This window comes from Lissotriton vulgaris, chromosome 2_1 (genome assembly GCF_964263255.1).
Source record: "Lissotriton vulgaris chromosome 2_1, aLisVul1.2, whole genome shotgun sequence".
Taxonomy (NCBI): Eukaryota; Metazoa; Chordata; class Amphibia; order Caudata; family Salamandridae; genus Lissotriton; species Lissotriton vulgaris.
In genome coordinates this window covers 619,381,955-619,526,133 of record NC_141687.1, presented here as the reverse complement: position 1 = coordinate 619,526,133, position 144,179 = coordinate 619,381,955, and the positions used below count along the sequence as shown (strand labels likewise).

Here is a 144,179-nt window from a genome sequence, read left to right as displayed (position 1 = left end):
CTCCTTATGGACTTCTGCCACAGACGTTACTAAATTATTTGCCAAATCTGGCAGTGCCCCTTCTGACAATGGCAGAGGATTCGATTGATCTCCTTCGCGCCCACTTAGTATGTGGGGTTGGGTGGGGCTTATAGTTCCTGGGTGAACATCCCTTTCCCTGCCAAACAGGCAAAGTCTTTCTAGGGAACTTACATTTATTATCCCCCCCAGAGAGGAGTGTTTTACAAACGCAGGGTCCGTGGAGAGTCGTCTTTCTGTGATTGCAATCTCGTGTGCGAGCACGGAGCTGGCCCTAGTGATGAACTGGTCAAGCGTTCCTGCTACGTAGCTGATTCCTCCTTCTTTCCTCCCTCTTCCTCCCTGCACTGTCATTTCAAAGCAGTTCAGTTGCCACTACCACACAGAAAAGATATCAGTAAATATCTCATTCAAAGGTTGGAGTGCACTTACTGTGCAGTCCCCTTTCCCAGTACGACTCTGGTTCCGCTGCCTTTGGCACGCGCCCGCAGGACAGAAGTGACGAGGTCCTTTAAATACCCGGCAGCTATCTCAGATGAGAGCGATCTGTGGGCTGCCTCTTTGCCTCCTGGGACCTCAAACCCCTGTTGCTTCCTCCTCACTCCCAGCGGTGGTGCAAATAGTAGCACTCAGATTAGCCAAGTAAAAAATAATTTTTTCCTTTTGGGAGGTTAAGTGGTCTCAAATTCAAACAGTCACCTCATTCAGTCAAAAGCTCCCACTCAATTACACGTTTTCAACTTATTGTTTGGGAAATACTCAACACAAGAAAAAAACTAATTTATGTAAAAATATACATTTTTATTTTCAATAAAAAGACATAAATCCATATACAAATTCATTAAAACTCTACACAAAGAAATATTAAAACCACCTAATGTGGAATTGGAGAACAGGGTGATAATAAGGTAAACAGAGTGATAATTTTAGCAATCACGATGGAGGGTGCACTCACTGGCTGTACCTGTTCATATTTAACAGTGGTGTGGGAGATCGGAATCTATCAAAAAAACGACCCCAAATAGGACGAAGTCCGGATAAATCTTAGTCACACAGATGCTTTTGCATAGGTGAGTCATGCATAAAATGATAGATACAGTTTTGAATGGTTTAAAAACGTAATGTGTGAGATGGAAGGTGAGACTGTTGCGAGGTTTTGAGACATGTTGGGGAAGTGCTCTAAACAACATAAAACTACATGAATAGGTGTGACTATTTTTTTAGTTTTTCAAATTTGTGAACTATTTTAATTTATTGACTATATGAATAGTATCAATAAGAGGACATATGAAAGAGACGGTTTTTATGTTTTTTAACATGATGCTATGATCATTGCTATGTTGTGGAAAAATGTGAAATCGATATGTAACAGCACTAGTGGAAGTGTCATACTGTGTACGGGTGAAACCCATTAATTTTGCAAATATCGTAGATTATAGGGTATAGGAAAGAGGTTTTTGTTTACTGCTGTCTAAACAATATGTAAAAGTTTTATATCAAACCGTTTGCTAAAAGTAATGTTTTATGTGCATTAGGTGAAACATTGATTGTGGAGAAAGCTATATACACTGTCCTGAGGAAGGAGGCTATAATCATCTAAAGTTTCCGAAACGCGTCGACGCATTACAGAAGGGTTAAATTTGGAGTTGTCAGCAAATAGTTGGGTATAAGGAAAAGAAATCTTCCCAATGTTGTCAACAAAGTGTCCAAACTAACCACACCAAAGACAAAGTGTATTGTCGTGTCCTATATTTCTCCCATTCCACATTAGGTGGTTTTAATATTTCTTTGTGTAAAGTTTTAATGAATTTGTATATGGATTTATGTCTTTTTTATTGAAAATAAAAATGTATATTTTTACATAAATTAGGTTTTTTCTTGTGTTGAGTACTTCCCAAACAATAAGTTGAAAACGTGTAATTGAGTGGGAGCTTTTGACTGAATGAGGTGACTGTTTGAATTTGAGACCACTTAACCTCCCAAAAGAAAAAACATCTTTTTTACTTGACAGTACATTGGAGCTCTCTTTCCCTTTGGGTAAGACTGAGCCCCTCTCTTTGGTTTAAGGCACTCAGATCAGCACATGGACAGACCATTGCAGTGGTCTGTCCATAATTTGTTATGAAAAAGTCCAAACTCCCAACAGGTTGACTCCAACTGTGAGGCTTCTCTGGTCAATAAAAGTAGTAGTAAATCTCTGTCAGGAATAAAACATGGTGTCTTCTTTATCAGCAATCAAGCTGAACTTGCAACAGTCTTGTATCTCAATCCCTGGTTGCTTACACGTCGCCAGAGAGGTGCCCGCACTACTTCTCTGGCTCCTGCTGCTGCTGGCTACCAGCTACGCACAGTCAATTTGACTCCAGATGCCTCCAAATGCCTCCCCACTGTTGTCCAATCACCTCCCCACACCTTGCCTCTGGAGCAAGGGGGCCAGGCTGGATGCCTGGTACACTGACTTGGGGCAGGCCGGGCAGTTCAAACTGTCTGAGTGCTGCGGCGCTTTATGGCGTTATGGCGTGTCTTTCAATATTTCATACGATGCACAGTGTTTACCGTGCTCACCGCTTACTCTTGCCTCGCACGTCTACTGCTGCCACTGCACTGCACTGCTCCTCGCCTTCAAAAGCCTTTAGCCCTCCCGTGGCACCAGTACAGCTCCTCGGCTTTCACGGGCTTCCACTCGGAGAGTTCACGCAGTTTTTTGCAGTCTTTGCAGTCTGCGGCCTTTCCGATTCCACAATTTCCGACCTCACAGCTCGCCCGCGACTCCCCCGCAACTCGCAGTTCTCGGCTCCGAGCCGTCGCCGCTCTCCGGCTTTCCCGCTCCCACCAAGGGGAGTCAGAAACACTGGAGCTGGATTTCTCGGCAGGAGGATAACAGCTTCTGATCAGTGATTCTACTGGCGAGTTGGCTTCCTTCGGCACTTGCTGTGGCGAGCTGCGTTGTGCAAGTAGGTAGTTGAACTGCACCGAACCACACCATGCTTTGCCATAGCAAGTGAAGGTATATTTATACCTTGAAGGTGTTTTAGGAATGCCAGTAATGACGTAAAGTTGGGCATATGATCGTCATGAATGAACCCCTAAGGAATAGATGTTCATGCATATTAACAGAGTTCTTGGAGAAATCAATATCCAAGCAGGGGAAGTCCCTAACAGCTTAAGAGCCTGATTTTCCAAGAACTCGTTGTGACGTAGATGAACGGATGGAAGTAGCCGTGCCTGTATTTGGGTAGCATGGACTATGCCTAAATAAGGACTGGATATCTATGCCTATATAAGGGCAATGTGAAATGTATATATATAAGGGCATGTATCAGGAAATGCATACAGAATCTAAAATCGAACACAACACCCCCTCCACTTTCTTATGTACGACATTTACTAAGTTCTAAACACGTTAAACATATCTAAACATGAAATGTTAAAAACCCACACAAAAAATACATAAATAATGCATTTGAATTGGTTGTACACAGAAAAGATGCATTGGTGCTGTAAGCATTTAAAGCAATGTTTCATTCGAAGCATATTTGTTTGACATTTAAATGCTAATTGAATGAATCACGAAGATATACGTTTATGAAATGGCTCGTTTAAATACAGTAGAAAAAAAGCCGAAACCATTTCATGTCAGATTACATGAAACTGTTTGTATGTGGACAAGGTCAAATATTGTCTATGGAAGTATTTAAAGAATTCTTGTTCTCTATGAATAGTTCTACTGTAAGCAGATTACTTTGTGTCAAAAAAGAAAAATACAAATTTGGAAAAAAAATTAATCATAGGAAAAAGAGTTCCAAAGTTAGTACCTTGTTTTGAAAAATGAAGGTCAAATTTAAAGTCTCTCATAACACTGTGTGCCAACATCAAAAGTCAGAGTTAGGGCTAGGAGAAAACATGAAATCTTCTATGTCTGTTGACAAAAAGTTGTCTACCATTGTAGGTGAAAGTTGGATTACCTCGTTAGAAGATTAACCGCACATAGATGTGAAGCATCGCTGTCAGCATTGGTCGCATTGGCAATATTTGTAATGGATGGTACCTGCGTGCCTGTTTCCTCTCGTGCCTCAGCAGTTGCAATTTACGTCTGTGAGATCTCAATGAATGCCGTCATCAGAATTGGTAGCCGCTGGGGACAACACAGAGCATGGGCCGTTACCGGTTCAAGCAAAGTATCAACATCCATTGCCATGACTGATGGGAGTGTGGGACATTTGTCTAACACACATTCTTCTCCGCATAGCAATCAGCTTAGAACAGGTAAGATGCAATCTTGCCAAATTGATCTGAATGACAGAAACCAAGTGGTATTTAATTCTCGTAGACGAGGTTGTCCCAGAATTTGGACGATGCGCTCATGATACTTCATCGCCAGTAGAGTTGTCTCCATGGAGAACTGGGTGTCGCTGGTGATTTGGCTTGCCATATAATAGCAGCAGGAGCAAAAATAGTATCCCTGCAATGAGTCCCAAAAGGAGGGGCAGTCCGCCAAACACAGAGTGCACGAAGTTCGGAAATATTCCTAGGACTGCTTGAAAGGGTGCTAACAGTCCAGAAAATACACTTACAATACCGCTCATATCAGACATGTTTAAGATATGACTTAACATTTCTGAGAAATGTATAGAGCAGTTTGTAGTTAAAAGGGCATGTATCTCGGCAGAATTCCTTGCGACTTGTAGATCATAGGTCTCTTTGGCCGAGGTCAGTGGCCCAGTTTTTTGCAAAAGAACGGCTTTTATTTTTCTTAGAGTATCAATTGGTATAGAAGAGATGTTCAGTGAAGGCCAAAGTGGCGACTCCCTGACTAACTTAGTTTTTGGAAACAATACTTGCATACAGCAAGTGACCCTGGATGACACAGTTACTAGATACGGTATTCCTGGCAATATGCCACAGCAGCTGTGATCGTTCAACATGAGGTAACTTCGAGTTGAAAGGTGTTCAAAAATTGGATCAATCACCACAGCTGGTACCTTGCAGGTGGCAGGATAAATTGTTAGAGGAACCATCGCAGGCCCCATGTAAGTTTATACTCTGACAAAGGAGAGAGCTGGTTAGTGCGTTTTCACAGTTTGAACCGCTAAGAAACACTTCTCATCCCCCACTCCAACATCTGTGTGTGTATGGTAATTCCCAGGATGTCTTGATGTATTCTTTATCCAACCTTTCATATGTGCCTGCTGGTATGTGTTTTAGGCAATATTGAAAATGGAAAATTGTAACAGGCAGAGTGATTGTTCCATGTATAATCCATTCAGTAGCAGGTTTCTCTGCTACCGTAAATGGCAATCTTTCTAGTTTTTCAATGCTCAGCACCTTATAGTCTGCTCCCGTTTGTGCCAATTTGAACTGTTTATCAGTGAGATTGAATTCTGAAAACAGTAACGTAGTATTGATTAAACGCCAAGGCACATAGCCTGAACAAAGGTTTTGTAACATCCAGCCTAGTAGCATGAAAGAACATAGTAGCGACTGACCATGTTGCAGCATGACCAAGTCCTGTTCCATGATGTCTATGGCAGAAGACACTAAGCTGTCCAATTAATATATCCTGGACGACAGAGTCGTTAACCCATTGTCAACCAGAGAGAGATTTTTCTCTAAATTAATACAATAAATTTCTCGTATTTGGTCTGCAGTCTCTGCTTGCGTAATCTTCCATGCTTCATTGTAAGCAGCATAGATACTGGCATACATAAAATGTTTTTGACGCGGTTGTTTTGCTCCTAACAAGAATTCCCTAAGATCAGCGCCATCTTTAAGTAACGATAAGTTTGCTTTACATCCTTAAGTGTAGATCTTTGTAGCCAATCAAGGCAGAGCTTCCCTACACTGTATGATTTTACTATTCCTGGATGCTGTCTTTGAACGTATCTTGGGTCTGGCCTATTGAATGTGAAACCCTGTGTTCTGTTCAGGAATCTATCTTGACAGTTGTTTGTGTCTGTGGGCCAGATCAACCATTTATTCCAATATGGATCTGTTCTGCTGTGATGCAAAATAGTGTTTACGTCGACCTCCCCCTCTGAAGTGTTATCATTATCAGGTGTAGGTGTAGGTATGGACGGATTGTTCATGTCTTTGATCTTGGCTAACCAAAGGCAAGACGTCTGTTGAACAGTGTCATTCAAAAACATAATTTGCTCAGGGATGATGCAGGCTCTAAACATAGCTTCTACACCCTGTACTTGCCAATGTTTTGTACCCCAGACAGTTTTTGTCTCAATGTTGTCTTTCCAAAAGTCGAAACATTGTTTAGACAGTTGGGCATAAAAGACTGTAGAGTAAATCTGTTTGGTATTCGTTAACATATTTTTTAGTCCCGTTTTGTTTACATTTTTAAAATAAAAGGATTCTGGATTGGATACATTGAACTCTGAAAAATATGGAAATTTACTAGCAAATGTTTTTGAGCTATCCTTTGGTGGCGTAGGACAATGTTCCCATTGGTTATACATTAATACATTTCTAGGATTTGCGGATTTGTGCAAGAAATGATGACCATAATGATTATAACAATACATTTGTTCATATTCCGATGAACCTTCTAAATATTCAGGATTTGTGAATACTGCAGACATTTCTAGGTCTGACATCATTTTATTAACAGTCTCGAAGTCCCAATCATTAGAAAATGTACTAGATGAAACAAAGTCACTTAATGAAATCTTGAATAAGTGTGGAATCTTCAGCAGCTCTTACGGGCCAAATATTTCATATTCTGTTTTGTCCCAAGCTATACCACGAGGTATTTGAATGGCTGTGGTGTTCACTGATGACAAATCTCTTTGTTCACGATGGGATGATTTGTGTGTCTTGAGGAGTAAGTTGACGTTCTTACTTGCTGTGCCCATTTTGACATATCTTCCATTTATCAGCATACCCAGAGTTATTACCAGAGTCAACCAAAGTAAAATAAAAAATATTCCCAACACAATCCAAAGTTAAATCCATGGTGAAACCAGATAAGTCTTTTCTAGGTGATGAAAAAGGTAATTCACTTGTTCTTTGAAAGTTCTTTTTGCTGGCGTTGTTTCAGGTTCGCTGAGATCTCAGAAAACGTATGAAAGTTAATGAAATAGCCAGAGGCAGTTCTGTTGAATTGTTGGGATCGTATCAGGATTCGTTGAAATCGCTGGAACCACTTGATCACTTGCTATTTCATTGTAGACAGGTGCTACTTCATTGTAGACAGGTGTTTCTTGAGAAACTGTTATTTGGTCTCAAGAGGTACAAGTTCCATAGCTTCGTTGCATATTCCTCAAATGTGATGAGTCACTCAGTTTGAACCTCTTGGATTGTAGCTAGAGCAGGGCGTCTGCTACTTGGTTGGAGTCCATTTGGCCTACTGCTTAGTATCGGCCACATAGTGTGGTTCAATCAGGTCGATGGATGGACACAAACCTGTCCTCCTTTTTACCAGCAAGGGGCGGCAGTAAAAATGTTTTTGATCCGTGGATTGCTAGGACAGGTACTGGTTGGCTGTAAGAAGGCCCAAATTCCTTCTTGTCTAGGATCTTTTCTCTGACTAGATCACCAAGCTTTGGGATCCAGACAGGCCTTGCTGGGACGGTCAGTTTTTCCTCAGTGGTGGTTTGCTCCAGGAACACGTTGCTTTGTTTCGATCTTAGTTCATTCAAGTCCTGTAAAACAGCCAAACGATCTTCGATATGAAATTTCTTTGTTTCCACCACTGGTGTGTGAAAATCAAGGTCCTCGACCAACATTCTTGTCCCAAAAAGCACCTCATATGGAGTGATACCCCCTAGAGAACTTCTTGGCAAGTTATTAAGACTACGTTTGACACTTATTAGATGTTTGACCCACCGGTCACCCGAACCTATACCCTAGCTGTTATAGATTGCTTTATGTACAGTTTTTTTTCTCTCCACTACCGAATTTCCCTCAGGATGGAATGGACAAGAATACCGCGATGCAACGCCCAAATTGACCATGGCCTCCTTGTAAGCTCGAGAGCTATACACAGGACCCTGGTCAGAATGTAGCGTGCTGATTGCGTATATGCCGATAAAGACTCGCAAATCTTTTATAACAGTTCGAGCGTCAGCTTGCGCTGAGGCCACATCCAAATGAACCGTCTCTTAATATTTGTGGGACCGCATTTTTCCACAGGGATGTCTGCGTGTGGAAAGTCTAATGCTGTTTAACAATGGTGTCTGTACTAGGCTGGCAAGGCTATTGTCAGGTATCTGGCAGCGTTCTTTGCTGCGATCTCTATTGCAGTCTTTGCAGTCAATGACAAACATATGAATGTGAGCATTCATTCCTGGCCACCAGTACGTCTCTTTTATAGTTAATATTGTTTTAGAGTTCCCTTGATGTATCAGACCCTCTCCCAAATGTGCTTTGTATATCAAAGCTACTCTATGTTTCCTGTTTGGAATTACCCTATCCCCCACTCCAGGGATTCGAGCAAAAGGAATGCTGTTTGCATCAATTATATATGAGTATTTGAGTGGAAACTTATTGGGTAACACTGCCCGCTGCTTTTGCATGTAGCACTGACATCCAGTATTATTATTTAACTGTTTATTTTAGTTTCTGAATGAGTGATTGCAGCTACAGAAGTCGTTTGCACAGCTTCCTTCGCGGCTTCATTAGCCAACGAATTGCCTTCAAAGTGAACGCCATCACGTTGATGACTCAGCGTATGTATCACATGAGTATTTTGTAGTCCTTCTCGTAACTGAACTACCTGTTCCCAAGGCGTTTTATGCTTGATTGTGCCACCTTTTGCATCTTTGAAACCGTTTTGAAGCCAATTCTGTAAATATTCATTGTAGGATTCGACACAATAGAAAGAATAGCACATTATGAGCGTGGGGAATTCGGGATCCGTACTCTAAAAGTGCCATCTTGAATTCTTGTAGTTCAGCTCGCTGAGCTGTACAATCTCTTAAGGATTCAGTTTTAGTGACCATTGGTCTAAATTTGCCATCGAGCCAATGACCTTTAACGATTGCGCATGCCGCACTATAAGCTTGTTGACCGTCGTAGCGGGTTGAGCTGATCCGTCAGTATAAATTTTACATTCATACTGATCAAGATGCAGAATTTCAGTAGGCAGAGGACATTCTTGTTTGTATTGTAGAAATGCCTTTGTTTTTAAATAAGGATCAAAAACGTATTCAACATCTGTTGCAGTAAGAGAATTAACCCATTGTATCCATCTTGGATGTAAAGCTTTTGGAATGCTCGCTTTTATTACTGCTTCTAAAGCAGGTGCAGGTGTTATGATCATAATGCATTTCCCCTGTGCAAGGGCTCTTTATTTTGCAACAGCTGTTTGAACAGCTGTCAGAATTTTTTCTGTAGAAGTGAACTTCCTTTCAGCTTGTGTGTACAAGTGTGACTTGTAAGCTATTTGTACTTTTTCACCTTCGTTAAAAGTTAAGTATGTGAATCCGCATTGTCCTGGAATTATCCGGATCACTAAGTTGCATATGTTTACGAGTGTTTGCAAATGTGGTGTTGCTAACATGTCAGTTTGGAGTGAACGCTAAATTTCTGTGTGTTTTTGTGTCCAATTCACTGTTTTAAAATCAGGTTTGATTAATTCGTAGAGTGGTTTTACCCTTTCTGCGTAATTTAGAATGTAAGTTCTTTCGAAATTCAGGAAACCTAGAATTGACTGTAAGTTTTTCAGTGTTTTCGGAGGTTGGAGCAGCTGACACTTTTCTAAACAGTTGGCTACCAGATTTTTGCCTTCACTTGATAATTCATATCCTAGGAACAGGACGTTGAGGTGAGTAATTCTTGATTTCTTAAAATTGAATTTTTACCCCTCAGAGGCGAATCCAAGTATAATGGTGTTCACCCTGTTCAAGTGCCTATCCAAGTCATCATCTGTCAGATAGATGTCATCGACATTTGACAATGCCTCGTCATCATAAGTTTGTACTATTCTTGAATTCCTGTGGGAGACGACAGAAGTGACGCTGTGTCCCCATAATTGCGAAAGCGGTCAAATACCTACTTTCTGGTGCAATGTTTTGACAAAAGAAACTGTTAGAAATATCTAATGTGGTTTTATCTTTTTTATGCACAATGTTATTCATTAATGCTGTACTGTGTGCATTCTGCACTGCAAATGTTTTGCAACAAGAGTTTAGATGTCTGTAATACAATACTAGACAATCTGTATTGTCTGGTTTGGATACAGGGAACAAAGGATTGTTCATTGATGAGGTGCATGTTTCAATCACCCCCTGGTATTCAAGTTGATCTAATATCTCCCTGACTTGTTTTTTAGCTTCTTGCTTAACAGGGTACTGCCTTTGTGCAGTTGGTTGATTTTTTAACTGGATTTTATGGTGAGGAGAGTCCTCATCCCATCCTACATGATTTTGGTATAATGCTGGGGCTTGGGCGACTGCCCATTTCCTGGCATAAGTATATTTTAAATGTATTGGAATATGGTTAGAGAAGGCTGGCATAATGATGTCTTCGCCATGTGGGCACTCCCTGACAAATTCTGGTGGCCAGTCTTGTTCAGCTAGAAGAATATCATAACCTTTAGAAAGTCGCTCCCAAAAGAGTGCTCTTATTTTTCTCGGTATGTCTCGCTCCATCCGGAGTGGTATTTAATATCTATCAGGTTTTCTCGAATTATCCCAATTCCTGAGGTTATACTTCCTTTCAGAGGACTCCTTTTGAAGAGACCTACCTCGGGAATGAGAACGCTTCTCTTTAGAAGTTTGTTTGCTATTTTCCCACTTCTTTTTAGAAGGAGTAGGAGTGTTTTTAGTAAAGACCTTTTCAGGACTGTCAGACAGTTGTGGTTTTACTGGTTTACCATCCAAACTGTCTCTGCCTAATTCCTCATAGGATTTTTAAATTATTCTGTCTAATTCCTGTGGTTGCTCAGTTACATAAATTCCCTTAATTTCTGGCGGATCACCACTAATGCTGCTTCTCCTTTAACAATAGCTAATAATATTGTCGAGACCTGTTTGAATTCTTTCAGTAATTTGATACCCAAATTTAAAGCAGGCTCTGCCCCGTATTCGTTTTGAATCTGTTTCAGGACGTCTGGTATCTCAAATGGTGCAGTCCTCCAGATGTGGTGTGATCCCCATTGGTAAACAGATTGTTAAAATTCTGGGTTTCTCATGAGGGCTAGTATTAGGAAATACAGCTTCGATCCGAGTAATTTTTGAGCTATCCAGAAACGTATTTGTTCATGTTTTGCAGGTACTTTACCTATGACTGAGTGTAAAGTCTGTGGTGTAATTTTTAGTGTATTGCCCTGGTGAGAGGTATGTTGTAGAATAACAACTGCAGGTTGGACTGTGAGAGTCCGCATGACATATTGAACCAATTGTCTATAGATTTTGATTAAATCTTTGAGTTGAGTTAGTAACTCTTCTACTGACATTTCTTCAATGGCAGGATGTGGTATATAGCCGGCTAAAATCGGCCATGTTGCTCCTGGTCTACCTAGTGGACCGAGCCTGGTAATGTGATTTAAATGTTTTAGGGCACCTTTAAACCAAAGCTCATGCTCCTGGTATGTGAGTGGAATCTCAATATCCTTGAAAGGAATGTATTCCTCTGGTGGATCATCTTCTTTGTAGAAGTTAAACATGTGTGTTACTCGATTTGCTTCTGGGAAGACTATCCATCAATAGAATACCTCTGTCTGGTGATGTTCATGTGCCTCTATCACAAAACCTGCCCTACCACCTCTTGATGTTAGGCCATGTGTTATAAGTTTTATAGTGATGGCTTTCCTTAAATTTTGAGGAATGACTACAGCATTCTCATTGGTTTTCTTGGAAACTTGTGAGGTTGAAAGCTGGTACGGCGTTTTCGCCTGTAGCTCCACTGGCACCGCAAATTTCTTCGTCGGCCATTTTGTTGACTGAAAGTTTGTAGAGCAAGTTTCAAGGCAACAAAGATAAGGTGCACAATATTTTGGAACACTGTATCCTTCAACGTTGAACAAACCAAAAAGCTAATACATATGATTTTTCGTCCTACTCAGCTATGGCCGATATTTATCCCTTTACCCACTCCAGACGACTATTGAAGTATTACGGAAAAAGGGGTCTCTGAGAAAAGCACGACTAAGTTACTTTAGTATCTAGCATTAAATTAGTGCCTTACCAAACCGTTGGGCGCCATGTAGTGTAGTTCCTATATTCTCACAAGGCTCTGCGCATTGGAATAATATACACTATAGATTTGACATAGGACTAAGGTCAGCATGTCTCTATTGAGTATATTAAACTTAATTGTGTGTGTGCAAGCTAACTCAGAGGTCACTAGAAACTTTCTCGAATAAACAAGAAGGGATTCGTTTCTGACAACCACATAAACATGACAACTTTCTTCCCCTAGAATCGGAACAATATCTTTAGGGTCGTGGAAACAATAGATAACTAGTTCACTCAGTCAATCGTGCATGCTTAGTTTTCTGTTTTAGGAGTTTTATATAGCGCTGGCTGGACCCAGGGGTATCAGAGCGCTTTACAGCATATACAATTATGTGCAAATAGACGGTACAGGTAATCGGTAGAGCATGAGGGATCGTGCCGGGTAGGGAACAGGTACATAAGCGAAGGGGCAAAGGGGAGGAGGGTGCAAGACAAACCAGACAATCATCAGAGTGTTTTCATTGATCAATTCATTCGTACACAGAAAGTTTTCTTGATCCGAATCAGTGTCATCGGTCCCAAATTAAGGTAAGGGGGAGCGTCGGCTAAGGAACTTCCTTGGCTCTATCTGTTCGTTCGAGAGCGGTCGAGGAAGAGGGCTTTGAGTAGTGTCTTGAATTTTGGAAACGAGGGGGTTGTTCTGATGTGGGGGGGATGGAGTTTCAGATTTTTGGTGTTTCCAGCAAATGATTTGGCTGCGGTTTTCTGCTTGCGAGTTTTTAGCGGGATGGGTAGTTGGAGCTCCTGAGGTTTATGGACTGGCTGGCCCTTTTGAGTTTGGCGGCCAGGTATTCCAGATTGCCTGTGTGCAGAGCTTTGTGCGTGATACAGGCTGTTTTAAAGCAGGCTCGCAACTCAACTGGGAGCCATTTAAGTTCTCTGAGAGCGGGAGAGATGTGTTCGAATTTCTTAGTTCCCGTAACTATTCTGGCAGCTGCATTGAAGGTTGTCTTCAGGGGGGCAGGTGAGATTTTGCTGTGCCTGTCAGGGCAGCAATCCCATTGTCTATTCTGGAGAGCGCCAATGCTTGGGTGGCTTGTTGAAGGTCCTTGGGTGGGAGGAAGGATTTTATTTTATATAGTAGTTTCAGGTTGAGAAAGGCACTTTTAGCGGATCTTGTGATGTGTTTCTTCATGTCCAATTTCGGGTCGAGGGTGATCCCTAGAGATTTTACCGAATCCGCTATGGTGAGGTTACCATTGAGGGTGACAATGGCTTTGAGCCATTCTTCAATTTGGGGGGTTTCGTCTTTGTTGGAGATGAGGGGTTTTTCCGTTTTCTGTGAGCCAGTGTTGAACCTCCTTGAGCGTGGTGTTAAGTCTCTGGATGTTGTCAATTGAAGTGGTTTCCAGATAGAGCTGTGTGTCGTCTGCAAAACTCTGCATATAAGTGAAAGGGGATGTTGGATTTCCTGAGTAGAGTGGTGAGGGGTTCAATGTAAATGTTGAAAAGCTGAGGGGAGAGCACTGACCCTTGTGGAATACCCCTGATGACGGGGTGGAAGTCGGACTCGAAGCTTTTAATTTTTATCCTTTGCGAGCGGTTGTGGAGAAAGGAAGAGAACGGATGTATGACGTTAGCACGCATACTATTACCACGCATACCTTTACAACGCGGTATTTACAACGAATACCGTTACAACGCATAGCGCTTTGAGGTGCTGGATAGTGGTAAGTATAATTTTATATTCCAACTCCAGTCCCCGTGGACACTAGGGAAGGTGTTGGATATAAAATTAAACTTATTCCCTATCCTAGAGCGCCCCCCAGCGCAATGCGTTGTAATGGTATGCGTGGTAATGCCTGCGTTGTAATGGTAGTGCGTTGTAAAAAATGCGTGCTAAACGTTGTATACCATTTGGTACGGGTATTGCTCCGCTCAGTAACTTTCTCACACAGAGGTAGAAGGAAAACAAGGGAACCCTACTCAATGAGGAACCAGAGTGCGTACTTTATATAGGAAACAATGGTTCCAGTGGTGCATTGAATGTACGGCCATAAATCAGTACACATCATAATAGCAATCAAAAATTTGAGGGATTTAGGAGGGATGTAGGAGGGAAAAACAAGGCTCAAAACACCAAAACACCAAAATTGTTACATCAATAATGACTTTGTATTATTTCAAAAAAGAGATGAATCAGATGTATACATTGTACACATAGTATTAAGAAAAGTGCAGAGTGTCCCAAGTGTATTGTGTGAACCTAAGCAGCATTTAAGTGACAAAGAGTGAATTATATACAAGGTTTCTGCAGGGGGTATTTACAAGGAAAAGGGAAAATGACCATGAAAGCAAAGATTTTACAATGACTATCATAAATCATAGACACTGATTGTATGGTTCATTTCCATAGGGCGTCGACGGCGTTTCGACCCAGAAGTGGATGGCGGGTCTCATCAGGACCAGAGGTATGTGGGACATCTATGGGAGTGAAAACAAGTAGTAAGGGCATGTACTACGTGTAGGATCAAAGTGAAATAGTCAGGAGGGACCCCTGAGGAGGCCTGATTACTTGGGTTGTGCGAGCTCAATTGCTAGGTGGTGGAGGCCAACCATGCGTGTAAGTAATGGATAGATTACTTACAGTGGACTCAGCCGGGTACTGTGGCATGATTAGAGAGGGGAAAAGGGAGAAAAAAATGAGGTCAGGTAAGACATTAATTCCAGTAATCTAGTGCACAGTACCTATGGAGTGTAGGCACTTACCACTGTGGGTGGTGTTGTCACGATCGGTGACAGTCTGTCCCGCTCGATGGTCAGGTGCAGAGTCTATGGCCACGGAGACTGAGGTGTGGTGAGGCAATCAAGGCCTTTGATGATGCGTTTTCGTTGGATAATGGCCAAGCAGGACGATGCCTGAGGACCGTAAAGCATGAGCCGGTGTAACAGTTGAACATCAAGAAAACGGTTCGGACAGGTGGTGGGGAGGGCAGGGTGGCGTGTCTTACCTGAAGATAATTTGCGCTCTCGCTTCCTTTCAGTCTTTCAGGATCTGACTGATGGGGGTATGATTCAGCGCGCATGAGTATGTAGCGTATATCGTGTAATACGTGCGCAGACAAAACAAAGTGAGCAGAGCGCTCAAACTTTGTCGGAATGCGGGCGGTGAGGGAACATAGCTAGCACCGAGTTAGAGGATGAGCTCTGGGAGGGAATCTGATTGGTTAGGACGGTGTGTAGGGAAGGAATAAACGTAGCATGTCACAGGTAAAATGGGTATACAACGTTTAGCACGCATTTTTTACAACGCACTACCATTACAACGCAGGCATTACCACGCATACCATTACAACGCATTGCGCTGGGGGGCGCTCTAGGATAGCGAATAAGTTTAATTTTATATCCAACACCTTCCCTAGTGTCCACTGGGACTGGAGTTGGAATATAAAATTATACTTACCACTATCCAGCACCTCAAAGCGCTATGCGTTGTAACGGTATTCGTTGTAAATACTGCGTTGTAAAGGTATGCGTGGTAATAGTATGCGTACTAACGTCATACATCCGTACCAAATGGGTGACGGTTCCAACCAGACCACGAGATCCAGACTCCTCTACTCTGTTTCCACAGGGACGCTGTCAGAGCTGCAACCCGGAAGCTCCGCCTTTGCGAACCGGAAGAGGATGCTCTGGACCAATAATAGGAGAGTGGAACGACTGTGACGAGGAGGAAGAAGAACGCAGGAAAAAGATTACCAGGAAGGAAGACGCGGGACCCGACCAACGGAAAGAAGACGCGGGACCCGACCTGAGGAAAGGAGAAGACGCGGGACCCGGTTTGCGGAGAGAAGACGCGGGACCCGACACAGAGAAGACCTGGATGCCGGCGGAGAGTACCGAGGACGTTGAAGACAATTTGTCCTAGGACTGGTGGTGTCCGGAGGTGGCTGGGGAGCGGCCGTGACTCAGGAGAGTTACGGCGGAGCCAGGTGAGTGTTTGTATGAAAATTGAGAGAGAGTGAGGGTGGAAGAAGAAGCGGGTGGGGAATTTCGGGACAAGGGACGGAAGCGTATAACAGAGGGTAATAGTGGTAAAACCTTTTTGTGAACAGATACGCCCACCGATAACGAACCCTTATTTTGAACGAGTGTGCACCATTCCTTTTCACGACTTAGGCACTTAAATTCAACCCCTCCTTTCTCCTATACTTCATCCTTGGCTATTAGAACTATCGAGGCACCGTAGCAAACAGTGCACAAAGGTGTGGTGATGGGAGTAAATCCTTAAAATAGCGCCATATAACATTCTGACGGCTCCTTTTACTCTCTTTATCCTCCTATGAGCCTCCTGGGTGACTGCCACGGTCAAGGACAACCAGAAGGAAGAACATCACCTTTGTCCTCACCAGAACATTCCAGCTCACGGGATTCGTCGGATGAAGAAGAAAATCACCCTTTAACTGTATCGCACCAATCCACAACTCTTACTTTGTCTAATAAACCATCATTTAAACCTTTACTTAAGCCTCCACGCCTGTTTATCAAACCTGCCCTCCCACAAGTGGTGTCAGAAGTGGGATCCCAAGGCGAAATGGAGGCTGCCCTAACAAAAATGGCTGAAAACCAAAAACATTTGGGAAAGGTTATGGAACGTTTTTTGACTGTTGTCGAGGAGGATCGAGGAAAATTGCACCAAGTACTCGCGGTTCGAGAAAATACTCAAGGGGCCGTTATGGACAAACTCATTACGGCTCTGGGACAACAAAGAGGTCCTTCAACTCTACCCACAGTAGTACTACAACGATATGTAGCTGGAGAAGATCCTGATTTCTTCTTCAGTAATTTCGAACGCATGGCAAATGCAGCCTCATGGCCCGCAGACAAATGGGGTCAGTATTTGGGACCACTGTTATCAGGAGATCTACAGGCCGCATACCAAGCTGCCACCCTCCAAGGAACAGTTCCCTATACGGATATTAAAAAATGCATTTTAGAGAGGCTGAGAATCGATGATGAAACTTATAGAATAAAACTAAGACAAATGAAAGAAAGGCCTCAGGAGACACCAAGTGCTCTGTACTTTAGGGTAAAAGATATGGCTGACCGTTGGTTGAAACCTGCCAATACAGATAAGGATGGAATCATGGCAAAGATTTATCTGGAACAATATCTGACTTCCCTGCATCCTCCCATTCAACGGTGGGTTCGACAGCAGGCGAATCTCACTTTAGAAACTGCTGTGGAAATAGCTAGTGCTTACAGTAGAGCCCAAGTCTTCCAGAAAAGGAGAGAAGACAATACAAGAAATACCGGGGGACACCCTCTTCATAGGCCGACAAGACCTCCCATAGCCAAGAAACCTGAGCCACTTGCTCTTGTCCCCAACACCCCAATGCCCAGTGTCCCGTTCATCAGTCCTCCTGTAACTGGACCCCAGTGTTTCCAATGTGGAGGGATGGGACATATAGCCCGATTTTGTCCACAACGAGAGGAGCCTATGGAAATAGGGGTGGCTCGCAATTACTATTGCTCTCCCCTAACAAAAAACTTCCTCCTTACAAATGTACTGTCTCTGTGAATGGACAACCAGTTACAGCTTTAGCTGACACAGGATGTTTGCATAGTGTAGTTCGACCTCAAGACCTAGGCAATAATATAGGTCCCATTGACGGGTATGGTCGCAATTAAATGTGTACATGGAGATACCAAACCCTATCCCACCGCTAAAGTATTGATTCAACATCCTCAGGATCAAGGCACGTCCCTAACTGTAGGTCTAATACCCGACTACCAGAACAAGCCATCTTGGGTAACGATTACGTCAAACTTCCCCAGTTGCTACAGAGGACAGGATCAGAGGAAGTAAATGAATGGCTGTCTACAGCTCCTTTTTCTAGAGACACAGACAAAGAGTGGCCGACTTCTAAACCACGGAAAAGCCGAAGTCAGAGAAGGGCTGAGAAAGGGATAAAAACCTTAGTAATGCCGATCATTTCGGTAGAAAACCCGTGGGAAACAGATCGCAATTTTCATGCTGCACAGCGAGAGGATCCTATACTTCAGGAGGCCTGGAAAAAAGCGCTTGATGAAGAAGACCCACAACATGTAGGTCCACATTTTTTTTACTAAAAATGGATTGTTGTATCGGAAAGGAGGTCCTGACCAAAAAGCGCAGTTGTTAGTACCAGAACCCTTTCGAGAAAAGGTATTATATCTTGCACATAGTCACCTTTTAGGGGGACATTTTGGGGCGGATAAAAAACTATTGTAGAAAACTTCTATTGGCCAGGGATATACCAGCAAGTAAAGAGATACTGTAGAGAATGTCCTATTTGTCAACGACATAGTCGTTATCATCCCCCCGGAGCCCCGTTGCTACCACTTCCCATTATCAATGATCCTTTTAGTCGAGTAGGCATGGACATAATTGGTCCCCTGTTGCCTTCCCATAGTGGATATAGATACGTCCTAGTTTTGGTTGATTATGCCACTAGATTCCCTGAGGCCATACCACTCCGTCGTCCTGACACAACTAATATAGCCAAAGCTATGATTGGAATCTTTTCCAGGGTAGGATTTCCCAAAGAGATCCTTACTGATCAGGGAACTCCTTTTGTCTCCAAATTGATGAAAGACGTATGCAAACAGTTAGGAATAAACCAAATCAGAACATCGGCATATCATCCACAAACGGACGGGTTGGTGGAAAGTTACAACGCCACTATTAAAGCAACTCTTAAAAAGCTACTGGATCTAGACACCAGAAAGTGGGAAGACATTCTTCCCTTGGCTCTTTTTGCCATCAGGTGTAAGGAACAAAAGAGTACTGGTTATTCTCCTTTCGAGTTACTCTATGGGCATAAACCCCGTACCCTCTAAGATATGGCCCGAGAACAGTGAGAGACCGAACGAGACAATACTAAACCTTTACCTGAATATGTGTCAAATCTAAAAACACATTTAGGTCAAATACGGGAGATAGTTAGAAACAATTTGGAAGAGGCACAGAATGCACAAAAGATCCAATATGACAAAGGGGCCAATCTGAGAACTTTCCAAGTAGGAGATCTTGTGTTACTTATGATGTCATCATCAGACCAGAAACTGTTAGGACAGTGGCAGGGACCATACACAGTACTTCAACAAGTCACCCCTGTAACTTACCGCATAGAAGTAGACAGCAACAAATGAATCTTGCAGATATAACATGTGAATCTGCTGAAGAAATGGGAAGGACCGGCTCCAGTGGCTGTACATAGCGTAGGAACCCCAGGACCCCTGTTCCATCAGTGTATTGATCCGGAATTGCCTACGACTTTACAAGAAAGGTTAATCGAGGTGTTACAACCTCCTGATTTTGTCTTTTTCACTAACCCAGGGGTAGCCAACCATAAAAACGCCACCTGGTAAACGAGTTAGACTAAGACCCTACTGCATACCTGAAGCGAGACGACAAACCATAAGAGAAGAAGTACAAAAGATGTTACAGATGGGAATTATAGAACCATCTAAAAGTGAATGGAATTCTCCCATTGTACTTGTGCCTAAACCAGATGGGTCAATTAGATTTTGCATTGACTTTAGAGAGGTGAACAAGATTTCAGAATTCGATACCTATCCACTTCCTCGAGTGGATGAAATGGTAGAAAGAATAGGGAAAGCCAAATACATCAGCACCCTAGATCTGTGTAAAGGTTACTGGCAGATACCTTTAAAAGAAGAAGATAAGGAAAAAACAGCCTTTTCTACACCCGACGGGTTGTACCAATTTAGAATGTTGCCTTTTGGTTTACACGGGGCTCCTGCAACGTTTCAGAGGGCCATGAATACCATTCTAAGGCCTTATGATGATTTTGCTGGAGCTTACATTGATGATATTGTGATATACAGTGACACATGGGAACAACACTTAACCCATCTCACCACAATCATTCAAACCTTAGGTTCTCTGGGTTTATAAATCGACCCAGCCAAAAGCCATTTGGCAGCTCAAACGGTCAAATATCTAGGATACTTATTGGGGGAAGGTGTCATAAGACCTCAACCGTCGAAATTATCGGCCATTTCCCATATACCTTTTCCCAAAACAAAAAAAGATTTGAGAGCATTCCTGGGTTTACTAGGTTATTATAGGAGATTTATTCCTCAGTTTTCCCTGATGGCAGCACCCTTGACTGATCTTCTACAGAAGAATTGTAAAACGGAACAGATATTACAATTCCCACCTAATGAAGTACGACACTCCTTTGAGACTCTAAAAAGATCTCTAACATCGAACTCTGTCTTAATAAGTCCAGATTATTCTCGTCCCTTTGTCTTGCAAACAGATGCTTCTGATCATGGGTTAGGGGCAGTGCTTTCACAAGAGACACCATAGGGAGAGAAACCAATTCTGTACATTAGCCGTAAACTCTTCCCTCGAGAGAAAAACTATGCAACAATCGAGAAGGAGGCCCTCGCCATCAAATGGGCAATAGAAACCTTGCAGTATTATCTGGAAGGAAGAGAATTCACTTTGTTCACAGATCATGCACCATTAGAATGGTTAGCTAGGAATAAAGGCCACAACGAGAGAGTGCTGAGGAGGTTTCTATCCTTACAACCTTATAGATTCCATACTCGACATAGAAAAGGGCGAGAACAAGGAAATGCCGACTATCTGTCGAGATATCCACAAGAGACACAAACCCCTATAAGAAAGACAGCAAGGGAAAGGGGATGTGAGAAAGTTACCGAGCGGAGCAATACCCGTACCAAATGGGGGACCGTTCCAACCAGACCACGAGATCCAGACTCCTCTACTCTGTTTCCACCGGGACGCGGTCAGAGCTGCAACCCGGAAGTTCCGCCTTTGCGAACCGGAAGAGGATGCTCGGGACCAATAATAGGAGAGTGGAACGACTGTAACGCGGAGGAAGAAGAACGCGGGAAAAAGATTACCAGGAAGGAAGATGCGGGACCCGACCAACGGAAAGAAGACGCGGGACCCGACCAACGGAAAGAAGATGCGGGACCCGACCAACGGAAAGAAGACGCGGGACCCGACCTGAGGAAAGGAGAAGACGCAGGACCCGGTTTGCGGAGAGAAGACGCGGGACCCGACACAGAGAAGACCTGGACGCCGGCGGAGAGTACCGAGGACGTTGAAGACGATTGGTACGAGGACTGGTGGTGTCCGGAGGTGGCTGGGGAGCGGCCGTGACTCAGGAGAGTTACGGCGGAGCCAGGTGAGTGTTTGTATGAGAATTGAGAGAGAGTGAGGGTGGAAGAAGAAGCGGGTGGGGAATTTCGGGACAAGGGACAGAAGCGTATAACAGAGGGTACTAGTGGTAAAACCTTTTTGTGAACAGATACGCCCACCGATAACGAACCCTGATTTTGAACGAGTGTGCACCATTCCTTTTCACGACTTAGGCACTTAAATTCAACCCCTCCTTTCTCCTATACTTCATCCTTGGCTATTAGAACTATCGAGTCACCGTAGCAAACATAGTGCACAAAGGTGTGGTGATGGGAGTAAATCCTTAAAATAGCGCCATATAACATTCTGACGGCTCCTTTTACTCTCTTTATTCTCCTATGAGCCTCCGGGGTGACCGCCACGGTCAAGGACAACCAGAAGGAAGAACATCACCTTTGTCCTCACCAGAACATTCCAGCTCACGGGATTCGTCGGATGAAGAAGAAAATCACCCTTTAACTGTATCGCACCAATCCACAACTCTTACTTTGTCTAATAAACCATCATTTAAACCTTTACTTAAGCCTCCACGCCTGTTCATCAAACCTGCCCTCCCACACTCTGTAAGCAAGGCGCTAACTGGTTTATCAATAATCCAGCATATGAACCTCCATGGGTGGCAGTGGAAAAGTCTCTCATTAAAGCTATACCTCTTGCACCTCTCTCAACTATGCACTCATCCCACCTCCCGTACTTTAGGCATATCATACAAAATACAAAGAATGCTCTCCTCCGCCTAGCTCAACCTAGCTTCCCATATGGAATAAGCCTAAACTCAAAATTGATGGTCATCCAATCTTCTGGCTGGAATGGGCGGATAAGGGTATCAACCTAATCAGGGACATTTATGACGGGACCTTCTTCCGCTGCCACCCTTGGCACTGCACACTCGATTCAATTTAAACAATCTAGACTTCTATAATTTCCTAAAACTGAAAGTACAGATTATGAAAAAATCTCTCTCTGCAACAGCTCCATCCCTTCCTCCATTATTGGGTCATCTAGCCAAAGCTGGCCATATGGTCTCTGGAATATACAAGCTCCTTCTACGAGTTAAGACAAGAATCTTTCCCAAAACTAAAATGGGAATCGAAACTAAACCCAAGTAACATTGATACAAACTGGGGAAACATAAATAAAACCTCTTTGTCAAATAAAATCTCACCAGCCCTCTCTTGGACAAAGTATATGATTATCAATAGCGCATATTGGACACCTTCTAGGCTCTTCAAGGTTGATCTTACCCAAAATCCCAATTGCTGGAATTGTAAACAACACCAAGGCAATCTATCTCACATGCTATTCTATTGTCCTATTCTCAAAACCTACTGGAACAAAATTTTCGACTGTATTAAATGCACTTTCAACATTGTCCCCACCAAAGAATTCTCATACATAATTCTAGGCCCCCTAGATCCTCAGCTAAAGAATGATAATGATTGTCAACTACTAGACCTAATGCTTACCCTTGCCTGCAAGCTGATATTAAACAACTGGAAAACATCAATGACCTATAATTCCGAATGTGGCAAGAATAGATCACTTTCCTGAGAGGAGCTGACAATGTTGCATTACAGCTCTCCCCGTGGCGTCCACCTCATAGACCGATATGGGGCTTACTGGATGCCACCTCCTTCATATACAAACCCCCTTGAACACAGTGAACAGGGATCGTCGCCCAAATCCTCCTCAAATGTTTCCCTCCCTCATTAGCAAACTTAGTCAATGACTCAAATCTGACATACACACCTGCACTTCACCTATTTCTCCTTTCTCAATGATTGCTGAACGTTGTATTCACTCTTGTGCAAGGTAAACAGATGTCTCTAGATCCCCAATCCCCTCCAAGCTGATTCCACGGGATATATGTATGTTCTCTGGTGTAATCAACATCTTTATACTATTAACAACACATTTTCAGATGGCCCGTCTCTATACTCACACAGTACTGAATCAGATGTATATGTATACTGAGGTCTAAACAACTTACAGCCTGCACAATGCTATAAATGCATGTGAACAACAGCAGAAAACAATGGGATACTTGAGCCATTGATGCAAGGTATGCAGTCTTCCCCATGCCCTATTCACTGTATTCCCCACTTCCCAGGGCATTGTATTGCACCGTCTGTATATATTTTTCTTTTACCACTGTGCCATTATTTGTGTATACTTATGTTTTCTGAAAATGCAATAAAAATACCTTGAAATCTAAAATGCACCATTTTGTGTACTTCATTTAAAAGCTTTTTGTGAGAGGTCTCCCAAACCTCTCCTTGTGTGTCTTTAAAGCGTATGCACTTTGGAACAGTGTTGTTGGTGATATCTACTTACAAATTGCATCATTTGCTTCTGCATCCTAAAAATAATCTTAAGGGAACACACCTTTAATCCTCTTTAAAGTTGCATTCAATGTTTAATCACTTTGGAACAATGAATAGGTAGGTCTACTGGTACTTAAAGAACGCATCATATCAGTCACACCTTAAATATTACTTAGGAGAAATAATCTTTAATTCAAATGTATGTTTTGCTGTAAGTTTTCGATGAGTGCCTAAACTTTTTACGTTTTCAATGTTACTTTACTTCAATGTGTATTTATCCTAGGTACATTTTTCAGTCAAATGCTAGTAGTGATTTATAGTGGTGTCAAGAATGACCTTTTTACTTATTTAGAAGCTACAAAAAGGGCGTTTTATAAATAAAGTTTTGGTCAGCAGAGACTTGGTGGAAGGATAAAACAAAACAAAATAAGGTGTTATACATAAAAGGAATGGCGTAGATAGTTGTTTATTCAGCAAACCAAGCATCATATGTTCAGCAATGTTGTCGCATCCCATTTTGCACAGATGAATATACATAGTCGAACATAAATAGTTGAAACTAAGCAAAGTGGAGGCACATTAATCATTTGTTTTGTTTGTTGCAGGGAGGGACCATGGGCAAGGAAAGTAGCAGATAGCTGCTATCTGCAGGAGGGACACCTCAAACTGTTCCCAAGATTATTACAACTTGCCCTGATGTGCTCACTGGAGGCCAGTAGACAGAACCAACAGTCAAAATATACATGTTTCCCTGTACACATTTTCACTTCTCTTACTCTATGTGGATGAAAACTCATAAAACATGTAGTTGGCACCTTCACAATCCATGCTGGACTGTTCTGGCCACTTACCCTGATAGTCACGATGCGAGCTCGACGACGAAGGCTCTTGCTAGCAACGTATGTACCTTGCAAGGGCGTTGTATGCCGAGGCTTAGGGCTAGGAGCAGGAGCCAGGACTAGTAACCCCACCAGAGCACCAAACAAGAAGAACAAACCGTTGACTACAGTCCTCTGCCCTGCACAAGACTGACACAGGGGAGTGTCGCTCCATGGGGATAGGAGCTTAGCTAGCGGAAGAGACTAGAAAGCTAATCACTCTGCTGAGTGCAACCCGGATACAGACAGTGAAGTGTCTTCACTACTTGGGGATCCAGAGCTTAGCGTTTCATATGTGGCTTATAGTGGCAGCAGCAGCACTGGTGGGAGGCGTGGAAAGTCTGCTTATTGACCTCCGGACGGTTGCTCACCAGAGGAGGAGGAGAATCGCACAGTAAATCCAAACAAAGTAACTGCTTTGGAGTGCAGCAATCTGCAACATAGTAGTGAAGATGCTACTTCATCTATTTCTGGTCTTAGATGTGTAAGGAGGGAAGATACGGTCATGGCGTGCATCACAATGCTTCAGACCATAGAGAAGGGGGCAGAATTAAGTCACTGCAACAACCGCCCAAACACTTACGCAGAAGGAACCTATTTTGGTTATGATTCACAATACCTCTATCAGTGACTTAGTAGATAAGGATGGCTCTATGCTTGTGGTCTCTGATGGCGATGCAATTAGCCAAACTGGTGAGCAAGGTAGTGTGGTTGAGACCTGTGCTTCTAATATGCACACAAATGAACTGAGAAATATGATCAATCCTCATTCAAGCCAAGGTTACACCCAAGCTTCAACCTCTTTCAAGCAACAGAGGATGGATAAACCTGGAGAAGCAGAGTATTAGAAGAAGAGAGGGTTAGAATTGTTGGGTCTATTGTTTGTACTCTTTGATGCGTGACGGACACGAACATGATACTGCGTGTCATGGCTCGTGTCAGTCTCGTGTTTCATGCACAAATGTTTTTGCGCTGCATCTTTTAAATGTAGAGATTGTTGGAGGATTTTGGGGATGGAACGAGTATGGGAATTCTGTTATGGACTGAGGAACTAGATAGACATGTATGCTTATTAAAACACGCTACGAGAAAGCTTCCTGTACCTGTACTTCTTTTCCACAGTGGTGACAACAGGGAACGGATTTCCCTTCTACATTATATTGAAGAATTACTACGACGTAATTTAACGAAAAGAGAATTTATTTATTTTTTAAATTCAAAAATTGCTTCAGTGCTCAAGAATTTTTTTTAATGAATCTTCATTCAACAGCAAAGTAAGGAAGAATCTCTTTCTGCAATTTGGGAAGTTCAGGAAACTCAACTTGAAAGGTACTGTTGAAACGCAATCTTTGCGTATCAGAACTTCTTTTTTCTGACAACTGTGTGTCATTGAGTTGCGGCAAGGTTGCGGTGTAATTCATTCCTCCCCAATCGTCATTTACAGATTGCGAATGGCGTCAGTTACAGATTGCAAGTGCAGTAAAACTAGGATATTGACTGATTACCGTTTTCGGAAGCGCTGATTGGTGTCCGGTGACAGTTGGTGTAATCGATTTTGCCTGCATCTTATGAGCAACGGCGGTATTCCACGCTCCGGCATTCTTTGTGATCTCCTGCTTCCTAGATGATGGTGCACTTTTAGTGACGCATCATATCGTGTGATGCAATACGTTGGGTCACGCCAAGGTCAGATTTTCAGCCGCCAATTTGAATTCATTTTTTTGTTTTCTTTTTCTTCATGTTACGATATTTCAACCTTAAAAGGAAAAATCTCCGGAATGCTGTCTAATGTACTCAATCTTCGGTGATATGCACACCGCGTATTTTCAAGATATTAACAGTGCTCTTTCCATAAATTCTTATTTTTAAATAACTTTCTTTCACAAGCATTATATTAAGCACATTTTTAAATAAATCTACATCAAAAGATTTACATTTTACCTTTGAAAACATGTCTGGAATTGTGGCACCTCCCTCTTTCTTATCGAGCACAGGAGAACCTCCGATGGATTAGGAAGTTTGGGAAACTGTATTTTTTGCCTTAGCTGATGTGTTGGAAGAAGGGAGTGTGAACCTGAAAGAATACTATCTTTACTGAAACATTGTTTGGGTGGATTTGGTCTGAAAGAATTCAAAATATTACCTGCATCAATTAACCCTGGCGACATTGAGGTCTATGGATATGCCTCTGCACAAATGAAACTAAGGTTTGGTTAAAAAAAAAAAGAATATTGTCATGGAAAGGTTTATGTTTTATTTCCATAAACAACATGCTTGAATAATCTGTTGAAGACTTTGAATCAGCTCTTAGATCACTTGATGTCACATGTGATTTTGAGCATATTACTTATGAACACTCGGAGATTAAAGTTTAATGAGAACCAACAACAAGAAAGTGCAAGAAAGGTTGTGGACCACATCAGACATGTCTTTAAATGCAGCCATCGAAATAGCCAGATCTATCGAACATTCTGAGAAATTTGTAAAAGAAATAAGAGGTAATGATAAAGGTGATGTATTTAATGTTTCAAAAGAAGTGGCCAAACAAAAAAAAACCTTTATACAAAGAAATGAGAATTCTACTAGAATTGATTGGAAAGCTAAAAACGCAAGGAGTGAAAAAAAATGTCCTCAATTTATTTGTTTTAGATGTGGAAGTCCAGGACATTTGGCTAATTTCAAAATGTGTTCAGCTATTGACAAAATATGTTCTAAATGTAAAAAGAAAGGTCATTTTAGCAAATTTTGTAAAACAGTTCAAAAGAAGGTCAATCTTGTACAAGATATGAATGAATATGAATGTTCATATGATAGTAATGAGAATGATATCAATACTGTTATTAATATTTGTAGTGGTGAAGGAGTTAGCAATTTTCCTTCCTGTGATATCAATATTGATAATACCAAATTGTGAGTTCTTGTTGATTCATGTTCATGGTACACTATCATTGCTCTTGATGTTGTCAAAATTATTTGGCCTAATAAGGTTTTATCTACTCCTGATGTTACAACTGGTGGGTATACAGGACACAAAATTGATTTAGTTGTTTTTTTGGGCTAAATTGATGTTTTTAGGACGTAATACGTTTGGAAAAGTTTATGTTGCAAAATTAGAGCAATTTCTTTTGGGTTGGCTGCACCAAGAACAGTTGGGAATTAAACTTGATCCTATAGCTGATACTCCTGTTTATGTCGTTGATTCAACTAAGACTATAGATGGTGACAACTCCAATCTTGTATATCAATTAATGGTAACATTTACGAGTGTTTTCAGCAGAAAACTTGGAGAATATCAAGGGTTCAAACATGTCATTAAATTACATGATAATGTACCAATTCGTCATAGAGTGAGAAATGTTCCTCTTACTTACAGGAACAAACTTAAGGATTTACTAAAAAAGACTTATGCGAAAAAAACATTATTGAACCCATTGAATCATTACCATGGGTTTCTCAGATTGTTATTTCGGTTAAGTTCAACGGTGAGCTTAGGTTATGTGTGAACCTTCTGGTCTCAACAATGTAATTTGGGTTGATGCTCATCCTTTGCCAAACTTACATGAGATGGTATCCACTTTAGCGGTGCGCAGATATTCTCATGCAATGACTTAGCCAATGCGTACCATCAAGTAGTTTTGGATGAAGTATCAACAAATCTCACTGCTTTCGTTACTCCAGAAGGTCTTTTCAGATATCGACATATGCCTTTTGGCCTTGTTAGTGCAGCATCTGTATTCCAAAGATTAATGAAAGAGATCCTTGATGGTTTAACTAGTGCCATTGCCTTCCAAGAAGACATACTGGTGTATGGCGAAAATGTTGAGGAACATGATGAAAATTTGAGGAAAGTTATTTCGGCATTATCTGTAAAGGGGCTCACACTATATCTTGATAAATGCAAAATTAAAGCAACGGCGGTAGAGTACTTAGGACACACCATCAGTGGTATGGGAATTAAACCTAAACGCAAACATGTTGAGAGCATCCTTAACACTCCTGTACCGACTTCTAAGGAACAATTGGTAGCTTTTCTTGGGTTAATTGAATTTTACGCTAAATTCATACCCAATTTCGCTTCCAAAGTAGACCCTTTCAGGTGTCTATTAAAAAAATGTGAAGTTTTCCTGGTCTTGTGACATGACAACAGCTTTTCAAAATTTGAAAGAATTCATAGTGAATGCTCCATGTCTGAAACCTTTTGTATCGTGGAAGAGGTTTATTGCTATAGTGGATGCAAGCAACACTGGATTGGGTGGCATTCTCATGCAAAGAGACAATGGGAAAAAATGGATCATAGCTTATGCATCTAGAGCATTGAGAGACGCTGAGAAACGTTACTCAGTCATTGAAAGCCAATTATTAGCATGCGTTTGGGGAGCACAACATTTTAAATCATTCCTATGGGGCACAAAGTTCACAATCAAAACTGATCATAAACCCCTGGTCTATATGATGGCACCAGGTGGAGGGCGAACAATGTCTGCACGTCTTGCGAGGTTAGCTTTCAGCTTGCAATCATTTCAGTACCAAATTGAATATGTGCAAGGTAAAGTAAATATACATGCTGATTGCATGTCTATGTTACATTCTCCTAATACTATTTTTACAGACAATGAGGAATGCGAGGTTGCTTTCACTTCTCATGATGTGAATTTTGTGTGTGGTGAACAAGCTATTTTATGTGAAGATTTTTGGTTACAGGAAATGGAAAAAGATGTAGAACTGACTAACGTCAAAAAATATATTTTGAAGGTTGGCCTGAGCAAAGGAAAGTATCTGGTGACATTATGAGTTACTTAAAATTGCATGGTGAGTTGGCTGTTGAGAATGGGTTATTTATGAGAGGAGACAAATTAATTCTTCCTCATTCATTGAGAAATGTCATAATTGGAATTGCCCATGAGGGCCATTCAGGCATTTCTTTCATGAGGAGACATGTGCGGGAATCCTTTTGGTGGCCAGCGATTGATGCATGTGTTGAACATTTTGTCTGCGCATGCACTAATTGTGCCAATAGTGACAAATCTGCTGTAGCTTTGCGCTCTGAACCTTGCCCAGTAGAATTTCCATCCAGTCAATGGCATAAACTTGATCTTGATATTATTGGGCCGTTTGGTGTGCTACCTAGACCAGAAGCTTTCAGGATGGTTTTGATTGACTACTATTCAAAGTGGCCAGAAGTTAAAATGGTTAAGGATGTCACATCGAAGAATGTAATAGAGTTTTTAGATGATGTGTTTTGTAGAGAAGGAATTCCTGAAGAAGTTGTTACTGACAACAAACCACAATTTTTCAGCAAAGAAATGGAATGTTTTTTTTCAAGAGTGTGGCTTAATGCATAAAAAAATTGCTGTTTTCCATCCAGAGGCTAATGGCCAAGTTTAACGGTTTAATGGTGTGGTGAAAGAGGCTATTCAACTTTCTGTGAAAGGTTGTTTAAATTGGCGTAATGCATTGCAGTCCATGTTATTATCGTACAGAACTTCTCCTAATTCTGTTAACTTAATTAGCACGTTTGAGCTTTTGAGGGGGCGTAAACCTAGTACCAATTTGGCTCCATGGTGGTTAAAAAAAAACTAAGTGAGAGTAGTCAATTTTCTAATGTTGATTATAGTTTAGTTCGCTGCAGAGTAAATGCTTACAAGGGAAGGATGAAAAACCACACGGAAAAGAAACAAGGATCCATAAGAAGACATGAAATTTCAGTTGGAGATATGGTTCGCATAAAAAATAAGTAGGAGTTTCCAAAAGCATCTCCTGTTTGGTCACCACCAAAAAATGTAGTGGAAGTTTTCAAACATGCTGTCAGGGTAGATGGTGGAAGTGTATGGAATTTGAATAGGGTCTCAATGTATAAAGGTATAAAACCATCAGAGTATGACCCTGATAGCAATCTATTTTTGGATGTCAGGTTGCATAATGATGAATGTCATGTTGCTAATTCTAATAATTGTGATAATGTTTCTCGAAAAGGCATGAGAGTTCATCATCTTCCTGCAAAGTACAAAGACTATGTGATGAATTAATTGTTTTAACTGTTTTATTTATTAATTTTCTTTTGTTTTTTGTTTTATTTATAAGGGGGAAGGTGTGTTGGGTCTATTGTTTGTACTCTTTGATGCGTGACAGGCACGAACATGATATTGCGTGTCATGGCTCGAGCCAGTCTCGTGTTTCCTGCACAAGTGTTATTGCGCTGCATCTTTTAAATGTAGAGATTGTTGGAGGATTGTGGGGATGGAATGGAACGAGTATGGGCATTCTGTAATGGACTGATAGACGTGTATGCTTATTAAAACACGCTCCGAGGAACTTTCCTGTACCTGCATCTACCTACAAGAATCTTGGTGTTTGAAGCCTTCAAAACCTAGCAAATCATCCAACATACAGCCACCTAACGGGCAGGGTGACAGTCCACGGCAGAGACCATTACTATCAACACAATGGTATGAATGGCACAAATAGTGATGTTAAAGGAAAAGCTCAGGTAAAAAATAACTCCCCCTCATGCCTCACACCAATATCTCATCTCAGTATGAGCATGCCCACCAATTCATCTCACGTTCCTTCTGCTTTTAAAGGAAAAAGCAATCAGCAGCAGAAAGAGGTTTCAAAGGGAGAAAAGTTAAAAGTGACTGTGTGGTTGAGAAAACTCATGAACCCTACCAGTCTAAAATACACCAGCTTATGCAGAAGTACAGGGTGGAAACACAAGCACATTATGTAGAGGCCAAAATAGATCATGCCAAGACAAAGAAAGCTATCCATCCAATCGCACAAGATGTTGTGATATTTTCAGAACGCATTAACAAGCTTGAATAGAGAAACATGGAGAATGAGGAGGCAGTTTTTTTCAGATTCAAAAGAATGTCGATAGACACACAAATAATGTAAATGAAAAAAATGAAAAGGTTGTAAATTTAGAAATTCAACAGCAAAGGCAGAACAAAATGTGTTACTGTTGAAAAGTAAAAATAACAGGAACCAGATTATGCAGAAGTCCTGTTTATTTGGCCATCCACACTCCACAACTGAACTTAGGTGTCAACATTCTATTGTCAGCTCCCAGGGGGAGAAACCAAGGAACAGGAAAGGAAAGGGGCGGAAGGTACCATTATTAACAAGGTAAGATTACAACACACTGCCCTCCCTATACAACGTAATGTATTCATTTAAGATCCACGATCATTTAAACATTTGGGACATCACAACTTTGTCGTAACTCCACCATTTGCCATTGTCAAGTTTTACTACATTGTTGAAAGCCTTTACAATGCGGCAAGGGATATAGAACTTATTTTGGCTGTGGGGTTCTTTCACACATCTCTTGATCTGCGCCACATCGCCTACTTTCCACATGGGAGCTTTGACCCCATGCTTTTCATCGTACCATTCCTTGTACTTAGCTTGGTGCAGTTCAACCTTCCTCCCCACTCCTCATGGTTCGTGTTCACTGCCCTACCTCCACCCAACCAACTAGAGTTAAGTTTGGTGCATGGTTCCCTTCCCCTGAGTGAGACAAAAGGGGAGATTACTTTTACCAAGTTGGGCATGGAGTGATATGCCCACAACCAGTCGCGTAGTGATGTCTCTAGCTCGTGACCGCTGGCAATGGCCAGTTGGATGTGTTCCTTAATCAGCCTGTTTGTCCTCTCAACTATATTGTTAGCTTTTGCACAATATAGGGCCATCAATTTATGTTTGATGCCCAAGTTTTCTAGGAAATCTTTCATTGTTTGGAACGTAAACTGTACCCCATTGTCTGTGACCAAAACGGAAGGTATACTTTCCTTTGAGAAGACGTCTTTGAGGAAATCTAGCACCATGTTAGTGTTTACACGATGAACACATTTCTGGGTAATCCAATGGGAGGTGCAGTCGGTTAAGACCAACATGAACCTCTTCTGGACACCTAGGTTGTCCATGGGCCCAATTATGTCCATGGCCGGTTTCTTCCATGGTTGTAGATCGCTGCATTTGCTAGGCCACCCTTCTCTCAGTACAACCTTTAGTCTGACCATCTCCTTGTCTTCTTCCATGTATTTGTTCCATTCCTCCTCTGTGATGGTGGGGTTGTCTATCACCATGATGGGGCTGTCCAGCATTTCCTCAGGCGTTCCACATCTAAGTGCGTCTGGATAGAAAATCTGCGATCTTGTTATCCTCTCCAGGAACGTATTCTACCTTGAAATTATAGTTCTCTAAACCCAGAATCCACCCTCCTATAAGTGGAGTACAATTCTCTATGCCCTTCACCATGAAGATAGAAGTGAGAGGCTTGTGGTCCGAACGAGTGGTGAAGTTCAGCCCCCACAGGAAGACTTTAAAATGCTTCACTGCCCAGAAGCACGCATGGGCCTCCATTTCAATTACAGAGTAGTTCTTCTCTGCGTTTGTAAGACAGCAGGACGCAAAGCCAATCATCCTCTCTTCCTTCCCGTTTCTTTGAGACAGGGTGGCCCCAAACCCTTTGTTAGACACGTCTGTAGTGAGGATGGTTTTATCACGAGGTTCAAATGTCCCTAAAGCCGGTGAACTCAATAGCTCCTCTTTGAGAGCATCCACTACACATTTGTGTTGCTCCTCCCATTGAAACTCCTTGTTCTTTTTGAAAAGTTCTTGCACCGGTTCACACTTGGTTGAAAAGTTTTTAATATACTTTGCCATATATGCTATCAATCCCAAGAATGACTTGAGTTCCTCTTTGTTTCTTGGATACGGAGAGTCTTTCACCGCACCAAGAAGGCTGTTTTTCGGTCTAAACCCTTCTTCGGAAATAGTATACCCCAGGTAGTCGACACTCCTATTTTGCACTTGTTCTTCTGTACTGTCAACCCTGCGCCCATGAGCCTTTTGAACACAAGTCTAAGTGTATTGTCATGGCCCTCCATGTTGCGACCATACACCAAGATGTCGTCCTGGAAATATATAGTGCAGTTAACTCCTTCCAATATTTGCTGCATGGCCTTCTGGAACACAGCAGCCACAGAAGCTAATCAAAACAGCATTCTCCTGAACATGTATGCACCCTGGGGGTTTGTGAATGTAGTGAGTGGCCTGGATTCTGGGTGAAGGTCCACCTGATTATCAGCCATGGATAAGTCGATTACACTGAAAAATTTAGCTTGGGACATGGTGCTGAGCATCTCGTTTATGTTAGGCAGTTGGTGTCTCTAGATCCAGATACTCTCATTAAGGCTCCTCAAATCTACACATAGATGGATGCTTTCACCTTTGGCCTTGGCTCCGATCACAACTGGCGCCACCCATTCAGAACATTCCACCGGTTGTATGATTCCCATTTTGCAAAGTTTGTTAAGCTCTTTTTCCAGAGGCTCTCTCATTTATTGTGGCACGGGGCGTAGTTTATGTACAATCGGTTTGGCATTGGTCTTGAGTTATCTTATGTTGGAAATCATGCATGAGGCCCAGTTCTTCACGAAAAAGACTCAGGAAGTCCTCACAAATGCTTCCACCTTCCACTTTGTCTCCCGTAAGTAGCACTTGCCCTTCCTTGTTGGGATCCAGGATGATGCCCAGTTCCTTCTGATGCTGCACCTCCAACAGGTTGGATCCCGACTCCACAAGGTATACCTTCCCATATGTAGTCCTGCCCTTGAATTTGATTCGCATCTCCTTCATACCTAGTAGGGGAATGGGCTCTCTGTTGTAGGCTGTGGGTGAAATGTCAGCATTCTGTAAGGTGCCCCCGCCATTCACTCTACAGCATTCTAAATCCTTCTAGTTTAACAACGTGAAAGGGGAACATGAGTCAGCATACATGGTTACAGTATTGTTATTCAAGGATACATCACACTTAGGATAAATAACATTGACACTCCCTGAGCAATCCTTGACTTGTAAAACAAACTTTCTCTCAATTGGCAGTGCACATTTTACCTCTTTGCCCCGTGATCCTTCTATGCCCCCACCCTCTTTGACTTGGGGGTCATTCTCCCGGCACACCCTCGCAAAATGTTCCCTCCTATTACATTTTTTACAGGTAACACTTCTAGCTGGGCAATTAAAGGTATTAGCCAGGAGATTCCTGCTGCCACACCTGTAGCACCTCAGACCTCTTTCACTACTTGGGCTGTTATTGTACACTTTTTCTTTACTCGTCACTTTCGACACTTCACTATTCTCTTCTTCTTCCTGTACACTGGCCACTACTTCGGTTGTGCTCCTCATTTCATTTGCGGTATGTTCCACTGATTTAGCTATAGTCAGAGCTTCTCTTAGATTTGGGTTTTTAGCCAACAGTTTTTCTTGGATGCTCATGTTGTGTGTGCACCGCACCAACTGGTCTCTTATTAGTGAATCAGTGAGGTTGCCAAATTCACACAATTGAGTTAATCCTCTATGTGCAACAATACAGTTGGTCACGGATTCCGGTTTTCCTTGTGCACTACCAAAGAACTTGTGACGCTTCAATACTACATTTATTTTGCCCCCAAAGTGAGTCTCTAATTTGGCCATTGTGCTTTCAAATATATCCAGCCCTTCAACAACTTCGCCTCCCTCGCCCTCTGGTTCAGGCAAAGTCTTGTATATCTTGCGCCCATACAACCCCAAATTATGAAGGAGGATGTGCTGCTTCCGCATGGAAGTGAACTGCTCTCCCCCTATGGCAATAAAGTAGGATTCGAATAGTTTGACCCATTCCTTCCAGCTTATCTCCGGCTCTCCCACCTCATTTAGAAAGGATGGGGGTTGGCTCATGCTTGCTGCTGCCATCATTATGTGTAATCCACCCTCGAAAAGACTATGCCGTACGGAATAATAGGAAAAATAGGTAATTTGGAGTCCAAAAATAGTTCACCCAAAAAGGAGGAACGGATCTAAGAATGGCATAACATATACAGTTCCCACTGAAAGTCAATGCGACGGCAAATGAGTCCTAGATCATTGCATGTTATAAGAGAGAATTCTCTAGAACAATGGCAGTAAATGTAATGTAGGTTCCTCCTATAGTTTATGCGATGGCAACTGAGTCCCTAGAATCGTTGCACATTGTAGGCGAGGATTCTCTAGGAGAGGAACAATGGCAGTAAATTATAATGTAGGCTCCCCTCTACTCACGGTCTCATGCGGCCTAAATATAAAATGCGGGGCTGACTCCCTCGTCGATTTTCTCAGGGCGTACACCGGCAAAACCAGCGGAGGCGCTTGCTGCGTGAAGCATGCTGGAATGTCTTAGAGTGGTGCCGGGTAGTCAGCTGTAGCCTCCCTCGCTGACAGGAGACTGCACACCCTCCAGAGAGCAGAGTCTCCGCTCCTCACGTCCTGGAAACTGACAGGATGAGAAGAAACCTGACCCGGGAACTGCAGATGACTGAGGGAACACTTCCCTTTCTTCCTGCTTCCTTTCCGAACATCCTCCTAAGCTCCATTGGTCTTTACACCCAACTCAACGCACACGTACAGATTTACCACATCTACCAACGTGGCGTTCCGACCTCTTCACACTCTCCAGTCGATGATTTCCGCTTCAGTCATTCGCAGTACGATACCCTGACTCTTTTCACTGGTGAAGTCTCGTCACAATCTCACGCCTCCTGACTGCTCACACTCTGCAGCATATGGCACCGCTCCTCATGCCTTTTTCAGAGCTTCTCCCAATCACCTATGCTGCTACTCTGGATTCTCCTCAGTTTCCTGGATGTTCTCCTTCACTCAAATAACATATGGCATCCAATCACTCAGATCTCCTTACCGGTGAAGTCTGTATCATTGTACTTCTCATTTCTCAAAGAGATTTTAAGCAGTTCATTGACACGTCCGGTAAGATGTCACAGAGCTCACCATCAAGTCTTTTCTCTTCAAATTCTTGTGCCTCATCCGGATAGCAACTGCTGAAATCATCCTTCACCCACTGAACGCTGTAATCTCACTGTCTTCTTCCCATTCCTGGCTGGAACTTCTAAAACCTGGCGAGTTCCTTTTTCAGGTCTCGCACCTGGCGAAGCAGCACGAAACGCTGTCTCCAACAAGATCTATTGTTGCTGACTTGCCTCGGAAGTGGGACAGAGATGGCCACGCGCAGGACTTTTGGCGATTGGGGTCTGTGGACGCGCACGTACAGCCACGCGGTGGGCACATCTCCTGTTCCCCTTCCATCCTTGCAAGCCAGCATGCAGTTTCACTTTCCATTCTCCACTGAGACAGCTTTTTCTACATTAAGCTTTGTATCTGTATTTAACAAGCATTGAGCACACTCTGTCTTTAGAGGCGAAGATACAACCATTCGGGTAAGGAGGCGAGAGGTGCTAGAGTTACGAACTGTTACACCCCACACTCAAGCTTCTTCAACTGAGAGAATCCGGGGATGTGGTAGCCTTCATGGCCTGCTGTCCTATACCTGCACGGGCGGAGGTTAACTTGTGGGGTGAACATGTCCGTGTACCAAATCTCCCCACTTGAGGAAACAATAATTCCTTCCAGCTCACTCCCCTACTTCCCTAGGTTTACATATTCATACAGCGCCACATACACATCTTTCGGAGACATATAGAGTCTTTCTTCCCACAACACCCTGATCACAGACGCAGATGTCAGGTGCTTTCACTGTCATTACTTTATTAAGATTATTATTATTATTATATTTCTTATATAGCGCCAGAATCGACCCCCGAAGGGGTATCTCCGCGCTTGCCTTGGGAACCCGTCCTGGCTTTTCCCTGTGAGATAGCCCCTACAGGGCATCCCCAAGGTGAAAGCCAGGCATCCCGCTGCGGGGGGCCGTTGTGGAGATTAAGCAAGCCTAATGCCCAGAGTAACAGAGTGTGAACCCATGATTAGGTCAGGCACCGAAGCGAGAATAATCGAGTCCATGGACATTTGAGCTCAAGACCCTGCCGCGTCGGGAATTGAACCCTGGTCCCGGGTCTGACCTCTGCTTCAGGGTCTGCCTGCTCTAACCAGTGAGCCACACTTCTCCACACCTACCTTACCTACCCCGAACCTGTGTTAACTATAAATAATTCCGTATGAACCCCCCCAACACTTGTGCTTCAACAGAGGGGAGATCAGAGCCTTTCCTGTCAGTCTTTTCACTGAGGGGAGGAGTGACCTTCGCTTCTTTCTATCCGAGGAGTCCTGCTATCCCCCACCCAAGACCTTCGGAGAGGAAACCTTAAGCCCTTGATTTTCCCAGAAATCTGTACTCACTTCGGCCGGGCTTCACTGCCGCTCGGAAAAGCTGAGCATGCTGGGCCGCGGCATGCTCAGGGTATATGCTCAGAGGCCAATCCCGGAGAGACACGTCAGCCCTTCCCCAAGAACATACTGCTTATGCCCGCCCCGAGTGCAAAGTCCGCCCCGCCAAGAACCCGCCCACCATCTTCCCAACTCAGTAATGGGGTCGACCCAAAATGTGTAAACTCCTCCCACGGCTCAACCCAGCTGCCTGTTTATGTCCTTGCATCCAGACAAGTGACATCATACCTACAAGTCACGACTATTGCCTTTGTCAATGGTTGTAAGTTGCATAAGATGAATAAGCCAATTACAAAAAACTATTTGATGGACAGAATGTAGATCAATGTCTTACATTCACCCCAGTACAAGGATCTGGGCCTAAATCCATCGTTTTTTGCACTCCACACCACCCTGGGTCAGATAATGGCTTTATGCAAATCAGCTCTGACCCTGTGCCCCATGGGAACAGTCCAGTCCGAACTACAACAGCCATATCTTTCCCAGACCGGAATCAAGCATCCGAGGACCGGACCGGTTTCGAGGTAACACCTCTCATCAGCCCGGCTAACTTGACTCCAGTGGTGTGGAGGCTCTGGGACCCACGTCTGAGCTACCCCAGTACACTCAGGGAGAAAATTACAAAAAACAATTTGATGGACAGAATGTAGATCAATGTCTTACATTCACCCCAGTACAAGGATCTGGGCCTAAATCCATCGTTTTTTGCACTCCACACCACCCTGGGTCAGATAATGGCTTTATGCAAATCAGCTCTGACCCTGTGCCCCATGGGAACAGTCCAGTCCGAACTACAACAGCCATATCTTTCCCAGACCGGAATCAAGCATCCGAGGACCGGACCGGTTTCGAGGTAACACCTCTCATCAGCCCGGCTAGCTTGACTCCAGTGGTGTGGAGGCTCTGGGACCCACGTCTGAGCTACCCCAGTACACTCAGGGAGAAAATTACAAAAAACAATTTGATGGACAGAATGTAGATCAATGTCTTACATTCACCCCAGTACAAGGATCTGGGCCTAAATCCATCGTTTTTTGCACTCCACACCACCCTGGGTCAGATAATGGCTTTATGCAAATCAGCTCTGACCCTGTGCCCCATGGGAACAGTCCAGTCCGAACTACAACAGCCATATCTTTCCCAGACCGGAATCAAGCATCCGAGGACCGGACCGGTTTCGAGGTAACACCTCTCATCAGCCCGGCTAGCTTGACTCCAGTGGTGTGGAGGCTCTGGGACCCACGTCTGAGCTACCCCAGTACACTCAGGGAGAAAATTACAAAAAACAATTTGATGGACAGAATGTAGATCAATGTCTTACATTCACCCCAGTACAAGGATCTGGGCCTAAATCCATCGTTTTTTGCACTCCACACCACCCTGGGTCAGATAATGGCTTTATGCAAATCAGCTCTGACCCTGTGCCCCATGGGAACAGTCCAGTCCGAACTACAACAGCCATATCTTTCCCAGACCGGAATCAAGCATCCGAGGACCGGACCAGTTTCGAGGTAACACCTCTCATCAGCCCGGCTAGCTTGACTCCAGTGGTGTGGAGGCTCTGGGACCCACGTCTGAGCTACCCCAGTACACTCAGGGAGAAAATTACAAAAAACAATTTGATGGACAGAATGTAGATCAATGTCTTACATTCACCCAAGTACAAGGATCTGGGCCTAAATCCATCGTTTTTTGCACTCCACACCACCCTGGGTCAGATAATGGCTTTATGCAAATCAGCTCTGACCCTGTGCCCCATGGGAACAGTCCAGTCCGAACTACAACAGCCATATCTTTCCCAGACCGGAATCAAGCATCCGAGGACCGGACCGGTTTCGAGGTAACACCTCTCATCAGCCCGGCTAGCTTGACTCCAGTGGTGTGGAGGCTCTGGGACCCACGTCTGAGCTACCCCAGTACACTCAGGGAGAAAATTACAAAAAACAATTTGATGGACAGAATGTAGATCAATGTCTTACATTCACCCCAGTACAAGGATCTGGGCCTAAATCCATCGTTTTTTGCACTCCACACCACCCTGGGTCAGATAATGGCTTTATGCAAATCAGCTCTGACCCTGTGCCCCATGGGAACAGTCCAGTCCGAACTACAACAGCCATATCTTTCCCAGACCGGAATCAAGCATCCGAGGACCGGACCGGTTTCGAGGTAACACCTCTCATCAGCCCGGCTAGCTTGACTCCAGTGGTGTGGAGGCTCTGGGACCCACGTCTGAGCTACCCCAGTACACTCAGGGAGAAAATTACAAAAAACAATTTGATGGACAGAATGTAGATCAATGTCTTACATTCACCCCAGTACAAGGATCTGGGCCTAAATCCATCGTTTTTTGCACTCCACACCACCCTGGGTCAGATAATGGCTTCATGCAAATCAGCTCTGACCCTGTGCCCCATGGGAACAGTCCAGTCCGAACTACAACAGCCATATCTTTCCCAGACCGGAATCAAGCATCCGAGGACCGGACCGGTTTCGAGGTAACACCTCTCATCAGCCCGGCTAGCTTGACTCCAGTGGTGTGGAGGCTCTGGGACCCACGTCTGAGCTACCCCAGTACACTCAGGGAGAAAATTACAAAAAACAATTTGATGGACAGAATGTAGATCAATGTCTTACATTCACCCCAGTACAAGGATCTGGGCCTAAATCCATCGTTTTTTGCACTCCACACCACCCTGGGTCAGATAATGGCTTTATGCAAATCAGCTCTGACCCTGTGCCCCATGGGAACAGTCCAGTCCGAACTACAACAGCCATATCTTTCCCAGACCGGAATCAAGCATCCGAGGACCGGACCGGTTTCGAGGTAACACCTCTCATCAGCCCGGCTAGCTTGACTCCAGTGGTGTGGAGGCTCTGGGACCCACGTCTGAGCTACCCCAGTACACTCAGGGAGAAAATTACAAAAAACTATTTGATGGACAGAATGTAGATCAATGTCTTACATTCACCCCAGTACAAGGATCTGGGCCTAAATCCATCGTTTTTTGCACTCCACACCACCCTGGGTCAGATAATGGCTTTATGCAAATCAGCTCTGACCCTGTGCCCCATGGGAACAGTCCAGTCCGAACTACAACAGCCATATCTTTCCCAGACCGGAATCAAGCATCCGAGGACCGGACCGGTTTCGAGGTAACACCTCTCATCAGCCCGGCTAGCTTGACTCCAGTGGTGTGGAGGCTCTGGGACCCACGTCTGAGCTACCCCAGTACACTCAGGGAGAAAATTACAAAAAACAATTTGATGGACAGAATGTAGATCAATGTCTTACATTCACCCCAGTACAAGGATCTGGGCCTAAATCCATCGTTTTTTGCACTCCACACCACCCTGGGTCAGATAATGGCTTTATGCAAATCAGCTCTGACCCTGTGCCCCATGGGAACAGTCCAGTCCGAACTACAACAGCCATATCTTTCCCAGACCGGAATCAAGCATCCGAGGACCGGACCGGTTTCGAGGTAACACCTCTCATCAGCCCGGCTAGCTTGACTCCAGTGGTGTGGAGGCTCTGGGACCCACGTCTGAGCTACCCCAGTACACTCAGGGAGAAAATTACAAAAAACAATTTGATGGACAGAATGTAGATCAATGTCTTACATTCACCCCAGTACAAGGATCTGGGCCTAAATCCATCGTTTTTTGCACTCCACACCACCCTGGGTCAGATAATGGCTTTATGCAAATCAGCTCTGTCCCTGTGCCCCATGGGAACAGTCCAGTCCGAACTACAACAGCCATATCTTACCCAGACCGGAATCAAGCATCCGAGGACCGGACCGGTTTCGAGGTAACACCTCTCATCAGCCCGGCTAGCTTGACTCCAGTGGTGTGGAGGCTCTGGGACCCACGTCTGAATAAGCAGCAACTAATACTTGTTTCCTTAAGGTAACCACATTGGCATGTCCCCGCGCTCGGTCCTCCGATCCAAAGTAAATATGTGCAAGAAGCAGGAAAGGGGACACTTCTTCTAGTCGCCCGCCAGAGTGAGGTGCCCTCACCCTGCGTCACTTGTAGTGCATTGCCTCCTCCAGCTCATGAGTCTTGCTTTTGTTTTAATTATTAATAGTGGGAGACGCCCTGGCAGCCCTTAAGTCTTTTAAATGTTTGTAAACGTCACTAGAGAGATTTGCAGTACAATTGCAATTGAGATTGCAATTTCTGAATGAGGTATGCTGCGAGCTGGCTTCTGTTTGTAGGAGGTACGTTTTCTTCTGAAACATAAAACCGATACCACAGTAGATAGAAGTTATGCCACTTGGCTTGTTGTCCCGTGTGCTGATCAACCTCTTCCAGAATATCATTCCTCGCACCTCCCTACATCGCTCCCTCGCGGAACCTTTTGAGAGCCTTTTTGGCCAGTGTGTTCAGGCGGTTTTGGCCCTAAAGAGGATTCAGAAGGTGAGAGTGGATTCAGGGTAGAGGAACGTTTTAGGAATCCTGCTGTCGCCAGTCGTTTGCCATCGTTGTACACACTAATGTTTTAGTCTGAATAAGAACCCTTATCCCACATGAATTAGTCTGCCCTCTTTCCCTGTTTAGGACTCATTGACCTCACAAGAACAGTCTGCCCCCTCCTAGGAATCTGTGTAATTGTGGATGACTTCCACTGCAAAGATCACTGGTTTGTAATTTCGACGAGGACATGTCACATTGACCCCTGACAGCAAATCCGACATAAATTGTGGGGTTCTATACCCTTTCACAGGAGATGTGCAATCTATACACGCATCCTCTCTTTACCTCATATCTAATCCACAAGACGCAGTGGACTCAGAACCCGTGGGTAAAGTTGGCTTCAGGTCTTAGTAAATTCGATCATATTGCATAGACAAGTAACCTTATAAACTGGCTCAAATGGAAAATGCATAAAATAAAAAAAGTATGACTAGTGCATACTCGTTTGTATGGTCATGGACATGTTCCATTGCCCACGTGATATTTTGTAGACTTCACACAGAGGCGTCCCTGCATCCCTACTGTGCAGGGTGGTGGCAACCATTCAGGGGCCCCACAACCCTCCAGGGGGACCCCATTCATCCCAAAGCCAATGAATATCTGTGAGTTACGGAAGATTAAGGAGCCCCTCTTTCCATTTTGCCTGGGGCCCATCATTTTCTGTGACTCCACTGGCAGCACAGTACCCACTTCTGATCAGTACAAGGCGGAATGGCCCTACAATGCTACCTGCAACTCCAGACATATTTCACATGGCAGTGTTTATCTCACTGAGCCATCCTATTGGTTTGTCAAATAGTCCAAGTGGGTCTCTCTTTTCCCTGTCTACTCAGAGTTTAGTTTTATCAAGGCTCAGTGGGCAATACGGTGGGGGACACCATTAGATTAACATTAATAACTAGTGCTTACAGGGCTATAGAATAAAAAACGTGCCACACGATAACTCCTTATTAATCGTTACTTTTATATCAACTGATACCGATTACTCTTTATAAATATTATGAATAGGAAATCTTCTGTGGTGGGAATATTATTGTGAAAAACATTGTTATATTTGAAATTTTAAAACAGGCAATCATTCCCCAGCAGCTTTCAAGTTTAACGTAGTTTTAGTTGTACTGTGTACACTTTTCCACTGTAGCCATGTTGTCTCTGTAAATTTGCAGACAAGCCGCCACTGTTTGGCAGCAAATGAATGAGACATATATTTAATGCGGAGAAAGGGAAAATTGCATGAGCGCGCGTCATTCCAAAAAGTACATATTTTATTTATTTTTTGGAACTTGTGTGCTCTCATAGGGCATGGTGTAAATAATCTGGCCGCAATGCCCCTCAAATAAAGCCGGTGAGAACGTGCAATGCAACACCAAACTGTCTAGGCCGCAGAAACATAAATGTTTGTTCAAAGAAAAGGAAGACACAGTCTGTCTGTTCGGAACTAATTAAACAGGGTGTGTTCACTTCATAAAAGGTTGAAGTAGCAGTTTTCTAAAAAAACAAAAAGAAAATTATTAAAAAGGCACTTTACGCTGCTTCGCTTTTTTAACAACCTAGTGACACGGTATACCGTCTCTCAATAAATCATATCTGTCATTCCACCCCATTGAAACAACTGTCAACATTAAAATGTTACTTGGCCACTTCAAATTTAGGCCAGCCATTGATTAATGGTTTATTTTTATTGCTGTGTGCAGAGTGGTTTTTGCACAGCGTTCCAGATTTGGATTGCCTTCTGGTTAATGCACTCAATTGCTCGTTATAGAGCACTCGTGGTCCCAATGCTGTGTGGCTTTGTAGGTGTTCCTTAACCAAATATATTCAAGTAATCGAGCATTAAAAGATGAACGGCTGACTTGGCCCCACCGAGATACCAACCGGTGGGCTGCAAACAGTCGCCCAGCTACTTAGCTGCTTTCTCAACGAGTTTTTTGCATCAACTATTGCGAGCAAACTGCAAGAATAAAATCATTGCCTCAAGAAGGGGCATTTCAAACATGGTCGTCGGTCAAGGGCTGACACAATGGCATCTTTAAAGTGTATTCCGCGATCATGAGAGGGTTTCTTTCTCTCTTTGGCGTTCACTTCACGGATGCAGACCTAGCAACACGTCTGAGGCTAGCATCAACTGTAATGTGCTTGAAGAAAGTAACAATCTCACCACAAGCATTTGCAATGCAATAGGTCTCGCATTTGCGAGAATTTAAGCTATTGGTATTGTATATGACAATGCCTTTTATTTATGTTTTGAAAACCAACACATAAATAAAAGGCATTGCCATTTACAATGCCAATAGCTCAGACTTTCACAACTGCATGACCTATTGCATTGCAAATGATTGTTCTATTTACTGTTTCTTTTAACTGGGGAGAGCACACAGAGGCGAGATGGCCAAACTGCCCCCTTCGCAGCTATTCGTCGCCAGTGTTGAAAAGTAAAAATGACAGGAACCAGATTGTGCAGAAGACCTGTTTATTTAGCCATCCACTCTCCACAACTGAACTCAGGTGTCAACATTCTATTGTCAGCTCCCAGGGGGAGAAACCAAGGAACGGGAAAGGTAGGGGGGAACGGAAGGTATCATAATGAATAGGGCTCCTGGTGTTGTGGTATTTATGTTTTTGCCATTTCCGTCTGTATTTATCCATATTTATTTTTTGGGCATTTTTTCTGTGTTTATCCACATTTATTTTTGCCACAAGCAAAAGATGACGCTACAGCTAGTATTTTTCCACATTTATTTAAATTGACAATGCACACATGCTCTTGGTTGTCATTGATAAACACTATACATTCATCTGAAGACTTTCCCAGTTGCAGAATGTACCAAATATGCTTAAAAGTGCTAAGACAAGCCATTTGTCTCAGAGCCTTGTAGTTTCTGTCATATGCAGGGTGCCACATCCTCTTCCCCACTGAACACCATACTGCCCCACTGAGAGAAACTCACACTGCCTTCAGCTACAGCCCAATTGTGCCCCGCTATAAACACCTGGAAGAAATTCAATTCAAATTATGCAGTAGACTACAGTAATATGCAGCCTGAAAAAAAAGTAACAACATACTGGAAAAAAGCAAACATTCATAGGGAATACAACTTAACGCTTTTACTCTAATTATTCAGAAATCAATGAGTGTTTTTGCTTGAAAAGCAAACAACATTAAAAGATAAGTAGCGATTCACTGGCAAACTCTGTAAGGTGGCGCTAATGTGTTGAGTGTAAATAAAACCAATCTGGCCACTTTGCGACCACTCTGTCTTGCTTTATTTAGTTATGTATATCTTGGTTGTATTTTCGGGGTGGCGGAGCTAATAAAAATTTCGGGGGGGAGGGCTAATTCTGCAGTAAACTAGCATGTTTTTCCATTGTCAGCTCGGGACACATTTCTCTTAGTTCCGCTCAGCATACCAAGCTCGTTATTGCACACGGGAGAGTTTTGGGAGGGCGTGTATTTTAAAGTTCTTGAAAGTTTGGAGTCCTTATGAAAATTCGATCTCTCACTGGAACTGAATTGTTAATCCGGTTCCCGATCTCTTTGCTTCAACTTCTTGCCACCAGTGTCTGGCAGAGATGGTTCATGTGTTCCTGCTTTGCAAGGATGCTCTGCTAAGACATACATAACAACTGTCTCAGCCTCTGTTTTGCATTAGGTTGTGTGTGGTGTGCCCCCAGGGCACCTCAGGCCCTCGTTATAAGGTTGGCAGGCTTTCGTGCGGGGCTACCTGGGGTCAGACTCTCGGATTCCGGCTGGTGTTCTCCACCCAAAACTATCAATTATGAATTTGTCTGTGGAATAGAGAAAATCGAAATGGACTCGGAACACCATGTCCGATTCCTTATGTTGTTATCCGATTCTGAGGAGAAATATGCGACGGTTTCCTCCTTTTGACAACAGGTTGAACATGTCAGTGAATGGTCCAGTGGTGGTCTTGCAATTGGTGAAGAGGCAGGGGCTCTAAGAAGGGGCATAAGAACAACAAAGCCTCATTAACAAGTAATTGGTCTTTCAAAGACCTGTGAAGTACTAGGGTGCGGCCGTGTGTGCGCCCGGGAAGCTGTCTCAGCCCAGGCGGACACCTCTTAACCCTCTAAGGAGGGGGAGACACCAGATGGTTGGGGGTGTGATTTTACTGACATCAATGAAGACCTCACTAGAGGAGCGAAGCAGAGCTGGGGCATCAACAAAAGCGTTGTTACCGTAGGCTGGTCTGCTGGAGCACGGCAGCGCTGCAAAATGTACTAGTATTTTCCCGTTTTTACATATAAATACAGATTAAGGAAAACTTGTTTTCCGTCTGTATTTATATGTAAAAATCTGTTTAAACGTAAAACCGGGAGCCCTAATTATGAACAAGGTAAGATTACAAATATTACTGACCTGTAACTCTTGTTCTCCAGTGTTGATATCTTTCATAGATTCACATGCTTGAATCATTCCTGTCGTCGAGTTGGGTATCCTACGGTATATTCTAAATCAGTGTTAGTATTTAAAACAGCTTACAATGGCAAAAGACATTGACTTTAATAGCAAATCCACATCATTTATAAAGGACCAAACGGCAGCCAATAAGGCGATATTACCCTGTAGAACACTCCCAGCAGTAACATCTTTCCTTCAGATTTCCCAACACTAGTGGGAATAGTCACTACTTGCCAAGAAGGAGAGCCTCTAAGGGGAGGACGGTGGGTAGCATGTGAATCTATGAAAGAAACCAATACTGGAGAATGAGAGTTACAGGTAAGTAACAATTTGTTTTCTCCAGTATTGGAACATCTTTCATTGATTCATATGCTTAAATCAGAATAGCTAGTAGTTAAATACATGTTTAACCATATTATGTTATGTAACACCATAGCGGATGGTGGGTACACACATTTTATGATACCAGGCTCAGTGGAAAAGATACCAAAGTACCAATTTCCCCACCACTGTATCACTGCACTGCACCGAATCCGGGCAGTAATGCTAGGTGAAAGTATGCCTGTTCTTCCAAATTCCAACATGGCATATCCTTTTGATAGGATCTACAGCAAACAGGGCGGCCGTTGCATAAACTGCCCTTTTAGAGAGTGCCTTAGTGCTTTGTCTCAAAGGCCTGCTGGCCTCAGAATGGCAGAATTGAATAGCTGTTGAGATCCATATTGCTGTGCTGGTTTTGGAAACCATATTCCCTTTTATGATTTCCATATGCCACGAATATCTGGTCTGTTGTTCGTAGATGCTTTGTACGACATGAGTAGAAATTCAAGCATCTTGTTACATCTAAGGTATGCAAAGTTCTCTCTGCAGGTGTCAGTGGATTCAGGAAAAAACTCTTAAGCACAGCAGGTTCGTTGGGATGGAAATCTGTTGGAACTTTAGGTATAAACTTGGGATTTGTTTGGAGAATCACAGAATAATTTTTGAATTGTAAGATAGGCTCCTTTATTGTGAATACCTACTCTTCTTGATGAAGTGACAACTAAAAGAAAAGCCACCTTCCATGTCAGGAAGGTGAGTTCTGCCCTGTGAATAGTTACGAAAGGGTTCTTCATTAGTTGTGACAGTACTGTGTTAAGTTGCCATGTTGGTGGAGGTGACTTTATTGGATGAAATACTCTGAATAAACCTTTCAAAAATAGTGTGATTAGTCTGTTAGACCACAGAGAAGGTGATCCTGAAGTTCTTCTATATCTTGAAATGGCTGCCAAATGCACTTTAATTGATGAATGCACCAGGCCTGAGCTGGCCAGAGAGAGAAGATATAGCAAAACCTGCTCTGGAGGCGATGAGCTAGCGTGAACGTAAGTAGAATTTCAAGCATCTTTTTACATCTAAGGAATGCAAAGTTCTCTCTGCAGGCGTCAGTGGATTTGAAAAAATATTCTTAAGCACAACTAGTTAGTTGAGATGGAAATTTGGGATTAGTTTGGAGAATCAGTATAATTTTTGAACTGTAAGAAAGACCCCTTTATTGTGAATAGCTGGAGCGCACTTAATCTTCTTGCGGAAGTGAGAACTAAAAGCAAAGCCACCTTCCATGTAAGGAACTTGGTTGTTGAGGAAGTGGGTACTGGTTATATTGTCCGTTCATATCAACACCGATGAACCCTGTATCCTCGGCAAGAAAGCTTGGAGGGCAAGTGAAATCACTCTGAGCTCCAGGAAATTGAAATGCATTTTTGACTGTGCTAGACTCCAATTGCCACTTATCTGAATATTGTGTAAGTGGGCTTCCCAACCGTCTAGAGAGGCATCTGTTGTAATGAGGTATTCTGAAACTGGAGATAGGAACGTTAGGCCAGATAAGAGATTGTTGGTATTCATCCACTAAGGAAGAGTTTTAATCATTGTTGACGTGAGCTGGATGACATCGTTGAATGAGCCACTTAGAACCATTGTGCATCCAGTTTCTCCTGAAAAGGTCATATTCTGAGACAAGCGCAAGGTTCTAGGAGACTGGCCAATGACATGATGTCAAGAACAGACTTGAGAAGGTGAACTGAAATATACTTTCTTTTTTAAAAGAGTTCGAGCTAGAAGGCATACATATGCAACATGACTATACAATATACAGCAAATACAAAGTGTGCTTGGTGGAAAAAGTTCAGACAGGAATGTTGTGACCTTCGGGCATTGTAAATTCAATATGCGATGTAGTAAACAGAGATTTTAGGAAATGAGCAGCTGCTGCATACCGGCTTAAAAAAAGGATAGAAAACGGAGTAAGGGAAATCAGTTGGAAAGATGTTAGCTTACAGGCTGAAAGAACATATTAATCTTAATACAATTGACGCTATTAAGGATGAGCGTAGCAACCTACATACTAAATTTCTCGGATATTATACAGACCTTCCAAGAATTTTACTCAAGCTTATACACTGAACAGATACAGCTGGATGCAGCTAATACCGCTAAATATTTGGGAAGTATAAGACTGCAGCAACTACAACAAGCAGAAGTCGAGTTTTTTGATGAGGGGATCACACTTTAAGATATCAGGCAGGCAATCACTTCTTTACGTATTGGTATGACTATTTATATTTGCAGTGCTGTATCTATGTTTGATGCAGCCCGAATCCTTAATAAGAATGTTTGAATGGCTATGCTTGACAATGATAAAACCTTCAATCGTGTGTCACGGAAATACTTATGGCAGTAATGAGGGCAATGGGTTTTGGAAGCAGGCTGATCAGCAGGGTGCAGGCATTGCATACACAACCTAGGGCAGGAGTAGTGGTAATAGGAAGGAAATCTAAGAGCCTTTCTATTGCTATATATATATCACGCCTACTATTTGCCATCTGCCTCAAACCATACCTGCAATCTCTCAAGTCCAATTGGCTAAACACACACATCTCCCTGAATAACATCTGTATGAAGATTTCTGCATATGCAAATGATGTTGCTGTTTATTCAGATATTTTAGCCAAATAATTACAAGCAGTAAAGTATCAAGCTTGGAAGGTCGGGTTAGTGTCTGTTTATAAGGTAAATGTGGGCAAAATAAATTATTGTAAACAGCGCTATATAAAACTTTGTAAATAAATAAATAATGCAGGCAGACATGCAGACTTAAGGGTTGTTGGAATACTTAAGTATTCATATGTGTAGTGAGGTTAATCAAAATAAACTTTATTGGACAATTGTTCACTGCTGCTTCGGAAAATGGCCACTTTCCAATAGTACTGTTGGGATGCTGTACCATCATTAAGATGACCAATTTCCTAAAATTCCTATACTTAGCTAGATACATTCCACTGTATATTCTCAACAGATATTTCAGGCGCTTAGACTCTGTGATTAGTAGTTTTATCTTTGGCTTTTGGAAGGTATAAAGAGCTCTCTGTGTTATTAAATTCATTGCCCAGAGATGTGGGCTTGGACTCTTGCATCTCCAAATGTATTACAGGTCCACTATGGCACAAAGGATCTCTGTATTATGCGTCAATAGTAGTGATACATTTACTATATTTCAGATTGGGCTTCGTCAGAATAGTGAAAATATTTTGCATAGCTGTGAAGATCCAACCTACTTCAAAAGGGTGAGATTTAAGATTCAGACTAGCATAATAAATATATGGCATGCCAATCAACGGTTAGTCTATTCTCTATGTAATCCACATTGTCTACATATATTTCATGACCGTACGTTACAATCTTGGGCCAAACTCGGTTTGATCACATTTGGGCGTTTATTTTTGTGATGACATTTATTTGCTCCTTCGCCAAACTGCAAAATGGTTACTACTTATCTAAATACGATTTTTATCAAATATCTGCAGGTGCAACACTTTTTTCCTAAGACTCAGGGTAACATTGTCATAAAAAACAGCCCTCTGGGACTGACTATATAATAAGGTGCCAATCCAAAATCCAGGAGTTTTATGATATTTAAAACTGGGATATGTAACATTGAAATATGCTAGACTGAGAGTGCAACAATTCCAGATACTTAACAGGCTATACATTTACAACATGCCACAGAAATGGTGTAAATTGAGGTATCAGGAAAATTCTAGATGTTGATAAAACATGGGCGATGCCGATGAAGTTCACATGTTTGCACTGTCAATATTTACCTGAATTGTGGGCTAAAAATGCTAGTGCAATCTCTGACATACTTAACTGTGAGATTACTCTCACCGCTAAATGGATTATATTTGGCTTTGCTGAAATAAATTAAGTTAGCACATACTTTGTCCATTTGTAACACCGCTGTCGTTGCAAGATTATGTATTACACTTGATTGGATCAGTTCTAGTGTGCCAAGCATCCACAAATGGTGGAATTTAATGTACCACACACATAAAATGGAAGCTGCTTTGCAACCAGCTCGAGGTGAAGAGGGGAAGAAAATAAGTCATTTACCTGTAACTGCATTTCTCCAGTGTTGGTATCTTTGATAGATTCACATGCTTGAACTATTTCCTGTCAGTATCGTAATAAAGCAGTATGTATTCTATCATAGGCTATAATGCAACGAAAAAGTCAGTTTAATAGCCTATGTCCTTTTTAAAGAAAGGATCAAACTTGAAGTATAACCAATCAGGCGACAGCACCCTCTAGAACACTCCCAAAAGAGGCTGAGTCTCTCAGCTTTTGAAGCATAAGTAGGAATAAATAACCCTGAGCTATAATGGCATCCTCTCGGGGGTAGAGCGTGGGTCGCATGTGAATCTATTACATATACTGTGGTAAGGCGGTAGGAAGCACAGAGACTTTACTTGGGGTTACCAAATGTTTTATTGGCCGAAACACACGCTTTTTGTAAGGTGGAACGTGGCTGGGCGACCCACGGGGACGTTGGCCTCTTGGCTCTGGCTCGTTTTCAAGCTGCTCTTTTCCTCTTAGCTCTGTCTGCTTCAGTCTGAATTTGCATAAATACATAAGCAAAGACGTGGAACCAATAGAGGCACCCCTTGATGAAATGTGGTGTAGTAAAACCTGTCCAACTACTGCTGCATCATTGAGTTGTGCAGATTCCTGGTAATAATGCTGCATGAATATATGCGCACTCTTCCGATTCGCAGCATGACATGTCTTCTCCAGAGGCCCTTTCGCAAACAAAGTAGTTGAGGTGGAAACCTCCGTAGTTGAGGGCGCCCTGGTTTTCGCTGTGCGGGGCTTGCTGGCCTTTGAGAGGCAGAGCTGGATTGCAGCTGAAATTTATCGAGCAATGGTTGCCATTGTGACTGGAGCACTAGTCTATCTGAGTACAACAGTTGGTTCGTTTTCATGAGTTGTTTAGTGTGATGTAAGTAGAATTTTAGATATCTTTTATACCGTGAGGTATGAATGGACCTCTTAGCTGGTGATGTTGGATCGCAACAGCGACAAATCTAACTCTCTCCTGGAGAACCTCAGCAACATAGACCTCACCCACCTAGTCAACACACAAATCTGGTCACATAGTCAATGCCATCTTTATCTCCAGGGACAGAATTAATTTCACCAATATCACAGAACTCACCTGGATCGACCACGTAATAATTCACTTTACCATCTCCCAGTCGTGGCTGGTGATGTTTGAAAGTGGTGAAGAGAAAAGGTTTAGTATGACTTTTATGTAGTGAGCGACGTGGACAAGCCCAATGAACAAACTTGGGGTACAGGCTGGATCCTCCTCCAGAAGAAAAAACTGAACAAAAGATCTGCACATCATTATCCACCTCTCTTTCCTCTTCGTTCAGCACCCTTATTTCACACTTTCCCAAATGCACTTCCTTGCATCTCCCTCACTCCACCACGTCCAAACATACACTGCACTCACTCACATTTAAGCAATATATTTAACTTTTGCCCTGTAAATATTTTCCAATCAGTGCACCCCCTTCACACACATTTTCACAAAATTGGAATTACAACTGGAATACATGACCATTGTTCTGTGTGCTCTGCAGTGAGACCAACCCATTGATAGGCACTTTGGTTTGGCTTCAGCGTCAGAGCTCTCAGTCAAAGCCCCTCATAAACACCTGCACAGCTCCAAGTATGCGTGGAAAAAATAAAGAAAGAAACCCAACATGAATAAATAGCTATCTCTCGAGGAAGGCAAGATTAAGTACACCTTGAAATAAGAGAGGAACTAAATCGCTGGCATGCATTGCCTTAACGTTTTTGACACTTATTGTTCATAAATCAATCCATGTTTTTGGCATTTATGTTGTTAAGGGCATGCAGATCTGGCCAGTTTTAATGTCATACAGCAGATAACTGTCTATTATAAGCACATATCTCTGCTTTTCCCTTGACTCGGACATTTGTATCAACTTCACAAGGCAACAAGAACCCTGGCCTGCTTTTCATTTGCATCAATTTCACGAGCGAACAAATGCTGCTGCTCCACTTCTAACGGAGCCAGTGACGTGCAGCCAGGGCCTGGGGTGTAACAGAAGGGGAGTTTAGCATGGTGAGGGGTGCCAGCACAATAAGTATAACTGAAAATTAGCATTCTAACACTTACCATTACAGAGGACAAGGCACCAAAGCACATGTGCACGGTGCTTGCATCCACTCCTACGTGGGACGAATGGGAAAGGGTGGATCTGTTCCTGTGAATGATAGACGGCTGCTCTCACGTTGGGCTGGAGACTCCAATGCCCCAAACCATGTCGCTGACAGCTTCACTGGCCGATAAAGAATACTGCCATAGACTACAATGCCAATGATTCATTATGAAGGGCTTTAGAACTGTAAGCCCTGCGTTGTGTGTCACAGTTCTGAAAGTTGATTTACTGCTTGGCTTCCGTCTCCTGATTGAGAGCGAGGAGGGGCAGGCAGCCTGGGACACACAGCCCAGACTTAAATACATCAATTTGTTAAAAATTCAATGGTATCTCTAAATAAAATCGATTTAATATTTGTACAGGAATGTGAAGGAAATAATTTCAGGGGGGTGCAGCCCCTGAGTCCTAAGGGAGAACCCACCCCTGCTATCTCCAACGCCCAGCATACCATCGCCAAGCACCACCCAACGCAGCTGGGGCAAGGTAAATGAGACTCAATGAACACAGGCTCTCAGCACCACATCACCCGAAATCTCAGCAGAGCCTGACCAGGCCGTCCAGAACTTCTTTGCTCGTATCAACAAATGTGCTGAAAGAGTAGCCCTGCTGAAGCCAGCAAGAAACAACAAAATCTCAAAACAACGTCAGCTGGTACACCCTAGAGCTCAGAACCACCAAGTGCAACTACTAGTGGCTCGAGAAACGATGGCGCATCACCAAGTACCCCGCTGACAGAGCTAACTCACAAAGCAGCCCTACCCCGCCGACAGAGTCACTCACAAATCAGCCCTTAGCACCTACCACCTGCACATCAAGGAAGCCAAGAGAGCAGCCATTACCGCGGCCAACCACATGAAGGAACTCTTCAAAATTGTCAAGGAATTCTCCAACCTGACAGCCACAGAGAATACCATCCACCCCTCCCAGGAACTCTGTGACACCCTCTCAGACTACTTCCACAACAAAATGTATTTATTTATTTATAAAGTTTTATAAAGCGCGAACTTGATCCAAGAGGGTATCAGAGCGCTTTACATTTAGGATTGTAGCGTTACAAGTTACATCAGATACAAGAGCATAGTAAGGTACAGTACACATAAACAATGTTTCAATAATTCGTAGGATGGAGGGGAGGAAGGAGTAATAACGGGGAGACAAGGAGGAACAATGCCCAATGTCCGGCAGGTAGGTGACGGTCAAGGGGGAAAACCAGGGCCAATCTCCTCATTAGCTGTCAAGCAGCTCCACCGGCCATCAGCCATGTTGCACAGGTCTCAGCGTTCAGGAAAAAACTGTTTTTAGTTTATTTGAATTGCTAAGGGTATATAGCGTTATCTAGACCCAGAGGTATCAGAGCGCATAACCAGGGGAACGTTGTATTAGAAGGTACATCAAAAAGATTATAAAGACTGGCTAGACCCGTAGGTATCAGAGCGCTATAACAGAGGAACATTGCGTTACAATTTACATCAGTTACAATAGTGTAGAAAGGTACAGTAAACAAACAGCTAGGTTGAGGGAATTTATAGGAAAGGAGGGGAGGAAGGAGCCATAGCAGAAAGACGAGGAAGAACTGTGTCCAATGTCCAGAGAGACAAATAGAGAGGGAAAGAGGAGAGGTAGAGTGAGAAGGGAGAGGATGAGGGGGAAAACGGAAAAGAGATAAAGGGAAAGTCAGCTCAAAGACTGAGTGGGTAGGTGACGGCCAGGGAGATAATCCAAGGCCAGTCTCCTCTATAGCTCTCAAGGAAGCTCCAACGGTCATCAGTCCGAAAGGTAGTCCAGAGCCAGTCTCCCCCTATAGCTCTCACAGGAATCTCCAACGGGCATATGTCAGAAAGGTGGATAGAAAGGAGACAGGGCAAAGGCAGAGCGTAGGAAATACGAAGAGGGGGGGGGGGATTGGCGAGACAGGGAGAAGGCGAGAAACTGTGCCCAAGTTTCGGCTGGGCTGGTGATGGGCAGCGGGTGAGCCAAGGTCGATCTCCTCATTAGCTGAACAGAGCAGCTCCACCGGGCGTCGGACATAATGCTTAGACTCCGCTGTCTGGATAGAGGTCATGTGAGCTCAGGGACAGTCAGAAAGGGTGGGGGGGTGGGGGGAGGGCTGGAGCCATGGTCGGAAAGAATTGCAGACGTCCTCATTAGGGCAGGCGCAGTCCTGGATGGGTAGAGTAAGTCAAAGGTCAGCAAGGGGGGTTGTCAGCCATCATGGGGTCAGGCATCCTTGGACCCTGTACCATACCGAGAGAGTGTTGAGTGCGGTGGAGCTTTGCAGGGATGGAAGAGTCCGACACCCATTAGTTGTTTAAACAGGCCACAAATTCAATCACTCCTGGCGTCCCTAGGGGCTCTGTAGATGCGCCTAGGGACGCATTTACAGTCATAGTTGCCACACTGTAGGTGTCTCTACCCTGAAGTTAAGGGTAATCGACAAGTAGGTAGGCAAAGAGGTGACTGGCTGAGCAGTCAGTTCAGGGAAACACAATTTAAACTATACACAATTTACTGAGGAAAAAGGAGACACAGCTGTTGTTTAAACTAGGTTAGTCCAGTTCTCCATACGATTCAGTCCAGTATGGAGACTGTTGGTACGTAAAATCCATTTGAGCTCCTCCTTATTGAGGATTCCATTGATGTCCGTGCTCCGAGGCAGTGGTTGGATTACGTTGATTACTTGCCATTTTAAATCATCCTCCGTATGCCCTTGATTTGTAAAGTGTTCCACCAGTGGTGCATTCGTTGTTTGGTATCTGAGCCTGCTTCGGTGCCAACATATTCTAATCCTGACTTTCTGCGTGGTGTGCCCGATATAGATTTGATTGCATGGGCATGTAATGGCATATACAATATTACTGGTGTTACAGTTAGAAAAATGATTTAAGGTTACATCAGTACTTCCATAAACAAATTTCTTGCTTTCGATTGTCAAGTGGCAAACACTACAACCCCCACAACGATAATGGCCCAGTGTAGGTGGGAGGCCCTATATCTCAGTAAGTGTTTGTGAGTTTTTTTTGGGAGGTAACACTGCTCAACTAGGTGGTCCTTTATGTTCTTGTTTTTCGGAAAGCGGATAGAGGACGTTCTAGTGACATTTTTCCGGCATTAAGTATTGGCCAATGTTTTAAGATACATTTTTTAATCAAATTGGACACATACCATGCGATCATCATTGTTTTTAGATTTGGGAGTCTGGAGTGCCTCGCGGAGACAGGACTAAGCTTGTTTGAGTGAGTTTTTGAGTATTGATCAGTTTCCTAGAGAGAGTTTGAGCTTTCTGAAAATAATCCTTTTTGAAAAAACAGTTCTGTCTAATACGGAGGAACTGAGAGAAGGGTAGGGAGTCTCGCAGTGCACAAGGGTGATGGCTGTTGTAAGCAAGTTGAGCATTTTTCTTAGTAGGCTTAGGGAAGAGGGTAGTGTATAGCCTATCCTCCTGGGATATATTTAGAAGGTCAAGGAAGGCTTCCTGTTTTTTACTGTGTATCAACGTAAATTTGAGACCATTATAGTGGGCATTAAGCCATTCGAGGAATAGTAACAGGGTAGTCTCCGGTCCCTTCCAAATCAGGAAAATATAGTCTATATATCTCTACTAATCAGAATCTTGTTGGTTTAAAGCTAATCCATGTATAGGATGGCAAGGTTGAGCACAAAAACTGCGTCCATGGAAGTCTCTTTGATTTGTTGGTATAAAGTGCCATCCAATGAGAAGAAATTGCGTATCAGCCCATCGTTCTCTTTTGAATGATATAGCCATAGGTGAAGTGTACTCCAGTTACGTCATCCCGGTTAAAGAGTTCAGATTGTTACTATAACTACAGCAAGATGTTAACCATGATGCTAGCCCCGCTGGATGGCGCTGAACACACTGTGCTTGCGATAGATGATCATTCATAGACACAAGCTTCGTACATTTATACATCCTTATGTAGACAGAGACACTTGAGGAAATAGAGTATGTATCTTACACTGAAATTCGGTTTTATACAATGTCTTGATGTATGATCTGTAAGATGTTTTTTCCTGAAATAATTGCGATGTATGTACGGTGTGAAAATAAGAAATGACAATAAAAATGATTTTGCAAAAAAATTAATAATAAGGAGGAGCTCAAATGGATTTCATATACCAACAATCTCCATATTGGACTGATTCGTATGGAGGACGGGACTAACCTAGTTTCAACAACAGCTGTGTCTCCTTTTTTCAGTAAATTGTGTATGGTCTAAATTGTGTTTCCCTGAACTGACTGCTAAGCCAGTCACCTCTTTGCCGACCTACTTGTCGAGTACCTTTAACTTCAGGGTAGAGACACCTACAATGTGGCAACTACAACCATCAACATACTGGTTGTAAACTTACTAACCCAATGTTCAATATGTTTTGTATGCTTCACATGCAAATTTGTCAATCACCTATGTTATGCCAAACTCTTGCTCTACCCGAGCGGCACCAGTTTCTATTTATTTTTTTGATCATTTGGGTGTATGTCATTGGTACAGTTATTCTAGGTTGCATAAATTGCCACATTGTACGCACTCAGATTATGTCTGCTGGTTGTAACTCATTAATTGTATATATTTTACTCCAACGTAACTATGTACTGACACGCACCATTTCTATCTGTCCTCTGTCACATGATTAACTACCTTCTGTCGTTCCCTTCCTTCCCCACCCCTCTCCCCTCACCGGATCTCACAATCAGCATGACACCTCTCATGGTGCCGACTGGTTTCTGTATGAAGGTGGATATCTGACTATATGGTTACCCCAACCTTTTGCCTAGTGTTTAGCTGGGTTTCGACTTAGTTGGCCTGGAATCCTGCTAATCAGGGCCCCAGGCTATCTGCTCTCACTGTAAAAAGGACTACATGTACTCTAGGTACATCTCCAATTGGATATTGGTTCACCTTATGAGCCCATGTATTGTGTACCATAGGTACCCAGGGCACAGGTGCATCCAAGGCCTACCAGGGGCTGCAGCATGTATTATGCCACCCCTGGCTGGCCATCCAAACTGACACAACTGGCTGATCACTCAGCTGGAGCAAGGTCATGTAATCACCCCTTGCTTAGATATAGTATTCCTATATCTAACCTTATATATAGACACATATGCACCTATAAGTCACTCCTATGGCAGGCCTTGACAATCCTGAAGGCAGAGTGCTTGGTTTTATGCGAGATGGTGCTCTAGCATGAGCTGAGCCTGTCTGAAGCTTTCGGAACCATGTCCTTATAGCTGTTCTATGATATAGCCATACCATATACTCTTAAGTGCATTAATCCTCGTGGTTAATGCTAACTTTGGTTTGGCTTTATCAAAACATGTTGTGTAAGGTGTCATACGCTTTGGGATACTACCCCCTCGCCAGTTCTTGCGACGGGGGTAGCATTCCACCCTTCTAGAGGGAGAAGACGTGTAGTTGTAGCTTTACCCTATTAAAGTTAAACAGAGCCTTAGCATCACAAAATGAATGCTGCTGCCACAGACACAAGTCTGACCTCCTGCAGCTTGGAGCCCTTCCAGCGAGAGAGGCCTGGACAATAGATTTCCTGCCTTGGGAGGTGCTAGCACCTCCCCAGACAGGCTATAGTGTATTGGAGCAGGGTGGGTTGAATGAAATGAGACACTGCCTTGGGCACACAAGGTGCTCCATGCATAGCCCGGGTCAAACCAGTTGCTGGGGCACTCCAGCCCCAGCTCTGGCGCGAAACTGGACAAAGGGAAAGGGGTATAACCACCCCCTTCCCTGTTCCCACCCGTAGGAGGTACCTAGCAGGTAATCTAGCACCCTTAATCAGTATAAAGATTGGAGCTGATTGTAGAGACTTTAGATTATCCTGAACTGAAACTCTGAAACAAAACTCTGGACCTTCGACATTCTACTGCAACTAGAAGACTGAAGAACCTCCCTTGTGGTCAAGGAGTGACCACCCTGTGCAAACAGGCACCACCTAGCGAATTGCCGGTTTGCTTTGTTGACGCTCCCGAAGGATCCCGACGACTCTGCTTCACAGGACTGGACTTCCAGACTTCTCGGACCCCGACCCACACCTCCAGCAAAGCTGAGACACGTGACGGACACGAGAGACGTGGGATCGGACACCTGGCTATTTTGCTCTTTGCTAAACTGTGCAGCTTCTGAGGCGTGCACCAAAGCTCAGCCCTCCACAAGTGCCGCGTGGGGCCTGCTCTTGCATTTCCTCTCGACGCGTCTTCGCGGTTGCTAGCCCGCTGACTAGTGGCCATCTTGAAGACTCCATTTTGAAACAACGCTGCTTGCCTGGTTGCTCTGGGCTTGCTCTTGCTTTCCTGTAAAGGGGAAGCTCCACAGACCTTGCTGGTCTGTACAAGAAGCCGATCTTCACTTCCTGCGTGGGTTGCCTTTGCAAAGGCTTGTTGACTCCAATCCGGAAGCCGACACCGCCAACAGCGAGAGCCTTCGTGGGACAGTCCCTATCCAGCTCCTGGTCGTCGTCGACACCTCCTGGTCCACGTGGCTGGAGAAACAAGCTTCACTTCTTCACCTGTTTGCAGCTCGACATCGCCTGGTTCCTTCCTGGTTTCCTTCCTGGTCACTGGGTAGTGACCCAGACTCTGTCCCCTCTGCTTTCAGGTTCTTCACTTCTCCGATGCACCCTTGGATCCATCCAGACATCTTCCTCCTGGTCGCCTGCAGCATCTTCTTGCATCTCTCCATAGGAATCGACCACGAAACCCGACACGACTTCACTACCTATGCACCCGGCTTCCCTGGGTGAGGTAACTCTAGTACTCCGGTGCTCCCGTGGGTAATAACTATCCAAGTGTCCTGTTTTAACTGGGTTTCCCCGCAAGTCCACCCAGACTGTCCGAAATGTACTAGTTTCTAACTTTTATGTTCCCATTGAAAGTCTATGAGAACTCGCGTTTGTGTTCAGACACTGCACTCGCCTCCTGTGAGACTCCTACTTCCTAACCTGTGGTTGTTCAGTGTAGTCCCAGCGATTCCCTATGCCCTAGGCCTATTCACCTGTTCTGAAGTGGTTCTTATACGACTTATTTAGTATATGGTTCGTGAGGCCCCTAGGGCAGAATTGTATTTGTGCAACTTATAGTATGCTTATTGAGTCACTTGTGCTGTATATCGAACTCTGACCTCATAAAGAGTGCAGAGGGGTTGTGTTAGTAATAAATACATATATATTTGATATATACCATGTGTGGGGTCCTTTCATTTGGTATTCAAGGGGCTATTATTGGTAAAACAATTGGCTTCACATGCTCTCTGAAGTATTAGCCTAAGACTGCTTTGTCCATGCTACCATTAGGATAGCTGGTCTATAAGGTTGACTTTACAACCATCACCATAAGGGTTGTTTGGACTGGTACAGGGTGCCCACTAGAATAGTGGACATCACATATCAGGCCAACTTCTCACAGTTTCCATTACTTGGGCACCTGCCGCTCTAGTGTTCACCCCTTGCACGTATGCACACTCATGATAGGTGCTTCTATATTTATTTCGGGCACCGACACCCGCACACGGCGATCCAGCACTCCCAAGTCCACAGCATTGATTCTATCACCACGAACAACAGGGGCTCTGAGGTAAGTTCACTCTTAGGATAACCATTGCTCACTCCAGGGCGGCTACATCACATCACGTACCAACGTCTCTCTGAGTGCTTTACTTTCCGGATTCCCCAACCATCTGCTCGACTCTGTGTAACGCCAGCAGGACACTACGGTTTCCATCACCTCCGACCCTGCTTCACGCAGGACACCTTGGGTAAGCGTTGCCTCGGAGACCATGGTCTTCCTTTATGTACCTTACGTCCCCTTTATACGCAATTCGTCAAACTTCTTGCTTTATTTCAGCAACTCAACCGCCCCATCGCGGACTGTGTTCCCTTGACTCTGCGGGCAGGACATTGTTCCTTCAACCCCTACATCGCGGTCCTCAGCTTGGCCAGCAGTTAGTGTGTTGTCTCCCGCGGGCTACTTCGCTCATGGCACTCAAACCGGTTTACTTTACTGGCTTATAGTGGCTTTCAAGATTTACACGTTACCTTCAACCCCGACCATTGTTCTATATTCGCATCCCACAACCCTCGTCAAGCATGACCACACCATCCCACCCCTACACCTGCCTGCACATGACTACAGTTCCAGTTCAATGTGCTTCACAAGAGAATAGCCAGAAGTGTATGTGGTTCACTGTTATGCCACGCAACTCCCCCATTACCTCCACACCTCCCATATGACCCCCCATCTGGTCACGCATTCTGAGACAATGCAAGACCCACCATTCCCCCATAACTTCTTTTTCCTTTTCTTCCCCTTTTACTTCCAACCCCCCTTTCTTTTTGCCTACTTTCTCTCCCTCCTGGACTTATTTATATATTTATTTTTATTGGCATTTAAAAGAGTTGTGAATATATATACCACATCATGGCGCATATCCACATAATACAATATTGTACGCATGTCCGGCTTCAGCTTATACAGAATAGTATTACTCGTCCATATAATTTCAGCTGACATCATCTTAAGACATTATGAAATATCTCTCTTGAAGTTACCAACAAATAACACTACATTTTGCAGAGAATATGAGAAAACATCAACCAATTAACACAACCCCCCTTCCTTCCTTCCCATTTCCTTCCAAATAAATAAAATCCACTTACTACGATAACCAGTATTCCTGTCATATCTATGTTAGTCAGGAGTCAGTGCGTGGCCATCCCTAGTACAACTGGGATCCGCTGCTGGAGTGGTTTCCCCCCGTTATGCTGTTGTGTGATCTGTTCGCGATCTTTCTGGTTGCCCAGGCAAGTCGATCGTCTTCAGTCTTGTCATCCTTCCTCACAAATTTCATCCGGACCAGCTCTGCTGTTGCCCACTCATTTGTACGCCCCTGGCCTTAATAAGGCAACCTCTCAGGTATTCTGTTTTTTACGGCCTGATGATGATCCCCTGACCGCAATTGGGGATCGAATTGTTGTTGACAACCACATGTTGACTCCAACCCTTTGCTTACGAATAATGTGGAGCATAAGATGTTTTCCTCATTGTGACTACTGCGAATTATGTATCACTAAAAAGTCACTCAGCAAATATATACCTGAGGTCTAGAAATCTGTTGATTTTGTTAACCCGGTCACTTTTTGCTCACTACATTAAACTATTTAAAAAAACTACTTTTTCGTGTTTATTGAATTTGTAAATAAATAACATTTTCCAATTGGATATTAACATACGCTACTCTGATTGTAGTTTTGGGATTATGACTGCATATTTTTCTTGATTTGGACCACTGCCTCGAATAACACTCTGCTACCCTTGGTCCATTCTGACTTACGGGTTCCCTTGTCCTTTGTTCACTTTAAACAGAGACACAGCACACTCGGCGCCCAGATACCCGTAGGGGTGCCAGTGCTGGGCTATACAAATGCTGACTGATTGATTATGTTAAATATTGCATACCAGATTGTTCTATGGATTTGATCTCTCCACTCACTAGAAATATATGCATGCCACTATGTCTGAAGAACGAGTAGAACTCGATCCATACCTTCCTGGGCTCTCTAAACCAGGTGCTCCTTGTATGGGCGTATTCCTTCTGTGGAATGCCACAAAACATTAATACTTCTTTTTTACAAGTAGCAATATACAATAACTGATGCATGACTGATTATTATACGCTTGAGCTTTGCTGGTCTTTCAGAGGTTTGAGGGACATTTTATTGACTTTGCCCATGTCCAGAAAGCCCTTCAGAAATAGGTGGCAAACTTTGCTCCAGTTCCACCAGCTTTTTATAGATACAGGCCTGACATGTGCAGGACAGAATAAATCCTGATGCCTTTACAAATGTGAGCATGGTATGTGGCAAAAGGAGCTTTAGCTAGCACATGTTTCAAGAGTAAATGTATGATGTACTTTTTATTTATATTATCTAAGGTACCAATTACTAATGGACATAGTCTCATAACCCAGAGCACTAGGGTGCACCGCTGTTAGAGTGCAAAGTTGGCTATTTTACTAATTACTGTCCCCTCTGGGGGGGGGCAGGGGGGACTACAAAATCTTAGATCAGGTGCACCTGAACACCAGTGCTAATGGCTTTCTTTAGTTTAAAAAAAAAATCTTCATTCTGTACTCATTCTTCTGGTCTCTGCGCCTCCTCCCTGTTGCAAAAGCAAAGCAACCCTTAGCAGACAAATGCACCATCCACTTTTTAAAATTAGGAACCAGCTAGCAGTTTATTTAAGGCATATACAAGTCACTGGGACAGGCCTTCCTGGTGAGTACCTCGAGTAAGTCACAAAAGAATCCTGACATTTTAGTAATTCATTCATTCTAAGTATACAGCAACAAAATTGGACATCTGTCAGTCACGTACACACGAGAAGCATTTCCAGCCTTTTTTCTCAGCACTGCTAACAAACTAATGGAATGTAGTACGTTATACAACAGCTCTCCTGGACTGTGTGTCTACAAAATTTGAAATTTGAAGTAATCTTCAACCCCAGTAAGACATCCTGAGTATGCTGGTTGCAACAGAGTAGTACCGTTTTGGTGAGGGGTATAATTACAACTGCTACCCTAACCTAAGTCACAAATAGCTACAGTAGCCTTGTCTTTCATGCTAGTGGTCAAGCTGCCATGCTATAGAGCATAGGTCTTCAAACTGTGGGGCGCGCCCCCCTGGGGGGCGTGAATGGGTTCCCAGGGGGGCGCGAATGCCTCTGTAATTGCATGTAAATGAAGACGGCCTGGAAGTGCGGCGATGTTTATTTGCTGCATTTCCAGGCTGTCTTCATTTACTTCGAGCCCTTGTGAGAACAGTGATCAGCATGCCATGGGGGCGGAGGTCAGGAAGTGTGCTGGAAGGGTCAAAAAGGTTGCCAAAATCAAGACATTTATGTATTTTTAACAACTGGCTGTTTTTATTATGATGCATAAACATCAATAATTGATGCCACTTCCTTGCCCCAGCAATTTTCAATGTTTCAATAAAAATGACAGGATAACTCTAGTGATTAATATTCTTTCTGGGGAGAGACTGGAGCTTCCTCTGAAAGTGGAAGTTTCTTTTGACTCATCATAGCGCAGAAGGTTAATATGCCTGCTGCACAGAACATGTCCGATTCAGATCACAAAGTACATACACTATAAATAGGTCAATGGGTTATGGTTTTTCTCAGAGATCTTTTTGTTACTTGCAGTTTAAAAGTTAAAATACTAATATATAGCTGAGTGCTATTAACTGTCACCAAAGAGCTGCATGCAAACTGCAAGGAATATATTACAGCTACATATTTCTTTGATCAGTTTTTCCTTATCCTAGTATTGCAAAAAGGGTTCATTTGGGTAGAAATCAAGGCTTCTTATTAAAGAAAGCCACTTACAATGGTGTTACATTTTAAATTCTGAATTTGTGCTTTTCCAGACCAAGGACTCTTAAACTATACTGCCAACCAGTATGCATGACATGTGACTCCTACAACTTGTAGGCCGCTGTCTTATGTAACATTTCCCATACACGGATTAACACTTGTATGATTGTCTCCGTGCAATGTATGTGTGATGTAACGTGTTCTGACACCTTAATCTGGTATGAGTGGCGCTATAAAACTAAATGAATCTAAAAGACCGAGGTAATGGAGACTTGGGGGGCATTGTCAAATGGTGGTAGTGAGGGAATCCGTGGAGAGGTGGTCATTGGGTGGTGAGGGGGGCGTCACCAAACATTGTCGCACAGGGTGCCATCAGGACTAAAGCCGGCCCGGAGGCCTTTATTACAGAAATGTCCTTAGTCCTGAATCTTGTGGTAGCAGATTTTTTCTGCTTGAATCATGATTATAAGAAATGTGGTAATTACAGAACAACAGTGTTGGTAAATTCAATTGTTATTTCCTATGAGGTTTAAATGCACACCACACAAGGAGGGACTTGCAGGGCACTGGGTGGATTGGTAGGTACTGCCCTCTTCAGCCCGGGAGATTTGGGAGTGGTAATTGCTTCACAGCACTCAATTCACAACCAAGCAGTTACTCTAGGAAAGCACTGAGCCTACTAGCCAACTCTGGTACAGGGAGCAGCATGAGCACTGGTAAAGAGCTGCAGTCAGAGAAAGAGGTATTAGTTATAGAGATCAAGCTCATCAAAAGGCACCAAGGACGAGTTTAGAGGTAACAGGGAAAAGAGCAACGGAAAGTAAGAGGAGAATGGTGGAATGAAAGGAAGGCGGGCTTGGTTCAGGGGCAGATAGGCTGATTTGGTGCAAAGAAATATTGGAGTCAGGAGAAAAGGCAAAAGGGTTCGTCACTAACGGAAGTTGTCAAGATGAAGTTAAAGAAGAAATTGTTAAAGGAGGTGGGAATTGTTTAGCGGCCAAGGGAATAGTTAATGTTTGTTTGAGTGCTGTGAGGACATATTAATCTGAGCGTCAATAAGCAGATGGTTTTTTTTTTACCTGAGCTCAAACGGCCTTATGACAACAGCAACAAGGTGTACGTGGTGATACAATCCCAAAGTATGTTTGGGAGATTAAATGGCTGCTGAATCCACGCTCAACATATTTAAAAAACATGGCAGAAGACCACAAAAGAAGTGAATTGTGCAGCAAAATAAACTGCAACATACATAGAACTAGGTTCACTTAAAAACACAAGTGTGCAACAAAATGTATTTGTCTTCCTGTACTGCACAATAAAGCAGAACTTTCGAAAAGACATAAATCTGTCCTTCAGAATAGAGTGTTTCTAAGTACTAGTTTACAGCACTGAAGAATTGGATATGCAGTACTATGCAGCAGATGATGGATAAAGTAGCAAATGCGGTAATATAAGTGGCCTTTTTTTTCTTTAAAAAAGGCCATTCATTAGTGAAGCAGGTACTGCTGCCAGGTGTGTAAGTGGCCACTGCTGATTATCAATAATTAAGCAAATGCAGAAGGACTGGGGCCTATGGGTTTGAGGGGCCCACTGCATCACAGTTATCACTGTCTACCTTTAAAAAAGAGGCATGGGAGCTTATTTTCTTTTAGCATTAGGACCGAGGGCACCTTTGCAGAAAAAAGGGGGACCTGGTGTGGGAGCTTTATGTTTTTTCTGAAAGGAACAGAGAACCTCATTCAAAATCGGAGAGATGGGCAGGCATGGTGGGGAAGAGGTGAAAGATGTAGAGGAGATAGCCTGCTGCTCAGGACTGCTTTTATCAACAATACAGCAGGTGTAGTTGCATTTGGGTCCATGAGTGTGAGGGGCTACAACACCGCAATAATGGGGAGCAGTATTTTTGGGACCACACATGTTTTTGTTTGATGCATTTGCTGTTTTAAAAGTATTATACTTAGTGTGGTTAATGAGCTCTAGAAAAAAGTATTCCTGAAATCATCTCATAAGCCCGTCCCTTGCACACAGCCATGTCCCTCCCGCTCGACCAATCATTGCCTTAAAGTTTTGTAGGGGGGCCAGACCTCAAAACATTTAGCTTAGGGGGGGCTCGGAGCAAAAAAGTTTGAAGACCTCTGCTATAGAGCTTCAGCTTCCTCCAGGGACTCTGGTGTCTCTTTCTTGGCCATGTCCCTGATAACAAGCTTGCCCAACCCTCTCCATCATCCTGAGCTGGCTGGTTATGCTCCTCTTTCTCCAAGGTACCAACACTTGCATGTCATTGAAAAGAAGGCTATGAGAATACTTAGCTAACAAGGCAAGAAGGGGTGAGGAAATCCCCTGGCACTAGAAGTTAGGGTCTCCTTTTAAAAGAGGAAGCAAAACCAGGTCCACAGTATAATGTATGAGTAGGGGGACATGTGTGCCCCGTGTTGGCTAAGAGAGGCTTTTTGCACGTTAACAGAAAAGGTGTGACATACATAAAAAGCAGCATTTCTCAGTAAACAGCCAGGAATGTCAACATACAAAATCATCATTTAAGTATCACTTTAAGTATCCAATGTACTTACTACTGAAGGGATGTGTCGCACTTGTTGTGGCAATAAAATATTTTGCATTGTACTGTGCTGTATTCCAAAGTTAGGTTTTCCTACTAATGTGCCAACAGCCCTCAGGTCTAAAGCCCACCCTGAGCCGCAGCATGAGGGCCTTACTCGGCTACCAGTTAAGCTATCTAGAATGCACGAGGGATCAATGTCTATTCCAGGCCACGCCAAGCTAGGAAAATGCTAGAACGAAGCCTTTCGGGCCCAATGCAGGGACCCTGGTCTCTGTCTTCCTAGGAGACTGGTACATAGTAAATGGATTCTGCTGTGCCAGCAGTCCCTCTTCTAACTCAGTCTTTCCCTGTGAGCATACTGGCATATAGATCTATAAGTGAGAGGTTGCATGAGAAGTCCGACTGTAACAGGCACCTTCTGGCCCACATATTAACTTTGGAATAGTATGACTAATTTTTAAATATGACAGGCATTGTTTTTCTCCCTTTCATGCATTCGTGTAAATTATCCTCCTCCCCTCGCTCTTTCTCCTTCTGCTTTTCTTAACTCTCTTGCATCCCCATCTGCCCACTAGGCTCCTAAGCTGGGTCCACCACAAGGCAATTTGCTCCTTTGGGAAACTTTTTAGTGCATGTGTGACCATTTAATCCAAAGGCTTCCTCCTCTATTCTTGCTGTCTGGTCTCCTTTCTTCCATCCTGGTCCCTCTTTTCCAAATCTCCTGCCCACTCTCAGCACTTTGAAGGGACCTTAGGGTGCTATAAAAGCAACAAACCTAACTTTTTTGATGTTCCTGCAGACGGGATTGGAAAGGATAGGTAGCCAACGCAAGAGCCATTTAAGCATCAGGGAAAAGTCAGTTTATAGGATATTTTGACTAAGCTTTCCCTTACATTTTTACATACTTCTAAAAACATAAAAGTGGGCGCACACCTATATATTGTCCATAGTCCCTGCGGCCACCTTTAAAATAATGTAGCATACTTTATATAGTCACAATCACATACACTTGGATGTAGATATATATATATATATATATATATATATATATATATATATATATATATATATATCCCAATAAGTAAATATGTACATTTTATACGCTTGAGTAAAAAGATTCACAAGTCACAATTCTCTGTCATAGACATTCCTACATCTTCTAAATATCTCAAGACATGTTGTAGGTCTTCTTCAGAGATGGTTAAAATGTCAGTCATAGTTTGGCCCTTTACAGCATCATTTGCTGCTCTATAATTTCACCAATTCCGCTATAAAATGCATGTGCCAGAGTGAGCAGAAAGGCGTACTGTCAATCCTTAACATATAAATAACATTTACAGGATTTCTCAAATGTTCATTGGGGTGATCTCGAAACTGATTTAGTGACCACAGTTCGACTGTATTTAGACAATGTTTTCCCCATCTCAAACGTTATGTTTGTAAAGCCAGTCATCTGACTCCTTTCTTCTCTTCAGCTGGCTGTGGTTCTTTCCATTGCATTGGAGTAAAGCCTGATCAAAGTTTACTGACATCTGGTTTGACTTCAGTTTCCTCAATGTCATCGTCGCTATCCCTCACCTCATGAATGATTAGATCTGATGACCCATCGTCCTCCTCCATCTCGGGAGCTTCCCCGTGCTCCTGGCCTAGCAGCCACATGGATACCTTCTCATCTGAAGCAGAAGAATGAGCCCATTCTTTGTTAACATCAACAGGGATAATATCTTCTGAAGCGTCTGACAGGCACCCGTGGCATAATCTGTAGCGCCTTGTACCATGCTGCACCACTCGTCCAGTCTCCTCAGTCACTGAGCGCTTACACTTCCTGCACACGAGTTTAGCAGCCTCATGGATCTAAAAATAAGCGGAAAACGATTCAGACAAGGCATTGTAACCATGCTGTTTTTGAGAGAGTGGGAAGAGGCTCCAGGTTTTGCTGCTTCTACACTGTAAGATGAGTTCAGAAAAGTAAGCTGCAGACTCAGTGCTAAAGAATAAAATAGCACTTACTCACCTAACACACCATACACAACAAACACTGACAAAGCTAATATGTCTCTCCTCTTTCAGCATCAACAACAAACATTTGCAATGCAATAGGTCTCACATTTTGTAACTTTGTGGTACCTCATGTAAAGCGCTCTGATAGCTTTGGGTGTAGCCAGAGCTATATAAAACTCAATAAACAAACAAACTGATAGTTTGAGGTACTTGCGTTGCAAATAATAATGCAACGCCAATAGCTCATACTTTCAGTAAGGCGAGACCTAGTGCATTGCAAATGCTTGCGTAGTGAGGCAGGAACCAGCATTGTATGTCTCAGTGCAGTACTGCATGCTGCTCTTAAAGGTCCCTAGTGAGTAAGGCACGAGCACTGCATGTGTGGGTGCAGAACCACAAGCTGCTCCTAGAGATCCCTAGTGAGACAGGAACCAGCCCTGCTTGTCTAGGTGCAGTATCGCAAGCTGCTTCTAGAGGTCCCATGTGGGCAAGGCACCAACACTGCATGTCTGTGTGCAGTACTGTAAGCTGCTCCTAGAGGTCCCTAGTGTGCAAGGCACCAGCATTGCTTGTCTAGGTACAGTACTGCAAGCTGCTCCTAGAGGTCCCTAGTGAGCAAGGCACCAGCACTGCATGTCTGGATGCAATAGCGCAAGCTGCTCCTAGAAGTCCCTAGTGAGCATCATAAACTTTTGGTCACATATGGTACTGCACTCTGAAGAAAATATGGTAAATCCACCCTACCCATAATGCATTGCATGCAAGACAGTACCATGAGTACATTCAAATAGCTATGTCCATATATACAAATAGTAGCTTTGAAATGTGACAAAATAATTATTATATTAATTCTGGATTAGGTTGAAATCTATGTGGAGCTGATGAAGGGACATTTATAGAAGGTCTAATATAAACGTGAGATGTGCTAGTGAGTAAAGTAACCACTGCAAACCTAGTTTAGTACCAAGTGATTGTCCTGTTTAACAAAATAGTGCCTTGAGGCTGTAATTAAAACCTAGGGCGTAACAACACATGTAACAGGGGGTGTACTCCTCATGGGAGGTTACAAGAAGAGACATGACTGTACAAAGGAGGGATTACTAGTAATGACCAATGAAAAGCTACCCTTTACAAAGGACAGGGCCAGGAGCCAATTAAAAAGATGGGCAGAAAGTAGGTGGAGCTTTATGCCTATATCCTGAATACAGCAGTTTTCGAGGTGACAGCGCAAGACCTGCCTAGACAAGAACTAAAACGGGAGAACAAATTATTACTGATACTGAACAGCAAGAAAAAAAAGCTGTGTAAGCGCACATGCATCAACAACATTCATCTGCAGGCATGAGTCATGATGCAACAGCAGCCCCAGGAGGATAATGCATGCATGCAGATGCATCACTAAATATGTGCGCATACCTCATGACGTGATGGTCATTTTGGTTTTTACTTTAATGTATCGTTTCAAGATCGCGGACACATATCTTGGAGTGGTAAATGCAAAAAAAATAAAGTGCTCCAAAGAGTTGGAAAAAAAAGGGAACAACCATGCAGCTTGTCTCAACTTTTCAATTGCAGGTCTAAAGGGGATAAAGACGAGGGCACACCACTGGAGCAGGCAGGGGAAGCAAGCACGGATGGATGGCAGAGGCAGGGAGAGAAGTAATAGAGGAACTGAGTGTTGAGGGGTGTATACATTAAAAAAAAGAAATAAAAGTGTTAGACGGTGAGGGTGATGGAATTGACATACAGGGTCTGGGGAGAGGGAGTAACATGGAGAAAGTGAGAGGGATTTGACTGGGGAAACAGTGCACATTGAAGTGAGCAAGAAAAAAACCATGCAGTCCCATGAAGTCTTGAAGGAAAAAAAGAGTAGTTCCCGGAATGTAAATAATGAAAGAGTACAAAGTGAGCCAATGAAAACGGTGGTAAAGAAGGTATGCTGCAGGGAAATGACAAAGACAAGCAGGGGAAGGTAAGTCATTGAATAAGAAACAACCAAATGGTAAGATATATATGGGCTGACCCATAGCCCACTGTAACTAATGTTAGTGTCCACCATACCAATTTTTGACAGAGAAAACGAAAAGTTATATGTAAAAGAGACCTAAAAATGGTCATTATTAAGTTTTTTTAAACTTTTGGTAAGCAGGTTTTCTTGACATAAGTCCACACAGAATACAGTAGGAAAGCTTCACTTGCCAGAGTTGGCTCTTGCTAATGTTCAGCAGAAAAGAACAAAGATTTTGGATGGAAAAGCCTCATCCAAGTTGTTGTGGCATGCTTCATCATTGGCTAGTCCGCCCCACTTTGGTTAGATATTACCACCATGGTGGTCTCAACCAATAGATTGAATGAAACAATCCTGTGATCACAAAATTGGATAACACTCCCATTGAAAACCTGATATGGGTCAACACCGGCCTACACATGTGATTATAATGTAGCATACAAACATGAAGTGGAATACAGCAGGTTTTCCTCTCCTATAACTTGGCTTACTCACATCTTAACCCCCACTGTTACACATATCATATGGTTGTGCTGGCTTCAGCAGAGGGACCTACCCTATTGAGCTGATTACTGATAGTCTGACTGACCAGCAGAACATATATTGCCTAGTTGGGTTGGTGTTAATATTAAGATAGTGGAACACAATTCACACAAAGAACAGAGGTAATGTTTCCTCTGGTTGGGGTCTGACGTCGTAGGGACTGAAGAAAAAGGTCTGCAAAAATGCAGCATGGAAGTTGGTTTACCACCATAGATGGAATAATTAAAGAAGTTCTGATAACCTCTCTCAGTATTGGGACCCTACATAAGTGAAGAATATACTAAGAGAATGAGATCTGGCACCCCTGGTACCTTTTAGTGTACAGACTTAATACAACAATAATATCAACATCACAGTTTCATCAATAAGCTAAACAATATACATGAAAAACCAAAGAAGAACCAACAGAATCGTTTTTCTTCACAATATACAAAATATTTTTAATAATAGTAGATTAAATACTGAAAAAGACATTTCATACTAAAACAGCACCCCATTTATAGTCATTCACGCATCTTCATTCATACAATATTGAACTGACATACAATAAAAAGCACAATTGTCTTTGTTTTTAACAAGAACAATAATGACAATTAATGTCTGATATTCATAATCTTGGAGAAACAATGTGGCACAGTGATAATTGACTGTTGTGTTTCACGTGCGTTTTTCGCACAAGGCAGTGCCTTCGTCAGGAAAAAGGGGTCACAATTGGTCAAAGTTGATTTCTTATATCCCTCAAGTTGGTGTTGGATTATTGTCTGTAACTACTGCAGGCTGCAGAGCATTCACTACATCTAGCCAAAAATAAGGACAAACTTAAGCGATAGATCTACAATTCATGAAGTGTTTAACACCTCCGACCTAGAGTTATGTTAAAACTGGCGTCCAACTCGATATAGATGGATCTTTTTGTTTTAATTCCGATATGCTTATCCGTTAATCAAAGAATTTATTTTGTTGATAAAATCTAATTGCCGGATAGAGGGTTCCTCCGCACGCCACGATAGCCGCGTAAAGACTCACCTTACGTTACGTTAAATGGAATGGAACACGTCCTTTATAAACCGCAAAGGTTACATTAACATTGGAACCTTTTAACCTTGGCATGTTGTTTTACTTTGGACTACAGTAGATTTTCAAATTAACGGGCTTCGCCTATTCGTCATGTTTTTAGAGGCTTGTGTGATGACATTACATCCAGAGTGTTCATGGATGCAGTTATCACGCATATGGATGATGTTCTGTCTGAAAATATGGTATTTTGTCTGAATAAATATGTTTTGATAGTATCAGTTGACTTCAAATTAAATATATCCATGATAAGAAGTAGCTTCTAAGTATAAAGTGACTATATAGCAAATGTTGATTATTCTATGGGGAGGTGGGTTTTTGTTAAGCTTAATCTATTGGGTACACAGAGGTAGTTTTAGGGTTTGCTTGGGTCCCACATATATCCATTATTTATTTTGATCGCCCTCTTCCTGAGACAGACCGCCATGGTGGTAATATCCTACCACAACAATGTGGATGAGGCTTTTCCATCCAAAATCTTTGTTCTTTCCTGTCGGACATTATCACAAGCCACCTATGACAAGTGCAGTTTTCCCTAGTACATTCTGTGTGGACTTGTAGTTTATACAGTATGCAGTAGGAAGAAGTAACCTCTACCTCTTGTTATGATATATATGTTCCCGACATGACCACCCCATTCCACCCCTAGCAGCCTTCCGGGGCCTTGATTAGCCATAATGGGACTTTTAGAATCACTTGCCTAACCAGTGTCAGACTCTAGATGCAGATACTAGGACCAGGAGAAAAAGACTAGGACAATAAGTCACAGAAATAGACAGGGGGACCAAGATACTCAGAGAGCTAAGTGACAATGGAACAGGGATGAGGAAACAGAGATGCTGAAATAGGGAGGTACATATGCTGAGACTGCCTGTCAGACACTCAGGAGGCAGCATGGGATTAGGAACAAAGTATCTGAGATAGAGAGATACAGGAAGTAAATGACAACATGAGATACAAATAAAAGTCCTTGGAGGACAACACACAGACACATATACTGAGAACGTGACAAATGTAGACATTGGAATAAAAGACCCAGATACTGGGATTGGGGGAGACCGACACAGTCAGTGAAACAGGTGACGAACATACTCTAGATACCACCCAAAGCACTACAAGGCCCCAAAATGGCATAAGTGCCCTTCACCTCTACAGCGTAAGATAACACGTGGCTCACTCTGCCATAGCTATATTTGATCTTTCAGAGGCACAGATCTGCTTCATTGGACTGACTTTACCCAAATGAAATGGGCCTTCCAGAGGTATAGTATTGCAGCATACCCTGCCTTGTCCATACGTTTTTCAAAAGTGCAGCTTCTCTTGGATGTTATGGCTTCTGCTAACCTGAAATAGTTCTGCAAGAGTCCAAGCCGTTGTTCACCTTGATCCCAACAACCGTCAATCGAAAGCCCAGAAGGACAAGTGGTGACAACCTCTGTCAATAACAGGCTGCCAGTGGATCAAATGCAGTAAATTATTTTGATAAAAAGATGAAAACTCTACAAAATACTTTGCAGACACGTTTATCTTGACACTAGGTCCCAATGGGTCACAAAGGCTGCTTACCACCCTGACATGTCCCCGCCCTCTTTCACCTGCTTAATTGTAGGCACAAACTTAAGGCCTACTTATAACAGACGGACATTGCTTAGTCTCAGATTGTCTTTAGGGGAGAGCAAACCTTCAAAGGAGACATGTCCTTTCACCAGCATTGCACTTTCTTATATAAATATCTTTCTGTGGTGCTTGGGTTTACTTTACAGTGGTAAGCCCTTGTTATCACATTGCTGGGTACCTTGAATCATGGCACCAGCAAAGTTACAGGTGATCAACCAACATATTTGAGCAATCACCTTGGTAGTAAAAGGAGCAAGTAGCCCAAGACAATATCATTCAAATGTAGTATTCAAATGATGTGGTATTCCAGTAAATGCAACACTAAAAAGATGGACAGAATGTTGGACATTGTCAAACATTCACACCCAGTCGCAGATCTGGGCTTAATCTATTGTTATTTTCTCGCCACACCATTCCAGTTCGGACTCAGCCATATGCAAATCAGCTTTGACCCTGTTCCCTAAGGGAACAGCCCAGCCAGAACTGCCAGGCCAGATCCTCCCTGGACCGAAAAACAAGCATCCTGGGACCGGTTTCATGGCATCACCCCTCATCAGCCAGGCTAGCTTGAAACCGGTGACATAGTGTGCATGAGACCCACTACTGGGCATACCCTTCCCACTTAGGGTGAAAATGCAACACAAAAAGATGATGGACGGATCGTTGAACATTGTCATACATTCATCCCCAGTCGCAGATCTGAGTTTAATCCATCGTGGTATTCCAGTAAACAAGGTCAACTCGCAGACTAAAAAAAAGAGTCATACCATTAAAAGTGGATTTCGGTTGCCAATCAAAACCAATTCCATCCTGTGGCAAGGAAGATCTCTGCAGTGGCTGCTCCACTCTAGGAGCAGTATTTTAGCTGGAGGTTTCTCTGATGTACAGTGAAATTACCTATCAGTATCAAGAGGATTCTGTAAGGAGTATATATATATATAATTGATTAAAGGGGCATTTTTACACCAGTGAACAAACTAGATTTGCTGTGGAAAAGGCCCACGACGCTGCCACAGCATCGAGTCCAAGCTGCAACTTTCAAGCTCAGAGGTGCCAAACTGCATTATATACCGTAAAAATTCGAACCTGCTGTACTTCTACAAAGCCTTCAATAAGCAGTCTCGTTTTTTTGTCTCAATTTTGAGTAATAGAAGATTCTGTGCTATACATGCCTACATCTTCAAAACAAAGTACGAAGAAACCACCATTAGCTTCTAATGCTGGGTAAATCACTAGATGCACAGAGCAGCCATCATTTTCCAGTTCTTTTTTGTGAAAGTCACATTTTTAGAAATTTAAAGCCACAGACTCATGGTACCTAAAAAGAAACCCCAAAATAAGCAAAAGAACTGAAAAGAAAATATATTTAATAAAATCAGTTCTTACGGCCTCATTTTATAGTGGGCACTGGCATGACCAAAATCATAATTATTCGTTTATAGCCACTTGACATTTTTCCATAAATAGCGAGATGAAATGGAGTGCTTGAAGAACAAAGGAGTGCATTTAGCATAAGAATGGTCATGATCAGAAAGAAAATAAGTTACTTACCTGTAACTATAGTTCTCCAGTATTGGTATCTTCCATTGATTCACATGCTTGAATCATTCCCCATCGACAAAGTTGTAGTCCCACAGTACCATTAGAAAGCAGTGTAATGTTAAATATAGCCTGGGAAAACCATAAAGCCTTTACTTCAGTAAAACATCTCCGTCATTTAAAAAAAAAGAGACTAAACTCCACCCTCTAGAACACTCCCCTCAGAGGCTTCTGTCTCTCAGATTTTCAGAGCACAAGTGTGAGTAAGTACAATATCAAAGAAGGTGAGTCTGTCAGGGGAGGAGGGTGAGTCGCATGTGATTCTATGAAAGATACCAATACTGCAGAACAACAGTCACATGTAAGTAACTTATTTTCTTCACCAGTATTGGATCTTTCATAGATATACATGCTCGAATCAGATTGAATAGCACATCACTTATGTGTATTAGAATATACTTGTACATATATCTACACACACACACATATATATATATATATATATATACATACATACATACACAGACATACACACACAGAAATTCATATATAAACATTCATATATAAACAATGTGAAGTGTGCACAATACATTTGAGGATGGCGGAGTATCACTTACTATGATGGCTCACTTTTATTGAAAAAGATGACTTAACACCGCCTAGCCCAATGCTGCATCACTGTGCACTGTGGAATTCAAACAGTACTGCTGCATAAAGGTGTGTCTATTTGTCCAGGTTGCTGCTCTGCAGATATCTTGGATAGACACACCTGCAAACAACACTGTTGACATTGATAGGCTTCTGGTAAAAAGAGCTCGCAAATTAGTTTGGAATGGTGTGCCAGCTACGCCACCAATAACTGATTGGACTTGAGGAATTGTTTTGTCTTGTCAAGGTGAATCTTCAGACATCTCGTCATCTAAGGAATGCAATGTCTTTTCTGCTACAGTCTTGGGATCAGGGAATAATATCTTCCGAACTATTGGTTCATTCAAATGAAAGTCTGATGGAACTTTAGGGATGAGTTTCGGATTTGTTTGTAGAATCACTCTATCGTTCCTGAACTGCAGGAAAGCCTGTATTTCACCACCACTTCTTGCTGATGTTAGTGCAGCAAATATGGAAGGATTTCTTCCAATGTAAAAGAGACTGGGTGCACGTTTGAATGTTGAGACCAGAAGGAATTGTTTTCATTTGAGGCTGTAAGTCGTGTTCATGCTATATGCCCAAGATCTGGCTAGAATATCTCTGCATTCTCCTAGAATGTTCAGATGTGCAAATTAATTTATTGAAGGAGCCAAGCTGACAAGTGTATGAATCTTGGATCCAGATGAAGTACTTGGCCGTAGTTCATTGTCAGCAGAGATGGAAGTGGCTGCAGTTGGATGTGCTGCTCTCTGAGAGAAGTAAGTCTGTGAACCAATGCTGCCTTGGCCATCTCTGAGCTAACAGAATGATCCTGCAGTGCTCCGCCTTCATTTTCCTTGTGAATCCTTGTGAGGAGAGGAGTCAGAGGAAAAGCATATGCAAAGATCCCAGACTATGTGATCAAAAACGCATTCCCCCCATGACCTTGGTTGTGAGTGCCATCCTGCGTAGAAATAGGCATTTTAGGTTCTGGGTGGTTGTGAACAGGTCCAGAATCGGCTTGCCCCATTGGTGGAAGATTTTCTCTAGGACTTGATTTATTTCCCACTCGTGGCAGGTACTTCTCATTCTGTTCAGTGTGTCTGCGATGACATGTTGCTTCTTCTGCACTTGCTCCACTTTCAGATTTACCTGGTGACTGATGGGACCACTCCCAAATCTTCTGAGCTTCTTGGAATAGCCTCTGACATCTTGTTCCTCCTTGCTTGTTGTTGTAGTGCATGGTCATAGTGTCCTCAATGCAGAGGCTCACAACAGACTTTTGTATTCTGGGCAGGAAGGATTGCAAAGCTGGGTGCACTGTCTTGAACTCCAGCAGGTTGTTATGTAGGAGTCATTCCATGATTCCCATTTGCCGCTTACTTGCAAATCTTGGAGATGAGCTCTAAGGAAGTGTCTGTTGTGATGTCCAAGTCGGATACTTGGGATATGAATGTTAGGTCTGTGGAGAGATTTTCCTTTAGAATACATCAGGAAAGAGCTGTGCACATTCCCAGGGTAACCTGAATGATATTGCCGAAAAAGCCCTGTGTTTGGATCCATTGTCTGTTTCGTTCCTCTTGCAATTGTCTCATTCGGAAGTGGCAGAAAGGTACTATAGGAATGCATGATGACATAATCCCTCGCAGGGATTTGAAGAGACGAATTGAAAGTGACTTTTTCCTCTGCACTAAAATGGGCAAGTGTAGTAATCTTGTCCGCCTTTCTGGAGAGGGATATGCTTTGTAATGCACTGTAGCCAGTATAGTCCCTAAGAACGTTATTCTCTTGGATGGCTGCAGTCCTGAGTTGTATGGGTTCAGCGAAAGGCCTAGTTTGCTGAAAAAGTGTAAGCATGCCTTGGTTGCCCTCTGTGCAGATTGTTGAGAAGGTGCCTTGACCAGCCTATCGTCGAGGTATGGAAACACTTATTGTTTCTCTTGTCTTAAGAATGCCGCTACTGGAGCCTGGCACTTTGTGAAAATGCGAAGGGCGGATTTCAGGATGAATGGGAGGACATTAAACTAATAATGGCACCCGGCTACTGTGAATCTTCAAAGTTTTCGATGGCGGCGATGTATCGGAAAGTGAAAATATGCATCTTGTAGATGTAATGTTGTTATAAGAGCTCCCTGGTTTAGAAGCTGCAGGATGTCCTGGAGCATGACCATGCGACATGTCCGTTTCCTGAGATATCTTTTCAGTTTTCTTCAACCAGAATAGGTCTCCATTCCCCTGACGTGTTCCAGACTAAAAAGAAACAGGAGTAGAAACCTTTTCCCCTCTGGTTTACAGGGACTTGTTCTATGGCCCCGATGAGGAGCATGGTCTCCACTTCTAATTTGAGAAGATGCAGATGATTTGGCAGGGACTTCTGGGGTGGAGTTGGGGTGTTTTTTTAATGCATTCCAGTGTGTGACCAAACGTAATTAAATCTAATAACCATTCTGTTCCTTTCCATGCTGTTGTTATTTTTTCCCATTCGGGGGAGATAATTTGACAGTTTGCTCCCGAGACATGCTGAAGAGGGATGTGTATCCGGTGTCTGCAATTTGTCACTGTTGACGTCCTGTGTCTTTGCCCTGCTGACCCAGCTTTCCTCTCAGGGTTTTTCTTGTGTAGGCTGCCCGAGGAGGTTGTTGCAGCCGATATTGCCGGCGAAACTGCTGTGATCCGGATTGGTATGATGGGTACCTGTATTGCTGACAGCTTCCTCGTAGGACTGCAGCTCCTACTAACTGCCTAAAACCTGTGAATGCAATGTCCATGGCGCAGTTGATTATTTCGGAGGAGACGGCCTCTTCTTCTTGGCTTCAGCGTCCTTCGGAAGACGGTCAAGATATGGCGCAATATCTGTCCAGTTTTGGAGGTCATTCCTTTGAAGTACTGCCAACAAGTTTGCTGCTCGCACTGTGAGTGCTGACATCGAAGAGAACTGGTTTACGGTGTTTTTATGTATACATTTTAATAGAAGTGTACCATACCAAGTTATCGTTGGCATACATAACAAAAATAAAAACGTTAACAATCCCCCTGCTCACCCTCCCCAACAGGCTCCACTCAAGTGCCCCAATGAATAACAGAGAGCATAATAACCAAAGTAAAAGTCGATGCAAAATTACAGCACCTTAGTAAAGGAGACAATAAAAGCACTTGTTTAGTACTGTGGCAGCCAATCACCTATCCCCCCCCATTCTACCCACTCTCAGGTGCGTTTTCCGATATTGTCAAGACGCTTACCTTCCTTATCAGGCAGTGTGGAAATTGAAGCAGATGGACCACTTGGGTGACTACAGAGCCTGGTTTGGGTGTCAGATAAGGCCGGATGGAGAATCTTTCGGGGACTTATATTATCAGTCCTGGCGTGGCTAGACTGCAGCCACAGTAGCTAGGTTCTTCATCAACTTTAAAGCTTCGTCCCAGATGTAGAGGACGATAGGAATAGCTTTGACACTCTTACGGAAAGGTTCCTTAAAGTCATTTAAAAAGCAGTGAGCTTGCTTTGAGGTCATTGGTAGGTCAAACCTTTTTTCCGCTCTCTCTAGGAGATTTTGGAAACCTCCTTCTTCTAGTGGTGAGTCTGTAGGTGGTGGTGTTTGGGATGATGGAGTCGGAATGAGGTAATCATCCCACTGAGTCTGGATATGCTGATATTCTTCTTCCTCTCTGTCGTCATCTAAAGATTAGGTGTCATTCATAGTTATGGTTCCGGACTGTGGAGTATGCCTTGTGGAGGCGACTGTCGGAATGTGCTTGCGGAGTAGAAGGCTGTACTTGAGGAGTTTTAGGAGGAGCTACTAGCTGCTTAGGAAAGGTAGTTTTAGGCAGAAAGCGTTTGTGATAATTCGAACAGCATCATTTGCAGGTCCGAGTCCAATGCCCTTGGTATGCATACTACATCCTCCTGGTACTGTTGTTGTTGATATGGTTGGAATACATCCTGGAAATGTAAGGCCTCTTGCTGAGGAGGGTAATATGACTGGTCACAGTACTCCTCCTAATTCTTGTCATCATCTTGCTTATATTTTACATGCAGCTGTGATGGGCTGCATGCTACCTCAAAAGGACCTTCATCATCTGAGTCATCCTCATCCAGGAGATGACTGGGTACCAAAGGTGGAGATGGATGTTCAGCAGTAGGGATATGTTTTTTAAATTTCTTTTTTCTTTCCCAGTGATTTTTCTCATGCTGATGATGCAGTCGACACCGACATCGTTGGCATTGCAGTTGGAAACTTTCAAAGTTGACAGCATTGTTGTCGTCAATGAGTCAGAGACCAGCTTGACCGTCAACAGGATAGGCGCCGTAGACTGCATCGTCGACAATGTAGTCGTCGCCGACGGTGCACTGACCATGATCGCTGTTGTTATCATCCACATTGTCAACACCCTTGTAGTCTTTATCGATGGTGTAGTAACTGATTTGTCGATGGTGTGCTCATCGATGATATCTCCATCGCCTGTGCCAACAGCGGTTCCTTGAACTTGTGGAAAATCTGAGGTGGAGGTGTAGAGGGTACAGATTTAGATTTCCCTGTTTTTTTCTGAGGGAAAATAAGGTCCCTGTGTTTGTGAGAATGTCTCTCAGAGGGACTGTGGGTCTTCTTAGAGGATTTCTTGTGAAGCTCCTGAGGTGAGCCATCTTCCAAACTCTCCATCTCCTTTTTCTAAACTCTCATGGCAGGTGAGGCAGAATCCTCACTATTATCCCCAGAAATAGAGTCTTCCTTAGAATCAAGTTTTCGGAGCCACAGCGATAACCTCCCCTCTCTGTCTATTAGGGTTTTTGAGGAAAAGGTACGACATACCTTACAGTCCTTCATCTAGTAGAATGGGTAGAGGCAGTATATGCAGTCCATGTGATGATCTTCTGAATGCAGTCTCTTCTTCGCACAGGTTCCACATGGTCTAAAAATACCTTATTTAGCCTGTTCTGACATGGTAGAGTCAGATTTGACACAGATGGTAACTGGGAGCAGTATGGAAATAGTTATATGTCTCTCTGAAGATTGGAAGCAGAGCTCAGGGGAGACTCCCTCACATGATATGCGGTAGAAAATCTGAGAGACAGAAGCCTCTGAGGGGAGTTTTTTAGAGGGAGATACAACCCGATTGGTATCTTTTTCAAAATGACAGAGTTGTGTTACTAAAGTGAAGGCTTTATGGCCTTCCCTAACATTACACTGCTTTCTAATGATACCGTTGGACTCCTAATTCCAGGACGGGGAATGATTCAAGCATGTGAATCTATGAAAGATCCAATACTGGAGAAATGCAGCTTTCTTACTGTTTTTCCAAGCTGTCTGGGATTTGTTAAACTGGCAACCCTACAATTTAAATAATCGTTTGGGTTTTAAAATGAGAGCAGGGCTGGCTCCTGCACTAAGGCGCAGGAGTGTCACCCCACTGCTCTGCGAGCAGTTTAAAAATGAAAACTAAAATAATAATAACCAATGATATCATTTTAGTTTTCCATTCCTGCTTAGGTGCAATGTCCAGTGCGGGGGCCAGGGGGAGGAGTGAAGAGCACCCTCTAAAGTGCACATGACGGTTTTGCTGGTCTTCTTGGACCATCTAAACAGTCATGCCCACTTTGCATGTTCCCTACCAGCTGTATTGCACTGCCTGGGTGGAGAACATGCACAGGTTCCCAGTCCCTCTCTGTGGGGGCAGCATCGTGATTGGCTAGGGGAGCATGTGTGCTTCCTAGCTCCTCCTGTCGACGAAGGAGCCAAAGAGGACCAAGGGGCAGCGGACGGCCAATAGGTAAGTGTTTTTTTTATTTATGAATTAACCCTCCCTACCATCTCCCCCGCCCCCCCGGTTAAGTAAAAGCTGCCACTGAATTAGAGAGTGTACGTACCGTCTGAAAGTGGCCGCGCAGGTGCTCTAACCTGGTGAAGCCTTTGCCACAGGCTGGGCATGGAAAAGGTCTCTCTCCCGTGTGGCAGCGAAGGTGTCGCTTCATATCCGCTCTCCGTTTCACAGTGTGGGGGCAATGCGGACACTGGAATCTTATCCTAGGGAGACCATCTATTTAAAAAAATGAGAAGAGGCGCTTAGGAAATACCTGTTAACTTGCGAATGAGACGATAGGTAATACTCAGACATTGGCCAGCTCTTTGATATTTAAAGGAGTCTTCAAAGAACAGACGTCCCAGAAAGGCCACTGATTGCTTCAAGTCTCTCTTTCTAATGAGCCTCGCGTTGCAGTAGAGTCTCACTTAGGATCAGTTAAAACAGCCATATACTTTAGCATACAATCACTGTGCAACCACTCCTTGGCCCCAATTTTACTCTTGCACCGCGAGTTATTGAGTTTTCTGATCACAGTTTAATTGGATGCAGAAACTTCAAGAGGCGTATTTGTATTTCAACATGTGTTAAGTCAACTAGGATTTCACCTATAAAACATTCAAAAAAGTTGTGGCACGACAACGGTCCAGTCTATCCTGACTGAGGGAGAGTGATTTATGGAGATGTCCATGGAGAGGGTACATTTACACTCACTGCTTACAGAAACTAAAATTACTCGAGAACAAATAAGTTGAAGCAAAAGATAGGGTTCTCGTTTGTAGATCTGACTTCTGATTCCACACAGTATTATTGCAGTATTGAAATGCTGCAAATCGTAGCGTATATATAGAACTGCAGTTAAACGAATCCATATCCAATGAGGGGTGAACCGTAATGCCCATAAAGTCTTTCAACATTCGACTTTCCAGCAGCCTCAATGATGCTGGAACAGTTTTCAGGGTAGCAATGCTTCCATTAATATTATATGGTTGAAGTAATAAGGCTTGCGAAAAATCGCTGTGTCACACAAAAAAAGATGTTTAGCAAATGTGCAATGCTCATTTAGCAGGAGAGTGCTAAGTGTGTGTATGAAGCTGGCTTGGCACTTTTGAGCACTGTCCTGGTAGCACACTGCCACTTACAGGCAGCACATTTTCCTTTGAAATGACAGCTACATTTGCATGGATATGTATATACCACACAAACAATAATGTGTGGAAATCTGGTTCCCACACATAGTTATCAGGTGCTTCACCAAGTAAAGTGTATTGATTTGGTCTGATCCTATTAAAACCTTTCTTTCTATACTATTTCAGAAAACTTTGCTTCATTTGTGCTTTCCTTATTGCTGATAAATTCTCAAATATGTATATCACTCATTTACAGGTGCTTACATTGTGTTTTGTGTTCGAAAAAATGACATCCTACAGCCTTTCCTTTCACACTCCCTTTACCCCAGCACGCTTCTTACCTAGGTCGCTTTTACAAAATCCTCAATTTTTGCAGTCAGAGAAAAAAAAGTAAACACCAGTTTCGCTGTCAAAGGTAAAGCAGTAATTTGTCAAAAGATATAACCTGAAATTTGACTTCTGTCTTTGAATGCACAGCAAATGTGATAAGATAGGCACACAATTTAAAGGCATTTTTATTATTCATTCATCTTTCGATTTCAAGCATGGTTATTTTGGCGGTACTGTAGCACTCCCCACACACCTTTACTTCCAGCGCCTATGAGCAGCCTTCAATACTATTCACTTAGAGCTGCTACATCCAAGGCAGAGTTACCTGGCTGGAGTTGAAGGAACCATTTTGATATGGTCTCCTACTTTATCCAGGGCAGGTCTTAGCAGGCAGATAATGACGACTGTGTAGAGCTACTTGATGTGGCCACTCATGGCTCACTTGCAACCCTACAACTGTTCAATGTATAAGAAAGAATGCTAACCTATTTCACTGCAAGGAAGGAAGTGGTGAACCACATAAGTAAGGTGATGCATGGATCTAGGTCCCATTAAGGCAGGAAATGCAGTCTCTGCTCATGTTAGGACTTGTCTGAAGTTGTGATTTGGATGAATAAGAACTTGTAGCAATCAAATCCTAACAAGACTGCAGCTCTGAATTCAGCATCACAGCGCAGACGGAACATCTGGGAGGGTAGGGAAGAGAACAAAGGGATCAGTTCAGTCCTGCCCAATTCTAGTCTCTATGTTTGACCCCATTTGTGGGAAAGGGGGGGGGGAACACAAAGGAGGCACAGGTCACCTGGTCTCCACTGTGGTGGCGGTGATTGTTTGCCACTACAGTCTTAAGGCATGTCCCACTTTAGCTTGGCAAACTGGGCCAAATACAGCCCTTTGATCACTTTACTCTCAGGGTAGTAAGGGTGAGCAGTCACAGGCTTTTCAGGGAGGTAGAGTGGGGTGCCCAGGTACTGCACTCAACAATTAACCAACAGACACAATAACTTCAATGTCCAGCCCAGTGCTTGTCTTTTAAGAAAAGGAAATTACTTTTTAGTAGCAAATCGTTTTATTGGTATTTTTAATAAAATGTAACATACATAAACACACCATGTGAGGTAATAGCAAAAGTGCTAACAGGACCATATTATTTATTATTATTTGAGAAATTTATAGAGCGCACAGCGGCCCCAACGGGGCGTCCCGGCGCTGAAACAATGAAAAACAAAGGGAGGTCATAGGGGCAGATATCCAAATTTATGAGGAGAACAGATGTGTTTTCAGGGATTTACGGAAAACTAATTCAGTCTGACAGGTGCGTAAGGCTAATGGAAGTTTGTTCCAGCACTGAGAGGTACAGACCTCAAAGGTTTTGCCACCGGCCCGAGATCGTTTAAATCGGGGGGTTTCCAGGAAATGGAGGGTATTGGACCGTAGAGTCCTGGAGTTGGCATAAGGTCGAAGAATGTTTTTGAGGTGTGCCGATCCCTTGCCTTTTGAAGCTCGAAAGGCCAGAGTCATGGCCTTGAATACACATCTTTTTGCTATGGGCAGCCAATGTAACTTACGGAGATGAGGAGTAATATGGTGTCTGGCCGGGATTCTCTCAACCAGCCGTGCGGCGGCGTTTTGGACCGTCTGGAGCTTGTGGCAGAGGCCCGCTGTGATACCAAGGTAGAGAGCATTAGCATAATCAAGATGGGATATGATCAGGGCCTGGATCACAGTCTTACCGCAGTCTGCCGGCAGATAGTTGATGAGGCGTTTTATGATTCTAATCTTGGCGAAACAGGAGGTTGCTACTGTTTGCACCTGATTTTTGAAGCTAAGTTGAGTGTCCCAGCGGACTCCGAGATTTCTCACCGAGTCTTTCGGGATGGGAGCTAGGCTTACCATACAGAGACTATCGGTCCCTTCCACACAAGCCTATCTATTCAGAAGAAGTATAGAGAAAATTTAACCCTCACCCCTTCCCCTTAAAACCCCCCTAAAAAAGAAATTACTTTGTAATCACACAGCAGTACTAAATACTTATCAATGCTGTTCAGTACACACAGCAGTGACAAGTGGTATGATTCTACCATGTGGTGCTACACCTGCTGAGTTCTCCTGACCTAATCTCACCCAGGTGACCCCTTGATGACCAATCCCAAACACTAGTCAGGTAAAAACCTAAATCCGACGTGCAGTTGCAGGTTCCCCCATAAGTCAAATGTGCACTCAATTACACTGTTTCTTTCAGGTGATGTACTCCTGGTGATGTAGCAGAGATATGATAGTCCCTGCCTTGATCTTCCAGAGCAGATTTGACAATCCTGCTGGACTTTAGCAGGCAGCGGCCAAAGTGAATGAACAAGGTAGCGGGCCACTGGGTAGGCCGGATGAAAGCGAGTGACTAGTACAGTCTCTTTGATTTTTGGATACTGCGCTGTCGCATGCTCAGAGTTGTCTGAATTGCACACTGCCAGATGGGTCTAAGCAGTCTAAAGAAGTGAGTAATGCTGTGGAGAGCTTGGTTAGCTGTGTTGTATGCACTGTTTGTGTGATTTGCACATGTAGGTGTCTACTGTTTACCAGGAATCTTGCTGATCACATGCCCTTCTTGATATGCATGTTTAGCCCGTACCCCCAACGGACATATGCTATCATGTCACATTTATGGAGATAGTACTTGATTCAGGTTGCCAATGCAAGTTAATGGTTGCTTGCCAAGGCTGCTGCTAATATTACTAGTCAGGGCTCGCTTTAGGCCAGTGTGATCAATGCAGCCGCACCTGGCAATGAGCTCGAGGGGCACAGTGCTTAGAAATAACTTATGGGTTTAAAAGCACCCACTGCTGTTTACTGAGTGTCCAGGAGTTTTCAGGCAACAACAGAAATGTCAAGATACCTCTCAGAATTAATTTTCCTACTGGAGAGATATTGGAGGTTTGTCTACTCGCAGTTTTGAGTCATCATAAAGTAGCGCAGAGGGTTACTATGCCTGCTGCAAAGAACGTGTGTCACACAGATCACTGAACTGTATTTTACGTGGCTAGCTCAGTGGGTTACTGTCTTTGTCAAATACATCCTTTGCTACTTGTGGTTCATAAGTTACAGTCCTAATATAGGACAGTGACCTGTGAATTGTCATCAAAAAGCTGCATGAAAACTGCATGGTACAGGCTGCAACGTTATGTTTTTTTTCTCCAGCTTTTCATTATCCTAATGTTGCTGAAAAGGGATTGTTTGAGTAGAAATACATTCTTTTTACTAAAAGACAACCCTAACCACTGTGGTACTTTTTTAAATCCTGAGTTTATTCTTCTTCAGACCAAACTCTTAAAATATACTGCCTAGTAGTGTAGATATTACATCTTGTATTCCTTATTGTCATATGTAACATTTCCGAAAAAAGACTGGTTTACACAAATATGATTCATTGCCTCTGTATAATGTGTGTGTGTGTGATGTAAAGTGCTCCGACATTCTACACTGGAGTGAGCAGTGCTATAAAACAAATGAAATTCATGTGAGGGGGAGCAATGGAGAGGTGAGGGACATTGTTGGAATGTGGTAATGAGGAAATCCGTGGAGAAGGAGGTAATTGGAGGGCACCTAAAAAGATTTTCGCACCAGGCGCCACCAGCGCTAAAGCTGGCACTGCTACTACTAGTTCTACAAAAGGGTTAAGTGCTGTTGAGGATGGGTGGAGAGTGTCAAACAGGTTATGGTGCATGCAAAATGCAAGAGTTGTTTAGAGAACATAACTTTCTTTGCAATCAGTACATGTTATATCTAAAATTATTAACCCAATTTATGACAAGTCCAACGGCTTACAAAGCAGTGCATGGATAAGGCCCAGGTACTCGTGCCACAAAATCTTGCATTTGACTGCCGATCTTATTTGTGATGATACGAAGGGCAGGTCAGTTAATTGTTTCACTTACCTACAATTCATCCTCAGTTGGTCAAATATTTTCTTGGATGGCCTACACTAACAAATTAAATTTCGATGGTTCAGGTTCCCATATAGGACTTATGGTTTTGGTTCGCTGTTTACCCTCATCCTTCCCCCATATTTGTAACATTTTTAAGAAGGTTTGGGGTTTATTTGTGTACATTGTTTTAAAGGTGCTCTCTTTGGTTGGAGGGGGTCTGAGATTTGATTAAAATTTTTCTTTTAAGAGTCAAGTGATTCTGGACTTCAATATTCCTAACAAACTTTAAAAAAGACCTTCTTGAAGTTCCACTGAAGATGGTAGTGCTTTTTGTCTATCCCTTACTCTTTGGCTTGTGGGTGCCCCATTATCTGCATTATACTGGAATTGAGGGACCCCGTAGCCTTTTCGTAATGCTTGTGATTTTTTGCAGTTCATAGACAGCAAACAGCACTTGGCTTTTTGAAGAGAGCATTTATTAATAACTAGCTTACCCGTCGCGCGTTGCTGCGATATCAGAAGAAAGGAAATTCAAGGAAACTCGATATGATAACATTAAATTTACATTGTGTCCTTGTTATTGAAACGTATTCATTTTATTTTTGAAAACATTTATAAGTGTGGCTTGAGCAGTCCGTCCCCGATTGGCTTCCAATTTTGATTCTGGTTGCTTGTTCATTTGAGAAGAACGGGCTTGAGCAGTGCGTACTCGATTGGCTTCCAATCTTGATTCTCGTTGCTCATTTCTTTGAGAATTACGGGCTTGAGCAGTTTGTATTCGAACAGCTACTAATCTTGCGTCCTGTTGCTCGTCTGTTTCTGAAGCTCGTAATGCCTTTTTCTTTCGTGCTTCTGATGTAAATTGACCAATCGAACAGCTACTAATCTTGCTTCCTGTTGCTCGTCTGTTTCTGAAGCTCGTAATGCCTTTTTCTTTCGTGCTTCTGATGTAGATTGACCAATCGATATCCGTTTGGGGGTCATAACTGTCGACGATGCTCGCAAATCCGCTGTCTATTTCAGTATTCGAAAGATTATGAGGGCCCTGGGGTTCGATTTAAAAAAAAATGTTTTGACAGAAACCTTCGCAGGAGTGTACTCAAAAACTTCCCAAAGTTTCACGGCGATCGGATGAATGGGGTAGTAATGCATAAAGGACAGACAGACATTCTTTCGTTTTTATAAATATAGACTAGCTTACCCGTCGCGCGTTGCTGCGATTTCAGAAGAAAGGAAATTTAAGGAAACTTGTTATGATAACATTTAATTTACATTGTGTCATTTTTATTGAAACGTATTCATTTTAATATGGAAAACATTTTAAAGTGTTGTTTTAAATCTGTTTATTTATTCGAGAGCTTGTGGATACGCAGTATTTTTTGTTTTTCCGTCTGGTTCGTACACGAATAAAATCAGAAGGTTTTCCAACGCGTGAGCTGGCCACATACAGTTGTCCATGTGAGAAGCACGGATTCTCCAAATCTAGACCACACACTTGCAGCGATTGTCCTCGTGCTTTGTTGAGGGTCATTGCAAAAGCGAGTCGCACCGGAAACTGTAAACGTTCAGTATTGGAAAGATTATGAGGGTCCTGGGGGCCGATATTTAACAAATTTTTCTTTTTTTTGCCAGAAACCTTCGCGGGAGTGTACTCAACAACTTTTAACAGATTTTTAATTTTATTTTTTCTAGAAACCTTCGCGGGAGGGTACTCCACAACTTCCCAAAGTTTCATGCCGATCGGATGAATGGTGTAGTAATACAAAAAGGACAAACAGATATACTTTCGTTTTTATATATATATAGATAGATTATATTGAGGTGTATACTTTATGTGTGTGGAAAATCATTCATTGTCTCTGCATAATGTGTGTGTGGTTTACAATCAACTCTTGCATGTACTCGCAGCAAATCAAGATCATTTTGAGAGGCTAATTTATTAAAGCATTTAGCAACTTGGACTAACTAAGGGGTAATAGAGCGCTGTACATGGAAAATAAAAAATACATTAACAAGGGCCTGTTTTATTAAGGCAGCATAAGAGATACAGGAGTGCTGCACATGTAACAGAAAAAAATATGTTAATAATGTGGATAGAACAGAGAACAAGGCCAAAAAGAAATTTTTAAACACTGTTTTTATTTATTAGTTGTCAAAGTACTTTTAAGCATGGTTTAATAAGCCTTTCTCTCCCCTCTGCGTTCTACTATTTTTACTGGCACTTTAAAACTTTTGTAGTTTGTTAATTTCATGTTTGAGCTTAGTTGTAAAAGTTAAAATATTTTAGCAAACATTAACTTGAAGTTGGGAGTCACAATTCTAAGATCTGGTTTATATAAACATGGTGTGCTTACTTCTAATTGTAGATAATGTAGAGCCATTTGTACTTCCTGGCTTCCCTTTTGTTTAAGATCTTACTGCTGGAATATATTTTATTGATTTTACAAACAAAACACAAGGACATGTGCAACATGCTCAAACTGAGCAGCGATTCTCAACCTGTAAGTCCACTGACCCCTAGGAATCCACAACGCATACTACGGGGGTCCACAGCTGCTAGAAAGTTAATAATAATAGCGGAATAATAACGTGCATACACATGAAACTAAAAATGTAAACATTTGAAGGATTTAAAATTGGGGGCTAAAAGTCAATTTGGTATTCTTGGATTGATTTGTGGGAGCAGGGTAAGCACAGCAAACAGTAGTAGGCGCATCTGGTGGCATCAAGCAAAGTACTGGTATGTGTAAAAAAAAACAAGATACATTAGGAGCAATAACAGACACATTGATATACTACATTCTAGCCTCTTTGTCTTTTAGAAAAAAAAACTACATTTTGAAAAGCTCCAACATCCCTATAGCAAGGTTAGTAATTTCAAAATATTACATAAGTTGTGTTATTTTCTTTAGTGTATTCTTGTTTCTATAGTTTGTGAGGTTCAAAAGATAGAAATTAGCAGTCCACAGATGTCAAAAGTTTAAGAACCGCAGTTCTAAAATTTTAGTGCTATTTACTCATGGCTCTGTTTTCAAAGACTTTAGAAAAAAAGAAAAACATTTCCAAGTGAAAACAACAGGTTTAAGAAATATGGTGCTTCTCACCTTCTCCGTAGCCTTCCATGATGCCTACAACCCCGCTGTATGGGTCAGGTTCCATTGTGTGTTTGGGAGGGTTCTTCTCCTTGAGGGATACAGGCTCTTGTTTAACCTCCTGACCATGCAGGCCACCAGGTTGAGTGGGCTCCTCATCTTCCACAATCTCTATTATAACTCCTGCAGGAGAATTGGTGCCCACTGTTGCTGTATATCTGGAACTTCGTGGGTCATCACCAACTGCTAAGGATTTGCCTAGTACAGTATCAGGAATAAGGGAGCGTCCTATCTGCTGCCGGGGCTTTCCGAGAATGCCCCATTTTCTAACCTGTGGGCCTGGACGTGGCTTCTGCTCTTGGAAGTTCATCTGTGAGGGTGGCTGATTGCTGTGGTGTCCCCATGAACTGGAACTGACAAGGAAATCACCAGGATCGGAGGTTGGCTGATGGCGAGAGGGGCTGGTTCCTGTCCTCCATTCTGCATTGTATACGTTGGACTGTCTGTCCCCATTGCTACATTTGTCAAGTTTTGAGGGTGGCGAGAAGCCAGCTTGGTCTTTTTCATTGATGTCCAATGAGGAATTGATGAAGGTCTTGCAGGCACCAATGACGTCAGTCATTTGAAGGTAGCTAGCTGCCGACATGACTTCAATGACTGTCTGCCCATTAAGAGCGAGATTGCCTGTATACATGAAGTCCAGGATGACATGGAATGTTTCAGGTGAGAAGACTTCAAAAGTTGCTGCGGTTGGCTGACATACCTCTTTTGAACTCTGTGAAAGGAGCATTTTGAAATATCCACTACTGGCGAACAGCACATTTCGATGGGCTTTGAAAGTTCTCCCCTGAATGAGGATATGGCAGTCGCAAAATAAGTCCTGCTGGCGCTGCTCGTTCAGCTGGTTTAACAGGCGTGAGTGATGGGAGGAAATCTCCATTCCACAGGATGACAGCTAAGCTACGCCACTGAAAAAGAAAATACTAAATAAATCTCAAATTGAGGAGAAAGCATCAAATAAGACTAAAAACAGTGAATTCAACAGCAGAGAAGCATTATCAATTTAAATGAAAGTGGTTTCTTTTGAGAAACAGTCACTAAAGTGTGAATGGGTGAGTAAAATTAAAATATGGGGCGTAACATCAATTGAGGAAAGCCAGACGTACAATGATAGCCCAATGGCCCTGCATGATCTATATTTTCAACTCAACCAACATCAAAACAATATATGCCTCTGATGTTAATTAAAGCTGTTATGGCCCACCACTGGTAAAAAATAACAGCAGAATATATTTAACAGAGGTAAAGGAAAACATACAGTGTTGGAGTATGTCTTATGTTGATTGGGCACGATTCACAGGCATTTAATGTTAGACGGTTATTTCACGTAATGTAGCATATTACCAGAAACATTCAGGAATCATGGTTCACTGCTGTATGTTTCACATGATAGCAGTCATCAAGATCCAATCCAAACCTCTGTGGCAATTGTTTTTTCCTTCTATCCGAGGTAAAACAAAGCACACAATCAACGCACGTTTCCCTCTGACGGGTCAGCAAATTAGCTTTCTGAAGGCTGGGTCGAGGAATATGAAACACACCAATATACTCAATCATGAAAAATATTCAACTGCCTGTACGTGAGGTAAACCGAGCAGACAATACCGTCCTCAGTAGCGCCTTCGTTAATGGTGAAGGTATTGGAATAGGTGTGACAGGTTGACAGGATTTAAAGGCATTTTTATTGCTCATTCACTTTGTGAGCAATGGAGATGCCTTTGGATCTTGCAGTCTTGTCACATTTCCTCTGCTTTCAGAGACATAGGTCAAAAGTCACTTTGTCTTCCTACTCGCCAGAAAGGTCGAGTGACGCATAGGTCAAAAGTCACTTTGTCTTCCTACTTGTCAGAAAGGTCGAGTGGGACCTAAAATAGCTCGCCCTAATTGAATCTGGCTCGCAAATGGGAGCGGGCGAGTGGATTTTTCGAGCCCTGCTTCCATCTGTCTCTTTCCTCTCTCTCCCTTCCCTTTGCCTCCCTCTCTCCTCCCTCTCTCACCTCTCCCCTCTTGTCCCCCAGAGAAGCATGCTTGTATGCGCTGTGATTGCAGTATGTTACTACACATACCATTCAACTCATTCCCATAGATCAACATTATACCTAACATTACAATATAGAGGAGATGGGCTGTGGACTTCCTCCTCGGCCGTCACCTACCCAGCCGGACTTTGGGCAGACTTTCCTTTGTCTCTCCACCGTATCTCCTCCTACCCTTTTACCTTACTCTCCTACCCTTCATTTATCTTGTCTTCTGTGCTCTTTAAATGTTTTCTTGCAACAGATGTAACTTGTAACTGATGTAACTTTGTAACAATGTGGAACCTCATGTAAAGCGCTCCAATACCTCCGGGTCTAGCCAGCCCTATATAAAACTCATCAAATAAATACATTGGTTAATGTTGTCTTGAATAACGAAGGCGCAGGGTAGACTATATGAAGGGACGGGAGTTTTGGGTGATGGATGAAATGTGGCATTGGGTGGAATCTAGGCTAGGCAGCGGTGATGTTCGGCACCCGACATTCAATAGTGGCACCAGGAGCTTCTGAGCAAAACTGTGGGCCCTGGCACTGATTCTATTACCAAATTAAGCACTGGTTTAAAACAAATATGCTGTTGGTGAAGCAGCTGTGCAAGGACCTTCCGTCAGACCCCACTGAACGTCATAATCTGCCTAAAGGAAACAGAAGCAGAGCGAGACGGAGCCGTGCTGTTACACTGGGTCTTTCAAATGTTAGGTTATTCTAGCTGCACGGCTGGATCAAAGGCGAGATGGGAAGAGCCACTATAAGGTGTGTGAGATAACAAGACATATCAATAAGGTAGCGCAGCCTGTACGTGAACCTGCTGCAGAAATCGCAGGCTTTATAGCTCTCCTCCTGTCTATGCCGTGTAGAGACATCCCTCAAGTGCAGGTCAAAGCACCTGGCACACTCCCTTGTTTACCCTGGTGCACTTGTGCCCAAGGGAACTCCATGACAAAACAACAACATGCAGAGCATAACACCTGCAAGAATGGGAAAACTGAGCACGAGCTAGCAAAAGAGCTCAGTGAGTGAATGCACCCCTGGTGTGGCTGCACTCTAACATAGTGCTCAGACATTGTCTACGTCTATTCCACATATTATATGTGTTTGTTGATTAACATAAATGATTGTAAATTCATTACACAATTCAACGTTTTAAAATAGTATAAAAAGTTACTTCAACATTCACAGTTCCCGGTCTAATGTTAAGATTTGCTGTTTGTCCATGAGCGCTATGGGGTGGTAATACTAAGAGCAAATAGACAGATAATGTTCCCAGACTTCTATATTAATGCCTAACGGAAAAGTATTGAACGTGCAATGTGTTACTTAGTGGACTGCTGGACATTTCTACAATCTGCATTTACTCCATCCTCCTAAACGTTGTACTAAATTATTACCCAAAGCAATACTTTTTCTCCATCAAACGCTAGCGGGGGCAATACAAATACGCCTCTGACAAATCTAGTTTGGTTGAAATAGGTCCTGTCATTTCTACCAAACTGTTGCTCATGGCACATGGCTGGGCAGGCACAGGTAAGGCGTATACTGTAAGGTGTATAGAACCCTGGATACTTTACTCTGTGATAGACAAATACGCCCTCTGATTGCTAAGCCCCACAGAGGCAGCACTGGCATATTGCGAGTCAGAACCAGGTTCAAGGTCCAATCTTTTCTGGTTACTTTATAGTGACCCTGGGGCACCCTGTTTAAAAAAAACTTTATTATTATCTTGTAATTATGCATGTTAATTGTGACAGCACATCTCTATTGTAACACTATGTATCTTAGGTTATATGGGTTGGGGTATTTTGTAGAAGGCTGTTACACGTTATAGAACATGGTGAATCCTTCTGACTGGGAGAGTTTAATCTTTCCTGGTTGAAAAGCAAAGAGGGTGGTGTTGGACCTGGGGTTACCAGTCCACATAGGGTAGCCTGACACAGAGTGGGTAAGTCTAGACTCCGAGGCAATTGTGCTGTGCTTACATCACTCCCTCACAGTAATTCAGCACCCACTCACTAAAAATAATTGACACAATACCAGTTTAGAAAAATACGAGCTGTTTTATAAAACTCTCTGGTTTCTCTTTAGCAGTAATCAATTCCAGCACATACAATAGTTTTGCATTCAGTTATTAGCATTTGCAAGTTCCGCATAACAGTATTCGCACTTTTCCTTTCAGCAGTAGTTTCATAGTTTAGCAGAGAAAAATTACCACAATAACGTTTTTTATGAGGAAGCTAACATGTACTTTACCCATTGGAAACTCAGGGTCAACCAAAGTTAGAAGTTTCAGTTGGTCAGCAAACTTTTCCCTACCGGCACACTTGTGAAATGACTCAAGCAACTGTATATTTAAAAGAAAACAGGCAGGTTACTTTTGCATTTTCTATATCCATGTGATTTGCTTCACTCCTGTAGATGGCTGGTACAGATAATAACAGTATATTCTTATACCTTCAGTAATCTACACAACTGATGACTGAACAGTTATCCGGTACTGTCTCTCCCACCCAGTCACTGGAATGTACAGTCCAGTTCTTAGGGATTACCGCTCATGATGCAGTTTGACTATGTTCCACCACCTCAGGTCTGTGTCTTTGCCAAGGCCCTCCCAGCTCTCCCTCAACTCAGGCCATGTCACGATTGTCTCCTCGGCCACCCCCTCCAAGAGTAGGACCCCAGCTTACTTTGTTAGGTCTCGTAGAGAGACCTATTACTGTGAAACCAAAAAGTTTAACTAAAGCGGATTTCGACGAGTGCATGAGTTCTCGTGACGGCGCTTTTATCCGAGCCGCCTGCCTCCGAGAGCTTTAAATTAAAGCCATCTGTTGCTTCCCCAGCGCACCCGGCCTCACTTCTCCCCCCCCAATTAACACACACTTCTAGCACGGCCGCGAGGTCGTGCTTCAAAGGGATCCGCTCCCCCGCCCCTAAAAGCTTCTGTCCGCAATGTTCTTTCAATCACAACTTGTTGGGTCTGTGCCTTAAACCGGACTGCGTGCTGTATTTTCTTTAATCAACATGACACACATCTGCTTGGTGCTACCATGGAGCCAGCGTGCCCATCACTAACCTCCAACTAACATCTGGTGAAGCTTGCCTCCCCGCTGCCTGTATTTCACAGCACCTCCTAAGAGGTTGCGGGAAAGAAATGCCGTGTAACATGCTGGCCGCTTCAGCAGGCTTGTGCCGTATGTTTTTTAATCAACACAGCGCCCACTTATCTGCTGGGTGCTACCATCGAGCCTGCCGTGCCCATCACTAACCTCTAACAATTCAGTGGCATGCTTTATGCTCTGTTCGTGTTTTTTAGCTTGGCCCCCCTTCTCTGTCATGACTCCACCCTCCCCCACACCACCACCACCAATCCGCGGTTGCTGCGCTTCCTCTACTTTTCTCCCCTTCCTCATCAGAGCGTGTGCGAGCCTTCTTTTTAAAAGGAATTTTTATGTTTTTTTTTACAGTTACGGAGTGTGTGTGTGTTTACAGGGCAGTGGGTAGCCCCTGACAGAGTCTATGCTGAGGGTCCCACTTCTCTGGTGGTAGGACAGCATTGGTAGCGCAGGAGACTCACCCTGGCAGGCTCCATAAGTGCTGCAGCGGCTGCGCTGACACGGCCTCCTTCCTGGCTACCTGCTGGGTTGGGGCTTTGCTCTCTCTGGCTGTAGCTACCATGAAGCCTGCTGCGCCCATTACTCAGCTCTAAGTAACACTTCAGTAACTAATTGGTGCCAATCATTTGTCGCTATTGCCTCCCCTCGCTTTCTCCATGTTCCTTTTACTTTCTACTGGCCCTCCCCATTTTGCTTTAATATTAATCCCCACCCAATCCCATATTGCTATGAAGCAGCTCATGTGGCACTGGTTTCAGGAAAGTGCAAATCAATTCTATTAAACAATATTCAGCTATAGTTGTTCCCTTACAGAAGGACACATTCATTTTTGTAGCCTCATGAGATAACGTGATTTGCACAGAATCTCAGGGCGTTGAGCCAACGCCAAGACCTGAACGTGGTTCCCCAATTACAATTTCGGCAGAGTGGGCAGCTCTGGGGTTGCCACACTCTGTCCCCCAATGGAATGTGCCTTCCTCGGCTGCCACATGTGAAGTATTTCAAGTGCGGAATGGAGGGTTTGGTAGCGAGGTGCTGAATTTGCCCTTCTCCCTCAGCCTAATCCTGTCCAGCCTCCCCCCTTTGTGTCCAGCAGCTGCTTGGTTATTCACTTCACACATCTATTGTCCCCTCCAGCTCCTCCAGGCAGCGAAGGCCTCTTCCTTACCATTTGCTCCTGCCTCCCCGCCCACTGCTTCACACTTCATGGCCGCCAGGCCGTGACTTGCATTTCTGCCCAGCCATCTGTTCCCCAGCTCCAGCACCTCCCCTGCATTGTAAATGCTTGTTCACACCTGCGAGCTGTCTGTTTAGATACATGTTGGCCAGCGAATCCTGCTCAGAGAGCTGTAAAGCCAGCAGGTTTAGTTTGGCATAGTGGAATTGTATCTGAATTCATAAATGGTAGTGTTTCCTGCCATGCGTGTTCTCACGGAATACATTTTTAAATATGCATGGTTTAATTTCATCCTTTATTATGCAGAATCCAGTCTACCAGATGAGTCGTTCTGGGATACATGTTACTGAAAACGCCACTTTGACAACAGGATTGTAAAAGAAAGAAGGAAACGTGGTGTGGTGTTTCAGTACTTTTTGCTAAAACAATGAACTTCGACCCTGCCACTTAAGAACTCCGCACGTTGCTCACTCCCATCGTGCAGTTTAGCAGCTTGTGTTGCCCCCCCCCCACCCCCCCCCACTCACTTAGGAAGAACACTTGACACTTCTGCCCTTGCTTAGTGATGTAGGTTTTACTAGAAATACATTTCCCATGTGATTTTTACCAGCACATCTGTTAGAAGAGCTGCTTTGATGGTTTTTCTAATTATGTTCTTTGATTCAGTGGCTTGCCTTCAGGACTATTAAACTGTTAAGGAATGTGGCCATTGACAGAAGATGCCATACAGATTCATCTCAGTCATAATAGCAGTAGTCACGTGTTCCTGTATAGTCCATTTCATATGAAGCAGCCATACTGCTCATGCTCCCTCCCAGAAAAAAAACGAGATCGAGGCTTGCTTTGATCTCTCTCCCCCACATCAATCGCTAGTGAAAGTCAGTGTTTTTGTAATTAATCATGGCATCATAACTACATGAGCCCAATGTCTTCTTGCCACAACTATATAATAAGACTGATAAGACTGGTAATGATTCTTGCTGCCTTTATTTGGGAAAAAAATGTTATCATCCTCAGCCTTTCTTTGTAATACTTTGGATTTAATGTTACAGTTTAAATTGCTTTATTGGCATTTTCATATGAAGATGGCAACAGGTAGAGCGCAGAACTGCTGAGTCCCGGCCTCTGTCTCATCTCGGACCCCGACCATCGCCGGAGACTCACCCGCCTGTCACCTCTGTGTCAGAGCGCACTCTGCTGTCACCGTCCCTGCACTCTCGTCTCAGTGTCAGACCTCTCTTACTCTCGTCTCAGTGTCAGACCTCTTTCACTCTTGTCTCAGTGTGTGTCAGACCTCCCCCCTTACTCTCCGCTCTCATCTCAGTGTCAGACCTCTCTCCCCTCTCACTCTCTGCTCTCTCTTCCCTCTCACTCTCCGCTCTGTCTCCCCTCTCACTCTCCACTCTCTCTTCCCTTTCACTCTCCGCTCTCTTCCCTCTCACTCTCTGCTCTCTCTCCCCTCTCACTCTCCACTCTCTCTCCACTCTCTCTCCCCTCTCACTCTCCACTCTCTCTCCCCTCTCACTCTCCACTCTCTCCTCCCCTCTCACTCTCCACTCTCTCCTCCCCTCTCTCTCCCCTCTCACTCTCCGCTCTCTCTCTCCCCTCTCACTCTCCACTCTCTCTCCCCTCGCACTCTCCACTCTCTCTCCCCTCTCACTCTCCACTCTCTCTTCCATCTCACTCTCCACTCTCTCTTTCCTCTCACTCTCAGCTCTCTCTTCCCTCTCTCTCCCCTGTCTAGGCTGCTCTCTGACTGTCTCCAGTGGCGTCTGTCTGTCTCTGGTCACCCCTCCTCACCATCACACACCCTCACATCCACTCACCCTCACACCCTCACCCTCACCCACCCTCACACCCTCACACCCTCACACCCCCTCACTCACCCTCACCCACCTTCACCCACCCCCTCACACCCCCTCACCCTCACACCCCTCACCCTCACACCCCTCACCCTCACACCCCCTCACTCACCCTCACGACCCTCTCACCCTCTCACACCCTCACACCCTCACACCCCCTCACCCACCCTCACACACCCACTCAAAACAGCAAAACAAAGCATAGCATAATAAAACATAGAAAAGCATAACAAAGCATGGCATAGCAAAACACAACAAAACATAGCATAACAAAACATAGCATAGCATAACAAAACAAAGCATAGGATAGCAAAACTAAACATAGCATAGCATTACAAAAATAAGCACAGGCTAGCAAAACCATAGCATAACATAACATAACAAAACATAGCATAACAAAACACAACACCACATATCATAACAAAGCATAGCAAAACACAACAAAACATAGCGTAGCTTAACAAAACACATAGCATAACAAAACACAGCATAGCATAACAAAACAAAGCTTAGCATAGCATAACAAAACATAGCATAACATAGCATAACATAGCATAGCATAACAAAACATAGCATAACAAAACATAGCATAACAAAACATAGCATAGCAAAACAAAGCATAGCATAATAAAACACAACAAAACGTTGCATAGCATAACAAAGCATAGCAAAACACAATACCACTCAGTGCCACATAATTATATGCTACATAATTACACTGCACTCAATGCAACATACTCTCCAAATACCACGCAGTGCCACATAGTTACACACCACATAATTACACTCTACTGAATGCAACACACTCCACACAATACCACTCAGTGCCACATAATTACATGCCACATAATTACAATGTACTGAATGCAACATACACTCCTAATACCACTCAGTGCCACATAATTACACTCTACTGAATGCAAGACACACTCCACACAATACCACTCAGTGCCACATAATTATGTTACATAATTACACTACACACAATGCAATATACACTCCAAACAATACCACTCAGTGCCACATAATTACACGCCACATAATTACAGTGCACTCAATGCAACATGCACTCCAAATACCACTCTGTGCTACATAATTACACGCCACATAATTACATGCCACATAATTACACTGCACTCAATATAACATACAATCCAAATACCACTCAGTGCCACATAGTTATATGCCACATAATTACACTGATAGATGCTAGCCTAGCTCGACTGAAAAGTTTCCCGCTTCCGTCTTTTGAGGATTTTTGTACACTAGCCAATGGTGTCTCATCGGGTTCGCCCCTTGACCCACTTCCTCATAAATATTGGAAACTGTTTCACAAAGAGCTTTTTCCTCCACTTTTTGCCATCTGTGGTCAGTCCCTTAGGTCTGCACGGGTCCCGGATTACTGGAAGTTAGCAGTGGTATCTCCACTCCTCAAGAAGGAAACTTTGGATCCTTCTTGCCCAGCGAATTACAGACCAATCTCCCTGCTTCCTTTTCCAATTAAAATCTTGGAGAAATGGACTACAAAACATCTGTCGCGTTTCTTGGAGTCTAAGGCCTGTTTGGACGAAGCTCAATTTGGTTTTAGGCCAGCTCATGGGACGGAGTCAGCATTGGTGACTGTCCTGGATGATCTCAGGACTCGTGCCGATCAAGGTCGAGCAGCCTTTTTAGTGCTGCTCGACATGTCGGCCGAATTCGACGCGGTCAGCCATGCGATCTTGATCAGGAGGCTGGAGGAAGCAGGGGTGTCTGGCCTAGCCCTCGAGTGGCTGGTGTCGTACCTTAGTTACGATTCAGAAAAGGGGGGTGGTTCAGAAAAGGGGGTGGTGATGAACAGAGTGTCTGAATTAAGCAGACCACTCTTACCCAGTCCAAAGATCAGGGCTTGATCCATCACCGTTATTTATCTCACTGCACCATCCCAGTTCAGAACCTGGCTATATGCAAATCAGTCTGTCCCTGGCCCAGTGCATCATGGGAACAGGGCAGACTAAACTACCGAGCCAATTCTTCACCAGAAAGGAGACAAGCTACCGGGGACCGGTTTCTGGCATTTCAGCCGTCTTTGGCCCGGCTTGCTGGAATCCTTACAGTTACAGACACCAGGTGGTGGCCCTGCCACCCTTCAAATCCAACATCAGAGGGGTTGGTCAGGGTGTACCCCAGGGGTCGGCCATCAGCCCAATTCTTTTAAATCTCTACCTCCGCCCCTGGTCAAGTTAATAAAATCTTTTGGCATAGCAGTCACCAATTACGCTGACGATACCCAGCTTGTCTTTTCGTTTGAGGGCAAGGAGGCCGTGTCACAAGAAAGCTTTCACCGCTGCATGATATCTACGGCGGAATGGCTGAGTCACAATTCGTTGCAATTCAACCGCTCCAAAACCGAGGTGTTGCATTGTTCAACGGATCGTATTCCAAGGCCTCTTCCACAGGACTTTTGGCCCCCTTCCTTTCAGGGCACTAGTGCGCCGGTTGATTCTGTTCGGAACCTGGGGGTGATGTTTGGTTCCAACCTTCAGCTGGACCTGGCCGTGAACAAAATGGTGGGCACCTGTATGGCCCTGCTTCGCACGCTGCGGACAATCTTACCTTTGCTACCCGCGCAGGCTAGGCCAGAGGTAGTGCGGAGCATTGTCTTGAGTAGACTCGATTACTGCAACGCACTACTTCTGGGGGCACCAACGACTCTGGTGGGGAAATTACAACGCGTGCAGAACCTTGCTGCTAAATTGGCTCTTTCGCGTCGTCGCTCTGATTCATTTGTAAAGGCACTAAAGGATCTCCATTGGTTGCCAGTCTCTCAGCGGATTGATTTTAAAGCCCTCTGCTTGGTGTTTAGGGCCCTTCATGGCCAGGGACCGGCACCATTGCAAGACTTGTTCTCCTGGTATACTCCTTCTAGATCTCTCCGTTTGGCCTCAGCTTGCTTGGTATCAGTTCCCAAGATTCTGAGATCCCGGATGGGAGGCCGATCCTTTAGGTTTACTGCAGCAAGACTGTGGAACTCCTTGCCGCTGGGGTTGAGAACTACGGGAGATATTACTTCCTTCAAGAAAGCATTAAAAACTCACCTCTTTCCCAGAGCAGAGTAAGTGGGACAGTAGCTGATAACATCTTGTATGGATGATCAAAGTCTAAGCGCCAGGATGCCCTTGGGTGACAGACATAGCGCTATATAAGTATGCCAATACATACATACATACATACACTGCACTCAATGCAACATACACATTCAAAATACCACTCGGTGCCACATAGTTATATGCCACATAATTACACTGCACTCAATGCAACATACACTCCAAATACCACTCAGTGCCACATAATTACACGCAACATAATTACACTCTACTCAATGCAACATACACTCCAAATACCACTCAGTTCCACATAGTTACACGCCACATTATTACACTGCACTCAGTGCAACATACGCTCCAAATACCACTCAGTGCCACATAATTACACGCCACATAATTACACTGCACTCAATGCAACATACACTCCAAATACCACTCAGTGCCACATAATTACACACCACATAATTACACTTGACTGAATGCAACACACTCCACAAAATACCACTCAGTGCCACATAATTACAAGCCACACAATTAAACTCTACTGAATACAACATACACTCCTCATAATACCACTCAGTGCCACATAATTACACGCAACATAATTACACTCTACTCAATGCAACATACACTCCAAATACCACTCAGTTCCACATAGTTACCCGCAAACATTATTAAACTGCACTCAATGCGACATACGCTCCGAATACCACTCAGTGCAACATACTTACACGCCACATAATTACACTGCACTCAATGCACCATACACTCCAAATACCACTCAGTGCCACATAATTACACTGCACTCATTGTAACATACACTCCAAATACCACTCAGTGCCACATAATTACATGCCACATAATTACACTCTACTGAATGCAACACACACTCCACACAATACCACTCAGTCCCACATAATTATATGCTACATAGTTACACTGCGCTCAACGCAACTTACACTCCAAATACCACTCAGTGCCACCTATTACACACCACATAACCACACCACATAATTACACTGCGCTCAATGCAACATACACTCCAAATACCACTTTGTGCCACATAATTACACGCTACATAGTTACACTGCACTGAATGCTACATACACTCAATGCAACATACACTCCAAATACCACTCAGTGCCACATAATTATATGCTACATAATTACACTACACTCAATGCAACATACACTCCAAAGACCACTCAGTGCCACATAAGTATATGCTACATAATTACACTGCACTCAATGCAACATACACTCCAAACAATACCACACAGTGCCACATAAGTACACGCCACACAATTACATTCTACTGAATACAACATACACTCCACACAATACCACTCAGTGCCACATAATTATATGCTACATAATTACACTCCACTCAACGCAACATACACTCCAAATACCACTCACTGCCACATAATTACACGTCACATGATTACACAGCTCTCAATGCAACATACACTCCAAATACCACTCAGTGTCACATAGTTATATGCGACATAATTACACTGCACTCAATGCAACATACACTCCAAACAATACCAATCAGTGCCACATAATTACACGCCACACAATTACACTCTACTGAATACAACATACACTCCACACAATACCACTCAGTGCCACATAATTACACGCCATATAATTCCATGCTTCTCAATGCAACGTAAATACACTCCACATAATACCACTCAGTGCCATATAATTACACACCTCATACTTACACTGCTCAATGCAACATAAATACACTTGATCTGTCTATCTATCTATCGCCCTTACTCTCTATCTATCGCCATCACTCATCTATCTATCTATCGCTCTCACTCTATCTTTTGCCCTCACGCACTCTATCTATCGATCTATAGGCCCTCACTCTACCTATCGCCCTCCCTCTATCTATCGCCCTCCCTCGATCTATCTATCTATCGCCCTCCCTCACTCTTTCTATCTATCGCCCTCCCTCACTCTTTCCATCTATCGCCCTCACTCACTCTTTCTATCTATCGCCCTCACTCACTCTTTCTATGCATCGCCCTCACTCCATCGCCCTCACTCCATTGCCCTCACTCCATCGCCCTCACTCCATCGCCCTCACTCCATCGCCCTCACTCAATCGCCCTCACTCCATCTATCTATCGCCCTCCCTCTCTCTTTCTATCTATCGCCCTCCCTCACTCTTTCTATCTATAGCCCTCCCTCACTCTTTCTATCTATCGCCCTCCCTCACTCTTTCTATCTATAGCCCTCCCTCACTCTTTCTATCTATCGCCCTCCCTCACTCTATCTATCGCCCTCACTCACTCATTCTATCTATCGCCCTCACTCACTCTTTCTATCTATCGCCCTCACTCACTCTTTCTATCGCCCTCCCTCTATCTATCGCCCTCCCTCTATCTATCGCCCTCCCTCTATCTATCGCCCTCCCTCTATCTATCGCCCTCCCTCTATCTATCGCCCTCCCTCTATCTATCGCCCTCCCTCACTCTTTCTATCTATCGCCCTCCCTCACTCTTTCTATCTATCGCTCTCCCTCACTCTTTCTATCTATCGCCCTCCCTCACTCTTTCTATGTATCGCCCTCCCTCACTCTTTCTATCTACCGCTCTCCCTCAATCTATCGCCCTCACTCACTCTTTCTATCTATCGCCCTCACTCCATCGCCCTCACTCCATCGCCCTCACTCCATCTATCGCCCTCCCTCCATCTATCGCCCTCCCTCTATCTATCGCCCTCCCTCTATCTATCGCCCTCCCTCTATCTATCGCCCTCCCTCTATCTATCGCCCTCCCTCACTCTTTCTATCTATCGCCCTCCCTCACTCTTTCTATCTATCGCCCTCCCTCACTCTTTCTATCTATCGCCCTCACTCACTCTTTCTATCTATCGCCCTCACTCACTCTTTCTATCTATCGCCCTCACTCACTCCATCGCCCTCACTCCATCGCCCTCCCTCCATCGCCCTCACTCCATCGCCCTCACTCCATCGCCCTCACTCCATCGCCCTCACTCTATCTATCGCCCTCACTCTATCTGTCTTTCGCCCTCCCTCAATCTATCTATCGCCCTCCCTCTATCTATCTATCGCCCTCCCTCTATCTATCGCCCTCCCTCTATCTATCGCCCTCCCTCACTCTTTCTATCTATCGCCCTCCCTCAGTCTTTCTATCTATCGCCCTCACTCACTCTTTCTATCCATCGCCCTCACTCACTCTTTCTATCTATCGCCCTCACTCACTCTTTCTATCCATCGCCCTCACTCACTCTTTCTATCCATCGCCCTCACTCCATCGCCCTCACTCCATCGCCCTCACTCCATCGCCCTCACTCCATCGCCCTCACTCCATCTATCTATTGCCCTCACTCCATCTATCTATCGCCCTCACTCTATCTATCGCCCTCACTCTATCTATCGCCCTCACTCTATCGCCTTCACTCTATCGCCTTCACTCTATCTATCGCCCTCACTCTTTCTATCTATCGCCCTCACTCTTTCTATCCATCGCCCTCACTCTATCGCCCTCACTCACTCTTTCTATCCATCGCCCTCACTCACTCTTTCTATCCATCGCCCTCACTCCATCGCCCTCACTCCATCGCCCTCACTCCATCTATCTATTGCCCTCACTCCATCTATCGCCCTCACTCTTTCTATCTATCGCCCTCACTCTTTCTATCTATCGCCCTCACTCCATCGCCCTCACTCCATCGCCCTCACTCCATCGCCCTCACTCCATCGCCCTCACTCCATCGCCCTCACTCCATCGCCCTCACTCCATCGCCCTCACTCACTCTATATATCTATCGCCTTCACTCTATCTATCGCCTTCACTCTATCTATCGCCCTCACTCTATCTATCGCCCTCACTCTATCTATCTATCGCCCTCACTCTATCTATCGCCCTCACTCTATCTATCGCCCTCACTCTATCGCCCCCACTCTATCTATCTATCGTCCTCACTCTATCTATCTATCGCCCTCACTATCTATCTATCGCCCTCACTCTATCTATCCATCGCCCTCACTCCATCGCCCTCACTCCATCGCCCTCACTCCATCGCCCTCACTCCATCGCCCTCACTCCATCGCCCTCACTCACTCTATATATCTATCGCCTTCACTCTATCTATCGCCTTCACTCTATCTATCGCCCTCACTCTATCTATCGCCCTCACTCTATCTATCTATCGCCCTCACTATCTATCTATCGCCCTCACTCTATCTATCTATCGCCCTCACTCTATCTATCGCCCTCACTCTATCTATCGCCCTCACTCTATCGCCCTCACTCTATCTATCGCCCTCACTCTATCTATCGCCCTCACTCTATCGCCCCCACTCTATCTATCTATCGTCCTCACTCTATCTATCGCCCTCACTATCTATCTATCGCCCTCACTCTATCTATCGCCCTCACTCTATCTATCGCCCTCACTCTATCTATCGCCCTCACTCTATCTATCTATCGTCCTCACTCTATCTATCTATCGCCCTCACTCTATCTATCTATCGTCCTCACTCTATCTATCTATCGCCCTCACTCTATCGCCCTCACTCTATCGCCCTCACTCTATCTATCGCCCTCACTCTATCTATCGCCCTCACTCTATCTATCTATCGTCCTCACTCTCTCACTCTATCTATCTATCGCCCTCACTCTATCTATCGCCCTCACTCTATCTATCTATCGCCCTCACTCTATCTATCGCCCTCACTCTATCTATCTATCGCCCTCACTCTATCTATCTATCGCCCTCACTCTATCTATCTATCGCCCTCACTCTATCTATCGCCCTCACTCCATCTATCGCCCTCACTCCATCTATCGCCCTCACTCCATCTATCTCACTCCATCTATCGCCCTCACTCCATCTATCGCCCTCACTCCATCTATCGCCCTCACTCCATCTATCGACCTCACTCCATCTATCGCCCTCACTCTATCTATTATCGCCCTCACTCTATCTATTATTACCCTCACTCTATCGCCCTCCCTTTATCTATCGCCCTCTCTCTGTCTATCTATCGCCCTCACTCTATCTATCGTCCTCACTCTATCTATCTATCGCCCTCACTCTATCGCCCTCACTCTATCTATCGCCCTCACTCTATCTATCGCCCTCACTCTATCGCCCTCACTCTATCTATCTATCGCCCTCACTCTATCTATCTATCGCCCTCACTCTATCTATCGCCCTCACTCTATCTATCTATCGCCCTCACTCTATCTATCTATCGCCCTCACTCTATCTATCTATCGCCCTCACTCTATCTATCGCCCTCACTCCATCTATCGCCCTCACTCCATCTATCGCCCTCACTCTATCTATCTATCGCCCTCACTCTATCTATCTATCGCCCTCACTCTATCTATCTATCGCCCTCACTCCATCTATCGCCCTCACTCCATCTATCGCCCTCACTCCATCTATCGCCCTCACTCCATCTATCGCCCTCACTCCATCTATCGCCCTCACTCCATCTATCGCCCTCACTCCATCTATCGCCCTCACTCCATCTATCGCCCTCACTCCATCTATCGCCCTCACTCCATCTATCGACCTCACTCCATCTATCGCCCTCACTCTATCTATTATCGCCCTCACTCTATCTATTATCGCCCTCACTCTATCTATTATTGCCCTCACTCTATCGCCCTCCCTTTATCTATCGCCCTCTCTCTGTCTATCTATCGCACTCACTCTATCTATCGCTTCACCACAGCATCACTCAGCACCACCACATTACTAGGCGCTGCCACAGCATCACTGAACGCCACAGCATCACTCGTCGCCGCCACAACATCACTCAGCACCACCACAGCATCGATCTGTGCAACCAATCAACAACTGGTTCAAATATGTTCTCTCAATATTTCAAGCTTTATTACAAATGTCACTTCTGTGCTTGTATTTTCGTCACAATAAAATACAATTAACAAAATCTTCAAAAAAATTATTTACAAAAGTTTAAGCTATTGCCATTATAAATTACAATAACTTTTATTTAACTATTAATTATTTTAAAAAATTAAAAACCATTGTTATTTGTAATATCAATATATCTAAGTCACGTAAATACAACACATATTGCATTACAAATGCTATAGGTTTCACATTTGCAAAATTTAAAACTATTGGCATTGTAAATGACAAAGCTATTAATTTCGCTATTTTCAAAACCAACACATAAATAAACAAGCACTGGCGTTGCCAATAGGTCTCGCATTAGGAAAGTTTGAGCTATTGGTCTTGTAAATGAATTTTTTTTTAATTCATGTGTTGGTTTTGAAAATAGCTTAATTAATAGCTTTGCCATTACAATTTACAATGCCAATAGTTATAACTTTCGCAAATGTGACACCTATAGCAAAGCGCACACACACACACACACATACATACTGCAGGCATTAGAGATGTTAAACTGCAATCCCAATGACGGATGTTCTGACAAATTCATTTGTGTGTTAAAAGGTGAATTCAAGAAGAATGTTAAGCCACTTTAGAAACAAATGACAGATGTGACCACCCTACAGACTGGGTAAAAGTTTATTTGAAAAGTTACTTTGCACACAGTCAAACTGATGTTTAGTGGCATTTATCATTTTTTAACTACTTATTAAACAGATGGAATAAAGCTCAAATCCCAAAGCACCATTGTTGAGGTCCGACCTATAAAGACCATCTCTCAGCGTTGCAGCCAGAGTTGGGAAGGAGTGGAGGGGGCCGTGATTTGTCCTTCTGGCAACTCCCCCACGCCCCCCAAGTGCTGTATTTTGCCTTGTCAACAGGGTGTGTAGGTCACTAGAGATTACAAGATCATCATAGTACCCAAATGCAAGCTGGAGTACACACGAATGTTACCTCCTCTTGCCCCGCCTTCGCCCCTTGCCCCACATGAGCACATTTTACACGTAATGGAATGAGAAACAGCAGTGTCAGATGCATGTATAATTTAAGAATAGCAATTATACAATGTGCATATTCCACAAACATATTTAGTAGCAACATTTAGGTTGCAGCAAGAAGTGTATTTTCCATTAATCTGTTTTATGCACGGATTTCATCTCATTGCAGAACAGCTGGCTGACTTTTATGTAAACATTAAAAAAACAGAACTGTTTCGTTCACCAATCTGGCATGCAGATGATCTGACCGATTCTAACAAGCAAGAAACCGTTTTAGATATTTTCGGGGCATGGGAAATTCATATTGTAACTTCTGGGTAAGCAACATACATACACATCAACCTCTTATCACTATGTTGCAAGCAAGCATTGAGGGAGAGTGTTGCCTTCTCTGCTTTTGGCTTTTACTGACACAAAGACAGGAAAAGCAGGGGAGGTGTGCGTCTGACGGCAGAATGAATACAGACTGCTGATCAAACAAAAAAAATGTAGCCGCCTGGTGTTAGACAGAGATTCATGAATATGCGTGACCAATTTGACGAATACAGCTTCATCCAAGCTGTAGCGTGTACCGCCTCGAAAATACCTGACAATGTATTAGCCATACAAAGGGATGGACTGCCGACTGCCTACCGTTCAAAGCAGCCCTTTGATTTCATTATAGGCTTCAGCCACATAACACTGGGGGAATTCTTGTGAAATGTTGATGGATGTACCTTACATCTCTATGCGGCTATTTGAAGCTAGTCCTAAAAGCCTGATAACGGAGTCAGTGACAGTACATTTAATGTCGAGCCCAACACATCCACCCACACCGCCTGTCACTGCCGGATGTCAGATCTCATTAAAAAAAATCTGCAAGACTGTATAACGGAGGGAGAAATTAAGGGAAAAAAATAAAAAAGGCTAATGGAAATTAAGGATATACATTAAAAAGCGTGGTATCCATTTGAAATCAGATGAAAGGTTTAGTGTCTGATAAATATTAGTCTTCAGGCGCATAGAGAAAGACCACACGAATGTTAATATTAATATCACACGAATGAAATCTGTAAAGATGAACAAACTGGTTGTCTGCAGCATTGAGCGTGCCCGACAGCGCTCTAAGACCCTTTAAAAGATCCAGGCACAGTGCAGTGATTTTTTAATCTGCTCGACCCCGGCACGTGGTTAATCCGGCTGTCGGGATTTGCCGGGATGCCAGTCCAGTCTATGAAGCGTTTCCAGGAACCACGAGAGAGGAGGGAGATTCTGGAAGCTGAGGGCAAGCAGCAGAGAGCAGTCACCAGGAAGAGGCGTGAGGTGGGCCGAGGGGAGCATGGAGTGGAGGGGGTGAGAATACTGGGTAAGTTGAGGGCGAGAGAGGAGGAGCATGGGTCAACGGAGAGGAGTGAATGCGGGAGTCGGCTTGATAGAGGGCAGAAGGGGACTGAAGAGGATGAGAGGAAAACATAGGCAGAATGCAGGAAAAAGCGAGGTGTAGCAAGAGAGTTAGTTTGTTTAGGGGGAAAAAGGAAATAGGTTTGGCAGGACAGAGGAGAGTAAGACATTAAAAAACAAGGCAGAGAAGGGGAGGGGGGAGGAGAAATCCGACACGGCGGGCATGGGAGGGGCCGAGCGGCAAAATAGGGTGTGAAGCAGCAGGGGTCTGGGGGAATCTGGCTGGGGAGAGGGAGGAGAAATGAACAGATGTCCGTGAGGTGTGGGAGGAGTGCCTGATGCCGGATGGGGGCGGGAGAGCCTGGGAATGCGAGAGGCTGGGCTTGCATGCGATGCCTGGGGGAAGCTGGCTGGGGAGGGGGAGGAGAAATGAACAGATGTCCGTGAGGTGTGGGAAGAGTGCCTGATGCCGGATGGGGGCGGGAGAGCCTGGGAATGCGAGTGGATGGCTTGCATGCGATGCGCGTGCATGTACACGGGAACTGCAAGAAAACCGCGGGGCTGAAAGCCCTTTGGTTTGACTTGTGTTTTGCCGACATGAATTCTCGCTCCGCTCGATGCGCTTGCGCGCATCGATAGGTCGCGAGACCTAAAAATGTGTAATTGACAATACCAATAGCGCAAACATTCCTAATGCGAGACCTATTGCATTGCAAATGCTTGTTTTTGTTGAGGTAACAATCTAGCTCCAAGCAGCGCTCGATCTGGGTTCCTGAACAGGGGTAGGTTCTGCCGTTGACTTGACTAACTTGCCTTCCGTTTCTCGTGAGGCAGAGTTCAAGCTTTCCTCATTCCGTTGGCTGCTAGCGGCGTCTGTCAGCACTTCTGCGATCCTTCTCTCGCTGGCTCCACCCGCAACAGGCCCCACCTTTACCCAGCCTCCTCCAGCGCTGGCCGGCTTCCTTTGAGGTCGCGGCTGGCTTCACACGTAACAGGCTCTGCCTTCACCCGGCCTCATCCCGCGTCACCACGCCTTCCTCGGCGTCACCACAGTTCTGCCTCAAGCGGTCAGATGCCTCCGCTGTCCTCCGGCCGCGCCGGCCAGCCCCCGCTTCCACACCACAGCAGTCGGACTTGGTGTCGGGGGGGGAAGGGCACCTCCACACAGAAGGGACAGCAGCTGGCCCAACGCGTCGATTGATTCCTTCCAGGCAGAACTAGGGGATAATCCAGTTACACGGTTACGAGGGATGTTCCTCCTGCACTAGCTTCGCTTAGCTCTTCTGTAACAACACAAGTTCATTTCACATGGGGCAATAGAAATAAGGAAGAGAGGGAATCTTAGAACCAGTTGTGATTCCCCGATGGCAGGGTTTGGTCAACAGAAGAGGGGTCACGACAGTTCAGAAGAGAAGCCGGCCCACAGGTCGATCTACCCTCTCCTAGTGCGCCTTCCTCCTCACTCAGTCGCCTCACTCCTCACCAGTTCCGCCCCACACCCTCTGGTCACTCTAAAATGGCCGCCCTAAAACTGGCCTTATGTAGGCTGGCCTCAGACTACCAGAACTAGCTAGAAAGTGCTGGAGTTTCCCTATGTTGTCCTATGGGTCCATTCCTTGAGGTAATCAGTTGTGGCAGTTACTAGCCACCATTTTGTGTGACTAAATTTCCACCACTATAAGGGACACCTAGGCCTAAAAAATTATAGGGACAAGGAAGCACCCATCCCCTAGGATAACACCCAAAAAGTCAAGTGGACATAAAAATGAAGGGAGTTGGAAGGCAAAAAGGGGACAAAAATAAATAAATAATAGGAGGGATCACCCAAAGGGCTGACAGGTCTAACAGGTGGTGTGTGGGGGGAGGTCGAGTAAATGTCAGGAGGAGTAGGAAGTGTTCACACTTCCCTAATCACGGGCAGGAATTTTCCTTTAGTATGCTCAATTGCTCAGTGGGTTAATGCAAATGCAGCAGCAATCTATGCACAACACAGAGATCACTCATACAAATGATTCCCATCTGTCCTCTTAATTAATCGGGACTACAGAAATCCCTCACAGCCTCTTCCTTTGGGTTCTGTGTCATCGTGGCAGAAGCTCTTTCAGAAGGACTCAGGCAAATTATTCCCTCTAAGACTCTGCGTTTGCCAGGTCTTAATACTCAACTGCAAGTAGTTTTTACAGCAAACTATCCCCAAAAAGCTTGTGGCAAATCATGATGTACAATTTGAAGAGAAACTAGTGCATCTTTATATAGTCCATGGCAATAAAGGGCGCAGGCTTTTCTGCAAGGTCTTTGTGCTTGGGACCATCAGCAGTAGGTGCTGTATACATTAATTAAATGTTCCACTGTTAATGGAAGTGTTTTTTGTTTGTTTTCAGTGCACACCGTATGTACTTCTACGGTGCTTGGCTAACGTGATGAGGAGGCTCTTGTTAGGAGGAGCAGTGCATATAAAAGCTTCAACTTCTAGTGTACAACAAACATTAAAAATGCAATAGGTCTGCCTTTTATTAAGTTAAAGCAATTAACTTTGCTATACAATACCATTAGCAAAGCAAATGGCTATAACTTAATCAAAGGCGAGACCTATTGCATTTTCAATGCTTATTTTCTCCTTTTGTCTAGTACGAGTCTTTTTTCACCTTTTGTTTTGCAAATATATGCTCGCTTTCTTTGGGTATTTTGTTTTACTTTGTATTACATTTATCTTTAACTCCTGTTGCATATGCTTGCAAAAATACATAAAAAGTATCTGAGGCTTGTCAAGGCTAGACCTACTGGCTTTGCCAATGTTTATTATTGGAGCAGAAACACTGACTATGCGGTGCTGTTAACTGGAGTGCACATGGACGGCCGATACTGTATTACAGACAGAGGAACATGTCGCTGGGACTAGAATAAGCTGCATGTGGTCACTTTACGTTCTTATAACCTGTAAATAGGAGGAATATGACACACAGTTAGGAATTTGCTTACGGCACAAGAAAAGAAAACCTGTTTACCAGGACCACAACCAGTGTTGGCATCTGGTTGGGGGTCTAGAGCAAAGAGGTCTCACTACAAGCAGTGAAAGCAGACCTCTCACCCTACTCATCCTCAACTCAAAGCAAACACACGGAAATCATTCCATCCAAAAACAAGCCTTCCAGCTCGGGAGGTTAATAAACCTTGAGTGGGAAGTGAAATTAAAAACACCTGAGAAAGGAAATTTCATACTGACAGGAACATACATCTCTCTATGTGTAGATTAAGGAAAATGCAGGATCTGCAGGCCAGTCTCTTAGCCAGTTAAGCAACCCCCAAAATATTACCTACACCAACACTGACCATTTATGTAGCATTCAACACAAACTCTCAAATAACCTTTAACCTAATCAATTTAGCAAAATATGTCAAATGAAAGGTTGCTTGACTCTTCCGCGGGGGCAATGTCTGTGGCGTGCATTAACCCAACGAGCTATTTGAGTAACTTACGGTGGGTCGCACCGCAGAACCGAAGTCAAGCCTGCTTACAATGAGGAACATTACAGAGGAGAAGCCATGCCGCCCCGCCAGCGTGACACAAAGCCTTGATGAATGGAGACAGGAGTAACACATAACCAGGAAGAGCTGGCAGCACACACGAGTGCATTTGAATCGCTGGTGGGGGCAGGAAATGCTCTTTGGTTCACCCAGACTATTTAGCAGGATGCAGGCGTGCCTGGGCATCATCATAGGAAGGCCAACGGGGCACGGCGGTCTGGCTGGCTGGACATGGTAGGCTCCAGTGAGTTTCAGCAGTTTTCGGGTCATGCCAGACAGTACAATGTTATGCAAGGATTTCAAGGATGGGAGCAAGGGGCGCCAGGTCAGTCCTTGGGGGAGTGCGCCCTGGGGGCAGGTGGCCGTAGCGGCTCCCTGCCCGGAGAGCAGCGCTCAGCCCAGCAGCTTGACTCTCCATTCACAGCTCAAGCACCCTCCACCCAGGCCCCAGATGGCAGGGAATTAAAGGCCTCTCTTCAGCAGGCCTCGCTCGAGATGCCACTCTGGCACGGTGACAAGTGCAGCACGGCACAGGAGCGCATCGGGTTTCGCCTGCAGCTGATGGTGACATCGCCGCTTCAAGAATCGATGGAGAGCGGTCAGGGGCCTGTAGTGGTAGTAACCAGACTTCCTAAAAAACACCCACTACGCCAAAGCAGTTCTAACAAGTTCTCTGCGTCAGATTGTTTGTAATACTTTTGCTCCCAACTGTCACCAAATGTATATTTTTGAGTGTAAACAAGCACAACATCTTAACATTCAAACTGCGCACAGATCACCCTCTTCAGTTCCTCATAAAAAACAAGTAACCTGAGACTGGAGCGTTTTTTTTTGCATCTCGCTTTCACTTTAAAGTGAAAGCCAGATGCAAAAATAAACACGCCGCAGAGCTTGTCTTTATGGGGCCATGTGTTTCAAACACATGGCCCCATAAAAATAAGAATCCTTTTGCGACGGGAGGAAGGCAGGTGAGCCCGTCCAAGTGGGACGGCTCAAAGAGAGAGAAGAACACGTCACAAAGAGCTCTTTCCCAATGGATGGCCACCATTTAGTATAAACAGTGACACCGGCCAATGGGAAAGAAGGGGGGCTTAACCCCTTGTATGCTCATGACGAGCTGAGCTCGTCATGGCATGCAGTGCTCGGGTGCTCATGACGAGCTCAGCTCGCCATGAGCCCCACCCGCGGGGGGAGCGCCAGCCCGATTTTCTTCATTTCAGCGGGAAAGGCAGGGGAAGACCTTCCCCTGCCTCCCCCTCCCACCCCCCCCCCCCCACCCCCTCCCCTCTTATGCTGTCTTGGGCCTCTTTCTTAATGGCTAGCCTCAACCAGGGAATCAATTGCAAAAAATCTATTTAATCTTTTTCGTATTGTTTGCTTTCTGATGTAATTCTTTTTAATCCTGTGAGCTGAGAGTACACTACATATGTGTAAATGTAAATGTACAGGAATTTATATAGCGCAAATCACCACTGGTTTCTAAGCGCTTGCTTAGGGAACCCGTCCTGGTATTCCCCTGTGAGATAACCCCGGCAGAGTATCCGCAAGGTGAAAGCCAGGCATCCCGCCGCGAGGGGTCATTGTGGAGATTAAGCAAGCTATTGCCCAGAGTCGCAGAGTGTGAACCCGTCCGTCGAGTAGTCACCGGAGCGAGAATTGTCGAGTCCATGGACATTTTAGGACTCAAGACCCTGCTGAGCCGGGAATTGAACCCTGGTCCCGGGCTGACCTCTGCTTCCAGGTCTGTCTCCTCTAACCAGTGAGCCACACTTCTCCACATATCTGTTTTAAGTTTCTCTGTGAAAGCTTATAACACCTTAGCTGCTTCGCAAATATCCCTCCCCAGTGCTGCGCTGTCCATTGGAACTAGTGCTGAATGGACGTCCAATGGTCGTGCGCAGGACTGGGGAGGTAGCGCTCGTGACGACCGTTGGCCGTCAGCAGCGCTTAAGAGGTTATATTGCAATATGAAATACAAAGAAAATGCGAAAAAGAAGTGGAAAGAAAGATCCTTTTAAATTCTAAAAAGATGAGAAATTCTCCAGGCAGAAAGACATTTTATGGGTTTAGTCTCAAACAGACGTCAATTTGCCTATCAAAAATCCGACAACATAATCACAAAAGATAAAACAATTGGTCGGAAAGAAAAAAATATGCATTTTGTTTTGAGTTGTGGTCACTGTAACACTGTAATAAGAGGTGGATACATAATAACGCCATACAGTGGCAAAAAATATCCTATGCAAAGCTTTGACACCAGAAACTGCATAGATTCTTTAAAATGTCCATGTTTACTACTATATGTAACAATAGCAGAAAAATTAAAACTTGATTCACAGAGCATAAAGCAACATCTGGGATAAAAAGTATTAAATCAAGTGTGGGCACACATTTTTCAGAAAACAAATACTGCGTAAGTTAACTAAAGTTTTATCTTCTCGAAGTAATTAAACCAATGCTTGACATGGAGATACCCAAAAAAACATTTATAAAGGGAAATCAAGCGGATATGAAATTTGGATACCGTCAATCCAAATAGACTTAATGACAGAATTAAACGGCTAGGCTCTTTATAAAAGCAAGTAGTGAATGATTTCAGTTGTTCTGAATGTTCTTACAAAGATGTGGGATTTCTATAGCCCGACGCCCAGGACATATTGTTTAGGGTCAAGGGCAACAAGTTTTCATGTGTATTTTGTCATTGAGACAAGTAGGCCCAACCCTCTGCAGCGCAAACCCTTTGAAGTACCACATTATGGATCAGGGAAGGGCACGGTCTGTAGTTGAGGTAATATGTTTGCCCATATGTTATTGCTGTTCAAACTTGTATTTATGGTTCACTAATTGAAAGCCTTTATTATTAGGGTGAACGCTCCAAGTAAATGTTGTAAGCTCCCACTACACTACTGACACTGACAGAGGTTTGAGTATAAAAATGTGTACACACGTTTTCAAAGTTTAGCAATATATGGCTATGTATAATGCTTCCAGAATGCTCTCTGATTTGATGCAAATATTTGAAGAACTTAAAAGCAAAATTGATGATTCTTTGCTTTCAAAATAAAATGTTCATTAAAAAAATGAAAGCAGGAAAAAAAACATTTTTCTAAACCACTGTAAAATTTCAGGTACCATTTCTTAGCAACAGCATTTAGTAACGTGTTGATTCATGCTTGTATTTCCTAAAAATATTAATAATGGGAAATCAGTGTAACCAGTTTCAATATTATTATGAGAAACAAAAATAAACAAGCATTAGCAAACCAAGTAGGTTGAAATTGGTGGTCAGCTTCTTAGTTTTATCAATGTGGGACTTGCTTTTGCATGGTTTTTGTAAAACCTTATTGGCGTGGAAGCTGCCGGGCCTCACCATTATAATAAACATTGGCAAAAGGAAAAATTGTTTTTTGGTCTCAAAAAGCACACACTACCACAGTAGTTACTGGCACTGAACAAAACTACTTAGTATGCCTATATGCTACTTGTGAAAGAGCAGAATGCTGTCACTCACAGTGAAGCCAGCCTATACAGAGAGACAGAGAGAGAGAGAGAGAGAGAGAGAGAGAGAGAGAGAGAGAGAGAGAGAGAGAGAGAGAGAGAGAGAGAGAGAGAGACAGCATTTTAATAAACACAAAAGGTCACAGTCAACGCCAGACCAAATTAGGGGCCCAATCATTGAAGAAAGTTTCAAAAGTGCACCCATGGTATATGTCCATGCATTAATTGCAGCTATACGACTTTCGTGAATTCCCAAGAATTTACAGTAGGACAAGGATTAGTACACCTAGAAAATATCTGGGATCTGCATTTCAGCATGAGCAAATGTGCATGTGTAGATTTGCTCAAGCGAAAATCTGAGTGCTTGCGAATTCACTTTCCCTCCAACCACTTTTTCCCCCAACTCTAGAAGAAGGTTTACGTCTGTCATGGTCAGGGTAAATTTCCAACATTTCTCATTATGGGAAAAGTCTAGAGAAGTGTTGTTGAAAATCCCTAAAACATGCAAGTTAATAGGTTTGCACAGACTCAAAAGGGCATTCTAACCCTGGAACTATTGCTTACCACTACCTTCACCCACCAGAATGTAGATCTGCAGAAACGTGGCAGCATAAGTGGATTGCAAGTATTTAAACACTACTATGGTATGAGCCCAGGCAAAATCAGAGAGGCTATATCAGAGCTCTCATATGATGAGATCGCTGCCAAAATGGGTCACTGCATTACATGGCACCAAAGGCACAAGTGCATTTTGTTACAGGACAAGTAGATTTATGAAGCAACCTGCCCCATGGACAAGTAGATATTTTATTAAATTCAACACCACTGTTCTTAACAATGCAAGTTTATTGCGTTCCCATTACTCAAGTCATTTTTACCACATATTCAATCACCTGCCATGGCTAGTTTTATAAAACATTTATTCCAGCTTCATTTTGAGCATTACCAGTCACAAACACTGTTCAGTAATACTCATCCTTAATTATTTGTTCAGATTATTTTGATGTCAACTAATTTCTAACAGATTAGTAGTTGACTTACCCCTCTTCATTTTGAAGCATCTGATTCCAGAGTATATGAATTCCACCCTTTCTATTCCTGACATTATTCACTTTATACTGCTTGTCTACATACTATGAAGATCAATAATTTCACCCAATGCTCTCTGTATCACACTTTCGTTGAGGTAACCCAGCCTGCAAGTCTCCATGAGTACTTTCAATATGGCAGATGTTCTCTTCTGCAGTGCTTCACGTCACCTCAGTAACAAAAGAATGTGAAGAATTATGGTTTCCCTCTCCAAACTTTGCATATATTGAAAACTGTGCCGCTCGCCCACTCATTCTTCTATACCTCTGAAATAGGTGTTTTCATATTCTTCCTGTGTCTCTTTCTGATACCTAAATCTCACTTGTTTATTGCACCACTCAAATAACACGGGCAAGTCTCCTCTTTCTTTTGGATTCTGCAGATGGTGATTCCTATTTACTGATACGTAAACCACAGCACTTTTGATTCTTACATCATGCACCCCTGCTACCTTATTCTCAATTCACAGTTAGTATGGTAGGTTTTGTTGCACTTCTGCTACCCTTAATTATTCGTTTTCACTGTCCATTCTTTCCTCTTGGTTTACACACTTCTGCAGACCACACAGGAAACTGTCACCAATATAATTCGAGGTTTGTTACAAGGTGGACTAGACAAAGAGGTACTCCGCGATTGTTCATCACCAAAAGTGAATGAGGCATGATATCACCCACAAGCCACATGTTTTTTTTAAATCAGTCAATTTTTTTGATGTTCCCTCCTAGATAAAATTATTGATAGACTATGCTTTGCTTGCAGAATACATTAATTAAATTCATCTTGGTGCAGTACCTCTGTAAATTATGAAATATATTGAGGATTACAATAGAGGCATGCATAAAATTACATGTTATAAAAATTCAAGACATTAGGCTTATTAGACACAGATTATTGTAATCTTGAAGAATTGATCAACTATTGATGCCGTTCATCAACAATCACAATAAAACAAAGAAATAAGGATGTGTGTAGAATATATTAAGCCATTAATTTATATAGGCAGTCGCGGCTGGTGTTGGGGCAATGGGGGACAAAATTAACAACAGCAAAAAAAAAAAAGAGAACTTACTGAATGCCTGTAGCATCACAGCTCTTCCATCTCCCCTGCAGCATATGCTTCCAGACTCCCCTGCGGCCAATCCTAATGCTGCTGGCAGCACAAGATCAGCATCAGGAGTGGCCTGAGTGCCGTGGATTCACACTCCTAGACAGACTGGAAACTTGTGCCTGCTGTTTCCAACTCGGCAACGCAGCTCGGGTCGGAGACAGCTCAGAGTGTATGTCGGTTTGGTCGTACTGAGAAGGCCGGCAAAATCCATATGTGCACTGATAGAAGTGCACCTACCACTCCTCATCCTTGATGACCATGGAATAGCCCCCCTTCGCTCGCCCAAGACTCGGCCAGGAAAGAAAAATAAAATGATAATAAACCTGCTTTATTTTTTTCTTTTTCAAGTTTTGCAGCTGCTGGCAGGGGGGTGACACTTCACCACCATAGCAGGGGAGCCACCACTGTATGTAGGTTACCCAGTGCTGATTTTCTTGATACTAATTGTGCACAGAGAGACCATGCCCACACCCTGAAAGCACACCTATGATAAATTAAGCATACTACACAGGATTAATGTGAATATTTAAGTCAACAGGAGTACAAGTATTAAACCTTTTCTATTCCACAAAATATCATTAACTCCTAAATTGCTAAGTTACAGGACAATCTAAAAATGATGTTATTTTTAGCCATCAATCGTCCAAGATGGACATTAATGTACTCACACTATCTTAACATCCTGTCACATACACCTGTAGACCCTCGAAGATGACATTGGAGATTAATGTAAGGAAAATTGGTATTTCTGGAAAGAATCTCAATTTAGGTCACAGCAAAAAACGCAACTTCGAAGTTTGCATACTAAAGCTGTGGGTTTGTATTTGGAATAAAAACATTAAGGGGGGTAGGCAGCTTAACGTGGTGCTCCGTGCACTCTGCAAACAAAATATGGCCCTCCAATAACTGCCCAAGAGCAGCCACTGATCCAAGAATGCTGTCCACTGTATTATGTCAGAATAAGCACAAACATATTAAACAAGTGGAAGAACCATTAAATCTCCTGGTTTGCACCTGAAATAAACTAGGTCCATCTTTGAGGTGTCATCGACCTAGGTCAAACAGGATTACTTTAGAAGCCATCCCAGAGTCATTGGATGATCATCCAACTACCTTAGAAGTCATTTACACGTCATCAGACATCATCAAGCTCTTGAAGTCATCAGCAAGCTGCAGAAGCTCAGCCTGATGATTTGAGGATGACTTGAAAATGAGTATCTGATAACTTTAGTAGGTGTCATTATTCGTGATGATTTAAGGATGACTTGAAAAGGAGTACCCCAGCGGCACTCGCATGCTCGTGACGGAGCCGCTCCGTCACGAGCCGTGGTTGCGCTGTGCTCATGACGGAGCGGTTCCGTCATGGCCCCGCCCGCCCAATAGAACGCGCCGCGCAGGCGCGAAATCAGCGCCGCGCAGGCGCGGCGGCAGGGCCATGACGGAACCGCTCCGTCATGAGCACAGCTCAGCCGATGCTCATGACGGAGCGGCTCCGTCATGAGCATGGGAGGGGTTAATAGGTGTCATTATTCGTGATGATTTAAGGATGACTTGAAAATTTGTATCTGCTGACTTCAGAAGGTGTCCTTATTCCTGATGATCGGAGGATGACTTGTAAATGACTCTCCGATAACTTTTCAAGATGACATTGTTCCTGATGACTTTGGGGTGATTTGAAAATAAGCATCTGAATACTTCAAAGGTACTATTGTGTTTTCAATAAGATGTTTTTGCGTCTGGTGATTTTAACAGGAATTGCTTGTCTATTTAAAGAGCACGTCCACCACTTTGGTTTCAGCTTTCCAGAAAAATGCAAACTGTTGGATAATTGCACAATGAATTGCAGATAAACGTCTGACCTCCTGCAGCTGGGAGCCCCAAACACACCCTGAACCCCCAAATTAAACCTTGCACCCCAAAACCCAAACACACCCTGAACCCCAATATTAACCCTTGCACCCCAAAACCCAAACACACCCTAAACCCCCAAATTAACCCTTGCACCCCAAAACCCAAAAACACCCTGAACGCCCAAATTAACCCTTGCACCCCAAACCCCAAACTCACCCTAAACCCTAAGATTAACCCTGGCACCCCAAAACCCAAACACACCCTGAACCCCCAAATTAACCCTTGCACCCCAAAACCCAAACACACCCTGAACCCCAATATTAACCCTTGCACCCCAAAACCCAAACACACCCTAAACCCTAAAATTAACCCTGACACCCCAAAACCCAAACACACTCTGAACCCCCAAATTAACCTTCCACCCCAAAACCCAAACACACCCTGATCCCTAATATAAAATTAACCCTGGCACCCCAAAACCCACACACACCCTGAACCCCCAAATTAACCCTTGCACCCCAAACCCAAACACACCCTAAACCCTAAAATTAACCCTGGCACCCCAAAACCCAAACACACCCTGAACCCCCAAATTAACCCTTGCACCCCAAACCCAAACACACCCTGAACCCCGAAATTAAACCTTGCGCACCAAACCCAAACACAAACCCTAATATTAACCCTTGAACCCTAAAACCCAAACACACCCTACACCCTAAAACTAACCCAGGCACCCCAAAACCCAAACACACTAAATTAACCCTTGCACCCCAAAAACACACTGAACCCCCAAATTAACCCTTGCACACCAAACACAAAACACCCTAAACCCTAATATTAACCCTTGTACCCTAAAACCCAAACACACCCTAAACCCTAAAATTAACCCTCGCACCCCAAACCCAAACATGCTCTAAACCCTTAAATTACACCTGGCCCCCCAAAACACAAACCCACCCTCAACCCTAAAATGACAATGTACGCCCTAAAATCCAAAAGCCCTACAAACCCCCAAACTGTTTATGAATGCGGAATGCCGGGAGGCGCTGCTGTGATTGCAAATGATACTTTCTGTAACCCCAGGCTGCACTTCCTTAATAGACTATTTCCATAAACACATAGTTTAGTGGAATCCGATTGTTAGACTCATTAAACAACTGCGGACAGACCTGCTCATGGCCCGAGGAATAGGTCTTGCAAAGGAAAACAAGCTTTGTCGTCATGGTGACTGCCGAATTCACTCCATCACAATACTAAAATACATTTTTAAAAAGCACAGCTGACTCGAACACAATGCCAAAATCACCTACTGTAAACCATCAGTCTGCCGGTTGGCTGGGACTCGAACCGCAGGTCCCAATGGAAAGCAGCTCTCTCACCTTAGCATATACCTGAAGCCGGAAGATTCCTCTTGCAAAAGCCCACGCAGATCCGGGAGCGCCGGAAGTGACGTCATTGTTCTGCGGCAAGAACGAAGACCGTCGTGAGTGCAATGGTCATAGAAGGGACAGATGGATTGGCATCGGTATCTTTATTTTTCCAACTTCACTTCCTTCATCGATTCCAGCGTATACTCAGGTAAGTGCTGCAGCTGCTACCAGGGGGTAAATGTTAGTCCATCGCTATATCTGTGCACGCGCCCATTCTGGGTCAGAGCCCCCATTCATAGCGCTGCCTTTCTTTAAAAAAAAAAAAAGAGCAGGATCGATCCTCCGCACTCGGTCCCAGCTGCTCAATTTCCGGGTCAGCTTCCTCATTTTTCGGAAAGTACGAGTTTTCATTAACGTGCCAAATTCAAACGCAGCTCCCTGCATGCGTGTGCTTGGTACGTGTTATAATGAATGCCTGCGTTGCAATGTGTGTGCATTATGTGTGTTTGATGTTTGTCTGTATCAGCCTCCCTGCTTGTTTTTAATATGCACCTTTTTGTGTTTGAGCATGTGTATTTTTGTGTATGTGTGACGTAGTGCGTGCCTGTGTAAGTTGTGGAAAATTGCAAAAAGCCTAAAAAATGTGTTTTACAGGAAGTTCTTCGCCGTAAGGAACTACTGCCCGTGTATTGTAGGTCCCATGGGCCTTATTTATGAAGGCCTTGCGCCACCGGTGCGTCACTTTTTCCCATGTTAAAAGTGACGCACCGGCGGCGCAAGGCCTTCATAAATAAGGCCCCATGTTGGTTCCAAGTGCACTTTCGTGTATTCAAGATTCTTGACCAAATAGAACAGTTTTCGAACTACTGAAAAGTTGTCAATCAAAATCACATTTATATATGTGGATACTGTATGTTGTTGAGCATTACTTGTGTCCGTGCACATAGATGCCAAGGTTTCAGATTGCTCATGTGTGACATTTTCATAAATTCAGTGGAATTATGAGTGACATTTCAAGACTATGAGTGACACTTTTTTAGGAGCAAAATTAAGCAATGAAAGACGAGGGAAACAAATATCAGAAATTACATCCATTTGAGCAACGACAAACTCTCAGAAGATATTAAAACTTCTCCAAAGCACCAGAAATGGAGGCCACAGATGAAGAGCCTGAGCCAGCCTCACTGACGTTGAACTCCGCTTTGTGTAGACAGTGACTGCAATGCAGAGTTCAGCTCAGGCACTGTAACACCTGACGCATGGTACTGGACAGGGCTGGTTTTACTCAGACCTTGCAATTGTGAAATTAGATTTCAAGACCATTGTAGTCGTTGGAATCAAAGATTCCCCCATGCTCTTCTTTGTCTCATGCTCTGTTCCCAACAGTCACACACGCACACCTGCCTCAATTCTCGATTCTCCTGTATACATTCACTTTGCAATTAGAATAAAACAATTACTTTTGTTCACCAATTTATACTCCACCAGTATAAATGTTCACTGTCCATTACCAGGAGTCTCCTTAGAGAGGCTTCTGCTCTTTGAGGCTAAGGAATCACCGTTCTTCATTATTCTGCAGTGAGCGCAGCAAGTGTGAGTGAGTGTGAGAGTTAAAGTGCAAGTACAGGTGCTAGTACAAGTGACAGTGAAGGTGAGAGTGAGCTTACTGGTGCAAGTTCATTGCATTAGTGGGGTGCAAATGAAATGACATTTCAACTTCCGTGACGGGTGCGAGGATGGTTACTTGTGCATGTGGCAGTGAGGTTGCTGGTGTAAGTATACCAGTAGGTTTATGAGTGCAGGTGCGAGTGAGTTTACTGATGAGTCGTGCCAGAAGAAATGGGAACACCGGTGCGAGTACAGGCATGCATGCATGTGCCAGAGCAGATCATACACAGAAAAACACTAACCAGCCAGCGAGAGCTGCATTTCGGGATAGGGCCGGCCGTGGGATTTTACAGCAGCACCGCGAGCTTATCATAGCAGCCTGGCACCTCCAACACTGGTGGCGGTCTCTCCTGTTGGTAAACTCGTCAGTAGGCGCCACTGCTACACAGTGCGATCTACATGCGCTGCGGTCCCGTGGATGGATCCGGTGGTCGCGGCGGTTCATTGATTTTAATTTGCCACCATACGCGGCTATAATTTTCCGTAGCCTTGGCCAGCCTGCCTCCCATTAACTGCAGCCCCAATCAGCAGCAGGACGTAACGTCGTGCAGACCGACTCCTATGACGTTGGTTAAAATGTAATGCCACGCCCGGGGGAATGATAACATCGTCTCCATTGATACATTGTAGCAACTTCTAGCTGAGCCATCCCCAAAGAAGCCCAGTGCTGCCGTGAGTGCGTACACCACGGAGGCGCGCTACCAGCCACTCCAGCTTAGTGCAGTCAGTAAGCAGCCCTACCGGCTTGACAGCCCAGGCGCTATCAGCCTATTTTGCGTGACAATGCATTTCAGTGCGGTGATGCGGACCACCACACTGAAATGCGTGATTGTCACACCTGAAGCGTGATACTTGGCAGGCATGCGTGCAACTTGTAGTGAACTTTCATTACTAAATGAATGTGTGCTCTATTGTTGAATCCTGGTCACGTTCCCCAAGCTGTGTAGTGTGCAGAGCAGCACATCTTCTAAAACACTGGCAGTTTTCATGGATGCGTGTCAAAGCGTAAGGATAAATGCTTCAAATAACTTAGCCGTTGTAATACTGGTTCCTTATTTTGTTTGCTATTTGTGTAATTGAAAGGGTTGGTTGCCTGTGGCGATTAAGGTTTACGCCCTATTTAGGAAACGTAGTCCGACGAATTCCAACATCTTGCAATATCTACTTTCGCAAAACTGGCTATCATTCTGGTTTCGTTCCATGTGCATGCAATGTTTTAACTCGTTTGTGTACATTATTGAGACAGGGCCAATTACGTATTCCCTGTTTGTGCTAATTTACCATGACCGCTAAGATCTCTGTGAAAATGAAGCCGGTCTTGTTACACCTGCCACTATCGATCCCAGCCATATATTATCCAGTTACAACCTGACCTACTGCTAAAGTATTGAGGCAGAGGGATAGAGCCCTGAGATAAATCACATTAATATTTCCTATTAATTCCAGCCCATTGGGTTTCAATCAGTAGCCTGCGTGTCCTTGTGGCGGTGTTTGCACAGCGGCTGAGACGCGGTACATCATCTACCTGCCTTAATGGAGGATTATGTATTACCTCGAGCTGGGGTTTTGACAGGAGCTGCGCAGGCAGCATTTCCAACCAACCAATATTTATATGGGTGAGTGGGAGAGCAAGAATGTTTTCAATGAGGCGGCTCCATTTTTTGACAATGTCGTTACATGGAGGCGCTTCATTGACGACATTTTGTTAATTTGGAGGAGACAGTGACTCTCTGACAGAATATGTGCTTTGGTTAAATGCCAGCGACCCCCAACCTTACATTCACGGCCAGTAGTAGCACACAAAGTGTAGAATTCTTAGATATTCTGATTTCAGGGACCAATGCGGTGTTGGAAGTGAGTTTGATCCGCACGCCAACAGCAAAGAATACTATCCTTCAGTACCAAAGCTACCACCCAAGCATCCGGAAAGATTCAATCCCATTTGGGGAGTTTCTTCGCATTCGAAGAAATTGTACCAATATGACAGATTTTCATAGACGTGGCGATGCATTAAAATCTAGGATTTTGGCCAGAGGCTACCCCAAACGGTTAGTCCGCCATGCCTATAAGAGGGCGAATTATTATAATAGGGATGCCCTACTAGAAGGCAACAGCCATACTGCGAAAGAACATGTTGTCTGTGTTCATCACTCCCCCTATAATTTTAAGTTGAAAAATATCATCCAGAAAAATTAGAAAATAGTCAACTCAGGAGAAGAGGAGTTAAATCTGGAACAACCGTTGGGAGCATTTCGCAGGAATCGCAATTTGCGTGATATCCTAGTACATACCAGGCCTAGGACGGCAGACAGGATAGGACAAACGACCATCACAGGGTACAGGTAATCACAGGTGTGGTTGCTGTCATGCGTGCGATACAGCTGTAGTTACTGACCTCTTTGTCCATCAAAACAAGCAGATTAAACTTAAAGATCTCACCAACTGCCGGAGCAAGAATATTATTTATTGTATTACTTGCCCATGCGGGATGGTGTATGTTGACGAAACGTCACATGAGTTTAGAGTTTGCTATAGCGAACATAAATCTGCAATAAGGAATGGCCCGGATGGAAGCCCCACTTGTAAATCATTTCCAAGAGAAGCATCACTCTGAGAATGATGCCCGTTGTTGCATCCTGGAAAAAGTGAAAGGGATGACGGGCATTCCTAATGATATCGCTCGTAAAAGACGCAAGTGTTTCTGGATATTTTTTCTAGATTCTGTGAAGCAGGGACTAAATGAGGCAATCCAATGGATGATTACAAACCCTTGGTAAGTGTTTTGATTTGGTGGGCCATTGCCGGATGGTAGTCCCACTTGTGAGAGGGTGCTTTGGTCACCCCGTTCTTCGTATTTTCTAGGTGGTGCTGACTTTTTTTGTTATATACCATCGATCTGTGAAGTTTAAATTATCATCTGAAAACAAAGTGACTAAGTGACCCTGGATGGTAGGGTGGAAAGTGTTTTGTTTTGGTGGGCAATAGCCGGACGGTAGTCCCATTTGTGATAGTGGGCTTAGTGGTCCCCTCATTGCTCTTTGTACTTTCTAGGTGGTATTGACTAATTTGTTATATACCATCACTTTGTAAAGCTAAATTATCATTGGAATAGATGGCCGCAATGTTACGAATCTTTCCCAGTGAATATCGAAATACCAGTGTAAGATGGCGGCAGCATCTGTAGTCAGTTTTTGATGCTTTTGTAGGAGGCGCGGCAAGCTAGGATAATTACTGTTGGTTCTACCTTAGGGATATGAATGTACCCTTTCAAGATGGCGGCAGTTTAGTGAGTCCGTCGGTTATGTTTGTGTTGAAACTAACCAGAAGAACTAGGAAGGCCAGTCGGTCTCACTGCACAGGTGATATGTATCACAGCGGTTATCAGCTCGCATTTAAAAACTGCGTCCTCTCACAGATTTTCACTGTGGTTGAATACTACGGTCAGAAAGCTCGGCGGAGCTCTGGGATGTATACTGATCACCAAAACTTGGTAAGTCATTTGGTGCAGCTCGCTTTTATGGAGGGGAAGCAATTGACAAACTGATAGAGCGGGTGCGGTATATGACTTATTGGTGGTTTGTGCAATATTGAATGGGGTCATGTGTAGTATCTCTGTCTGCTATGTAAGGAAGTAGATTTATATTTTTTTGTATGTGACAGCCGTCTAGTATTTTTTTAGCTAAATGGGTTATGGCCATTTCGGGGCGAGTGTCTCTCTTAAAGGGCTATGCAAACAAACAGTGTGTAGATTGGTATTGGTTATTTACGGCTGTAGGTTGTATCTTACAGTTGATTATGAAAATGCCTCGTACTAAAATGAGGAAGAGGTGGTATGAACTATGACCTCGCTAAGAGCTAATTATTTTCTAAGCAGTTTTGAATATTTATAGTACGTTGCACCTTAGAGAATGCGGGCAGTATTCCCTCAGTGCGCCTGTGACTATATGCCAAATGTCATTTAAAGGGAGGACGGGCTATGGGAAATATACTCGAAGTGCCTTGGACTTGGCACTAGATACAAGTGGTATTTTAAAAAAACTGATGAAAAGAAGGTATGGTTTATAATATGTAGGATATGTTTCTTTCTGAACAAGCACTTTATCAGGTGACAGTGCAATGAATTATACCAGAGTTGCTGCAATTGAAGAGCCGTAACACAAGAACTATGATTCAAGAAAAAGAGTATAAAGTAAGTGATTCCTTTCTGGCGTGCATTTAGGCTTCTTACTATGAAATCAACCTAGGGAGGACTAGAATTGTATGTTTCTGCCCATCTACAGATTCGTTATTTAGAAAAAAGGAAACCGGGTTTTGCCCAAAGTGACACGAAAATAGCACACATGAAGGTCATTCTGCATGAATGAGCAAGGTAATTAAGGATGAGTCTTTTCGTTGAGTACTGCAATAGAGTGTATAATATAGAGTGTATAATATCGGCAGGACATAAACAACAGTATTGTTATTACATTCTTTTCAGTTCACTCTGTTGAATCTTCCCAAGGTGACAACGATATGAGTTGTGAAAATTTTATGACTGTTATTCTTATGGGATGGAGACTGTTGAGGTAATTTGGATTGTGATTTGCTTTATGTCCCAAGTTATCTCTAATAGCTACCATACATGTTTAGCAATACGAATCCTTATTATTGCAGGACGGTTTCGAATAGTTGTTTCTGACCATCAAAGCAAAGACTGGAGTGGCTACTGTCCCCAGTTTTAAGCTGAGTTGCGAACCGACGAAGAATGATTGTACTAGTGGTCTGACATGTTACATTTTAGATAAGAGGTAGATATTGATAGAACTGGTGTCATCAAAGTCTTCCTTAGACCCTTTCTCGACCCCTCCATTCCTCTTTTTCTTTCTCGATTTCGACTATTTTTTGATGTATACACACAAGTTTTCTTGGATTATAAGGTGGCACAGTGTGTATAGAATGGATTTCCTTAATGGTTGGTCCACACGGCTGTTGTTTCAAATGGTACTGAAAAGTAATATGGGCATACTTGTAAATTCTTTTTTGTATATATTTTTACAGACACAAATTCCAGGTTTTGAGATCTGCTGGTGAATTGCCTCTGGCTGGGCCTGATGAAGGTGGTCCCCATTGCTGTTTTTCCACCGAAACGCGTCGGCAATTTTCTTATTTAGACCCAACCTATGGTTGATTTTTTTGGACAACGGATGCAAAACAGGATGTTCTTTGGTTGTATTTGAGTTGTGTATGTGAGTGAGTGTGTACGAATGTGGTTCTCTACCTGGATCATTAGAATTGTCTTGCTTTTAAAGATATGTTTCTTGTATATTATGCACTTACAACGGAATTTTTTGCATATGGATTTAAATAAATTTATGTGATGTATATTGAATAATTTTTTTACATCTAAAAAAGAAAAAAATGATTTAAGAAATGAGAAAAAGACTTCAAAATACAGTAAATAAATTAAAAAAAAATGGAAATGTGGTTTGTGTATGCCTGTGATATCAGAGGTTATACCCAATAGCATAGTATTTATAGGTCATGACGGAGTTTCTTTTTGTTTCTACTTGTTTCTTCTCCTACTCCTTGACCTGAAAGTAAATTTGAGAGAGGGTCCCTACTCTTATCCAATTAGATTGTACATTTGTCCTTTATTATCAATACCTCTTTATTTATATATTATGGCTAGAGCGTGAAGATATATTACAAGTGGTCAATGTTTTCTTATCTGTTTTGAAGTTTATATGTAAATATTTTTTTTCTCTTGCTTTTTTTTAGTGAAGAAACCGTGTCTAATGATTCAGGATTTTTTTCAAGAGATAATTGCAAGCTATTCTGGCACAACAGAGGGTCTAAAACAGGTGTTACTTCAAAGGGCGCTGGAGGAAAAGCAGATGTTAATGGACTGTGGCAATCGGGGAAGCGCTGGTAGACTTAAGAGGGGGGTTACGTGAACTATAAGAGGAAGAAATTGCAGAGAAAAGATGTAAGGACTAAAAAGCCAAGCAGAGTGGACTGGATTATATAAGAGTTGGTAACAAAGCTCATGCTGAAAGCACAACTTCTCAGCCTGGTGATGCAAGTTCGCGGATGAGTTTGCAGGAACTTGAAAACCTGGCCCTTTTAGCAGGGAGGGCTAGTGTCCTTCATCCAAAATCTTCGCTTTCTGCATTTTGTTACTCCGAACAGGAAGCAAACCGCATGCAGGCGCTTTTGAATGTCCGGATCTTGAAAAATTACACGGGAACCAACTCTGCAATTTCCACAGAGCCAGACTGCTCAATAGTAGTTGACCGATCAGACTGGATCCCCTTTCATTCCGGTGATGAGGCAACACAGGGAGGGGGGGGCAAGACGAAAAGAGGTCAGGGGAGAGGACATGTGGAGACAATAGGGAAGCACACTGACAATGGAGGGCGAGCAGGCTCGTCCCTACTTTGACTCTTACTGACCTTTAAGCTCTTGTGGCAGAGGGGAAGCAGTGCTGCACTTTTAAATGCTCTGGAGTTTGTTTTATTTCTTTCAATGACCAAGAAGGCTTATGTGAATGCTGCTAGTGTGGATAAAAGGTCAGCTGTTGATCGTGTTGCACGCTTATATCCTGCCGACTACGCCAGTGCAGTATTCTCGTGTAGATACAAATGATGCAGCTGGGCACAACAATGTAGATAAATAATCCAGCAATGTCAATAGCTCAAACTCGAGTAAATGTGAGACCTATTGCATTGCAAATGCTTATTTGATCAAGCCACTCAGTCAGGGTCTCTGTAAAGTGCTGAATTGATTGTTTGTTTTTGTTGCTCTCAGCTTGACTACTTGCATTGTCATGGCGCAGGCTCATAAATAAAGACAAGGAAAGTAAAATATATTAAAATAATGTAGTGACAAAACATGCAGTAAATGATAGAACAATTGTTTGCTAGATCGTATTGATGACCTTTTGGTTGAGTGAGAGGAGATACCACCTCCTTCCAGGATTGCTCTAGTTCGCACACCAGAGGTCCTTCTGATTGGTCTAAATCCAAGGCCCACAAACAGATTCCTTCAATGTTTAAGAGGCCCATCACACCTAGCACCAAACACACCCAACCAACCCCTAATGTGTCCTCCACGGATGTTGATAACGAGTTCAATCACCCAGTAATGCTCAAAATTCTAACATTTTCCGACATTCGGGCCACTAAACGTATACTCAGTAATAGGTTCTTACCACTACAGGTCCTAAGGAACGACCAAGAGTGCAGCAGTGTATCTGACAGATCTGGAAGGGGGGGGTGGAAGACCTGATAGGAGGGGTGAGGGGACAATAGGTGAAGATGGTAATGACCGACAAATTGAAGGCTCATCACCGACTAACCTATCTATTTTTAAAACCATTACTGATCTAAGGTCTGAAGTTAGCTTGCTGAAATCAACAATCAAAGACCTTACTGAACGGTTTAATCTACTCTTAGTAGTGCGGGTAGAATTCAGCCCCCCCTCCCCGCCTTGCAGATGCTGTGCCACTTCATTTCCCCTAGTGCATACATTCTCAACTCAAACTCCTATGAGCATTGTTCCTGTCATCTCCAAACAATTTGCTGCATCCAGGCAAAATGACCCTCTTGGGCCACATAGAATCAATCTTCAACCCAGGCTGGGCTCGACCCTCTGTCCGACCTCAAGCAATGTTTATTCACGTAATAATCCAAAATGTCAGAGTATGCGCCCCAACTCACTCCCTAAATCCATCTTTATAACCAATGTCTCTAAACTCTCGCCAAACCAAAAATATGAAGGGGAAGAGTCGCTCATAAATAAAATTGTAAATTGGACTTGTATTGTGAGGGGCTGTCGCTCTGTAAATAGAGAGCCAGAAGGCTCACTGCCTCAGCAACTATATGGATTACATTGAAGTGTGCTTGGCTGATGAGATGGTGGCCCACCTGCGACTGATGATGGGAGTCTTACCGGCAAAACAACACCTCCCACGATGGAAACGTTTAGAAACAACAACGAACTGTAGGTTCTGTGGCGACCCTAAAGAGGACTTTCTGCATTTACTGTGCAGTTGCAAAGGTTTAGAGAAAGAGCGAAGACAACTGCTAAAACCTCTTTGAAGACAGATTCGAACACGCAGACAAGCATTAAAAGCCTGTTTTGAAGGAGGAGACATCCAATAAGCATGTAGACTGGTACGCTTCATGAGTATAGCAAAAATCATGCTAAATCCATCTGCTAGCACATAAATTGATTACTAACGGTTCAACTCAAAATATAGAACCAGTTGCATAATCTTTATCTGTTAAGTACTGTTCCAACTTTAAAAACTATTTATTACGATGATCATACTAGCCTTCATTGTTAGATTTGTCATAAATCTCAGGGTATAGTGAGTAGAAAAATAGTATTAGTCTAAAAATTGCTAGTTCAAAGCCACAGGCCCTTTCATTGTATTTTATTCTTTGGAAAGCACAGGTGATTTTACATGTTTTACTTTTCATAAATTGTATATATATATATATATATATTTAATAGTACAGACATACTGTTAATTTTTAACGGTTTTGAACTAATCTCACTGCAATGAAATATGTTGTATGCGTTTTTGCACAGGTGCTTTTTAATGTATTTTTTTTATTGCAAAGATTTTTATTAGTCATGCAATAAAGAGAATTTCAATAAAAAACGAAATAAGTATTTTATCAAAGGGGAATGGATTCCTTGTCCTGTAGTGTTACCAGGGTCTTCGGCACTGGCCGTCTTGTAAAAACCCCTCATTCACGTACAGTGGAACTGGGCGGTATATCTTCATTATCCGCTTTTGTAACTACGTGAAAAGCATCATCATGGGGTCTAATCGTAAGCTTTCCTCCATCTGGAGGGAGTCCAACTGGTAATTACTGTAGTGATCAGCAATGAAGGATAAGTGATTTCAAAATTACCTCCATCTTTCCAGCATGAGTATTCTATTGGAGATGGGACAAGGTTAACAATAGATGGTGGTGTGTATCTAGAAGGGCTACTGTTCTATAGCACCTATTGTGAATACATGAGTGGTCGACATGTTTCAGTCCTAACGGTGCCCTGTCGGGTCTGAGGGCTTTCTTCAGGACCAGGTTATGTCACTTAATTGATTTGGGACATGCGTGGGTATGTTTTGCACTTACCCTTCCTCTCAGTGAGCTATTGCGTCACTGGATGGGTATTGGTCTATAGTACCTATCACTGGAGAAAGGAAAAAGACCATGCCAACAGAATATGATATCAATTGTACACATTTGTTCTATTGCGATCCATGTCTGTCATCAAAGATACTTATATTGAGTAGTTAATTTACTACACAAAGCGTTGTGTGCAGGAAGAGATAGAGAAACACATCATAATACATTAGGATTTTAACAGTGAGGCAAATATTCGCATGAGCACATTGTGGTGAGCTGTGCAGCAGGATTGGCGCTAAGTTCTAAAGAGTTTTTGCGACCTCAAACGTAGGACGACTGTTTTAGTAAGTGACACAATCTGGGGAAATGCCTACATGAGTTCAGACACATAATTGTGTAAAACTGGAGTTGTAAAAGGAAAATAGCGCAGCGCTACTGCAAGTGTGGCTGCTGTTCTGCCAACTAAATGTTATACTGTAAAGAGCTCTGTTACCTTTGGGTCTTGACAGCGCTATAGAAAAACTTCTAAAATAAATAAGAGTTGAAAATTAGTTTTAAGTGAAATTTGATAGCCTTAGAAGCCAGATTTAGCGCTCCTACATCCTCATCCATCCAATTCAAGTACAGTTTACCACAAAACCCCTTGCCTGTTCGAGCCCAACCTTCAGCTATTTACCTAGATAACTATTGCAGTCTGGCTGGCAACGGCAGACTCGCATCTTCCTGCAGTCAATTGCCCTCTAAGCCTTTTCTACCACGTCCCGAAATTCCCAGCATTCACGCATTGATATGTTTACATACCTCTAACTGCTCCACACGTGCTTCGAACAATCTTATCCTGCACCACAAGGAGCTCTTGTATGCTGGCAGATGGGTGACCATTGGAGTGATGATAGGGCTACTCAACCTCTGCTGATTGTGGCTGGCGACTTTAAGGTCACCTCTGAATCTTTGGATAGCGAGGATATCTGGGAGGCTAACTAGGAGGACAAGCTGTGGTATGTCCCCCATCTCGATCTCCTCCCTATAAAAAATCGTCCCAAGTGGCTGATGATTTGGATTAAGATTGCTGTTTTTTGTACAGCTCCTGAGCTGCGGTCTGATAACGTGGACCGCAGCTAAAATCGATTTCCCTGGAGTTTGGATGAAGGGCAGCAAATGTTCGCTGTGCTCCAGATTTAAGGGGGGGCTAATACATTTAACGGGACCTCAGGCTGTGGTCCAGAGTGTTTTACATGAGTGTGGGTTCCACTGTGGATAGTGACCATAGTCCCTTACAACCCTTATTGAGGTCACTCTGGGTGGGTCTGCTTAGTTCTTCAATCCAAGCCCTGTCCTAATAGGTTTACATTTTTGAGCAGTTAGCCAAGCTCTTCCACAAACCAGTGTGCCCATGTAAATCTGCATCGAACAGAACAACCAATATGGCCTGGTACATTAAGGAATGTAGAGTCACTAGACGTCAACTAGCCCAGGCAATCAGAGAGAACAATCTGACTCTAGTGAGGGATCTGAGGAGAAGGTAAAAGTTAGCAAAAGGGGGGGGGGGGGGGGGGGGGGGGAAGGAAGTGGGACATGGGTAGATAGGCTCTGATTAGGGAGTCCTGTGATAGCAAGGACTCACAGAAGTTATGGCTCCTTATAGCTAGGGGGGGTTGTCAACAGGGCTCCGCCCCCTACCAATAATGTCTACCACTGCGTGGCACAATCACTTCTCACTGCTATATTCTGGACCTAGTTCACCCGAAAGAGGAAGCCCTGCTCCATCAAATGACTTCTCCCAAAACAAAATCGTGACTTTCATAAACTCCATTGCCAAGGCTGAAGCATGCCGGGTGACATGGTCAAATATGACAGCGAGAACTTGGCAAGCGACATCTTGGCCTTGGCTAATGCAGTAGCTGCGGGGGCCCAAATACCCAATGCTTGGAAGGGAATAGAGGTCATCACAGTGTATTAGAAAGGCGAGCGATCCCTACCTGGCAATTATAGGCCAATCAGTTTAATAGACTGTATCCAAAAGGTCTTTGCCCGGACACTCCTCCTTAAGGTCTAGGATTAGATGAGCGAACACAACATCTCTCGCCAGGCTGGTTTTAGAGAGAAGACGAGCACCATTGATCAGGTGTTTCTTTTTCTGCTTCTTATCTGGAAGGTCGTGGTCGCTGGAGTCTGTACGTAGCCTTCATCACCTAAAGCCTGCATTCGATCTTGTACCCAGGGTTAAAATACAAGAAGTTCTAAATGATATGTGCCTCCCCAAGGATATTTTATCACTCATCATACGACTCCATGAGGCAAATTTTGCTAGGGTGCCCTGAGGCTGTGAAGGCCAGCTTTCAGACCCTATAGTAATCAACAGGGGGGTACGCCAGGGCTGTGTCCTGGCTCCCACAATTTTCTCCCTCTTTGTGAATGGTGTAGTCCAGGATCTTTCAGAGGTTCAGGCGTATGCCCCAACCATATGGGGAGAAAAAGTGGCAACTCTATTGTTCACGGATGTATCAAAAATACCTAATGGGCTCCAACGTCTCATGAATCGTTTAAATCCTTTTGCGATTTACGGGGTCTGGAGATAAAAACCCATGCTCCTCCTTTTCAACCCCCATTAATAATTTAGAGGTAAACTATCAATAGTAGGGGTCTCCTTGGAGAGGGTGAATTCTTTTGACTGCTTGGGAATTACCATCTCCAAAGATATGTCATGGAAACCCCATATAAAAAAGCAGCCGCTCAAGCACAGACAAATTGTCAGGCCTTGCTTAAGGAACATAGCACCTCTTTTTCTAAACCAGTGGCAGCCCAATTCAGATCTATGAATCTGTGGGCTCCGCGCTTTATGGAGCATAATTATGGAGATTTGAAAGGATGGATGTTAAACTGATCTCTTAGAACAAGTTCATTGGGTCTCTAGTTTCTCTACCACAGAGCACGCCACCCTGGAGCCAGGGTAGGATCTCGGCTAGTTGCTTCGATTGAACCTACAGTTAAATGTCTGCAAATCTGTTTTACACATAAGGTACGGAATTGTGACACATACGCACATTGTAAAGAGTAAAATGTCACACAGAAGCAAAGCAAAAACTTGTCATGGCGCTTCTAGGCTACATGGACAATGACCTAGGCTACATGGACAATGACCTGCTAGCAGGTTTGTAAAATATATATTTTTTTAAGTGATTGCTTCACCGAAAGCCATACGGTCCCATACAAATGATAGCAAATGCTATGCTTTTTCCATATAAAGTAACTTCAAGAAGCCTCCATCTTGTCTGTAAATAAAGACACCGTAATGTGATGACTTAACCGGAAGAACTAATGTTGGAAGAGATTACAACAACACTGATACCAAATCTCTGACCGTGATAAATATATCAGATATACATTGTAGCATGCTGTCGTAATGTAATATGGATAACTCCCATTGCCCTCGGAGTAGTGTATTGCATCGGCGCCTGAGCTCCAATGACCCTTCATGCTGGGATGCTGCCAGTGCAGCCCTTGTCAGCTGACCGTGAACTGCTGAGCCCCGATCTGCACGCCGCTTGCAAGTGTTTTAAGATGTTGTCGCCCGTGCACTGTTTAAAGTGAAAGCACGACGGAGCCAGAGTTGGAGGATGCCAGCGTGAACAAGATGGCGGCAGACTGTCCACTGTCCCACAGACACGCGCATGCTGTCTGCTTTGGACAGATGTCAAGAGCAGCCATCTTTGTCCATGCAGGCACGTGCATGAGCACACGGGGAAAATTGATTCCAAAAGGTCTCTAGTGAGAGCAGCGCATGCACTGCTTTCGCCAGGCGAGACATAAAAAGGAGGCCAAAACCTTCCTTATGGGTACATTCCTCGTTTAAACTTTTACCTTCAACCGCCACAGAGACCTTGATCAATTTCCGTCTATTGCCTCCCTCTGATGACCTAGTCATCCGACTAAGTAACCTGGGGCCTTGTCTTGAGTAACTGTAATGAAAACTGTACGTATGTATCCCTCCATCCCTTATGTATGCAGCACCCGCCCCCTCCCAATCAATTGTATACTCTTATGATTCCATGCCTTTTGTACAACTATGATTCTGTAAAGCGCTCTGATACCCTAACGCAGTGGTTCCCAAACTGTGCGCCGCGGCGCCCTGGTGCGCCGTCATGAGAAGCCAGGGGCGCCGCGGACACGATGTTGGAAACTGAAGCTCATTGCAGTAATGCTTTGATGTGCCAATGGCCCTGCCCTTGACCTGTGGCCTTTTTTTTATAGAGCTGAAAAGCTCCAGGAATGATTTCACACCTCGTTCTCGCTTCCACACAGCCTGCGCTTCCAGGACAAAGGGAGAGAGGTTTGTTGATCAGGTCTGCCTAATCGCCTGAGCAGCTTTTCAAGAGGTAGTAGGGCGTCTGTTCTTATCTCCCTTTTACTACTCAGGCGGAGGTGGGGGTGGGGTGCGGGGGGAGTTCACACAGGCATGAGCGTAGGAAGTGTGGGGGATTTATCCCCTCAGATTTTACAGTGGAAGGGACACCGGGAGGAAGGGGGGCAAAAAAATACTGCACACTTCCACTGTTTTCAGAGCCATTGGGGGCGGTAAAACGCTACCTATGCCGGCCCTGCTTTTGACCTGCTAACCTGCCTTCAGACACTGTTAACGGTAAGAAATCTAATGTGCACATTAATGGTAGGTTTCTGAAAAACGCATTTGCACAATGTACGTTAAGATGCTGCAGACCTGTCACATATTGGGCAGAGTGTGCTGATTTGAACCTCGCATTCCAACTTGCTAAGTTTGGGCAGACGCTTGAGGTGATATCATGAAATCAGATGGGGTATAATGAGCAGAGTTCTGTTTCGAGCTGGTGTGAAAACTAAACATTAATCAATCCCACTTCTTTTGGAGAGTAAAATATGAAGTAAACTCCTTTGGCAGGTTAAGGGAAATTTTCTGCAGCTCTGTGGATAGAAGATCATGCCTTTGTTTTTTAAACCTGTTTATTTATACTTATGTATAATAACATATATGCATAGCAAACATATAAACTTCCTTCACTGATTATAAAACTAATAAAAGTTTCCCTGTCCATCAGTATAACTTTAAAAATAGTATTTTAAACCTCAAAAGTGCAAGTAATAAAATGTAAACATGGACCAGCTTATTGTGTTAGTGTGAAACTTTGTTGTGTAAGGGCAGTGTCAGTGGAGCCTGACAAATATATAGCTAAATGTTTTTCATTTAGGTTTGCCAGTTGTTCTTTTTAGGGCTTTGTTAATTAAGAAAATTATAGGCACAGCATGATCCCGGCCCTCTCTGGGTATCCCCACTCCCCACTATTACATCTCGTGTAGCCTCTTTTAATCTTTCCATTGTACTCCTTTCCAGAAGAGCCGTCCCTTTCTAAGTCCGTGGACGTACCTTTGAAGACCATGCCTTAATTAAAGAGATGCATGCTATTCTAAATCACTTCTTTTATTGCTGAAATGTGATTCTTTCATTTCTCTTACTACAGTGAAAACAATAACAACCTTGCTGACATCTTTAAGATTCTAAAACACCCCAACTCACTTTACTCTTACTTGACTTTCGGAAGACGACAGGAAGTATTCCCGAGGTCGGGCTCACTCCCTCTCCCCCAACCTTTCACTGGTAAAAAAAAAATGGTGGGGAGCCACGGCCAGCTGCCAATTAGTCCAAGGGAGCCACAGGTCAAAAAGTTTGGGAACCACTGCCCTAACGGGTCAAGTTTGCGCTCTATAAAACACAAAAATAAATAAGGTTCGTCCTATTCGTGAACGTTTAGCAATAATTGAATTCAAACTGGCGAAGTCCTTGTGTTCCAGGCACTGTTCTGCTGACTGTGATGGTGTATTTAAACTGATGGACTCCAGCTGCTGCATTTACATACTTGATAACACTCCATCAGTCTATCAAGCTATCCAACGTCTGCATAAACTTTTCTCTGAGATTCATCAACAACAAGATGACTGGTCCCTCATGGGCTGGATTTGGGGCCTCCTTTCCAGATGGGGTGGGCCGCAGGAGCAGATGTCGGAAGGACAGCAACCGACCATCGGTCAGTTGCGATCCTTCTGATATCGTAATTAGTCCCATTATGCAGCAGGCATTTAGACATTTTTAAAATTAAGACTCTAAAGGACACTATACTTATTGGCTTTGCCAATGCTCGTTAAATATTCTGTCTCTATATTGCAAAGGAGAGTTAGTGTTATCGTTTCTGAGGCACTGTAGCTTCTTTCTAAACATCATATTAGCAGAGGATCCTGGTCAGTCAGTTCACAATGGCAATGCACAGGCCCATACAGAGGGAGGGCAGGCCACGTTGGCCCACACGGCTTGTTTTCTTCCTGATTATCGCAGATCCTGTTTTGTTTCACACACATGATAAATACCTACTAAAAAAGGAAAATACCAGGAAACGGTGTAAGCTTCCTGAATGAAAGAATACACTGCAAAACAATTTTGAAAAAAAGCTATTCAGGATTGCGACTACATATAAAATGGTAACATTTTCCATAAGTACAACAAAGAGAGAAACCACTCCCAAGATCACCAGAGGCTTATTCTACAGTTAATACTTTGAAAACCATATTCTCTCTGCAAATGAAATAGAAAGCTCACATGTAAGTGCAATTACTAGGAGGGAGTTTAATCACATACAAGCAGTTGCTATAAGTAACCATGAGAAAAAAAGCAGGCATTACCCACATCTCCGCAGCCATCTTTTTAGAGATTAGGTGTGAATTGCCTTTGACTACTAGAAATTGAATGGTTTTTGTTTGCAAAATCAGCTACTATGTCACTAATCAGAACCAATAGGTGAGACACAGAGTTGCCACGTGACAAGCATCCATGATACAGGTGCCCAGTACTACTCACAGATAAATATTCCAGAGACGCAGACAGCCCTGCTTAATCTGTGGGCTGGGGCGGGGTTTCTGCTAATCTTAAAATGGCCGCCTTAAATTGTGGCTGCAGGTAAATGCTGACTTTCTGGCAGTAAAAAGGAATGCTACAGGAGTTTGCTAAAAAGCAATAATGAGCTTTCAGACAGCCACGGGGTCTCTCCCATGGCCTCGATGGGACCCAGAAGCGGCTTGTAAAGGCCCTGCTCTGTCTGAAACGGCCTCCTTTGTACTTTCTATTGGACTTGGCGGTGAAATGATGGGGTCTGCTTCCTATGTTTTATGAATGCAGGGCTATTTTGTGGAAATTCTCTACAATATGTAATATTTCCTGTAGCCTTTGACTTGGACTAACAGTTCCAAAGAAGTGTGCGAGTCTGGAAAATAGAGGTAATTTTCATGGAACATTGTATGGTAACTCTCTTTCTACAGCACGATTTACCAGAAGTAAAAATACTAGAGTGGCCAAATAAACTGGGCACTCGTTGTAATCAATCTTTATTCAACACAGCGAAAACACAACCCCAGAAAACTGGAGAATAGCAAGAAGGAGGAAATTAAGGAATTAAAACATCATCTAAAGTTTGTAATAAACTGTTCTTAAACACATGACAAGTTTCAGAGCTATCACCAGTCAAAAACAGATGATGGGTTTGTATTATTTATTTCCAAGGTGGGAAACAAAAAACAGCGCGATCTGTTCAATGTAGAATCGAAATTCTCCAGTTTTTTAACTGGTTCCATCTGCCATTCTGAAGTATACTAATAAGGTGAAAGTTGTTCTCTAATGACTCATCAACTTTCCAAGTGGCAAAGACCATTGTCCATCTAACAGCTTTTTACAATCGTTTGGGGACTCCTCTGCTCATTTCAAAATTATATATAAGTATTTGTGATTCTACAATTCATCAGATCCTCTTTAACAGCAACATTTTGCTCTACTCTGACTTTGTGCATAAAGTACAAAATGCTGTTACATGCATCAAAGAGAGAGCATCAGCCTCATTCCTTGTTTGTCCCTGCAGTCTGCTGGTTCAATTTTCAAAGATGTTTAAAGGATACTGAATCACAAACTGACATAAAATTCAGAACAGAAACATTCACTCAAAGCCATCTCATCACCAAAAGTCAATTTCATCCATTCAAAATGGATTTTATAGATGCAACTGAAGAAATAGTGCCGCTGCTACCTGGATATGGGTGTCTGCTATGATCTGCCACCAAAATAACTTGCACATTAAGAAGGAGGGCATTGGTCTGCCAGACAAAATTACTCCTCCATTTCAGAACATTGATATGGCCCTGCTGTGTCATCCTGATTGCTAAAGTGTTATGCTGTACCCTGATACTTGTTTTTCTGAACATTTCTGTGGAACTTATGTATGCTAGTAAATGTTTATCAAAGATGGATAGCATAAGGGAACAAACATTTACAATGCAATGGTTTCGCCTTTGGAAAAGTTTGAGCTATTGGCATTGTAAATGACAAAATTTGTATTTATGTGTTGGTTTTGAAAACAGATAAATAAATGGCATTGTCATTTACATTGCCTTTAGCTTAATCTCTCGCAAATGTGAGACCTATTGTACCCTACGGACGAGCTCAGCAGACAGCAATTACTACCACACACACACACCCAGAGCCAGCCACACACACACACACACCCACCCAGAGGCAGTCAGCAGGGCCCGGTGCAGCTCTTCCTGGCTATCACCTCCTTTCCCTGCTGGTCTTTCCTCCCCACTGACCTTCTCCTGATTGGTCACAGCAGCACATATTCTCCAGTGCCAAACGTGGAAAGCTACCGGCAAAGAAGGACCAGTCGCTGACAATAATCTCTTCCTGTTGAGAAGCGAGGACTTCTCAAAGTCCAGGTGAAGCACCAGTTACTGGTGCAAAGACACTGATAACTATCCTACTTTGGGTGTGCAAAAGTTTAAAAAAATCAACTACCAATTCTGAGACACAGAGCCCTCATCGCCAGGCAACAGCCAGTAGTATAAAAAAATGAAGTGATTTTACCACACTCTCCAGTAAACTTTTACAGCAGTGAAAAGGAGGAGCTCTTCACACACCCTGATTTAGATCTAAGACAGGAGTCACACCTTAAACAAACTTGAGTACTGTTAAGCGGATGAATGCAAAAACAAAGCAGATCAGAGAAAAAAGTCACTTAGGACAGGACTGCTTTTACAAGCTTTGAAAGGAACTTCTATTCAAACAGCAAACGTTTTTTAATGTCCTTGCATCTGCACACTGGTATGATTATTGTGAGTGATCGCCCTCTTTACTGGACCACAAAATGTCCACATGGCCTTCACGAAGCATGAAATACCTCATTATTTTCTGGCAGTTACCAAGAATCACATGCAAGCACAGAGAACATAGTACATACACTACCCATGTCCCTACTCGTACTTTCTAATATTGTGGCGGTAAAATGTTAAATGGGCACAAAAACACAAGAGAACCAGTGAAAATGTTGCTTGGCACTGCTATTGACTCTGTGGTCTAAGTGCCCCCTCCCACCACCCTAATCTTCAGATTTCTCTGTAAGGCCAGCTGGGGTACCATAGCACCGTGCATACAGCCCAAAGAGGATGAAAATACCCACCCACACAGTTTCCATTACAGATATAAAAATCTTGCCTATGTCCACAGCACCCAGGCAATGATGACTAGCTTCGCTGTGACTGATCCCGAGAGACTCCTGTGACCTATAGCAGAGTGTCACACAACACTATGTATCAACCAGTTACTCTATGGGATTCATTAAGGTATTTCATGAAACACCAGCATGTCACTTTTATTGTGATAGAAACAAGAAAGAGCACAATTCATTGAGAAAAAAACGTGTTAAAGTTCATGAAACGCACAAAAGTCATTGTGCGTTTTCATGTCTGAAAGAATGCAAATATAGTGAAAACTATAGTTTTGTTGAGGCTAGCCAGATTTCACTCTTTTAGGAAGACCAACTTTTTTAGACCCTCGGGGGCACAATTACTAAACGTTCACGTAACACTGGGCAGCAAGCAAAGCTGCTGCAATGTGTGAAAGAGAAGAGTAGAAATTACTCATATTTCCAAAAATATGGAGCATTTCTGCACCCTCCTTACGCTGGTGCACTGTGTGCAGCCTAGCACCAACGTCCTTGCACTATAGTGCAACGGTGGCTGTGTTACAGGCAAGATTGTATTAGGCAGCAAGGGACATATCCTCTTTGCGTGCTGCAGCACACGCGGAACTAATGAGCAGCAAAACGTATTTCTCCTTGTTACGCCTCACATAGGATACTGGAGCATTTTGAGGCATTACCAGATATACACGTCTTTATAAATCTGAGAATGCCCCAAAAACCATGACTGGATGGGAACGCCCATGCTCCTCCACCTATGGAAGTTGAAATGCAGAGTAACTGTCTCGCATTACATTTCTTTACAAATCCACGCAAATCACACCTTGCCAGGCTTTGAAAATACTACTGAAGGCTTTCCCTTGTTTTTGCA

The 144,179-nt window shown here is 43.5% G+C and overlaps 1 protein-coding gene and 1 long non-coding RNA gene across 3 annotated transcripts; one reads left to right on the top strand and one right to left on the bottom strand.

Annotated features, from left to right (window-relative positions):
• Positions 1 to 68,291: 68,291 nt before the first annotated feature.
• On the bottom strand, positions 68,292 to 123,042 carry LOC147730859 (zinc finger and BTB domain-containing protein 8A-like). 2 transcript variants are annotated; one of them, XM_086955703.1, is made up of 4 exons: positions 122,917 to 123,042; positions 90,926 to 91,881; positions 82,509 to 82,678; positions 68,292 to 69,090 (listed from the first exon to the last, which is right to left on the bottom strand). In XM_086955703.1, exons 2-4 carry the CDS (start codon positions 91,851 to 91,853, stop codon positions 68,752 to 68,754), a joined length of 1,437 nt encoding a protein of 478 aa, XP_086811829.1. In that variant the 5' UTR covers positions 91,854 to 91,881; positions 122,917 to 123,042; the 3' UTR covers positions 68,292 to 68,751. The 2 variants fall into 2 exon arrangements, with proteins under 2 accessions (XP_086811829.1, XP_086811831.1); XM_086955705.1 differs by having other exon boundaries at positions 122,986 to 123,040.
• Positions 123,043 to 123,063: 21 nt separating this feature from the next.
• Positions 123,064 to 131,202, top strand: LOC147730858 (uncharacterized). The gene is made up of 2 exons (XR_015308404.1): positions 123,064 to 123,184; positions 130,402 to 131,202. It is a non-coding gene; the product is annotated as an uncharacterized LOC147730858 (long non-coding RNA).
• Positions 131,203 to 144,179: the final 12,977 nt, after the last annotated feature.

Coding starts and splice junctions, on each gene's coding strand:
- LOC147730859 (XM_086955703.1), bottom strand. CDS start 91,853: ATGGAGATTTCCTCCCATCACTCACGCCTGTTAAACCAGCTGAACGAG. Junction 82,679..90,925: donor CATGGAAGGCTACGGAGAAG/GTGAGAAGCACC, acceptor TTTTTTAAATAG/ATGGTCTCCCTAGGATAAGA. Junction 69,091..82,508: donor TGCGCGGCCACTTTCAGACG/GTACGTACACTC, acceptor GCTTATTTTTAG/ATCCATGAGGCTGCTAAACT.